This window comes from Bubalus bubalis, chromosome 2 (assembly GCF_019923935.1).
Source record: "Bubalus bubalis isolate 160015118507 breed Murrah chromosome 2, NDDB_SH_1, whole genome shotgun sequence".
In the NCBI taxonomy this organism is placed as follows: domain Eukaryota; kingdom Metazoa; phylum Chordata; class Mammalia; order Artiodactyla; family Bovidae; genus Bubalus; species Bubalus bubalis.
Window position 1 is genome coordinate 41,416,467 of NC_059158.1, and position 106,642 is coordinate 41,523,108.

The following is a 106,642-nucleotide window of genomic DNA, read 5'->3' on the forward strand; positions in this document are numbered from 1 at the left end:
GAGTTCCCAGCCAGCAAGTCGGCTTAACAGAATTGTGGCATCAACTCTAAAGTTACTGCTATATTAGTGTTGCTGTAACAGTGCTGTTAAGCCAACCCTGAGTTCCTGGGAAGGTTGAGGACACTTCTGAGAGATGTTTACAAGTAGCAGAGATTTAGCAGAGGGGAAAGTGCAGGCCAGGGTTTGGGAGGCTGGTTAGGTATGCTCCCCTCGGAGAAGGCAATGGCACCCCACTCCAGTACTCTTGCCTGGAAAATCCCATGGATGGAGGAGCCTGGTAGGCTGCAGTCCATGGGGTCGCTAAGAGTCGGACACGACTGAGCGACTTCACTTTCACTTTTCACTTTCATGCATTGGAGAAGGAAATGGCAACCCACTCCAGTGTTCTTGCCTGGAGAATCCCACGGACGGGGGAGCCTGGTGGGCTGCAGTCCATGCGGTCGCACAGAGTTGGACACGACTGAAGTGACTTAGTAGCAGCAGCAGGTATGCTCCCCTGCAGTGATGGAGGCATGGAGCTACGAATAAGTATTACTTTCTAAAGAACACTTCTCAGTGTTACTCCATTTCCCTCTTGCTTCTGCCTTCTTCCAGTGGTATGAAATGTGTTAGTATTAATTATCCCATGTGCAAAACATGCTACTGATTTTTTTAGGCATTCCTCTGGTCACTGGTGTCCTAACTGCCATGTCCACTGGCTTCTCTTCAGCCCCCATTTACCTGACCACTCTGTGGCACTCTCACTGCTGACTTAAAAACAACTGCTCCACCTCTTTAACTTCCTGTTTGTAGTTCTGCTGCTGGCTAAGTGCTGGGGCTCCTAGAACAGTGCCTTTGCCTTCTTTTCACTCCTGTGACTTCTCCCATACTGTGACTTCAACTGCCATTTTTGTGGCGAGATCTTCAAAATGACCATCCTGCCCAGAATATCTCCCCAGAACTCTAGATCCCACATAACAAGTGCCTATCAGAAACTACCACCCAGAAGGCCTCTTACCAGCGCAAACTGTTTAGGGAGCTTCTCTTGCTTCCACCGCCTTCTTTCTAGCTCATTCTTCCTGCCGTCCAAGCCAGAAATTTCTTACACAACTCCCCATCAGTGAACATGTATAATTCTTGGGCGTGCTCGTCCATTCTGCCAGTCTTCATCATTCCTTGCTGAATCCATCGTTGTGGTCTCTTTGCTGGCCTCCTTGTTCCTATTCCTTCCCCTTTCAAGTCTGTTGTTCTCCCTGCTGCCAAAGAAATTCTTTAAAATTTCAGATCTGGTCTCAGGTCCATCCAGTCAGTGATGCCATCCAACCGTCTCATCCTCTGTCTTCCCCTTCTCCTCCTGCCTTCAATCTTTCCCAGCATCAGGGTCTTTTCCAATGAGTTGGCTCTTCACATCAGGTGGCCAAAGTATTGGAGCTTCAGCTTCAGTCCTTCCAGTGAATATTCAGAATTGATTCCTTTTAGGATTGACTGGTTTGACCTTACAGTCGGAGGGGACTCTCAAGAGTCTTCTCCAACACCACAGTTCAAAACCACTAATTCTTCAGTGCTTAGCCTTCTTTATGGTCCACGTCTCACATCCATACATGACTACTGGAAAAACCATACAGACCTATGTTGGCAAAGTAATGTCTCTGCTTTTTAATATGCTGTCTGGGTTTGTCGTAGCTTTTCTTCCCAGGAGCATCTTTTAATTTCATGGCTGTAGTCACCATCTGCAGTGATTTTGGAGCCCAAGAAAATAAACTGTCACTGATTGCATTGTTTCCCCATCTATCTGCCATGAAGTGGTAGGACCGGACACCATGATCTTAGGTTTTTGAATGTTGAGTTTTAAGCCAGCTTTTTCACTCCTCTTTCACTTTCATCAAAGAAGGCTCTTTAGTTCCTCTTCACTTTCTTCCTTAAGGGTGGTGTCATCTGCCTATCTGAGGTTATTGATAAAACTCTTAAGGCTCCCAATAGCTTATGCAGTGAGACCAAACACCTTGTCTGAGGTACAGGGGTCCTTCTTACTCTGGCCTTATTTCTGCATGCCCCCATCCTCTTCCCTCATGACAGCAGGCAACTATTTCACCTTTGCATCTTTGATTATACAGTTGAACTGGTTTGGAATATCTTCCATTTAGATTCATGGATCCAAAACCACTATGTTTGTCTTTAACAGTTTGGTTCACGTATCATGTATAGAATCCTCTCATGAACTCTCCTCTAATCCTCACAGTAAGAACTGGCTACTCTACCCTTTTGGGATTCCCAAGTGACCTCAGCTATTTATGGATCTGTCTTCTCCACGCAATTATAAAAGCCCTCTGAGGGAGGGAATTGTGTCCTAGGCAGCGTGTCCCCATGATTAAGCAGTGTTTGGCCTTGAACATCCTCAACAGGCCATGTCTTCAGAGCATGTTCTTAACCTCTGTGCTGTTAAGGGCAGGCCTGGCAGGGAGGCCGGCTTGTTTAGCACCCTTGAAGTTGTATCACCAATAAGCTCCCAGGCGAAGTGAGCAGAGGGAGTCCAGGAGGACCCGAGTAGAGGAGGCCGAGACAGAGCAGAGGAGGAGCGAGGTGCCCATAGCAGTGCTTTCCAGGGACCCACCTCACCTGGCTTTCACTCCTGCCGTGTTTCCTCACTTGCTCTAAACCAAAACTAGAACGTAAGAGATATGAGCTGTCCTACCTTATTTTACATTTGGCTTTGTGGGGTCCTACTTAGTTGGGATTTGAGGGTTCAAGAGGTCTTGAATGCAAGTTAACCAGACACTTGAGAAGGCAGACCCTTAGGGCTCTGGAACCTGGGAATCACAAGGAGCCGCAGGGCGGGGAAAGCGCACATGGACTCCAGGGGAGCTCCCAGCTGTGTGGGAAGAAGAGACCCTCTGGACAGCCTGTGTGCTGCCCTGGCTCCAAACCTACTCTGCTAAAACCAGCAACAACAAAACAACATGGACACAAATGGTAACATTTTATTATAGAAAAAGCATCCCAAATGTAAGGACTTCGTAAACACTGGTAGGTGAACAAGTGCAACTTTAAAGGTAAATACAAAGTAAAGAGGCAAAACCTACGAGCCTTTTGCCTTAAAGAGGAAATGTCATGTTCTCCTGCAGACGGTATCCCGCCAGAGCACAAACGGCTCCATCTCCCACAAAGGCCTCAGGTCTGCTTTCTGAACTATGCCCAGTTTAACAGTTTCAAAATGATGGCAAGAAGTGGCACTGAGTGAATCACCAAGACTGACGCTTAACCTTCTATTGACTATTACTTAGTTAAGGCTCCTAGCACACTCTGGCTGTGTTTCCTCCAAGGAGGACCAGCTGGAACACTATCCATCCTTCCTGGGCTTATTCCACAGTGTTTCCACAGACCTGCATACATTAGGTTACCACACGGAATTTAGTTCACAACAGCATTGGCTATTGCATATTGTGCAATAAATCAAGCTACTTTCTAGCGTCCTTACCCTTTTTTCTGTCATTCTTTTAATTCCTTTTCTCCATGTTGGAGAAACCATTAAGTCATCTCAGAGACATTTTAACACTGTCTCCATGCCTGCATCCAGCTCCTTAATGGCAACTGTTTCCTCATCAGCTATCTATGACCTGATGCATACACAGACTCAGATCCTAAACCTCAATTCAGGTTTATCTGTTTGCTGACACAGATACCTCTGAATAAGACAGTCTGGGCAAAACCATTTTCTTATGAAAATGTTTATGTACAAACAGCCTGGCTTTCTTATTTAGGCACTTAGGGAAAAAACACCAAACCTGAGTGCTACCTTCTTCATGAGAAACACCTCTTGCCCAGCTGGCCAGTAGCTGACTCCTGATGGGAGTGACTGTAACCCAGCTCTTGGCCCTGCGAGAACTGCGGAATGTCCTGGCCCTGGGGACAGCAGCTGTGGCTGAGAGGAGCCACCAAATTAGAGCGATGCTTCAATCCAGGCCAGAGGGGAGGGGCCGCCGAAGACACGCCTCTCCACCAGAGGGAGCCTGCAGGCCCCGCTTGCCCCCCAGCCCCCAGGGCCTGGTGACACGTCCACGCATTTCCAGCGCGCTCACACCCAAGCGCTGGGTCCCAAAGCACGTCAGCCCGATTCTGGGGGGAAAAAAGACCTAGTTTGTGAAAGCCTGAGGAAGTTAAATTATTTACACAGAACAGAGTACAAGCCCTACTTTCATACCTAGCTTTGTACCCAAGCAAGGACTAATTGTATTAGCTAAGACACGTTTACCCCTAAATGTTAATATATAAGCTATAAAACAGAAATTACACATACTTACTACAGACTACACAAAAGTTTAACTCCAGTTTCCTTTGTGATGGCATGGAAGTCAACTGAAAAGTGTAAAGGAAGCACCATTAAACAATCTGGGCTGGTCAACTACTCATGGGTGTAAATGTAGTACCAGTAAGGTCAAAGCCAAACCTGACCTCAAATATGAGCCCATTCTTTTCACAGAATTAAAACTACCCTCTGGGCTACAAAATAACACTAACCCTCAACGGCAACCCTGGCCATCAGCCATACAAATGGATGCCAGTGTTCATCAGAGTAACTGTAGCTGGGGGTTGGCTCAGTTTAACCCCTTGCTACTAATTTTTCTGAATAAGAACAGAGCATTGACGTGCCTTGGGACACTGGTCCTGGTCACGTGTGCAGAACACATGCCTTAAGAACTCTCGCTCAGCAAGCCTGGGAAGAGCAGCTGTCGGCACACTCCCGGCTCCCTCTGGAGGACCGTGACTAGGGCAGTCACAGAATGGCCCTGAGCAGCTGCCCTATAGTATCTTATGGAAACAGGAGACACAGTATCGTATGGAATTTAAGAAAACCAGGCCTGTTCTTCAAGAACTTGAAGGAAACTGTGTCCCTTCTTAAATGCTCAGGCTCGGGGACTGGAAGGCCAGCCTCTACCACAAAATGGGAGAAAGTCTCAAGATGCATCTGGCTGTAAACTCTGAAGTGAGCTCTGCTGTTCACAGCCACAGGGACATCAGTACAGACGGGAGTGACCACGTGCTGTTAACACAGACCCCACAGCAATGAAATCACTAAGCTGGATTCCCTTCTGCCCATTCTTCTTTTGGGGTTGATATTAGTATAGTTTTCTTACCTAGTGTGTGAGCAACTGATAGGTTATTTAAAAAATCAAAATACCCTGATACCTAAAATATTCCATAGTATGAAATGAACATACAACGAAAAATCCTACACTGGGACAAAGCCTAACCAGGTGACGCTTCCCCACTCAGATCCACCCCCAGTCCTCTTCCCAAGCTTACTGGTCTTTCTACTGAGAAACTGAGCACTTTTGGAAACTTACTGCTCCCATCTTAAAAGCCTGTTACACCATATCTGAGGTCTCCCAGACACACCCAGAGCAACATGCTAGCCTAGGGTGAAGACTACAGCTTCACACCAGATTCCGAGCCAGGAGAATCAAAGTGGCCTGATCTGGAGAGCTTCTTCAACTTGGGTTGTGAATTTCATTCCAAAGGAATAATAATCTGTTTAGGCTCAAAAACCTTGCAGCTAAAAAGGTTTCATAAACACTGTTATGCATTAATCCTTCCTGTCAAAGAATCTGTGAGGTTTTAGATTGTTCACTGCAATAATGAAAAACAAAACTGAATTGAAGCTCTTAAGAATTTCCTTTTGGACATTTTGAATAAGAGCCTGTTTCTTCCCACAGGCAGCCTGGGCACAGATGCCACCAGGATGGTATCTTCACTAACCTCTAATGAGCATCCCACCAGTGTTTGCTTGTAGAAGGTATAGATTGTCTCCTTTTTTAAGTTTGGTCCCTTTGCTGCTAAGTAATGTGCCTGGTATAAAACAAAATCAACAACAACCAAGAACAGAGTGCGAAGGATGAGAACTGCTTTGCCGAATATGAGGCAACAGGAGTCCTGACTTCCTTCTCTGCTTCCCCAGTTATGCAGACTTGGTGAACAGCACCAGACCCCAAATTTTCAAGTTTCCAGGGCTGCTGCAAAGCTGGTAGTTTAATTACCAGCGAGTGCTTTTTCATCCCCTGCTGGAGGCACAGGCTTACTGAAAAGGATACAGATTAATTATGGGAGAAGAGGAAAGGACAGGAGAGAAGCATGTCTCCTCAGTGAGACAAACCAGGGGAGGACTGGTTGGGCATCCCATACAGAGACAAGGCCTGCAGAGGGACAGACCCACAGCCGGCCCTAATCCTGAAAGTCATTAGAAGCCATCTGAGAAAGTGGGGCATTCAGCCGGTCAAGTTCATCCACTTGGGGTGGATGGTGCATTAATATTTCTTGGTCCTCCAAGACATCTTCTCCAGCAGCGACTAGATTTGTGAGGGACTTGCTTCTGACACACTGGAAATCCACATGGCGACTCTTCCCTTCTTCTTTTTCCCAGGACATCTGGATAAAGGGGCGCTGCACATAATTATAGATTACTTCCGACCGGCCGCCAGGTCTCCTCTTAATTTTTTCTTTACAGGTAGGGTAACCTGAAACGGGGAAAAAAGGCCATCATAACCCCAGAAAATCGATCACTTGGGTTCCCATACTTCCTTCTTTCCAACCGCATCCGTTTCCTCCCAAATCGCAAGACTGTGTGAAACCACAGGGAGGAGACCATGTTCTCCAGCCCCCGCTGCCCACGGCCTGCTGCCCTCCTGCCCAGGTTAGTAGGTCTTGTCCCTGAAAGGGAAATAACAAAAAAGTGTATTCCTTCTAATGGAAGGGGGAGAAGCCTCTTAATAATTTCACAGGTCTGTCTTTTACTGGCTTCAGCACTACAGGACACAAATCCTACTGTGGCCCTCTAATTCTGTTGCCTACAGGGCATCCTGCATGAATAGGTAAGGAAATGTGAAATGTTTAAGCCTAAAGGAAAAACTGGGATGCTGCCTACAGTATCTAAAAGGCTGTCACACGGAAATGGGAGAAATCTTATTCACCTTCGCAGACTAGAACTGGAACGAAGACGGAAGAGGGAGGAGGTCATCTACCAACTGTGGAAGAATGTTCTCATGGTAGGACAGTCTGATGGGCTACTCTGCGAAATGGAGTGACCCCTCTCCCTCTGTCCCTATGGTTATCAAAGAGATAAAGGAGGACGTAGTAGAAAGAGGTTTAATAGATGATCTCAAAAATCTCTTCCAACTTGAATTTCCAACCTAAGTCAGACACAGTGACAGGTTCTGTGGGCAACACTGAGACAGCTACAGCGGCAAAACGCAGGTGTCAAAAGGCCTGCGGAGGGGAGACCAGGATGGCTTCCGCACTCTCCCAAGAGTCAGTCTCCAGTTCGCTTCCATGGAGATCACAGGTTGGGAGCCCCTGCTCAAATCATTTAAAGCAGTTCTGTCAGTACACCCAGACATTCCTCAGAGGTATGCAGGGAATAAAACAAGTCTCCAAGGTAGTTGTCAGAAGGACCCTTCCAGATCCCAGAAAGGTCCTCACCAGGACAGCTGACTAAACAGATGGCCCTCCCACGTGGCAAGCCCAGGAGCCCCGCATTTCCCTCCAGTGTCCTTCACCCTGACTGCTCTGTATCCTGAGGCAGTCAACTGGAACTTATTCCTACAGCTGCTTTAAAGCATTTTCAACTGGAAATGAAAAGAAAACATACGGGCAAAACAAAAACTGGAATTTCAAACTTGGGTAGGAATGTAGCTTCCATGTGGGTCTCTATTCTCTAGGCCCTCAGCAACCAGGTTTCAAGGACATAAGATATGGCCCCAGCTCCAACTATACCCACAGGCCATGCGAGCTGGATACTGACGGGTTGTTCTTTACCTTCAATCCCAATGCGAATGTTTTTCAGGCCCCGTTCCTTTAACACTGTTTTAGCAACATCCCGATTCTCAATGTATTTGAAAAATCTGTAGAGCTTAGAGCTATAAAGAACTGGAAAAAATAAGTCCGGGGTTAGTCATGGAGTGAATACCTTTGTAAGAGAAAGGAGATGAGCTAACAGATTCAGACTAATGAACGACCTGAGCCCTGATGCCAAAAAATTCATATGGATCACAGAGTAAATGTTAAATAATAAATCAACCATAAGAAAACCATGTTAAGAAATTTTCATAGTCTCAGAGTAGGGAAGGCTTTCTGGATATGACATAAAACCTAAAGAAAAAAAACCTAAAAAAAAAAAACATAAAGAAAAACTAAAACATCTCTGCTTACCCAAAACCAAACAAAGCTAAGAAGACAACGAACTGAGAAAAATACCTGCCACTCTTATTACAAAGGGCTAATTTCCTTGATATCTATGGAGAGTAGTCACAAAAAGAGCTTTTGCAAACCACTAAGTAAAAGACTAACAATCCATCTTTGTAATGGGCAAAAGGCATGATTACAGTTAACAGAAAAGGAAATTAAAACGGCTTTTAAAAAGATGTTCAGTCTCATTCATGGAATAAGAAATGCAAATTAAAACTCCAGCAAGATGCTGTTTTTCACCTACCAGAGTGGCACATACAAATTTCAGTAAAACTGTGTCTTGGTGAAAAATGGGAAATAAACTCATCATATACTGTTTTGTGAGTTATAAACTGGCTCAACCTTTAGAGAAGATAATTTGGCAAATTTTATTAGAATCATAAAAGCACAAAGGTTTTGACACAGAAATTCCATTTCTAGGGATATTATTCTACAGAGATATACATGTATGAAAAGACTTTCTTTAAAAAGATAATTCACTGGAGCATCAGCCATAATTTATAGCTTAAATGGTAACTAAAAGGGCTGGTTAAATCAATTATGGCAGTCAGGCAATGGAATACTATACAGGCATTAAAAAGATGGTGGAAGCTTTTAATGTTAAGACATGATATAGAATAGCCTCTACAATATGGTATCATTTGGGGAAAAAAACATGTACATAATTGCTTATGTATGTGCACTGAATAAATCTGGAAGAATATAAAAGAAACTGAAGAGGAAAACTAGGTAGATGAGGCAGGTGTGGGAAGAAAACTTTTCGATGTATATATCCTTTTATATTTTCTGAATTTTGAATTACTACCAATTCAAAAGGGTTTAAAAATGAAACAGATGGAGAAAGGAATGAAAGCACCTCTTAGCGTGTGGCTGGTGCTGCACCAGCAGGGACGCCAGGGGCAGGTGTGGGAAGCAGGCACGCTCACGGTACGCCCCAGCAGGAAAGACCTGCATCACCAGACTGATCATCCAGGTGAGTGTGCTGCTCACCAGCAACAGCCCACTGGTTCTAAGGTCTAGCTACGACCGGGCAGCATGCTTCTTGCTGAAAACATCTGCATCATGCTGGGGGCTCCTACTTTGAGAATACTCCTCTCCCATGGGTGGGGGGTGGTCTTCGTCCCAGTCCACAGAATCCTCATCCGTCAGCACAACAATGTGGCACTCTCTCTCCCCTTTCTTGGCACAGCCCACCATGATGGGCAGGATCAGCTCTTCGAGGTAGTGATCAAACTGCTTGTGAGCACCGTCATTGGACAGTTCATGCAGTAAAGCACCTGGGAGACAAAATGCAAGAGAACATCCGCTGCTCAAATGCAGGCATTACCGGAGTGAAAAGATGATGAGGTAAACGGCTGTTATCATTGGTAAGGTCCAGAAAAGCGGCTCACTTCAGGGCAGAGAATGTATCCTGCTCTGAGGTGATAATTAAGCTGAATTTGTTACATGCTTTACACATTCTACCAATCTCCTGTTTAATAAACCCGAGCATTCTGATCAGTTGAGGTTTTTTCAACATGCAATATCAGAACATAAACATTAATTTATGTTAATGGTTAACCCAAATAATGGTTAACCACTATTTGGGGATGCCTCTTTATAGCACCTCTTCTGAAGATGCTCTGGACTGCAATTTAGAGTACCACAGGAGAGGAATAATCTAAGGTTTGGAGACACCAAGGGACTTTCTCTAAGTGGGTACTAGACTCAGTGGAGAAACCACACATCCAGAGAACGTCATGGAACATCAAAGAAAATGTATCATGAACTTTAAAGAATTTTAAAATCATTTCACAAAGCTTAGGTAATAAGAGCGTGGAGTTTGTATTCAGACAATCAGTTATCCCAGCTTTAAAGTTTAGAGTTTTGAACAAGCCAATTTCTCCATCTTTTCATTTGTTAAGTGAGATTATCACCCATCTTTCAAGGGTTAATTGTGAAAATTAATGCAAGTTCACATCTATAAAGCACTTAACAAACACTAAGTTACTGATAAACTGTAAGAAGTACCCAGCCACTTTATGTCCTGTGACTATTACTGAACCTTGTGTCATATCTGAGGATCAGTATCCTTATCTGTTAAAGAGTTGAGATCCCAAGAGAGGAAGCAGTTAGCCTGGTGACTCACGGGGTCAAGCCACCTTAGAGCCCACTCACAGTCCTGTGTTTACTTCCTCACAGAGTTTTGAAGCAAAAGAGGGAATGGTTAGTACCATGTCTCTTCTCTGCAGATGATCTTCAACCCACACTGAAAATGCTTTCTGTTTAGTAATAAAAATGTTAATTCTAAGCAAATTCAAAGTTTAGCTGCTCAAATGCAATTGGCAGCTTCTCCTGTACTCACTCAGATCTTGACATCGGATAGTGTTGAAGTCAAAGTTAATGCAGAGATAATCACATGTATCTCTAAGGTCTGGTATAGAGATGCCATCAGGACAATTGATGATACCAGTTTTGTAATAATCCTACAAAGAGATTAAAAAGAGGAAATGTAGTCAAAGAACAAGATGAAAATGTCCCTCTTCAACCTTGACTCATTCATTCCTAGTTCAGGTAAAGTGCTGGGTTACGAGAACTATCACCAAGTTGGTGATTCATTAGACAGCAAAGTGACTCCTGGCCATCTTCACATGTTTAATCACAACCTGATACCTGAGTGAGCTCACACAAGCAAGAAGGACTTAAGAATTACAGGAAGAGAAAATAAAGCAGGAAAGGCAATAACTAGAAATGACAAAACCTGAAGTCAGAGCAGTCTGAGGAACTCTGAAGGCTTCTGACTATGTATGCCCCCAGGGAAGAGGATGGAACACGAGGTCACTACGCACCAGCACCGTTCGGAACACAGTTGCACTGATTCCTTCTGCAATCTCATACTCGCCCTTCTCGTTGGGACGCGTGAAGTTGTACTCTCTTCCTGGTCCAAACATCCTGAAAGATACCCAGGCAACAGTGTTACCCTCTCCAAGCAGGATTCTCCACAGATGAAACTTCTCTCCCTTCTTCACCGTATCCTGGAAGACTCCATTCCCCTCTTACAATATAGTTTTAAACAGAGCACCAGGACTCAACCCCTATAAGACACACTTAAGTCTTAGGAAACTCCCTTCAGACAGAAAAAGGCGGCAGCAATTGCTTTCAGTGTTTGAGTGCAATGAGGAACAAAGCAGCCTCTCCAAGTCACCGGCAGTGAGCTTCTGTGGCGCACAGCGGCACCTGGGAAGTCTCCGGAGCACCGGCATCCTGGGTGACAGTGTCTCCTGCCCTGAGCCTTCCTGTTCCTCCTCCTCACCCATCAGTATGTACCCATCCAGCACGCCATCCTTGATTTTTCTGAGTTTTGCTTTTCAACATCTGATAGACGAATCTGAACTAGTTCGTGCAGATGTTAGTGCTTTCCCTTTCCTGGTACATTTTACAGCCGAGCTCTGGAAAAAATGCCCTTCTTCAATTCAGGGAGTTAACTAATGATGGGAATTTCAGGTCAAGCCAAAAAGGAGGGGAAGAACTAGATCATCAACAGTTTGACATATTTCAGAGAGGCAGGCCTGCTCTGGGCTGACTTCAGAGGTCATGAAGGCACAGGGAGGATCCATTCCCATCCCTCCTCCCTCTCTCAGATCCCTTCCAGAAAAACTGGCCCCATGACTCCTACTACCCCTGCTGCATGTCTGTGCAGGAGCTGTGGAAGGAGAAGCCAGCACAAAGGACAGGGCAGGTGGTATCGTCAGTCAGCCCAACAGGGACTCACTGCCTTTTCCTTCCTTAACCTGTTGGGAAGCCCTGCTGTCCAGCTGTTCAAAACTGTTATGCTCCACCCTGAACTGGCTGCTTTCCAAGGTCTGAAAAAAAGTCACATGCTCTCCAAATCTGCACTGTACATAAAAAATCCATCTGATAAAAGTAGTCTTCAAAGAATGCTGACTTTTTTCTGGAATGTTTTGGGTGAAGTGTAGCTTATTAGCAATGAATCAAAATAGTGAACAACATGCCATAAACATAACCCCACCTCAGAGCCATTCATCCAGGAGTGGCATGGATCTGCACTAATCATTCTGTTTCTCAGCTTGTCCCCTGTGACTAGTGGCCCACATCTGTATGCTCAGTGGCCAGGGATATGAATACTTTATGTAGCCACAGGACAGAACAAACCCAAGAAAACTGTCAGAATTCATGACCTCGGCTGACTCACTGATGAACCACCTAGATAAAGGGATCATTACCCAGAAAACGCTTGCCTTTCTTTTCTTGAGCACTACTTTCAGAGACAGCCTACTTCAGACAGATAGCCTATCCTAAGAAGCACCTTCTTTGGGGGACCTGGGGAGAAGTGGTGGTGAAGATACCAAGACTGAAGACATGAAGTCAAGTCTAAAACAGAACCAATTTAGAAAATGTTTTAATGTTCTAGCTTAATCTTAAGTCATATGTTTAAGAAATATATAGGCTTGGCTTCAGTTAAAACTGACTGGTTCATCAGCCAGTTCATCATTTGTATATATGTAAGTAGACACATATTTGAATAGCTTAGATTTCACTTAGCCTAAAATTCAGCAAATGATGTGGTCCATTCTGATTTCTAATTCAGTTAAAATCAGTTCAAAGTCTGGAGAGAGGTTAAATCTTTAGGTAAGATCCACTATTAAGTACTAGATGAAAAGCCAAATGTTTGTGTGTGTATACACTCAAATGATTTTACTCTTATCCCAGTCTGCTCTACACATTAAGGTGTGTTCAGCTGGCTAGAAGGAGAGCTCCTCACTCCCAGCCCAGGCTCTAAGAATACTTCTGGGACGGTAATCCTCCTCAACAGATGCTTTCCTTTTCCTAAACTCGAGCCATAAAAAGCTGGAGGCAGGAGATGCTGAGGGGAGAATAAGACTATATTCCGAATGAAGCAGCACAGAGAATGGAACATGAAGAACAGAGAGAGCCATCATCATAAAAAACAGCCAGCTACAAAGATCTAGTTTCAGAAAGCTTGATTAGTGATGGAGGTCTTAGAAATTGATGCCACCTGGACCTTTTGCACTCCCCTTTGTCGGGGCTCAAAAGTACCTAGCCCCCAAAATCACCAACACATGTAAGGTTTTTATGCTGTTTCACGAAAGTATCAAGGTAGAAAAGTAAGCAATTCAATGTTTTCATTCTCACATCTAATGCAAGGCAAACAGCAGGTATTTCTATTCATAGAGAAGAGAGTGAATTTGGAAGGAAATTATTATCAATTACCTGCCCAACATGGTATCCGGATGAGCAGTGAAAATCTGTGGGTTGACAACGAAGCGTGTGCCGTCCACAAGAAGTGTCACTTTCTCTGGCCCCTGAGAGTGAACGTTACAGCCAAAGCCCACAGCGCTGTTTCCAAATCGCTCCGGAGCAATGAAGGGTTCATGATTCCGTTTATTCCCACTCTGGAAGCAAGAGCCTTTGACATCTTCAGGAAGTGACATCATGTGAGGGAACGGAAGATTTGCTGGCTGAGAGGCAGAGTCAAGTGGAAGGTCTAAAAGATCATACGATACAAACAAACCAAAATAACTTGACAGCAAAAAGCCTCGGGAGAAAAATAAACTTTATCCTTTTAAAAAAACAAGAACAAAAAACATTAAATAAAAGATCCCCAAGCTTTAGGTATCCAAAGGCAAAAACTTGTCTAGAGCACATAAAGAAAAAACAAACTCGAGACTCAAACTGGATGCCCAGGAGCTTTTTCTTCTGCGTTGTGTATGTTTTTGTGTGCTGGGGAGAGGGCAATGAAGGCAGTAATGCCCGCACTCTAAAAATATAACTATTAGGGAATTTCCTGGAGGTCCCGTGGTTAGGCCTCACTGCTTCCACTGCTGGGGGCCCACGTTTGATCCCCGTTCAGGGAAGGAAGTCTCGCAAGCCATGGGGCATGGCCAAAAAATAAAATGATTGAACACTGGAGAAGAATTTCTACGGAAAACAAGCAACCCTCTGCCATATTTTCAAACCTCCCCTAGTCTTGTTTCACAGGCACTTTATTTTCATTTTCACTTCTATCTCTAAATACTGACCATATTTCCTGCATTTTAAGAAACTTGGTAACTTCATCAGTCAACACTATTAGTTTTCTACATTCTTAAAAAACATTTCTAAATTTTATTTTCCAAAAAGGATAGTGATAGTCTCTTAATTGCCCCACTTTTCCTAGAAATTCATTAAAAAATGCATTTTCATTATGCATAGGGGAATCCTAACATTACCAACACCATTTTCTGAACAGACAGGTCTTGCTCTCAATGGAAAAGTTCCAATGCAAATGGTCTTGGATTAGAATTCATTCATGGAATCAAAATTTTTGTTTTAGTATCACCAAAGAGCCATTTCCTTAAAGAATTTGACTTTTCTAAACCTGATTCATTATCTGTAAAGTGAAAATAACGTTCACTCCACCTACCTCACAGGATTGGTTTGACTATCAACTGAAATAAAGTATGCAACAGCACTTAAAAATGTGTAATACCACCTCATGTGAACAGGCTGAAAACCAGATATCTGAAATCTGGCTGTATACAGAAGATGATAAGGAAAAAATATTTTCAAAAGGATTACCAGAAGATTTTTAAAAAAATTTTTTTGGCCACACCATGCAGCATTTGGGATCTTAGTTTCCTGACCAGGTATCAAACCCGCAACCCCTGCAGTGGGGGTGTGGATGGCTTGGGAAGTCCCAGAAGATTCTTTGAATTAGGGAGTTCTCCTAGTATATTTTATGTTAATGGAAAATAATGTGTTTTTTTTAAATGAAAAATTTCAAATATATCAAAGCCTAGAGTTAATACAGTATGTATACATCACCTGGATTTGCTTAGTTAACATTTTCCTAAATTTTCTTCACACTTTTTTAGAAAGAAATGAAATGTTATAGGTACAATTTAATCTCTCACTCCCACCCTTCATGTCTCTCCCACTCTTCACGTCTTTTAAATTCATTTACAATAATTCACGAACAGGATTACTGCCCATGACCTCTGAGAAATTAGTTTTATTTCAGGCACTTAAGATAATCAAATAAACTGTTAGCTAGAGTATACTTGATTTTTCCCCATTTGCTTCTGCTGCTGCTGCTAAGTCACTTCAGTCGTGTCCGACTCTGTGTGACCCCACAGATGGCAGCCCACCAGGCTCCTCCGTCCCTGGGATTCTCCAGGCAAGAACACTGGTGTGGGTTGCCATTTCCTTCTCCAATGCATGCATGCATGCTAAGTCGCTTCAGTCGTGTCTGACTGTGCAACCCTATGGACACCAGGCTCCTCTGTCCACGGGATTCTCGAGGTAAGAATACTGGAGTGGGTTGCCATTTCCTTCTCTACATTTGCTTCTAGAGGAAAGGAAACCAAAATTTAGACCAAAAACCTGTTTAGGGTTCACATCCTATAGCCTCTGGTAAATTTTCAATGTGGCCCTCTGTTTGGATACCAGGAGCTAAGTTTCTACATAATCCTTGGGCAAGCTTGTAGCAAGAAAAACTTTAATCACCAAGCCAGGCTTTCAGCACTGTAAGTGCTGTTTTTAAAAATGAAACTAGGTACCTAATTTATTACTTCAGTTCTGCAGAATACTTGATTTTTCCTCCAGCAAAGAGGCAATTAAATTGGGCTGATTCCTGAAGGATGCCTCAGGTTCCATCCTACTTAAATGGGTGAGCAGGAGGAGATTCGCTGCATAAATTCTCTGTAATGGGCACTCTAGGGTGGCAGGTACACTCTGCTTTTCTGTCAGCAAAGGCTAGCCAGAAAGACACAGGTTTAAATCCCAGTCCCCCACCTCTTAGCAGTGTGAACCTGAGCAAGTTACTAATAACCTTTGAAGCCTCAGCTTCCCCATCTGTAAAAAGATTAATCTAAGCAGGGATCAGCAAACTTTCTGTGAAGAGCTAAAAAGTAATTATATTTGGCTTTGTGGGTCACAGTCTCTGCCACAGTGCAGGAAAGTAGCCATAGACAGTATGTAAACAAATGGGCATGATGGCTGTGTTTCAAATTTTTATTTATAAAAACAGGCAGTGGTTCAGAGTTGATCAGTCTGCCACCCTTGATTTAAAAAAATAAAATTTTAGCACAGTGAGTGCTCAATAAATGGTAACTGCTATTATTTTTGTTGCTACTGTTTTTATTAAAAGTTAAAAAGAACCTAACAATTTATCAAGAGCCTTGACATCCATTAACTCAGTATCTTCTAGCCTTGTGAGGTAAGGAGAATATTAACATCCTTGCTGTCTAGATTAAGAAAGCAGGGCTCAGAAAGAGTAAGGCACTCATTCATGGTTACAGCTAGAATGTGAATCTCCAAACCCAAGACTATTTTTCTTATACTATTATCACCAAGTTAGATGTACTAAACTGATTAAGTAAATGGAGATTTTAAAGCAATTATACTCTAATTTAAAAAAGGACTTCTCTAGCTGTCCAGGGGTTACGACTCCGTGCTTTCAATCCGGGGTCACAGGTTCCATCCCTGGTTAGGAAACTAAGATTCCATGTGCCACATGGCACAGCCAAATAAATAAATTTTTTTTAAAGTGGAGATTTTTTGGTAATAGCTTTATATAATTGTGATATGTAAGCTAAGCCAATTAACTGGATATATTATTTAGAGTAAGAACATTTATGCCTTCTGGGAGAATAGGTGCTCAGGTGTCAGAGAGCCCTCCAGACTAAAGAAAGAGCTAATCATCATACCATCATTCCTGGGACCTAGAGGATAAGTAAGATTTTGAAGACCAGAAGAAGCTGGACCGTTTGCTTCTTTTTCTTGAGCTGCAGCCGAAGCTTCATCCATCAGGCAGCTGGCCTCCTGCCGCAATAACCTGTCGCTCTCAGTGCCGCGGTGAACATTCATCCTTGGACTGTGTATCCTGAACTGTCTGCTTGATCACAGGGAAATCCTGGAAGACAGCAATATGCACAATTTAGAACTAACTAGAGAACTCTCAGAGAGTTCTTATTCTTGTTTTGAGAAGAAATGACATCTTAAACATTTCTGTGATTTTATACTGAGAGGAATTGGGCTGACTTAAGTTGTATTTACCAAATCACAAAGAACACTGATAAACTTGTTACTAGGGAATAATTTTAAACTTTATTTATAAACAGACATCAAATCTACTGACTTTGCCCATATTCACATTCAATTCTGCGTATTAACTGGTGGTAAAATAACTTGGTGGTGTTTATACCACAGATTCACATAAGGGACAGAGAGTTCAAATTGTCAATTAAAGAAAACCAGCCCATATGTCTCAAAAACTTGAGAGGTACATTCCCCAACAGTTGAGCGCTAGGGAATGAGCAGCGCAACTACAGTGCTAGTGTGACAGTTGAAACCGGAAGTCATGGGCGCTAAAAATAATTTTTTTAATAATAAATTTAGGTATGGTGCTCGAGTTCTCCTTTGTAAGTTCTCTCTTTCACTTTCTGTACCTTTTGCCTGACCCCTATCTAAAATTACAACAAGATGTCACTGGTTATGAGCCTAACTCTCTCCAGCAGCGCACAGCCGTGGTGAACGGCACCTCCCGAGGCACGCCGTGCGCCGCGCAGCCGCTGCTTGGGCAGGATGGCCGCCTCGCGCCTCTCTTCTGGGTGACCACCCTGCCCGCAGCCTTTCCACCCTCCGGGGCTGCCCAGCGGCCGCAAACATCCCTGAAAGTCATCCTACTTAGCACGTTCACTGTTATATTCGACTGGGTTCCACTAGGTGTTCTGATAGAAGAGGCATATCACTAGCAATGCTTATGCCTGAGGGTTGCATGAAAACAATATAGGAGGAAGAAGTTATGCTTTAGGAAGAAATTTCATCACTAAGATCAGGAACATGTTTTAATAACAACTCTGAATTTCCTGACATGCAAGCACGTAGAGGTGCCAATAAACACTTTAAACTGTGCATTTGATTTTTTATAACTTCATAATCTATATTAGTACATTTTTGAGCATAACGATTGATCATTTAGTCCTGTTTTAACTTGCACAAAATATCAATATAATAATGAGCCCTTTTTAAGAAAGGAGCCAGTACAGATGCCTGAAAGCAAATAATTTTAGAGAGACACTTTCACAGTTGATGAAATCTTAAATTCAGACAATAGCTCTTACAACGTAAGGCACACTGAGGAGATAAAGTGAACGTTCTGTTGGAAAACCTGACAAATGGCTACAGCTTTTTCCAGATTACCCTTTCTTAAAGAAAAATGTATTTATGTATTTACACAAAACATGTGGCCCCTTAAAATTGATCCCTAGCAACTGGTAAAGTCAAATAGAATCACCACTGCCTTCAAGTTTGACTCAGAAGATGTCAAAATGAAAATCAAGTCTAGAGAATAAGATAAAGAAGATCCATGAAACTGGACAAAGCATTACTAACACAGGAAGGACCAAAAGGCGGTCTGCTTCTGTCAGCTTAACTGGTTTTGAACCACGTTCCACTCTGTGTACTGGCGCTGCTTAACTCTTCACTAGCTGCTCCAGAACCAAGTTCAAACTTCTTTTTGTTGCTCTCCAAAATATCTCTTGGAACAAAACAACTTTGGATAAACAGATTTCTTGAGAATCCGCACAGACTAGACCATTATATGTTACTTCATTTATTCCTTACAATGTGTGAAAAAGTTTCATTATAATAGACTATAATGAAAACATTTTCTTCCCAGTCTATGAATAATACCAGGGCTCAAAATTCAGTTTAACTTACAACAATGAATTAATAAACAGAAAGATATGCTTGAAAATTAGCAGGGGCAGGTATCTCCAATGAAGAAAAAGAAAGTAACCTGCTGAGCACTTGACAAGCATTTTATTTGTATTTAGTTAATTTTTATTATAAATAAAACATGAAAATTCTCCCTCTTAGGAGCCTGGTAGGCTGCAGTCCATGGGGTCGCAAAGAGTCGGACACGACTAAGCAACTTCACTTTCACTTTTCACTTTCATGCATTGAAGAAGCAAATGGCAACCCACTCCAGTATTCTTGCCTGGAAAATCCCAGGGACGGTGGAGCCTGGTGGGCTGCCGTCTATGGGGTCGCGCAGAGTCGGACACGACTGAAGCGACTTAGCAGCAGCAGCAAAAGAATTCAAGCGTTATACAGGTATACTATAAAAGCATATCATTTGTAAAAAACATACAAACTATACATTCTCACTCTGTAATATGCTTTTTTTTTTTTTTTGAAATTAACATTCTAAAGCCACCCATGTTAGAAGACACATCTATCTAGTTCACTAATTTTTAACTGCTGTGTAATATTCTACGATTCTGCTTTCCTATCTATGAATTAAGTTGTTTCTAACTATTACAATGTTTCAATAAATAGGATCAGCGTGTACCATGAAATTCCAAGAGAGGACCCAATTTGCAGTTTCTCCAAAAGAATTTGGCCTCAAAACATTTTTTTTCCCCAAGAAACCGTCTCAGGATTAATGCTTAGTGGCACACACTTTAAGAAACCACCATCATTTCTCAAAGTCCCCTATAAACTAATTCTTCTATAATCCTAGAATGACAGAAGAAAACACTCTTGATCTATGAAATCTAAGAAGCAAACTGACAGATACTGAATTCTTCAACAAGTAACAAAGCAATGAGTTTCAACATTTTGGTAAGGGTCTGCTCCCCTTCCAGGATGGATGTTTCATTCAACTTTGAATGTATATTTTTATTGCCTACCATGGCTCATTTCTGTAACCATCCCCCAAATGCATCTTGGTCCTCAGAATAGATCTAAGAAAAAAAGAAAAGAAAGAAAGAAATAAGCAAAGCACTTGAATATAGTTCTCCATTGCTACAAAACTGTTTGTGGCCAACACAGACCTAAAAGTCATAACAGTATACAATGATAAGAACCAAAGGATCATGACACACCCCTGAACTGAACTCTGTAACAGTAACTGAAGAGACTGCTTCAGAAAAGAACTAGGAATTACAGATATATAAATAATGGAACTCTGACTGTATAGCTGTGAAACAAAACAAACATCCAGCAAGCCAGCTCAAGCATCATTTCCACACAGTATGTAAAACCATGTTTTAAACACTCTAAAGAGCTACACAAATATATATATTTATCTATTTTATTATCTATTATTTATCTATTCTGTATTATTTATCTATTTCATAGGCCTCCTGTGAAGGCCCCTATTTTGTTAAAGAGTTGCTCTAGCAGACCCGGAATGGAAAAACCTTTATTATAATCTCCCCACCTTGGAAAATTTGTGTACAATCTTTGATAGTGGAATTTGCTCCATATAGTCTTTGCACCTAAAAAAAATGACATGTTGGTTTCTCCCTAGAACATAGTCCCTCTCAAGTATTAATCCATAATGAGTCTATGTATTTTCTTCTTTTTACTTACAATTCCCTAATCAATTATTTATGAAGAAAACGAGATTATGGAAACGTGATTTGTGTAACTGAGTTCAGATCTTGCAACTGAACTATTCAGATTTTGAAAATGTAGTTAGAATGCCTATGGGGCCAAACTTCACATGGACAGATCTCAAAAGCATAATGCCTTCAGACTGCTAATGATACGAGGGTATAATCTTTTACAAAGTAGGATCCTTTTATACTTCAGGACCATGCCTCCAATCTATGTAAAAGCTGGATGGTAAAGATGAGGCAAGATGCCACAGAATTTGGTAAACAAACCAATCTACCCTTCATCTATACTCCACACTTAAATTTAGAAAGTAATTACATTGCCAACCTTCATTCCAGACTGACAAATCCTAGTCCTTTCAGTCTGTTCTTATGTGAAAACCACTACATTTGTTTAACTATGTTAACTGCTTATCATTGACTTTGGTCTAGTTCCGTTATGCTTTTTTCTTACTTCACAGCAAGGAGAACTCTGCTAATGTGTTCTATTAAAGGGGAATAGGTTTTCCAGTTGTGCTTCACATGTGCTCTCTGGTGATGATACCCAGGATCTCTGGAATAGGTTAAAAAGGGGTGAAGGTGAGGGGAGAGACAACAGAAGTGATATATACGATCTAAAAATGTCCACAAGATCTCCTCCTAGGATGTTACTGATAGCTAAGAGCCTGCCATCTTCAAGATGGAGGATATATGTTTAACCCAACTCCACTGAAGGTTTTCTTTTCACTTCCTTTGCGTGTGTATTCTTAATGTTCAAATCTCAGAAGAAATTCTGTTTTCTGGTTTTTCTTTTTCTAGGTTATTTCTAAAAATATTCAGTGAGACCACTCCAGTATTAATAAGCCCATATAAAATCTATCCATATGATTTCTAAATCTCATAGTTTCCCCACAGTATGTTCCCAAACCCATAATAATTTAACAAAGAAAAGAGACCTCTGTTGCTAGGTTATTTTCGCTGGGTTCTCCCTTCCCTCACACTTGCTATCTTCATCAAAGAAGTCTAGCAGACCGCTGAGATGAACACTTCTTAGAGACCTCGTTACACTGCTCCCCAAATATGATTCTCTATCATGGCTCCACTTCTTACAGCTGCTGCCCTGGGCAGGCTTCTAGGTCTATGTCTCAACCTCCTCACTTGTAAGAGAGGAGGATAGCCATTAACCACACAGGGCTGATACAAGGGATGAAATGAGGCAATTTCTTATCGTGCTTAGTATAATGCATGGCACACAGTACTCAATAAAGTTGACTATTGTTATTCCCAAGCCATAGAATCTGCAAAGAAACTTTCAGAAATCTAATCTTATTTGAAACTGAAACAACCCTCGGAGAAAGACAGTAATTATCTTCACAACAGGTTTTAGAACGGTTAGCAGCTTTGCCTAAATCACAACTGCAGCTAAGAAGCAAGGGCAGATTCCAAACCTAGGTCTTTTGATTTCCATATTCTTTTCATCTAATCATACTGCTTCCCCCAAATCATCCTGCCTTTCATCCAGTAATGATTCTACAAGTTTTTCCTTCTATTGCTTGTCAGAAAGTAAAGAGAAAATCAGTAGTTTCCAGGGTCACTGTTGGCTGTAGTTCTTATCAAATAGGAGTTATAGTCATAATCCAAGAATCCTGTGATAGAATAATTGTATTTTTCAATATATAAAATAGCATCAGTGTTTTACTGCTTATAAAGCAATCTATGCTCAATTAAAAAAAAGTCAATATAGAAAGATATAAATACTTCAAAAATCAAAGCTGTGGTAAAATACATGCACATGTATCTTTGGGCACATATTCCATTATATCCTTGGAGTAAACGCCTAGAGATACAATTACTATAGAAAAACGTAAATAAGTTTTGATGTATACTGCCAGACTGTCCTTTATAAACATACCAATTTATACTCCTTCTGGCAGCACAGAACATCCATTCTCCAGAACTCTGGCTAACAGCATATCAACCTTCCTCATCTTTGCTAGTGAAATAGTGTGAAATATGATAGCTCATTTTAGTGTGGTCATTGAAAAGTCATTCACTCTTTTTAAAATTTTTAATTGGAAGATAATTGCTTTACAATATTGTTCTGGCTTCTGCCATACATCAACATCAATCAGCCAGAGGTACACATATATCCCCTCCCTCTTGGACTTTCTTCCCTCCCACCTCCCACCCCATCCCACCCCTCTAGGTTGTCACAAAGCAAAAAGTCATTCATTTTCATCAACACTTGGAAAATTTCACCTTTAAGAGCCTTAAAAGATTTCAGTAGGCAGGGAAAAAAAATCCCATGCTGGGTAAACACTGGGTAATAGCAGTGATATTCATGTCAAGTTTGTCGGGCTTGATGAGAATCACTGGATGTTTCCATGGCTTGCTCTCATCTCCTTGGAGTATAAATGACAAGGTATGATGACAAGACCACCCACTGCTGCTGCTGCTTAGTCGCTTCAGTCGTGTCTGACTCCGTGCGACCCCAGAGACGGCAGCCCACCAGGCTCTGCTGTCCCTGGGATTCTCCAGGCAAGAACACTGGAGTGGGTTGCCATTTCCTTCTCCAATGCATGAAAGTGAAAAGGGAAAGTGAAGTCGCTCAGTCGTGTCCGACTCTTCGCGACCCCATGGACTGCAGCCTACCAGGCTCCTCCGTCCATGGGATTTTCCAGGCAAGAGTACTGGAGCGGGGTGCCATTGCCTTCTCCGAAGACCGCCCACTAGACTGAGGCAAAGCAGTTTCTGGCTTTGGTGTTGTTACTATTGATAATTAAGCCTCACCACCAAGAAAACATTCTTTAGCGTCAGTGTTTTCATCCATAAAAATGGGATGATATCAGCCACTACAAAGCTAGATAGTCCTTTCTCAATTAAGATGTATGGGAAAAAAAGCATGAAGTGCTATACAAAAGCAAGAGACACATCTGTTATATGAATCTCCCTTATACAACTGCTTAGTTACCATTTATTGGGCTCTTGAAGCACGTCATCCTCCACTTTTGAATATACTTTCTATGTTCTATTGTATGGTTCTACTGATTTCAGCTACGTTTCTTTCTGAGTCAGCAAAATGACACATGGTACTGCCTTTAGGGCTTCCCCAGGGGCTCAGGAGAAAGAATTCACCTGCAACGCAGGAGATGTGGGCTTGATCCCCAGGTTGGGAAGATCCCCTAGGGAAGAAAATAGCAACCCATTCTAGTATTCTTGCCTGGGAAATCCCATGGACAGAGGAGGAGCCTGGCAGTCTATAGCCCATGGAGTCGCAAGAGTTGGACATGACAGGTTAAACAACTACTACTTTTAGAATTCTCTGAATTATTTTTTGCCTCAGTTGCCTAACTTGCCCTTTGAACCTGACCTTTTGTGTCTTTCCACTTTTCCCTCAGGAATTTGTTATTGTTTAGTTGCTAAGTCCTGTCCAGCTCTTTGTGACCCCATGGACTGTAGCCCACCAGGCTCCTCTGTCCATGGGATTTCCCAGGCAAGAATACTGGAGTGGGTTGCCATTTCCTTCTCCAGGGGATCTCCTCGACCCAGGGATCGAACTCTTGTCTCCCACCATTGGCAGGCTGAGCCAGCAGGGAAGCCCAGTTAGTATAGATCTAACAAAATCCAAATGGCTAACCAACTAACTGCCTTAATATATTCTCAAGAGTCCGTTTTTTCCCCACACTGATTTGAGATGGCACTTTAATCAAACACTAACATAATTTATGCTTGGTCTGGTTTTTAAACTCTGTTCCACTGATTAATTTTATTTGTCAATACAATTGTCCAATTTAACAATCTTGACATCATTTTTCTGTCATTTATCTAGAACTTCTAGAATGGTTTTAAGTTGTCAACAGGGAAATTTTTTCTTTTAATCTTTAAAATTATATCTTAACCACTCACTTTTTTTCTGCAGTGATTGCTAGTTTAGAATTATTAAGTTTCATAAAGCATTAAATTTAATGGAGATGGCAGTTGCACGCATACCAGTTTATTACTCAGAATGTAGCTCTGTTTGCTCTCTTACTATATGGAAGTAAAAATTTGCTTTACCCAAAAATATTACTGCCATAATTCATTCCAATGAAATATTTTTTAAATGTGTGGATAATTAGATGTATTAATACTAGAGCATTTTTACTATTTATAAGAGTGTTTAGTCAAGTTTTTAATTCAAAGTAAAAATGTTTATTTCAGCTATTTTAATACACATAAATACATTATATACTTTAAAGATAAGTTAGGTTAATATTGCAGCTATACTAGAATACTTTTCTGTGCAAGATTTTGCTTTTCTTGAATACTGGTCAAGGTTCATACACCTGCCTTTCTTATATACTCTTCCTGTGGGTCTAAGCAACTATATAATTAATCCCTGGTAAAGATCAATTCCCTTCCCTTAACTCTTTTTTTTTTTTTCTTTTCAAAGAACTAATGCTATGAAATGTTCTCCCATTTCCCATACCATTTCCTCATTAAGTCTCAAATTAAGGGAATTGACAAAGCAATCTATGGCATGTGTAAACACTAAAAAAAAAAAAAGTTAGCTATTATTACTTTTTATATACTCAAAACCAGCTTCAAGCCTATAAAAATCTTCAAAGACCTTATTCTTTAAATCTCTAATTGTTTCTTCTTTCCTGCGTTAACACCTAACCTCAACTTTCATTCATTATCTCAATTCCAATACCAAAACCTCTCAATTATCCGATTAAAAAAAATCGTCTTAGCATTAAAAAAAAAAAGGTACACATTTCGAGCTATAAGATAAATAAGTGCTGGAGATGTACAACATGATACAGATAATTAACACTGCTTTCTTTACCTTACCTATGAAGGTTGCTAAGGGAGTAAATCCTAAGAGTTCTTATCACAAGGAAAAAAGGAATCTTTTTTTCTATTTGTCATGTTTCTATATGAGATTTATGTTCCCTAAACCTACTGTCATATCATTATGTATTTAAGTCAAATTATGTTGTACATCTTAGACATATACAGTGCCATGTGTCAATCACATCAATAAGTGTAGAGGGAGAAAACTGTATCTCTGGGTATCTGTATTTTCATAGAGATCAAGTACTAGAGTCCTTATATATCCATTTGCAGAGGCAATAAAACTCAACTATGATACCACTGTTAACTCTTAATTCCAAACATTTGCTGGTAACATGTTATTTCTATAAACCAAACCTGTAGTTTTAGAACTAAAAACTATACATCTTTCTAATGGACCTTTTGTACTGACTAAGTGCTTTTATCAGCTAGGTTTCTTTTTTTTTTTTACATCTCTCAAAACCATGGAGAAGTTTCTGGTAGTCTCTTCAGATTATCAACAAATTAGTCCCAACATATATATTATAGCCAGCACGTTTACCAAACCCCTACTGTGTGGAAGGCACACTGTGTGCCGGTACGGAGCAACACAAAGGAGAGCGATGCTCTCAAGGGTTGGCCTCAAGCTCCCACTGAAGAGGTGGGACTATATGAACAAGACAAGCAACTTCAGGTAATAAATACAGAACAGGTGGTTCAAACCAGCAGTTCCAGATTCTCGGGCCTATTCTTACAATGAGTCTGGAATTTGTGATTAAAAATTAAAAAGTCAACTTCTTAGGCAGCTCTTATGCGGCACTCAGGTTTGGGGATTATAAAATAAACACAGAAGTTGGAGCGAAAATCACCTCTAGACAGTGTGGTTGGGAAAAGGAAGTCTTCATATGAGATAAAATCTGAGCTGGGCTCTGAAGCAAAGATTTTCTCCTCAACATTATTTTTTTGAAACTTTTCAAATCTACAGAAAATTGAAAAAATTATTATAACCAGTAAAATCTTATATATCCTTCAGATTTACCAATGATCATCTGCTCCCCCACCACACAAGTTTTTCTGAATCACTTAAAAGTTAACATTACAACACTTCATCCAAGTTACTTCAGCAAGCACATTCTTAGAATGAGAACATTCTCTTAAAAAAACACACAGCAGTATTGCTCTCACATCTAAGAAAATGAACATTTGCATAATACTAATATATAACCAATAATCAAATTTACTCAATTGGCCTAATATTTTCCTGCATAATCTTTTTTGGGATCCATAAGTCAATCAAGGCTCATTCCTTACATTTGGCTGTTCTGAGTCTTTCATATTCTGCATCCTGCTGTCCCTACCGCCACAATTTGGGCGACAGTTGTTTTACATGAAATTGACTTTTTTAAAAACGTCTAGGTCAGAGAAGGGAACCCTCCTACACTGTTGGTGGGAATATAAATTAGCGCAGCCAAGTACAAAAAACAGTATGGAGGTTCCTTAAACTAAAAATAGAGGTATCATATGATCTAGCAATCCCACTCCTGAGCACATATCCAGAAAAGACAAAAACACTAGTTCAAAAACAGGCACGTACCCCAGTGTTCACAGCAGCACTATGTACAACAGCAAAGACATGAAAACAACCCAAGGGACCATCAACAGATGACTGGCTTAAGAAAGTGTGATATATAGATACAGATGTGTGTGCGCGTGTATGCACGCGCATACAAACACACATACACACAAGCATACTCCTCAGCCATAAAAAAGAATGAAATATTGCCATCTGCAGCAACATGGAGGATAGACCTAGAGAATTTCATACTAAGTCAGAGAAAGACAATTATGATACCACTTACATGTGAAATCTGAAAAATAATACAAATGAACCTATATACAAAACAGACAGACTGCCAGACATGGAAAACAAACTTTGGTTATCGAAGCAGAAAGAGGAGGGGTGACAAATTAGGAGAACAGGATTAACAAATACAAACTACTACATATAGAATAGATACGCAACAAGGATTCACCATCTAACACATAACTACATTCAGTAGCTGATAATAATTACAGTGGAAAATAATCTGAAAAAATATATAACTGAATCACTTTGCTGTCCTAATAAAATATTATAAATAAACTATACTTTAAAATTATTTATACTTTAAATATTATTTAAATAAATATTTAAATAAATTTAAATTTAAATAAATATTTATACTTTAAAATAATTTAAAAATTATTTTAAATTAAAAAGTGTAGGTCAGTTCTAACATCCATCTCATTGTTTCCATGTGATGTGATACAAGTTAAATTTTTTTTAAACAAGAATACAGTTGTGCCCTTCAAACTGCCATCACATCAGAGTCACGTAATGCCAGGCTGCCCCACTACAGGGAATGTCTGATTATGTGGATAAAGTGGTAGCAACAGCTCTTTCTGTTGTAAAAAGAGATCTGATATCCTATCTCCCAGTAACTTTTCACCCAGGGGTTTCAGCATCTATTGATGATTCTTGCCCAAACCAATTATTAATACATTTACGTTTGGGACTACAAAATGATGACTTTCTAATTTTATCATTCTTCCTACATTTACTGTCTAGCATTCTTCTGTGAAGTAGAACTACTACTTCACTCTCCCTGTATCTTCCTTTTTAAGTTTAATTATGAACTCAAAGATTTGTTTTAATCTAATGCATTAAAATGATCCATTACCATCTTTTTTTTTTTTAACTTCTCCAATAACTAACTTCTCCAGTTATTGGTTCAAATTGTCTCAGGTATGGCTAGTGGGATTCCCTTCAAGCCTTCATCTGTCATTTAAACACAATTCTATTGGTTTTTGGAGAAGGCGATGGCACCCCACTCCAGTACTCTTGCCTGGAAAATCCCATGGGCGGAGGAGCCTGGTAGGCTGCAGTCCATGGGGTCACTAAGAGTCAGACAAGACTGAGCAACTTCACTTTCACTTTTCGCTTTCATGCATTGGAGAAGGCAATGGCAACCCACTCCAGTATTCTTGCCTGGAGAATCCCAGGGACGGGAGAGCCTGGTGGGCTGCTGTCTATGGGGTTGCAGAGTCGGACATGACTGAAGCGACTTAGCAGCAGCAGCAGCTATTGGTTTTTTGAGGTTACTTCCTATATAAGTTTTCTAAGCTCACCTTTCACCATCTCTGACTCTGACTTACAGTCAGCCAGTTCTTCTTTTTAATGGACAAAAGCATTTATAAATCAAGATCTGAACACCAGGTATCTTATCTATTGGGGTGTTACAGTCTACTGAAATGCTTTAGAAGCAAACCTGGAGATTTTTTAAAACACAAACAGTTTATACTGATATTTTCACCTCAAATTTGACATTATGGTTTTTCTTTACTTATTTTATATTAGTACTATATCTTTTCTCTCACAATGAAAATCTTGGCTCATAATTCAGTTTTAAAACTATAACATTAATGTTACTAACATTTAAAGCCACTAAGTTTAAGTGTCTTTTGGGGGCTAATTCTTTTTGTCCTTGAATTACATTTCACTAGGGATGTATCGTCAGCATGCTATGTTTATTTTTAGTTATTTTATTCTGTATGTCCTGTAATTTAGCTTCATTTTTGTTTTTTAATCAATTATAGCTTATTTTTCATTATTTTAATTTTTGATTATGTAAAACATTTACATGGTTCAAAAGTTAGTGTTACAAAAAAGGAATGCTCAGAGATATCTCTCCCTTCCCCTCCAATATTTTCCTATCTATTCCCTACACATAACTAGTTTTATTAATTTGTTTATCCTTCATGTTTCTCTTTATAGATAATATGTGTATATACATATAAATTCTTAATTCTTCTGTTTCTCATACAAAAGATGAAATACCATATCCAGTTCTGTACTTGGCTGTTTTTCTTAACACTATATCTCAAAATTCACCCCGCAGGAGTGACTGGAAATCTTCCTCATTCTTTTAATGGCTGTTTAATACTCCACATCTCCATAGATGTGGAGAACTTTGGTTCTTAGATGTAGAACTTTGGTTCTACCTATTAAAGAAAACAAAGGGCATAAAACAGGGTTAAATGATGTATAACAGGTAGAAAAGTAAGAGTGAAAAGGTGCTTTATTATTATAAGAAAGGAGTGGAGGGGTAGACCAGCCAGGTCAGAGTGAAGGATTAATACAAAAGGGTGGGAGAAAACAGAGTAACCATCATACCATACAACTTCAGGGAACCCCACGCACACCACCATTTAAGGAGCTACACAACACACAACTTAGATGGCTGTACAGAACAACCCTAGGAGAACACAGGTTGAAAAACAAGTTGCAGCTAGTTTACAGAGGCCTTGAATTATAAAGTAAAACAGAGTTAAGGACTTTGTCTTGTAGGTGAAGTTTTTACATAGAGAAGTTTCATATTCAACATGTTGCTTTAAAATAAATATAACCACAGATGGACAAGGAGAGTAAGAGGTTACTGGAACTGTCTAGGCGTGACAGGATCTCAGTGGGGTGACAGCAAGAAGGGTAGCAGCTGGGAGATGCAGGGGAGAAAGGCAGCGCGCCCGAGTCCACACTCCCGCCTTCATTTTCGCGTATGAGCTGCTGGCAGAGGCCAGGCTGGCAGATAAAAGCACAAGGATGGCAGTGGCGAGATTGTAACTGCTTGGATACACTTCCCTGTCTCCTCTACTTGACGCTCCTAACTTACTGCTCTGATGGCTATCTGCCAATAAACTTAGGTCCAAAAACAGCTTTTGTGCCAGAAGACTGTATTACAGTTACCTGAATTTAAGACTTAAAGACCTTACATTCAATTAGTAATTGTCTAAAGGCCTTTAAACAATTTCCTTTACAACTTTATCAAATCACCTAATTAAAAGAACTATTAAACAAAAGGATTTAGAGAATAACATTTTTACTCACTAATAAGACAAAAAAGAGACAAATATAGTTGAATCCCCAGTATCCTAAGTTTGATATTTCATTTTTAACGATACTTATAATCTTTTAGGGAGAAGGCAATGGCACCCCACTCCAGCACTGTTTCCTGGAAAATCCCATAGATGGAGGGGCCTGGTAGGCTGCAGTCCATGGGGTTGCTAAGAGTCAGACACGACTGAGCGACTTCACTTTCACTTTCCACTTTCATGCATTGGAGAAGGAAATGGCAACCCACTCCAGTGTTCTTGCCTGGAGAATCCCAGGGATGGGGGAGCCTGGTGGGCTGCCATCTATGGGGTCGCATAGAATCGGACACAACTGAAGCGACTTAGCAGCACAATCTTTTAACATGTTCTTTTTGTGTTTTAGTACTTCAACTGCCTATCAAGCCAATCTTAAAGTACTCAAAAAACCTTCAGTAAATCCTTAAACTTAGATTCATTAATTTATCTGAAGAAGTTTTTAAATACTGCAACCCCTTTCAAGATGCAAAGTTTTCTTACATCCTTAAATGACCAAATATAAACCCAATTACTCAAGAACACATTCTACATTAGAATCACTAATTAATCAGTTGAGATTCAATATGCCAAATTACCACAAACAGTCCATCTTAAGTCTAGATGGACTAACCTTTGTTGATTTTAACATATATCATTTGCTACATGTTATTCTAAGTACTTTATAAATGTTATTTAACTTAATACTAACAAAAACAACAAAAAACCTTTATGAAGTAGCTGCTATTATTATCCTTATTTACAGATGAGGAAACTGAGGAATAAAGAAGAAAAATTCTCACAGTCACACAGCAATAAATAGTACAGCCAGGCTTCAAACACAGGCTTCTGGCTTCAGAGTCAAACGCATGGTACCCTTAAGCTGTGCTATCTCTGCTTATTGGAGATTTACTTCTGATTTACTTCATGAAGTCTATTATTAAGTTTCCCAAGTTTGGAGATATGATCTCAAGCCAAAGATCTGGAGCCAAGACATATGACCTTTCTGTGCCAGTAATGAACACCCCTAGCACCTTTTCTGTTTAAATAGTTGCTTTGAAACAACCTCTAAATCAATTAACTCCAGATAGCAGATGATTTTACAATCTTGAGTTCCGAGTTCAATTTAAGACATTACTTAATTCTGCTATAACTCTCAACTTTATTACCTAAAAAGAGAGTAGATAAAATTCTGTAATTTCCACACAGGGTGCTTCTATCTTTTGATGGATTCAACTAGTTATGCTCATTCTAATGACAACTTTAAGCTAGGAACAATCCAAGGTATATAACAGGAAGAGACACTGAAGTTAAGATTACTTAATGGCAAATTTCCAGGAAATTTCCAAGATCTATACTATTAGCAATGATGTCTTAAACAGTACAAGGGAGTACAATTTTTAAAATTTTAAATGTATTATTCAATATAGTAGGCCATTTGATAAGAAAGGCTGAGTTCTTGTATGGCAAGATCTGAAGGTCTTAGGGGACAGATCTATGAAGCAGTACTGTAGCAATAGAACAAATGTTGAAAATTCTGGAGACAATCTACAGTCACTGTGTCAGAAGATGATTCAAGGACCAGCATTAATCAGTGTCAGTATTAATCAGTGTCGAAAGTTTTCACTGACATAGCAAAAATGAGGGCAACGGAGATAATGTAATGCATGCATACAAACATAATTATTATCCCAATTCTAAGACAACTGACATTGACTAAGACATCAATCTAAGAACAGTGTTTCAAGAAAGTGCTATCATATTACATACATGATTTTAAGACACAGCCTGATTTAAAAAATATTAAAATGTGAACTAAAGAATTGTGGCAGATGTTAGTTTAATGCTTTCTTGGTACCTAAACTAAGTTTTACTTCATTTTTTTATATTAAATGTCTTTTCTTTTATAAAATAATGGTGACAGAAAATGATAGGTGTTTTGTTTTTTTTTAAATGCTGGTCATTTGATGATGATGGGCTCCCAATTTTACCCCCACAATCATAAATCTCAAAAAGATCTGGGGTCCAAATCACCTTCCATCTAGGACTACAAAAACACTATTAGTTCAGCCCAGTCTAACTAAAATTATTCCAAAATAAAGAATCTCTTGCTTATTATTAGCTCATCCTATTGTTGGCCACTAATGCCTGGGGGGTGAGGGGGGGATTTTTTTTTTCCTTTGTGCCAAGTTGAAGTCTGCCTTCCTCCCTGTTCCCACCATGACTTCCATGCATTGGTAAGTCCTATCCCCTAGAATAATGCATCCATCAGAATGGGATGGGTGAAACCAAAAAAGAAAACAAAAAAAACAAAAAAAAAACACCACATCTATTTGAAGGCGTCAGACAACTAGCAAGAGAGCCAAGACTGTGGAGGAACTGTGATGGTCAGTTTTAGATGTCAGCCCAGATGTCAGTCCCAGTTATTCAATCAAATGCTAATCTAGGTGTTACTATAAAGTTTTTTGGTAGATGTGATTAAAGTATTTAATCATTTTAGGTTAAATAAGGAAGATTATCCTAGATAATGTGTGTGAGCCTGATCCAATTCCAAGGCTTTAAGAGCAGAACTGAGGTTCTCTGAGGAAGAAAAAATTTGTCCTAGTCCAATCTCCACATGGTATACACTAACACCCTTCAACAAATAACTTAATATATATGTGCCTGTATTTATATACAAATAGATGATATAGATTATTTTGATGGTATATAAATAGTACATAGAACCATAATCCACAATTAAAACCATCCTTTAGAGAAAATTCCAGGACCAAGTGACTTGACTAGCAAATTCTTCAACATCTTTAAAGGAAGAAATTATATCAATCTTATCAATATAAACTCTTCCAGAGAACAGGAAAACGGCATACATCCCAATTCATTTTCTGAGGCCAGCATATAACACTGACTCAAAACTTCACTAGGACATTTCCAAAAAGCATTACCGACGACTTTTTCTCATAAGCACAAAAATCCTATACCAATTATTTTAAAAAAAAATCAAACCCAGATACATAAAAAAGGATAATACAAAGGTTGGCTTAACATTCTAAAAATTAATATAATTCATCACATGAAAAGACTAAAAAATGTTTTATAATAACTAAAATAGCATGAAATAGTACTGATAAACTAGATTTTAAAAAGGCAAGTTGAAACAATTTAGTCATAGAAAAAGATTAGAAATATTAATATTCTACCTTAACTATAGGCTTATCATGTGATTTTTAAAAAACTGTTTTATTGAATATGCCAAAGTCTCTAAAATGAATGTGTTAACTACTTTTAAAATGAGGAAAAAAAAAGGAAAATGTACCTCTAAAAACAGGGAACTCTTCGAGAAAATGGTGGAAGTTTTTAAAAAATCTTAGAATACTTTAAATTTTTTAAAGTTTAAGAAGAAAATGACATATCACTACTTAAGAGATCTTGACATTTTTTCCATCTAGATTCAAGAAGAAATATTAGGGATACCAGACAAATGAGGAATTTAGGTTAAATACATGAAATAGTTTCTTAAGCAGGTTACTCAATAGGATGACAGAATAATCTTGATAGCTTTAAATCCAACACAAGGACTTAACGTGGAGGCGTGATGCGCTTCTTAGGGGACTCAACAGCAAGCTCTAAGGAACAGGTGGAAGGCAGGACATGTGGGCAGGCACAGGATAAAGCATGATCCTCAAGTCCCAAGGTGGAAGGCGCTCAATAAGGACAACAGAACGTTCAGACTGTGTTAGTTGCTCAGCCGTATCCAACTCTTTGTGACCCCATAGACTGCAGCCCACCAGCTTCCTCTGGAATTCTCCATGGAATTCTCCAGGCAAGAATACTGGAGTGCGTTGCCATTCCCTTCTCCAGGGGATCTCCCCCACCCAGGGATCAAACCCAGGTCTCCGGCACTGCAGGCAGATTCTTTACTGACTGAGCCACCAGGGACAGATTACCTGGCATTTAATTCCCTAAACAGACTGCTATGAGCTAAATTAAATTGTGTTTCCTTCAAAATTCATATGTTGAAGTCTGTTACCCTAATTCCTCAGAATGTGGCCTTTAAAGAGGTGGTGGCTCTTTAAAAGAGTGGACATGACTGAGTGACTTAACACTTACTTCTCAAGATTAAATGAAGTCATTAGTGGGCCCTAATCCAATACAACTGGTGTCCTTTTAAGCAGAGATGAGGACAAGAGAGGCACAGAGGGAAGACCGACCATGTGAAGACATGGAGAAAGCAGCCACCTATAGGCAAAGGAGCAAGTCCTAAGAAGAAACCAACCCCAGCAACACCTTGAACTTGAGCTTCCAAGCCTCCGGAAATTCTACTGTTTAAACCACAGTTTGTGGTACTTTGTTATGGCAGTCCCAACAAACTAATACATAGATATAACTGCAAAAATTAAAATTTTATCCTTTCCCACCAAAAGAGTTTTAAGGCAAATACACTGAAGGAATCTTACATGGTTTTAAGGTATATACTGTGGCCCTCCTATAAAAGTATAGATCATTAGTTGTTTTATTCTAAGAAAGGTGAACTTTCTCTAATAACCTTAACCAAATCATGTCACAGATCTTTCTACTATACCCCAGTGCTTTCCAAAATTTTAGTAAGCCCTGCCTCCCCCATGTTACAGTAAGAAAGAAAGTTTAATTTATATCTACACTATAAAAGCCTTAACATTTCAACACTCGAAAGGACAATCTAAATCTAAAGAAAATATCAACAGTATCGTAAATTATTTTTAAAAAACCAATTAACAGTCAGCATCTCCCAAGAACTCACAATAGTCAGGTGTAGATCAAAGCATTTTACATGAATTAACTCAATCCTAATAACCCTCTGAAGTAGCTACTATTACAACCTCTGTTTCAGAGAAAGAAACTGATGAATGTCCAAGCTAGTAAATGAAAGAGCTAGGATTTAATCCCAGGAAAAACTGGCTCCAAAGCCCACATTCTTAACCACTGCCCAGTGAAGAAGAATAAGGAGGGCACTACTGAGCATAAATATTAATTGATGGAGTCGGTCTAAGCTTGAACGCTGGCTTAGCCACTGACAGGTGTATGACTTTGGGCAAACTTAAGCTCTTTATGTCTTAGATTCATTGGCTATAAAATGAAGGAAATTAAATGAGAAATGCAGACATGTTGAGCGGAAGTGTCTGGTACAAAACAATGGCTACTAATCAGTCTGGTACATAACAATGTCTACTAATTAATAAGTCCTTATTATTTCTTTTTTCGGCCACACCCTGGTGCAAGCTGAACCTTAAGTTTCCCCACCAAGGATGAAACCCTCACTCCCTGCTGGGAAAGTGAAGAGTCTTAACCACTGGACCGCCAGGAAAGTTCCAAATCCTTACTATTTCTAATTCTACCTTCCTGAATATACAAGAACAATCCAAAAACGTCTACTGTGGGGACTCTAAGAAAAATAGCATGGAGTTCTCTTCTTTCATCTGTACTTCTTTCCTTCCTACTATTCCAGAAATGCATATACTATTCCAATAATCTCATTTCTCATAAGAGGTATATGGAATCAGATTAGCAGTTAGATCAGTCTTACTTTGTCTCCAACAGAGATACCTAATAATTTGGGTAAGGACAACAGTATAGTTACATGGCAAGTTAAAAAAATTCTGGACTTTGCTCAAACATCCAACATTTAATAAAAATTCAATGTACTTATCTTAACCTTTACTGAATTAAAAAAATACCAACTTCATAACATTTCTTGGGATTACAAGAGAACTATTTGCTCATTATTTCAAGCTTCAGAATTCCTTATTTTAGTATTCCTACTCTTCCTGGTTTATGTGGTTAGAACACACTCTCCTTCCATCTCCATTTTTCCAAATATTGCTTTTGTATTCATGTGAAAGTCTCAGTTTTCTTCATCTACTTATAACTGAATTTCTCTAAACTGCTTCCATTTTTGAAGCATTTTTCTTGAGATGATTTAGTGGGAAGAACACTGGGCTAGGAGCCAGGGGTCCTCACTCTGCCATCTCATCTCTTAGATTCCTCATCTTAAAAGGCAAGAGGCGGGGGAAAAAAAAGCAAGAGGACTGCACTGTATACATTTGTAATAGGTTCCCTTATATCTCTAAGCCTCACAGTTCCATGACTCTGGGTCTTCCAACTAGAAATCATTCAGCATTCCAACAATTTCCCTACACTTTTTACTCCAGTTAGCCAAGGAGGAGTAGGCATGTACAGATTCAGGGGCAGCAGCTGCTGCTGCTAAGTCGCTTCAGTCGTGTCCGACTCTGTGCGACCCCATAGATGGCAGCCCAACAGGCTCCCCCGTCCCTGAGGAAGACGCAATAATCAGAAAGCCCAGGTTATAGAAGGAAAGACAACAGTATTTTGTGAATCAACAGTAATAGGTTAGGAACAAAAGTGAGACACTAAGAAGAAACCAAAGACAAAAAAAAAAGTCAGAAAACACACAGCCTAACTCTAACCTCATCCCTACACGTCTATTAATATTTGAAGGACTAAAAAACAGAAAAAGCTTTCGGCAGCAGAGGTTATCCAGCCTTCATATTTGCCTCAAGAGAGCAATGCAACTCTGTGACATCTTTGTAATGTTGTTGCTAAAATGGCCTACTACAAAATAGGCATTACTGGGGTATCTGATGACTGAATTAATGTTCAGATAAACTGAAAGCCCTCGTAAATGCTACTGGCACTGCTACATAACAGGAAATCTGAGTTCAAGGCCATGAGAATTACACAGCATTAGCTGTCCTGGTTCTAAAGGGAAGAAGACTGAAATTAGTTGGGAGGGGGGAGATTTAGCCTAATGGCATTTCTAATGAGCTGATGATACTGGAAGCAGGCCCCCGAAAGATAAAAGGACAGATTAACAGGCACAGACTATCTCTAAGGCAGGCTTCCAATGTGGGGCTAGTGGCAAAGAACCTACCTGCCAATGCAAGAGACGTCAGAGAGCAGGTTTGATCCCTGGGTTGGGAAGATGCCCTGGAGGGCAAAGCAACCCATTCCAGTATTCTTGCCTGGAGAATCCCATGAACAAGAGGAGCCTGGCGGGTTACAGCCCATCGGGTCACAAAGAGTTGGACATGACTGAAGCAACTTAGTACACAGTAATCTCTAAGGCATATAGAATATGTATTTCCTACCCCAATGTCCTGGTAGCTCAGACGGTAAAAAAAAAACTGCCTGAAATTCAGGAGAACTGGGTTTGATCCCTGGGTTGGAAAGATCCCCTGGAGAAGGGAACAGCTACCCGCTCCAGTATTCTGGCCTGGAGAATTCCATGGACTCTATAGTCCATGGGGTCGCAAAGAGTCAGACAACTGAGTGACTTTCACTCACTCACCCTGATGGCAGAGTCAAAGAAAGCACTCTTTAGTTTCCTTCTAAAGACTCAGACCTTTTTGGCTTATGATTGGCTAGGGGGCAAAGCAGAATAAAAATCAACAAAAGGATAAGGAAGTTGGCCAGTTCTAAAAATTCTCAGGCCAGTCTGTTTTGCTGTTTCTCTAAGTGTGGTCCCTGGATCACCAATAACAGACCCAGAAAGGGGGTGCTTGCTTAACATGCAGACTCAGGACCCATCACTGATTTCCAGAATCAAATTTCTGAGAGTAGTACAAATAAAAACCACATGAGTTATCACCGCACACCTCTCAGAATGGCTGGCATCAAAAAGAACACAAATGTTGGCAAGGATGTGGAGAAAAGAGAATCATCTTACACTATTGGTCAGAATGTAAACTGGTGCACTCACTATGGAAAAGAGTACGGAAGTTTTTAAAAAACTAAAATGAGATCTATGTGACCCAGCAATCCCACTCCTGGCGATACATCTGAAAAAAAAAACCAAAATCACTAATCTGGAAAAGATACACGTACCCTAATGTTCATAGCAGCATTATTTACAATTGCTAAGATATGGAAGGAACCTAAACGTCAATCAACAGATGTATGGATAAAGAGGTAGTAAATATATGCCATGGACTAATACTCAACTAAAAATGAAAAACAAAATTTTGCCATCTGCAACAACATGGATGGACTCGGATGGCAGTATGCTAAGTGAAAAGTCTGACTGAGAAAGATAAATACTGCATGGTATCACTGATATGTGGAATGTAAAAAAAAAAAATACAACCAATATATAACAAAAAAGAAGCCAATTCACAGATATAGAGAAAAAACTAGTGATCACAGGGTGGCAGCGGGGTAACAAAGGGGTGGGGAGTGGGAAGTAAGAACTAGCAGGTGTAAGACAGGTTCAAGGATGTTATTATACAACACAGGGAACATAGCCAATATTTTGTAATAACTGCAAGTGGAAAGTAATCTTTAAAATTATATAAACAATTTTAATATACAAAAAATTGGGAGACGGGTATTTACATTTTTGGGGGGGTATTTACATTTTCAAGGAGCAAATTCATGTTTAAGAACTGTCCCAGACGTTGCAGGGAGGGTGAGAATAAGTTGAGGATGAAGTTCTTTTGACTGGATTAATCAAATTCAGCTGTGATAACAACACTGGGGACCATTAAAAACTCTTAATTTCTCAGGTAACAGCTGCTGCTAGTTCTTTAACAGCTAACAGGGGGACTATTAAAGGGTCTGAAAAATGCATTTTCATAAGCGGGTTTAACAGTTCCTTGCCGCCTGTTTATCTTATTAGTTTATTCACTGGTTTCTCGTTTAAAAATAAATCGGATCAATCCTGGAATTTTCAGAAAGAATCACAAACTCCAAAAGAGAAGAGATTTTTTGAATAGTGCAGAACTGAAGACACTCAACGCTATAAAAAGGTTTTATTTAAAAGAAAATTACCAGTTCAGTCTCCCCCAGCTCTTCAGCACCGATGAAAGCTGGTAATTTGTGCGTGGCAGAGAAGGAAGACTTTGAAGAAGGGGTGCAAAGAGCGAGAAGTCCGACCCAACTACCTAATTTTTAGTGAATTCAATGAATTGCCAGAAAACAAAAACAAAACAGGCAAGTGTTTTATCAATAAACACTCCCGGGCTCTCATTATTTCTCCTCCTTTAGGATAAAAACACCAAAGGCCTGCAGGAAACTCAAGTTATACTTCAGCTGTCCCCCGACTGTGTAGACGTATGTCCACGCAAAGCGATCCCCCCTTCTTCCCCGGATTACCAGGTTTTACCCTCAGCACGAAAACCGGCGCCTGGAACCCGTTTGTCAACGTTTTTCCTCGAGATGATAGCAGCGCCGCGGCCTTTCGATGGGGGTACGACCCGGAGGGCTGCCGCCCGAGCGCCGTCCTGAGGAGCGGGTCCCCTTACCCCCCGACACAAAGGCACTTCCCGGGGCCAGGCCCGCCGCCGCACTCACCCCCGCCGGCTCTTCGCGTCGGGCCACTTACCTGACGCTCCCGCCGCGCTCCGGAGCCCGGGGCCCGAATCCGCCTGGGAGGCGCGCGCGCTCACGGCGCCGCCAGCAGCCGCCGCGGGGACCGGCCGTGCCGCAACGGCGCGCGCCCCGAACCTCCCTGCCCCAGCCCGCGCGGCCACGCGGCTGAGTCACCCGGCGCTTCACGTTAAGAGTCCCCTTCGCCGCGCGGGGCACGCCGGGAAGGCCGGGCTCAGGCCCGCCCCCTGGGCCGCAGTGTCCCCTTTCCTTCCCGACACGCCCCACGGCGCCACGGAGGGCGCTGCCCCACGGCGCCGGGGAGGGCGCTCCCCCACTTGCACAGCCACGAGAGGTCAATTTCTGAGCTGCGGATGCCCTGTTTCAATTATTGAAAGTCTGAAACGGAAAAGTTAGTAGTTATATCTGAATCGCGAAATAAGCGCGCGTAGCCCCGGGACAGCCAATGCGTGAGTGAGTGTGAAAGTCGCGCGGTCGTGTCCGACTCTTTGCGACCCCTTGGACTATACTGTCCCTGGGATTCTCCGGACCTGAATACTGGAGTGGGCAGCCGGTCCCTTCCCCAGGGGACCTTCCCAACCCGGGGATCGAACCCAGGACAGCCAACACTTTTAGAAAATTGTGAAGCCCGGATCTTTACATAACATCTGGAAGGAGAAGTTTATAAGAATAATGGAGTTCTTTAAACACGTTTTGCTTGGAAATCCCTATACTGAATATGCATTCTGACCGAATGGAGGGTGAAAAGCTCCACGTTTTTCTCAAATCTTGAGTTTAATGAAACTACATACTATGGCAAACAAAGCTGAATTTTCAACAAATTTTTATTCACCCTAAAGCAAATTATTGGAAAATTGTGTTATGAGTAAAATACTTCAACACTCAAAAAATCTATGTATACTCCATGACCTATAAAGCATATAAAAGGACAGAAATAGCCAGTCCTTTCTGTCGTGCCTTCTACTGAGTGCATGCTGTGTGCTGAGTCGCTTAAGTCATGTCCGACTCTGCGACGCCATGGACTTTAGCCCGCCAGGCTCCTCTGACCATGGGATTCTGCAGGCAAGAATACTGTAGTGGGTTCCCATGCTCTACACTTTTAAAAGTTAATAAAAGTTATACTGATTATGCAAAGTATTATTTTAAAATTGTCAGAACCAATTAAGTTAATAATAGCACAATTTCTTAAATTTTGAGTGCACTTTTTTGTTACTTAAGAATCTAAGAACTAGTTTTAGGGCTACTGGTTAGGATTAGAGTTGCAACGGAAGGAATAAGAGAAAATATCTTATTCTAGTAGCTTGCTGTGGTAGCTGGATACTTATATAGCAAAACTGCCTCATTAAGGACAACAGCTTTAAAAAATCGAAGCTATAGTTTGTTCATTATAATTTTATCTTAGAGTGTAGAGAGGATCATTACCGAATTCTGTTCTTTCACTTCACTTATAATGACTGTAAAGAATCCAGCATTGTGTTTGACATTCAAAAAACTAAGATCATGGCATTCAGTCCCATCACTTCATGGCAAATAGAAGGGGGAAACGTGGAAGCAGTGACACATTTTATTTTCTTGGGCTTCAAAATCACTGCGGAGGGTGAGTGCAGCCATGAAATTAAAAGATGTTTGCTCCTTGGAAGGAAAGCTAGACAATCCTAGACAGCATGTTAAAAAGCAGAGACTATACTTTGCTGACAAAGGTCCCTCTAGTCAAAGCTATGGTTTTTCCAGTAGTCATATACAGATGTGAGAGTTAGACCATAAAGAAGGCTGAGCACCATAGAACTGATGCTTTTGAATTGTGGTGTTGCTTGAGAATCCCTTGGACAACAAGGAGACCAAACCAGTCAATCCAAAAGGAAATCAACCCTGAAAATTCATTGGAGGACTGATGCTGAAGCTGAAGCTCCAATACTTTGGCCACCTGATGCGAAGAGCCAACTCATTGGAAAAGACCTTGATGCTGGGAGTGATTGAAGGCAAAAGGAGAAGAGGGTGGCAGAGAATGAAGTGGTTAGATAGCATCACCAACTCGGTGGACATGAATCTGAGTGAACTCTGGGAGATGGTGAAGGACAGAGGAGCCTTGCATGCTGCAGTCCCCTGGCATGGGGTTGCAAAGAGTTGGGCACGACTTACCAACTGAACAACACCTGTGTTTTAATCAGGATGGGCTCGGTTATAGTACTGCACTAGTCACCTGTAGGTCGGGTGACTCTCCAGGGCAGCTCACCTCCACGTGGTGACTCAGCATTTCCAGCTGCTTCCGTCTCTGGCTCTGCCAACCCAATGTGAGGTTCCACATCAGAGATGGCAGAAGAGCTACACTGGAGGATCCTGCAAAGGCTTTTCTTTGCCTTCTCCGGATATGGACCTTTCATTTCTGCTGACCTTTCATTGGCCTGAGCTAGTCACATGGCCAAACCTGACTGACTCCAAGAAGGCTGGGAGGTACAACTTCCTGTGTGCTGGGGAAAAGGAACAAGAAAAAAAGATTGGTAAACACAGCATTGTCTCTCTCACAATGTTCAATAGTAAAGATAAATATAAACCAATCTGAAAGTGTTACAGGATCCAAGCTTTACAACCAGAGTTAACATAGAGAACTGTTCAAACTAAAGCCTTTATTTCCATTTCTATATAGTACAGTGTTATGTCTGTTGACTAAAAAAAAAATTCACAACCTAAAAGTTGAGAGTTATGTTTTATTTGGTGGGAAGTTTTAGGACTTCAATCCCAGGAGACAGCAAGCATCTCAAGTAACCCTGAGATGTTAGGGTTACTGCTGAGCGAGGAGGTGAGGGAGAGGAGCCAGGTTATACAGTTTTGCAACAAAGGGCAGGCAGTCTGAACATCAAATGATTATTGTTAAAGAAAACCAAATATTCCAAGTTAAGGAATTTAACACTTTTCTCTGTATGGGAAGATGCAAGAGTCTGGGCTCACTGAAATCATTCCTTTCATACGCACCTCAGCATCTGGGGCCAGTATCCAAGGTCTACACGTCTTGAGCTTCCTTTCCTCAGGGCTCATTGTGGGAAGTGGCCATTGTCTGATGGCTGCTAGATAGCAGGTATTCTTCTCCTTCCTGAGGGTCCTCAAAGCTCACTGGCTGACACTGGAGGGCTGCAATTGCTAACTGTGACATCCTTGTTTACTGATATGGCAGGAAATATTTCACTTCTCATGTCCTTTGAGTGAAAAGAAAGAAAAAACTTTTCTGATGTTCACGTAAGGCAGTTCCTGAAACAAATTCTCACTTTATGGAAAGGTTTCTTTCAGCAAATTTGTAATATATTACAAAACTCTGGCCCCAACATTGGAGAATTAGGCTAACTATTGTGTCTTTTAATTAGGAGTTAAGAGTAAATTATTCTATTATTCCTTCTAATTTCATAAACTGTTAATGAGCGTCCATGGGGTCACAAAGAGTCGGACACGACTGAGCGAGTAAACAACAAAAACAAATTTCATATAATGAATAGCATATCAGATCTGATATTTTGGGGGTAGACATTAAGGAGATGAAGTATGAAAACTGTATGGTCATAGAAAGCTGATTTTTATCAATTTATTTCTAATTTAATGAATCTCCGAAACCTGAATCTCTCAGATGTGTTTGTATCTGGAGTTGAAACCTTTTTAATGTCAAATTGGCAGACCAGAAATTTTCGATTGTCACAATGGCCAGTTCAAAAGGCAATATAGTTCATTTGATTGTGTTATTTAAGTTCCTTAAATATAACATCTGCTGCTGTTGCTGCTAAGTCACTTCAGTCATGGCTGACTCTGTGCAACCCCATAGATGGCAGCCCACCAGGCTTCTCCGTCCCTGGGATTCTCCAGGCGAGAACACTGGAGTGGGTTGCCATTTCCTTCTCCAATGCAGGAAAGTGAAAAGTGAAAGTGAAGTCGCTCAGTCATGTCCAACTCTTCACGACCCCATGGACTGCAGCCTACCAGGCTCCTCTGTCCATGGGATTTTCCAGGCAAGAGTACTGGAGTGAGTTGCCTTTGCCTTCTCCAAAATATAACATCTACTACCAGTAAATATTACAAAGCACTTTCCACAGTATTTCTCATGACAACTTCTCAAAAGCCTTGTGTGAAGGAAAAAATGAAGCTGGTATTGCTAAGACAGCTCTCTAAAATGGAGCCAGGAGGCCACTGAGGAAATGTGACGTATGCATGCTCAGTCTGGATGGAATCTGACCTTTTGATCTGATGAAGTAATCCAGAACATTTGCCAGAGACTGCTGACAGTCTATCTACCTATTGGACTCTCACCCTAAAAAACTCATGATTCCTTAAAGACAAGTATTTTTCTGACTTCCATTGGAGTTAATCACCATTTTTTGCCAGACAACTTTTAACAACCTCATGGCTTTTTGTGTTTATAAGCCTCTGATGCTGGGAGGGATTGGGGGCAGGAAGAGAAGGGGACGACAGGGGATGAGATGGCTGGATGGCATCGCTGACTCGATGGACGTGAGTCTCAGTGAATTCTGGGAGTTGGTGATGGACAGGGAGGCCTGGCGTGCTGCGATTCATGGGGTCGCAAAGAGTTGGACACGACTGAGCGACTGATCTGATCTGATCTGATCTGATTCTTTTTCTTACCAGGAACCCTCCTTCAGGGTTACCCAAATCTATGTGTCTCCAGTTACAGTTCTAAGTAAACTTTTCTTATTTGTAGCCTCCTGCATAATTTTTTGGTTGACACCTGGGAGATAAATTTTACTACTCAAATTCACAAACAAGAAAAACAAGACATAAACAAGTAAAGTATCTAAGGTCATTTAACTACTCAGTGGTTCTGGTGGGCTGAAAACTCAGACCAGCTGACCCCAAAGTTCTTGCTTGACATTCCTTGAGTGAGTGGCAGCTCCACCTGCTTCCAGGTGAACTCCTGAGCACTTCTAGACGGCACCCTAAATGCCTTCAACTGTTAAAACCAAGTAAATTAAGGTTGACTCTATCTTAGAATGAAAATATTTTAAAGTAATAGCTATTATCAATTAATCATATAAGAAACTAATTATCCTTTCTACATACTACATTGTATGTAGTAAATATAAAAACAAACCCCCAAATGCCAAGATTTTTTAACTCACTCAAAAGAATTACATTTGCAAAAACTTTCTTTAAATGCTTTAGGTTGTATAATCTCTAGACCTGCAGACATATCAAATGAGACTTTATCAAAGAATAATCACTTTTGTTTGGGAGTCCAAAATTAGGCTCAAATATAGATGCAAATGACTATTTCTGACTTTTTAGAGGGGGCCATAACCCTGCATATTGACCCAAAGTAGATTCACAAGAATCTTTTGTACTTCACTTTCATCTGTTCACCTTCAGTAGCAATCTCTTTATGAAAGTCACAAAGGCTTATAACCAGCAGGAAACAGACTGGACCTTAAGTACATAATCAACCAGAGAAGCAAGAATTTTTAAGTTCCTGGTGACTAGAATTTGCTACTAAATCTTTATTAATGTACATATGCTTTACATACAACTTCAGTATCCATTTAGTCTCATTTATAGGACTATGTTTCATCTGCAAAATCAATAAATATACAACCATAGTCCAAAGGTGTAGGACCCCAAGAGAATTACAAAGATGATAACCACAGGGTCTTTCCTCTAAGGGAACTTTAAAAAGTTAAGTTTGGTTTATTTTGGTAACCAAATAGGAGATAAAGGGAAGTGAATCCACATCAGAATATTCCACTATGAAGTAAAAAAAGAAATGATAGAATATCCTAATTTTGCTGTCCCCTGTGAATTAATAGATATAGGCATTATGCATCAATAGGTCCTAAGATTATAAAAAGAGAGAATTCGATATTATATGCCTCCCGAGGGAAGACCACCCCACCACCTAAAATGCTGCTAGACGGATGGAACCTAAAGTGGGTCTAGACTTGAGATATAGTTGCCAATTTAAAGGAAACAGAGAACGGAGGGACATGTTGAACTGCACCATGAATCACACAATCTGTGAAGTCCTGACCACAGAGGACTACAGGTCAAAAGGCCTCATTTCTTCAAGAGAAAACTTGTAAAGTTAAAAAAAAAAAAGACTTAAAAGTTCAATTTTTTCAAATGTGCATGTATGTGTGTAGGGGGAAACCTGTACTGTCTAGGGGAGAACACTTGTGTGGTCAAACCATTTTTAAAAAGGAAGTGAAAGTGGTTACGGTAATGGTTACTTGTTTGTTGGTGAAACGGTTGTGATTGGGAAGCAATAGACAGAAGGGACTCCTAATAGGTATTGAAGTTCTGTTTCTTAACTCAATGGAGATTACAAAAGTATTTGCCTTCCAGTTCCAGTTCAGTCGCTCAGTCGTGTCTGACTCTTTGCGACCCCAAGAACCACAGCATGCCAGGCCTCCCTGTCCATCACCAATTCCCGGAGTTCACCCAAACCTATGTCCATTGAGTCAGTGATGCCATCCAACCATCTCATCCTCTGTCCTCTTCTCCTCCTGCCCTCAATCTTTCCCAGCATCAGGGTCTTTTCAAATGAGTCAGCTCTTCGCATCAGGTGACCAAAGTATTGGAGTTGCAGCTTCAACATCAGTCCTTCCAATGAATATTCAGGACTAATTTGCTTTAGGATGGACTGGTTGGATCTCCTTGCAATCCAAGGGACTCTCAAGAGTCTTCTCCAACACCATAGTTCAAAAGCATCAATTCTTCAGTGCTCAGCTTTCTTTATAGTCCAACTCTCACATCCATACATGACCACTGGAAAAACCATAGCCTTGATGAGATGGACCTTTGTTGACAAAGTAATGTCTCTGCTTTTCAATATGCTGTCTAGGTTGGTCATAACTTTCCTTCCAAGAAGTAAGCGTCTTTTGATTTCATGGCTGCAGTCACCATCTGCAGTGATTTTGGAGCCCAGAAAAATAAAGTCTGACACTGTTTCCACTGTTTCCCCATCTATTTGCCATGAAGTGATGGGACTGGATGCCATGATCTTTGTTTTCTGAATGTTGAGCTTTAAGCCAACTTTTTCACTCTCCTCTTTCACTTTCATCAAGAGGCTCTTTAGTTCTTCTTCACTTTCTGCCATAAGGGTGGTGTCATCTGCATATCTGAGGTTGCTGATATTTCCCCCAGCAATCCTGATTCCAGCTTGTGCTTCATCTAGCCTGGCATTTCACATGATGTACTCTGCATATAAGTTAAATAAGCAGGGTGACAATATACAGCCTTGATGTACTCCTTTTCCTATTTGGAACCAGTCTGTTGTTCCATGTCCAGTCCTAACTGTTGCTTCCTGACCTGCATATACATTTCTCAAGAGGCAGGTCAGGTGGTCTGGTATTCCCATCTCTTTCAGAATTTTCCACAGTTTATTGTGATCCACACAGTCAAAGGCTTTGGCATAGTCAATAAAGCAGAAATAGATGTTTTTCTGGAACTCTCTTGCTTTTTCCATGATCCAGCGGATGTTGGCAATTTGATCTCTGGTTCCTCTGCCTTTTCTAAAACCAGCTTGAACATCAGGAAGTTCACGGTTCACATAGTGCTGAAGCCTGGCTTGGAGAATTTTAAGTATTACTTTACTAGCGTGTGAGATGAGTGCAATTGTGCGGTAGTTTGAGCATTCTTTGGCATTGCCTTTCTTTGGGATTGGAATGAAAACTGACCTTTAAGGTTAAATTACTTTAAAAAGAAAAATAAATGCTTTTTAGAAAACTTTTGAAAGATATTCCATGTTGAATTACAATTTGGGAATTTTATTTAGATACTGTCCATTTTTAAAGATAATGGACAAGTTGGTAGGAGTGTATTTTGAGTGTTAAAGGGGTAAAATGGAATGAGAAAACATAAGGAGACTAGAACAATTTCTTGATGCTTAATGGTTAAATTCCAATAAAGGTCGGGGGAGTAATCTATTAACACTTCCCATTGAGATTTTGTTGAGGGCAAGAATTCCCTCCCTTTCCTATCCTACATGGGAAGATAATTTCATCTCAGAATTCTATGACTTTTTAAAAGTACAGAGAATAGAATGCTCAGCTTGAGAGTCAAGAATCAAACAATCCTCTTAAACAGAAGTTCTGTAGGGAGTCAGACTGGAGAGTCAAAAAATGTAGATACACGTTAGCCCAGGCTTCAGCAGAGGCTGTGTGTAAACCATTGATATGTTTATCTCTCATTACCCTTTTTACCAGTTTACAGACTCAGACCTTCCAATCCCACCCACCAGCTCTGACCACTGCCCCTGTTTACCAACAAACAAGTCTCATTCTCGAGCTCAATACTGAAGATGCTGGGAAGTTTTTTTTTTTAACCTTATATGGGTTTTAAATAAACTGCATTTTGAAAAGAAAACAAAAAGGCAAGTCCCCAAATGCACATTCTTCAGCTAGGATTTGAACCAGTGACATTTAGGCTCACAGAATAGATTCCAGCCACCCACTGAGCCACCACATAAAACCTTGAGGTTCTTTTACTTTGCTCAGATCACACTTTCTCCTTTCCCCCAAACATTCAGTAAATGAAAAAAGGACAAAATTTGTTTACCAAAGCATGCGTCCTGGTCCCTTTGCTCTCTGAGAAACTTTACAATGAAAAACAAACAGATAACTATTTAGTATGTTTAGCTAAGAGGGAGAAATCCCAAGGGAATAGAAGGGGAGCAGAAAGAAGGAAAGGTGGAGGCAATATCAAACTAAAAAGGAAAAAGAGAAAGAAGAAACAAGAGGAGAGAAATATAGGAAGAAAAAGAGTTGGGGAGAAGGAAAAGAGAGAATGACAAAGAGGTAGGGAAGGAATCAGAGAGGCAGAGAGGCTGGGAGTGGAGAGGGAGGAAGCTCGTCTCAGAAGGGAAGGAAAGACTAAGAACAAAGAATTGCAGCAGAAGCCAGGAGAGCTGAGTTGAGTTCCTTTTTTCATTCTACAAATATTTATTGCCCATTCACTGTGTGCAAGGCACTCTGATATAGTCATTTCTTGGGAGAAACAAATATGAATTACTCTATTGCACAAAGAGTTCATTATTTCATTTCTTTAGTTCTCCCCCCCACCCCGCCCCCACCGAGAATGAATGTAATTTATGCTTCTTCAGAAGATTTGGATGATAAAGCTCTAATTTTTTTCCTCTGGGAGAAAGGCAGGGTAAAAAGAGAGTCTAATTCTAGCCTGTTGACATTTTGCTGCCTTTTGAGTTGCATTCTTTCTGATGCTTAGTCTGAAGGGCAGCAGTTCCCCAGGGAAAACTCTTCCGTGGGGATGGCAAAGGTGCAAAAGGACAAGCAGAAACACACCAGGCCTCTTCAGGCCTAGGAACTAACCCACTGTCAGTCCTGCCTCTGTCTCATGAAGTCATGGCAGAGATGTAGGATGCAGGGTAAAGAAACAAGACCAATAATTACATACATTTAATTTTATATCATATAAAAGGTATAACTCTCTAAGTACAGCAAATTTAAATTTATACAATTTATACAGTCAGCTCTCCTCCAGAAACTTTTTTGTTTTTGTTGTTGTTGTTGTTTGGCTGCACCATGCAGCTTGCAGGATCTTAGTTCTCTGACCAGGGATCGAACTTGTGCCCTCTACAGTGGAAGTGCAGAGTCCTAACCACTGGACCACCAGGGAATCCTCTAGAACACTTTTTTTTCATATTCAGATAATACTTTATTATTCTGGCTTTGAAATAATTATGACACTACTCAGTAAAGTCCCAGGAAGTTCAAGTTGCAAGGCTACCTTCCCAAAGTTCCTAAATAAATCACTCACATGGAACATCCATGCTTTTTCCAGCACAAAATAAAAGCCTATGTAATTGTTAGGCTCTGACAAATGCTTTAAAAAGCCTCTAATTCATAATTCATTTCAATCCAATAACTATTCATTGAGCCCCTAAACACCATATGCTAAATGACGATTGCGACAGTGTCTATTCTGGAGGAACCTGCACACACAAAATGTTCGGCTAAACATGAACATCTCAGGAGATGTTAAAGATGATTCTATCCTAGAGCCAGGTAAGTTAGTGTAATGTAGTATAATTTCCATTTTCAGACCCCAAATTTTATTTGGCATACTAAAGGCCAAAGTAAGTCCCATAACAAAGAAGCCCGGCTTTTCACACCCTTAACTAGCAATTAATAAGCAAAACTACCTTCCAATAACACCTAATCCCCTTCCTCATCTCTTGCTTCTCTAATTACTTTGACCTCCACAAAGAATGCATTTGACTGTATCAGAATAGTTTTTATAGCAGGTTTTTTGTTTTTGTGTTTTGTTTTGTTTTTTTTTTCCTTTTTAAAACCAGGATCCAAAGTTCACACAGAGCATCTGGTTGTTTTCCTTCTTTAGCATCTTCTAATCTAGGGCGATGCTCCCCATCTGCCCACCATTTTATCTCCCATAATACCACTTTTTAAAAAGAGATCAGCCAGTTAGCTTGCAGAATGTTCTCATGACTCTTTCAGACTTGTAACAATTTCCAAGGCCATTCTACTTTGAGGATTTCTTTGTCTCTTTCAGTACATAATTTTTTACTGAATTTTAATTATTTAAGGTATTTGTAATTTCCAGCTGCTATTAGATTATTTCTTCTTCTAGCATCCTGTTCTTGTTTCATGGATGTAATGCTTTTCTGATGATATACTACGATTTTTTTTTTGGAAGTATTTTTATGCTCCTCACTTTGTCTCTGTTTCTTGCAATTCCTTTCTCCCCTGATTCTTATGTATTGGAGATTTTAAATTATCTTATGTTGAAGTTAACCTTCAATATAAATCCAGTATTTACAGACTTCCCTGTAGCTCAAAAGGTAAAGAATCTGCCTGCGATACAGGAGACTAGGGTTCGATCCCTGGGTTGGTAAGTTCCTCTGGAGAAGGAATGGCAATCCACTCCAGGATTCTTGCCTGGAGAATTCCATGGACAGAGAAGCCTGGAGGGCTACAGTCCACCAGGGGGGACTGTTGTCCCCGCTGGGGGGATTGTTGTCCACTTATATTTTAAGAGAAAAGGCCACAAAGCTGATCAGGGGCCACAAGTGTGTGTTTGAGTCTTGTCAGTTGAAGGGATTCACTGTAGGCTGTTCCTATGGGTCCCTTAAATGTCAGTATCTGTGGTTCTTTTTTCTGGCATGGTTATTTTTTCCTGAGAAGCACTCTTTATTTTCTGCTAGAGATAAGAACATGGCTCTGATGTTCTTTATGAGAATAAGAAGAGATCTGGTATCTCATATTCAAATTCAGACTCAGCTCCTCTCTTTTCATTAAGATGTCTCACTCCCACTCTAATCTATGCCTGGTGTCGCCATATTAGAACTCCTTTGGTTTACTTGTTCCAGAGGTGACATTTCTTGTTTCACATGATGGTAAAAGTAGTAGTCTGATTCTATCAGGTGGGGTCAGGACCTGGGGATCTGATCACTTTTTAAACATATTTTCAAACAAATCTCTCTTTCCAGTGCTACAGTCCTTCCATCTCCACTCCTCTAACTTCCTTCTGTGTTTTACCTGCTTCCAATTCTGGAGTCTTTTCAGGGTTCCTCCTGGTGACGTGCCTTGTTTCTCCATGGTTTCTCCTTCTTCACCACTGACATTTGACCTTCCTTGGGTCTTCTAAGTCCTTTGCCGCCCTCCATCAATTTTCCATTTTCATGTGCCATAGTTTAGGGTGATTATCAAGTCTAAATAAAGATGAAATTTGTGGGTTTTTTTTTTTCTCTCCTTTTTATTTTCGAGAGAAGTGGTATGGGGAAGGTCTCACTACCTTGAATTGAAAACTCTTCACTTATTTTTAGTTCTTCAAATGCCTTGAATTCTTTACCACTGCTGGGCTTTTACATTTGGTATTCTAGTTCTCTGAGATATTCTTTTTCTCTCCCTCATCTTCTCTGCTGGCCAATTCCAAGTCATCTTTTAGGTCCCAGGTAAACATCATTCATTGATGAATCCTGCCCAGCCATCCAGACTAGGTTAAGTACACTCCCTATAGTAGATTTACATAACACCTGCCATGACTCTAATTAATGTACATGCCTAACTCCTCTGCTAACCTCCACAAGGGAAGGGAACATTTCTATCTTGTTGACTGCTAATGTCTAGTGTAATGCTTAGCATTCAGTAGGGGATCAGTATGTTCTTCTTACTGTTGATAGCATATATTGCTCATTATAAAGATTTGTAGCTTAATTTACAGTTGCTGCTACCAATAAGTAGTTATTTTTAATTCAACAATCCTCATTATTATAATTGTCTAGCTATTAATATGAAAACACCATAATATGGACTCTTGGGTTTATTGTACAATGAACACTTTTTAAATTATCATGTGGGCTTCCCTGGTGGGTCAGATGGTAAAGAATCTGCCTGCAGTGTGGGATACCTGGGTTCGATCCCTGGGTTGGGAAGATTCTCTGGAGAAGGGAATGGTGACCCACTCCAGTATTTTTGCCTGAAGAATTCCACGGACAGAGGAGCCTGGAGAGGGCGAGGCCAGGCTCCTCTGTCCGTGGAATTCTTCAGGCAAAAATACATTTTTTGCCTGAAAAATACATTCCATGGGATTGAAAAGAGTCAGACACAGCTGAGTGACTAACACAGACAAATCGTGTACTGGCAGTAATGAAATATGCCCGCAAGTCAGCACACTGTATAGGTTTTCTATTCCTACGGTTTCAAATGACCACAGATTGGATGGCCTAAAACAACACAAATTTATTATTTCATGGTTTTGGAGGTAGAAAATCTAAAATGGGTTGGCAAGGCTGCATTCCTTCTGGAGGCTCTAGGAGGGAATCAGTTTCCCCGCCTTTTTCGGCTTCTAGAGGCTGCCTGCATTCCTTCGCATATCACTCTGACCTCTGCGTCCACTGTTACATCTCCTTCTCTGACTCTCTTGCCTCCTTCTTACAAAAGACCCATATGATTAGTTCAGGTTCACATAAACCAGAATAATTTCTGCTTTTCAATAGCTTTAACCACATCTATAAAGTCCATTTTGCTGTAGAAAGGAAAATGTTCACTGGTTCGGGAATTAAGATGTGGACATCTTCGAGGCCTACCACACAGAGACAACAAAATATGAACCCACAGATGAATTAGTTGCTGCAGGAAATGATAAAAACCTGACTCACATACATTTAAAACATTAAATTAGAACAACCTACAGCATAGATAAATAATTTAAATGAAAAATATCATTACTATGCCTTGAAATAAGATACCTAATATAAACCAATGATTATTAAATAGACAACATATATCAGCTCAACAATTACTTAGACTTGCATATACCTCCCATGACTATGCTTTTGAGAATCCTTGGATTTCCTCAAGTTTTCAGGTAGTCACAGCAGTTTGTAAAGACAATTATACTAACAACTATGTTAGTATAGTTGTTACTAACAAGAGTTTAGTGTCTTTCTTAAATATATTTAAAAATAAATTTTAGATGAAAAATATAGCTGGTGCCCTGTAGTCACCAGTTCTGCATCCTTGGAGCTCAGTTGTAAAGAATCTGCTGCAATGCAGGAGACCTGGGTTCAATTCTTGGGTCAGGAAGATTTCCTGGAGAAGGAAATGGCAACCCACTCCAGTATGCTTGCCTGGAGAATCCCATGGACAGAGGAGCCTGGCAGACTACAGTCCATGGGGTCACAAGAGTCGGACACGACTTAGCAACTAAACCACCACCACCACCAGATAGAAAATATTCAGAAAAGAAAATTCCAGAAAGTTTCAAAAAGAAAAAAACTTGGAATTTGTTGTGGGCCGGCAATTATTTACATAGTATTTACATTATATTTACAATTATTTACATGGCATTTACATTGTATTGGGTATTATAAGTAGTCTAGAGATGGGGGCATAGCAACCCACTCCTGTATTCTTGCCTGAAGAATTCCAGGGACAGAGGAGCCTGGCGGGCTACACTCCATGGTGTTGCAAAGAGTCAGACACGACTGAGCAACTAACACTTCATTTCAGAGATAATGTAAAGTATATGGGAGGATGTGCATAGGTTATATGCAAATACTATGCCATGTTATATAAAGTACTTGAATATCTGTGGATGTAATATCCAAAGGGGATCCTAGAATTAATCCTCCATGGATACCAAAAGATGGCTGTATAATTAGCACTGATCATGTTTCAATAAATATCTCATAACATCCTGCAGAGTTACTTGGGAATAATTATAATAAAAACCTATTTGGGGAAAATGAAGTCTAATATGCTCAATTATTTACTTTAACAGGCCATAATTAGATACTTTATTCTCAATTATCTAGCAATGTCATGTGAACAACCAGTACAAAATGACAGTTTAACAATGAGCTGGTGGGTAATGCTGTCAGCTGTCTCTTTCAGACAAGACTCTCACCCCAAAACTGTATCTTGATTGTCAATTTTGCTCATTTAGTAATTTAATAATTGTACCCAGGTCTGATCTAGCTCTGAGGCATTAGCTGGAGAGGATGTCCTTTTCCCAATGGAAAGTTAACTTGAGAAATCAAATAAAGGTTAGAAGATTGCCTGATGAGAACAGTTAAAATGTCAGGCAGCCTAAGGCATCAAAAATGACCAGGCACACACTACACTTCATCCCACAGCTCCCACACCCCAAATCTGGCCCAAATTACAATAATCAAAATTTGTAATAGCATCCTATACTGGAAAATGTCATACATTTGAATAATGATGAGATTAGAATTTTACCTGATGGCACTGTAGTATGGCAGAAACCAACACAACATTGTAAAGCAATTATCCTCTAATTTAAAAAAATGAGAATTTGACCTGATGATATCCCCCAACTTAGTTTTTCTAGCTGAGATCGCTGCTTACTGTCGTTCTCTCAAAGCCATTTCTTTTCAGTTCTTGCTTTTTCCTCTAAAGCTGCAATACAGCTTTATCATATTTATTGTCCAATACAGTAGCCACTGGCCAAATGTAGCTACTGAGCACCCAAAGTGGCTACATTTGAACTACATTTGTGGCTAATTTGAACTGAGATGCGCTGTAAAATATATACCAGGTTTTGAAGACTTACACTAATGAGAATATAAAATATTTCATTAATAAGTTTTATATTGACTACCTGTGGAAATGATAACACTGAAATTTATTTAGGGATACATTTGGTTAAATAAAACATATCATTAAAATTAATTTTACCTATTCCCTTTCACTTTTTAATGTATCTACTAGAAAACTTAATGTTACATATGTGTCTCACATATTTATATTGGACAGTACTGATGCAATGCTTCAGAAGGCCTCCTCTGCTACCTTTCAGTTGTTTTTTATGGTTTGACCTCTCAGTCATTCTTTGATTTTTTATTAACTGCTTAGATTTAGAAGGTAAAATAGCAAGTCAAATTCTGTGGCCAACCTTTAAAATAAGATAAGTAAGTATACTGATAGACAATGAAAATCATCAGTTCTTCAACTTACTGGATTGGTGCTTTACTGCTGCTGCTGCTGCCAAGTCGCTTCAGTCGTGTCCGACTCTGTGCGACCCCATAGATGGCAGCCCACCAGGCTCCCCCGTCCCTAGGATTCTCCAGGCAAGAGTACTGGAGTGGGGTGCCATTGCCTTCTCCGATTGGTACTTTAATATTGGAAGAAAAGGGAGGAGTGTGCACAGAATAGCCCTCACTGGCATCTGCAGAAATGGACTGTGTGTATATGGAGTATTAAAGAGGGAATACAAGAGCCATTCTGGGGAGGAAATACACACACACACATCCCCACACACACACCCTGCAGTAGGTTGAAGAATATATTCCATCTCCAGTCTTCCCCACCTGTCTAGGTTTTTTAAATCTATTTTTCTTTTGGCTATACTATTAATAATTTGTCTCTCTTCTATGTGTACTAATTTAAGACTGTTCCCTGGATGGAATGTAACTATTATGATGAGAAACTGCTGGGAGATGAGGATACAGGGTGATGTATCAGATCTAAAGAGTAAACAACATAGATGTTTACTTCAGTTAAAAAAGAACTTACAGATCACCCTGTTCCATCTTCCACCCAAATGCAAAATCTTTTAATATATGGAATAAAGGCTGTTTGTGTTAAAATATCAGCATTCATTTATCATACCAAATATATACTGAGAAATCGGAGAAATCCTCTGAAAATATTTTTAACAGGAAAAAAACATGAAGAAGAAAAAACATGATGCCATTGTTTATGAACCTAAAGAACTTCAGAATCCCTCTCCCAATGTAACAAATTGTTGCAAATCACTGTGGGTGAAATACAGTTTTCAGAGTGCTTACATGACCGAACTTGTCAGCTCCCAGCCAGTTTCAGCCATGTCAAGGAAACCAGGTAAGACATTATTTGTATTAAGCTAAGTTAAATATTCTATTTAGCTTGTATTTTTCCTGGTACTGAAGATATAAAATTGGGCACTGGAGTATTTAAACATTAAGAAGTAGTGTAAATCTATTCATCGAAGTTCTTACATAGTAAAAATCTAAAACCGACTTTGCTTCATGGTATAAATCTCCTAGTTTCTATGAGTTCTGAATCACTGATGTGACAACTAATTAAGATGATCCCAAATTCACTAAAATAAATCAAATTCATCTTTTAATAAAAATATACCTTTAAACTTGATCTGAAAATGTCTGCATTGTTAAGGTAGGGAAAATTCAGTGTAGGTTCCTTCTTGATATTGTCAATATAGGAAAGAACATGAGGGAAAGATAAACTTGAAATTTTGTTTTTAAAAAATGTATGATTCCTAAATGTCCCAAAATGTTGGAAAATTAAAGTGCTGTGTTTGGAAAAGCATTAAAGAATGTTAGAGTTAAATGCATGCGGTTTTAGACTTTTAGATTAAAAACATGCTAGACACCTGAAAGGATTTAAATTAATCTCAAACTATTTTCCACTGTAAAAGAATTACGTGCCACTAAGAAAGCAGATATTTCAAGCATCCTAATGAGACTCTTGGAGAAGGCAATGGCACCCCACTCCAGTACTCTTGCCTGGAAAATCCCATGGACGGAGGAGCCTGGTAGGCTGTAGTCCATGGGGTCGCTAGGAGTCGGACACGACTGAGCGACTTCACTTTCACTGTTAACTTTCATGCATCGGAGGAGGAAATGGCTACCCACTCCAGTGTTCTTGCCTGGAGAATCCCAGGGACGGGAGAGCCTGGTGGGATGTCATCTCTGGGGTCGCACAGAGTCAGACATGACTGAAGCAACTTAGCAGCAGCAATGAGACTCTGGCCGCCACATCAAATATGGTATCTATTTTCTAAAAAGAACTCAGTTGACCAAAATTTTGAATTTTCATCTGGACAGGTGTCAACAATGGTATCTCCAAACCTGAGACTGTGTCACCTATTATTACCTTATAGAACGTACATTTCGTTTTTCTAAGTTGAGATGTAACTCGTACCATAAAGTTCACACGTCTAAAGCACACAATTCAGAAGCTTTTAGTATATTTACAAAGCTGTGCACTATTCTAGAACTTGTATTTTACTGCAAACCTTTTCCAGTGTTTTCACACTATGGGGTCGCAAAGAGTCGGACACGACTGAGCGACTGAACTGAACTGATATTACTTAATCCTCACCGATCCTTATGAAACTGAGGTGCACTGTGGGCGGTTGCCACATTTACCCCAAAAGCTTTCCTAATTAGTTTCACCTCAAAAAAAGCAGAAGGGTGAAGAATTACTAATGCTACTAAGAGTGACAGCCAACAGCCTAATCTGCATATTTTTTTTGCATAGAGTTCTCATTTTACTGCGTATGTAAAATCTGTGTCTGGCATTTTTGTCTGGTGCGCCAACAGTGCATGCCACGGCCGCCGGTTACCGCTCAGTCAGAGGCGGTGTCGGCCAGAAGCCGCGCCCCACCCCCACTCCCCTTTCCTTCCCTCACAGGCTCAGCAAGAAGCATCGTGTTTCTCCCCTTTTATCGCTGAAGGAATGGGGATGCGCAGACTGAAGGGGGCAGTGTGAGGGCCACTGAGTTATTTATGACGTCGAGAACGCTAAAGCCAGGGTCACTGGAGGGGCCCGGTGGTGTACCCCGGATACCTGTTCTCCCTCCCTCGCAATCGGATTTGAAGCAGGTAGCGAACAAGTTCGCCTGGAAAATCCCATGGACGGAGGAGCCTGGTAGGCTCCGCAGTCCATGGGGTTGCTAAGAGTCGGACACGCCTGAGCGACTTCACTTTCACTTTTCACTTTGATGCATTGGAGAAGGAAATGGCAACCCACTCCAGTGTTCTTGCCTGGAGGATCCCAGGGACCGGGGAGCCTGGTGGGCTGCCGTCTCTGGGGTCGCACAGACTCGGACACGACTGACGTGACTTAGTAGTAGTAGCGAACAACGAGCGCCACCCCTGCGCGGGAGACCGCCTCCGGGCACAGCGCGCCGTGTGCACTTCCCATTGGTCACAGCCGCTCACGTGACCTCTACTGCCAGCCCCGCCCCAAGGGTTTTTCCGGCCGCCGAAGGGGTCTGGGCAGCGTGTCTGAGGAGAACCCTGAACGCGCGGTCATCCAGGTGTGTTTGGTCGCGTGGAGGACCCTGGAAAGCCCTCCTGCTGGGAACCTGATTGGATGGATGGACGGATGACAGAGATAGATTAGATAGGTTAGATAAATTAGATACAGCGAACTGTTAATGAAGAAGCTGATTGAGAAGATCCCTTTCTCCTCTTAGTGCTTTTGTTCCATGGTGCAACACAGACTGAAAATGAAAATCACAAGCCATTGTTGGCTGGAAAATGACTGGTTGAAGCCCAAACTTATCTGTGTTACTTTGGGGGTATTCTCTTGATGAAAGTGAAAGAGGAGAGTGAAAAAGCTGGCTTAAAACTCAACATTCAGAAAACTAAGATCATTGCATCTGGTCCCATTACTTCCTGGCAAATAGATGGGGAAACAGTGAGAAACTTTATTTTGGGGGGCTCCAAAATCACTGCAGATGGTGACTGCAGCCATGAAAGTAAAAGACGCTTGCTCCTTGGAAGAAAAGCTATGACCAACCTAGACAGCATATCAAAAAGCAGAGATGTTATTTTTCTGACAAAGGTCTGTCTAGTCAAAGCTACGGTATGGATGTGAGAGTTGGACTATAAAGAAAGCTGAGCACTGAAGATTTGATGCTTTTGAACTGTGGTGTTGGAGAAAACTCTTTGAGAGTCCCTTGGATTGCAAGGAGATCAAACCAGTCAATCCTAAAGGAAATCAGTCCTGAATAGTCATTGGAAGGACTGATGCTGCAACTCCAATACTTTGGCCACCTGATGCGAAGAACTGATTCCTTGGAAAAGACCCTGATGCTGGGAAAGATTGAAGGCAGGAGGAGAAGGGGACGAGAGAGGATGCGATGGTTGGATGGCATCATCGACTCGATGGACATGAGTTTGGGCAAGCTCCAGGAGTTGGTGATGGACAGGGAAGCCTGGCCATGCTGCAGTCCATAGGGTCGCAAAGAGCTAGACACGACTGAGCAACTGAACTGAACACTAGCCATATGAACATATCTGTTTGGTGCTGGGGTGGGGAGGAACCCATAGTATTTGTATGGAGAATGTGTGTGTGTGTGCACGCACATACACCTGTGCTCAGTCGTGTCCAACTCTTTGCGACCCCGACTATAACCCACCATGCTCCTCTGTCCATGGGGTTTTTCCAGGCAATAATACTGGAATAGGTAGGTTGCCATTTCCTCCTCTAGGGGATCTTCCCAGCCCAGGGATTGAACCTGCATCTCTTGGGTCTCCTGCATTGTCAGGATTCTTTATCACTAGCACCACCTGGGAAGCCCATGTAGAACTAAAAGACACTTAGAAAAGTTGAGGAGGTGGGTAGGATTTGGAGAAGTCCAGAGCAACCGTCCTGATACGTCGTTTAAGATAAATTAGACACTCTTGGGAAAACAAAAATGATTAAAAGGGGAAAGAGGCCCTGTCCACCTCTAAAAATGTAAAAAGTATTGCTAGGAAAAGTGTGTGTGCTCAGTCATGTCCGACTGTTTGTGACCTGTGGACTACAGCTGGCCGGGCTCCCCTGTCCATGGGATTTTCCAGGCAAGAATACTGGAGTGGGTTGCCATTTCCTTCTTTATTGATAGGAAAGGGCAGAGATATATATACACACACACAGAAAAATTTCCTGGCATCTGGACTCTGTACTTCTGTACAGGACTCTGCACTTCCCAATGCAAGAAGCCGGGGTTCAGTCCCTTGTCAGAGAACTGAGATCTCACAAGGTGTGGGGTGTGGCTGAAAAAGAATATGTCAGCAATGAAAGAGACCCAGGTTCAACCTCTGGGTCAGAGAAGGGAATGGCAACCCACTTCAGTATTCTTGCCTGGAGAATACCATGGACAGAAGAACCTGGTGATCTAAAGTCCATGGGGTCACAAAGAGTCGGACACAACTGAGCAACTAACACAGAGACACTCATAGATACATAGGTAGTGTAAATGGGATATATTAATTGTAGAAGTCGGAAGAGGGTCCAGTTTTCAGCTTCTTTCTGCTTCTGAGAGTGCTTGTATTGCAGAAAGGGGGGCCCTCCAGGGTCCCCTTCCTGTAACACTTGGGTGTTCATTTTATATATATATATATATATATATATATATATATATATATATATATATATTTTACTCTCTAGATTTTACTCTCTAGTTGTGGTGCATGGGTTTCCAGTCGCAGTGCCTGCTTCTTGTTGCCAAGCATGGGCTCTAGGGCACAAGGGCTCAGTAGTTGTGGTGCATGGGCTTAGTTGCTCCATGGCATGTTGGATCTTAGTTCCCAGACCAGGGACCAACCCTCGACCCCTGCACTGGCAGACAGATTCTTAACCACTGGACCACCAGGAAAGTCCCTTGGACGCTGATTTTTGCTTCTTTTTTTTTTTTTTTTGTGCTCCTAAGGCTCACCATCTGTCTCTTTCCTCCTCTAGATGGACACATTGACTTTATTCATTAAAAAAAAATACTAGGGCCAACTATATTTTAGGCACTGCATTACATACTCGGCTGACAATGGTGAACAAAAACAGCAACAGCCCCTTCCTTCCTGGCACTGGTGGTCAGGTAAAGAAGGCAGACAGCAGTCAATCACATATACCAATGTTAAATGTAATGTGATAGGGTGCTAAGAGGTCCAGATGCTATAATGGGGCTTTGACCTAGGAGGGAGGTTAGAGAAGGCTTCCCTGGAGATGTAACCCTGGACTGAGGCCTGAGCGGGTTAAGGAGGGTGCAAGTTGCAGGCAGAGGGAATGGCTTGGGCAAGGGAGAGCTAGTAGCCTCTCCCCTTCTGATGACTGCTCATCTCATCCATTTCCACTAAACATACACTGATCTTGCCTCTAAGTTCTCAGAAAATACTTTTTTCTTTTAATTCTAAGTTCTTAGGGAGTAACGGTAACCCATAATTACTGACATAGACAATGTGTATCCAGTAGGTAAGTACGCTGATACACACATCTAATATGCAGTATCATCTCTGTTATTTTGGGCTTCCCAGATGGCGCTAGTGGTAAAGAACACACCTGCCAATGCAGGAAACTCAAGAGACGTGGGTTTGATCCCTGGGTCAGGAAGATCCCTGGAGGAGGAAATGGCAACCCACTCCAGTATCCACACCTGGAAGATCCCATGGACAGAGGAGCCTAGCAGGTTACAGTCCATGGGGTCAAAAAGAGTTGGACATGACTGAGCACACACGCATTTGCCATGCTGCAAGTGTTTCGCCAGTAATTATTCAGACATGCATGAAATACAAATAGTTGTTATGCTGAGTTCCAGAATACAAAACACACTTCTTGCTTTGAGCACAATCTTCTGTCGTGTCCTATCTCTAGGTCCTTCCTTCTCTGCCCCTTTGTCTACCCAGCTGAAATACCCAAGGCTTATTAGCATTCTTACAGCTCCATTTCTCCCAGTGTCCATTACTGGAACTTACCCAACCTGTATTCCGTCTTCATACTGCAGATACTAGATTTTGTACTTCCCAGGGGACAGTCAGTTAAAATGATAGTTGCAAATCATCATGCTTTTGACTGGCACAGGTAGGGCTGGCCCTAAACCCATTTTGAAGTTGATGATACTCATTTGGAAGGTCTCCCCACTCAGTTGCCCTTTCTCCTCTCCACTTGTTATGTTACAAAGGTAAGGTTATGCAAATACTCTTCACATTCTCTTAAGGCTCTGGGATTCAGGAGTGGTCACTACCACCAATCAAATTCATAGGTACTGAAGTGATTTTCCCTGAGAATAAACATCTCCAAGTAATGAAATAGTGGATTAAAGCTGTGATTGCTCAAATCAGGCTGAGTGCCAACAAAGACAGTTGATCAGTTGGTCTAAGAAAGAAATGGAAATTTTCTTTTGAGCCAAATTGAAGATTATAACCCCAGAATAGCCTCTCAGAAAACTCTGAGAAATGTTCTGTCCATTAAAGGTCAAAGCACAGTTACATATGTTTTTGAGACAGTATGCTGTACATTAAATGATGGATTATTGACAGTTTACATAATCCAGATCTACAAGTAGTGGGTCATGGAAGTGAAAGTTGCTCAGTCGAGTCCGACTCTTTGTGACCCTATTCCTTCTCCAGCAGATCTTCCCGACCCAGGAATCGAACTGGGGTCTCCTGCATTGCAGGCGGATTATTTACCAACTGAGCTATCAGGAAAGCTTAAAGCTTTAAAGGAAAGCTTTAAACTTAAGCCACATCTTAATTGGCTTCTCATTTGCACCATAAACTTTCTGTATTACCTTTGTTTTCTGGACTTTCTCACTGCCTCTCCTCCGCTGCTCACGTGATTTGTAGTTATGATATCATCAAGTTTCCCAAATTTTCAGTCATGCTATGTTTTTGATCAAATCTCCCTTTCCTTGGAGACCTCGCTTCTAGAGCTGTTCTTTTGTTCCAATCTCATCACTATCTGGGCCTGTCATCCTGGGACTCCCCTTCCCAGCGTTGGATCCACCTTTTGCTGATTTTGTTTTTTTTCCCCTTGATTTAGTCATACTCAGTTTCACTGCAAAACCTCCTCAAGAGGCTTCCTAAGAAATTGTTTATGGGAGAACAACTTCCTGAGTCCTTGCATGTCAGCAAATGTCTTTATTCACCTCTCACAAATTATCAAGAATTAGGTAGGCAGAAACTTCTAGGTTGAAAAGAATTTTTTATAAAATCCTTGAGGGTGGGAATTCCCTGGTGGTTGTGGTTAGGACTCGATGCTTTCACTGCCAAGGGCCAGGGTTCAACCTCTCTGGTCGGGGAACTAAGATCTTGCAAAGCAAGTGGCATGACCAAAAAAAAAAAAAATTCTTGAGGGTATTAATTGTTCTATTATATTCTAGAATTCATTACTGATGGAAAGTCAGTCATCAAACTAACCCTTGTTTCTCTTTGGAGATCTTTAGCATCTTTAGCCAAAATGACATCTTTTGAAATGTCAGTATGGTCCTGAGGTGAGGATTTTATTTCCCCTTTTGTTGTCCTGAGAATTTGGTGGGGCTTTTTTCTTGGTGAGATGTTCTAATCTGAAGTTTGTGCTGGGAAGCTGTCTTATGCTGTTTAACAATTTTCCTCCTCTGTTTCTTTCTGTGACTCTTACTAATCCGGTGCTGGTCTTTCCAGATTGGTTCTGTATATCACCTATCTTATCTCACCTATTTAAAAATTCTGATTTTTTTATGAGTGATTTTCTTTTCTCAGACGGTCAATTGTATTTTTAATTTTAGCAATCATATTTTTAAAAACGGAAAGATTTTGTTGTAGGTTTAATCTTTTTTCAGAGCATTTTCTTTTGTTTCCTAAATGTAATATTTTCTTTCTTTTTTTTAATAAAGATTTTTTTTGATGTGGACCATTTGTTTTTAAAGTCTTTATTGAATTTGTTACAATATTGCTTCTGTTTTTATGTTTTGTTTTTTTGGCCACAGGCCTGTGGGATCCTAGCTCCCTGACCAGGGATCAAACCCACAACCCCTGGGGAAGGTGAATCCTAATCACTGGATCGCCAGGGAAGTCGCTAAATGTAATATTTTCTTAAATCACTCTAAAGATTATACATTAGAACTTGCAAACATTCTCTTCTGTTTCCTGAATTACATCTGTTTTCTTCAGGATCACTATTTTGTTTGTTTATCTGGTATTTCTCTTTCATTCTATTGTTCTTCTCAGTTGCCTTGTGATCTTCTGTTATTAAAAAAAAACAAAAAAAAAACTAACCAGTTAACTCATGTGGGTTTTTTCTGCTGTTATGTGAGGACTGTTTTCCCAGTTGGTGGCAGTAGCTAACACTTATATAGTATTTGGGCTTCTCTGATAGCTCAGTTGGTAAAGAATCAGCCTGCAATGCAGGAGACCCCTGTTCTATTCCTTGGTTGGGAAGATCCGCTGGAGAACGGACAAGCTACCCACTCCAGTATTCTTGGGCTTCCCTGGTGGCTCAGCTGGTAAAGAATCCGCCTGTAATGCGGGAGACCTGGGTTCAATCTCTGGGTTGGGAAGATTCCCCCCTGGAGAGGGGCAAGGCTACCCACTTCAGTTTTCTGGCCTGGAGAATTCCATGGACAGAGGAGCCTGGTGGGCTACAGTTCATGGGGTCTGTGTCGGACATGACTGAGCGACTTTCACTCACTCATATAGCATTTATCCATGTTCCAGGTATGGTCCTGCACAGGTTAAATGTATTAACTCACTTAATCATTTCAACAACCCCTCTACAAGGTAGTTACTATGGTATCTTATTAAGTTTGTGCTGTGTGCTCAGTCGTATCTGACTCTGTGACCCCATGGACCATATCCCACCAGGCTCCTCTGTCCATGGAATTCTCCAGGCAGGAATGCTGGAGTGGGTTGCCATTTACTTCTCCACTCATTAAGTTTAATATTCCATCAATTGTAAAATGTACTATAATTTTGTTTCCTACTAAGAAGATAAACAATGCTGTTGGAATATGACATGCCATAGACTATAAAACATATTCTCTTTTGGAGGCATTATAAAATCTTCGAATTGATAAAATAATATATTACCATTCCCATTTTACAATTGAAAAAATGAAGGCATAGAGAGATTAAATAACTTTCCCAGGTTACACAGTTTTATCTATAGATTTTACATTTGAACCCAAATGATTTGGCTTCAGAATCTTAGCACGATGCCTCACTGCTTCCCAGGGCTCCTCACTGAATGGAAACTCAAATAGGGGGTCTGAACTGGGGCAGTTTTAGGGTGGTGAGTTAGGGGAGCTGACGTTCTGGCCCCAGATCCCTCAAATGTCAGAACAAAGAGACCTTTGACCTGAGGCACCAAGATTCATAAAGAAGTTTTAGCTCTCTCCACAAGATTTGTTCTCGTGTTAGGGAAGAGTGGTCTGGATTTTTCACCTGAAATCTGAAGGGTCCAGTGGGCTGGGGTTGCCAAGGGTACCAAGTGGGACAGTAGATCCTCCTCAGAATTCTAGTCAACAGCATGTTCCCCTTTCCCAGCTTCCGGGTCCTGGTGAGTGAAGGGGCTTCCTATCATGGGTTCCTGGCACTTTCTCTTTCTGGCTCACTTGTCTATATCTTGTCTTCTCTTCTTTCTGCCTTCTAGAAACATGTATAGATCTCTCATCTGCTGTTGACTCTGCTTCCCATTCTTTTCACTGTTGCAGTTTTACTCTTTTTATACTTTCATTTTGGTGGGGTCTTGGGAGGGACTAGGAGAAACGGAAAGGTCAATGCTTGTGCTCAGTCTTAAACCAGAAGGCCCTAGCTCTCTCTTTTTTATTGAATAAAATCAAGATTATAAAAAGATGACCACCATCTGAGACAATAAAATATTCACATTATAGCTGGCAGTGGAAAAGCACTTACAAAACCTTAAAGTCCTGTTTGCTTAAAAGTTTTCCTAAGTGCAACGGAAAGAACATTTTGTATGTTGATACAACATTTTTTTAAAGTCCCAATACATTCAGGCTTGTTATTTGCTTTATGAAGGAGTTATTCTTTTGAAAAGATTAACAATGAGATTTTTCCAAATTCCCCACTAGGTCATTTACATGACAGTTTTATTTTCAGAATTCTATGTGGATATGTATATATCCACACAATTTTCAGCATAAAGTGAGATAATTTTTCCTTTTGGATATTAAACATTCAGTATTGGAATATAATAGAGCACTTGAAATGTGGCCAGTGCAATTGAGGAACTGAATTTTAAGTTTTATTTAATTTTAATTAAGTTTAAAAAACTGATACTTGCTTTAGTTGTTGGAAAAGTTTTAGGTATGTGTGGAACAACTTGGATATATGAATTTACTTTTTAATTGTAAAATTCATGAAATCTAAATACAAATCAACACTTCATGAAATAAAATACAAGGTTTTCCAATGAAATTAGTTAATATCTGGATTGAGATGTGTTGTAAGTATAAAATAAACACTGGAGTTTGAAAGCTTAAATAAAAAAGTGCAAAACATACCACTAATAATTTTATATTGATTATATGTTATGATACTTTGGATGTGAGAGTTGGACTATAAAGAAAGCTGAGCGCTGAAGAATTGATGCTTTTGAACTGTGGTGTTGGAGAAGACTCTTGAGAGTCCCTTGGACCCAACCAGTCCATTCTAAAGGAGACCAGTCCTGGGTGTTCATTGGAAGGACTGATGTTGAAGCTGCAACTCCAATACTTTGGCTGACATGAGTCAGCGAAGAGCTGACTCATCTGAAGAGACCCTGATGCTGGGAAAGATTGAGGGCAGGAGGAGAAGGGGACGACAGAGGATGAGATGGTTGGATGGCATCACCGACTCAATGGACATGGGTTTGGGTGGACTCCGGGAGTTGGTGATGGACGGGGAGGCCTGGCGTGCTGCAGTTCATGGGATTGCAAAGAGTTGGACACGACTGAGCAACTGACTTGAAATGAACTTTGGATATACTGTCTTAAGTAAAATACATTACTAAAATTATTTTTTACTTGATTTTACCACTAGAAAAATTTAAATTTATATATAGCTTGAATTATATTTCTACTGGACAGAGCTATTTATTCCAGTGCAAGGCTTTGCTTTCAATAATCACTATGATGATGGGATTTCATTCCTCTTGTTGTCTAAGACAGTTTTAAGTGACTAGTGGTGAGTGATAGTTAATGCAGTTATCTCTTTGAACTCTTTTCTATCAATGTAGATCACAATCCACCTTCTCAGCCCAAGGAGGATAGTATTGGCCAGAACCATCACCAGGAGGAAATTATTCACAAGTTGGCCGTGCGGCTGAGAAACATTGGGGACAGCATTGAGCAGAGAATGGTGCAAGAGGTGAGACTTAAATTTCCCCAGCAAGGGCCTAGCTGGAAAGAGCAAACAGAACAATGGCTGCCAAGTAGCTGGAATGCCCAGGAATTAGCAGAACACATGGATTAATAATGTCCAGATTACCAAGCATTAGGTCTGAAAATTGAGAACCTGAGCCAATGCCAGTATTTGATCTCACATTTGCCTCGCAAAAAACTGGTCCACAGACCAGCGGCATCAGCATTATTTGGCAGCTGACCAGATGTGCAAAATCTTGAACCCCAGCCCACAGCTCTGGCATCAGAATTTACCATTTTGCACACACCCTCGGGGATCTGAGTTATAAATGTGAGAAACTTTGCTTCACACTCTCAAACTAGGATGCATGTGAGAATCACCTGTGGAGTTTTAAGAACTACAGATGCTGGGCCCCACCTTGAGAGATGAGTCCAAGTGAATGTAATGCTCCATCATGGAGGAGAACCTTTGACTTAGATTGTGGTTATCCTCCTTGAACCAACCCAGGTTCTGCTCTAAGCCCAGCTCTCCCTGATTTCTTTGTTTCTCCTGATTATTATAAGAAGTTGAGGTCCAGGGGCTGGCCTCTGTCTTAGGAGTGGTGGTAAAAGGTTTTTGGGTTTTACCCTAAGTGTTTATAAGAGAAGCTTCTGCAGAGGGAGAGTAGAAGAGTGCCATGTTCTGATTTATATTTAGAATGAAGCCAGTCGACTGTTCTGAACATTGAGTGAGATAATTAGATGGAAAATGATCAGTACATGTTATCAAAGGCAACAACTTAATTTGTTTTGGGCCTTATTTGGGTTGAACACTTCTTGGCCGCGTATCATTTATTACAGAGCACTCTTCCTCCGATGCTTCAGTCTCCTCTGCAGTTTTCACTGATGACTGTGCTTTATGAATTACAGGCAAGTCCTTAGTTCAGCTCTTCTGCTTCTGTATCAGCCAGCACTCTGAATACTCCTGCTTCCTTCTAATTTTTTCTCTGGAGCGAGCAGAGTAGGAAAAATCACAGCCACCTATTTTTTACATTTATCTCAACCCAATCAGGGAGTCACTTCTCTATGTCACCTCCGCTTCCATTTTCCTTTTCTTCCTTTCCCTTAACTTTTTTTTTTTTTTGGTAATGATTTTTTCCCCTTACCTTTTAAGCTGTAGTTTACTTATGTCTTAAATTTACCTCTGCAGCTTAATAAATTAACTTTTCTTTAAAAAAAAAAACTTTATTGAGAAACTTCACGTCATATAATTAATCCATTTAAGCAGTATAATAAGTGGCTTTATGTTTATTCACAGAGTTGTACAGCCGTCATCATAATCAATTTTAGAACAGTTTCATCACCCCAGTAAGGCACTCCAAACCCAATAGTAGTCCCTTCTTCTCTCCTCCTGTTTTCCTTCCAGCCCCACCAATCTACGTTCTGTTTCTCTGTATTTGCCTATTCTGAAATTTCATATAAGGGGACTAATATAGTATGTGGTCTTTATGTCTGACTTCTTTCACGTCAGTTCAGTTCAGTTGCTCAGTCATGTCCGACTCAGCGACCCCATGGACTGCAGCAGGCCAGGCCACAACTCCCGGAGCTTGCTCAAACTCACGTCCATTGAGGCAGTGATGCCATCCAACCATCTCATCCTCTGTCGTCCCTTTCTCACTTAACACAATGTTTTTTTCAAGGTTCATCCCTGTTGTAGCATGAATCAATGCTTCATTTTATTGATGAATAATATTCCATTGTATGTATATATATCACTTTGTTTATTCATCAGCTGATGAACATTGGGGTTGTTTCCACTTTTTGACTATTATAAATAATGATGCTATGGACATCTGTGTGGTTTTTGTGTGGATGAGTGTTTTCAGTTTTTCTGAGAACATACGTAGGAGTGGAATTGCTGAGTCATATGACAACTTTAACTTTTTGAGAAACTTCCAGACTGTTTTCCAAAGTGGCTGTACTATTTTACATTGTGGCCCACCAGCAAGGTATGAGGGATCCTGTTTTTCCACATTCTTGTCAAAAATCAGTTAACTACCTCTTTGATTATAGCCAGCCCAGCGGGTGTGAAGTAGAATCATATTGTGGGTTTGATTTGCACTTCCCTGATAGTTAATGTTGTGCATCTTTTCAGGTGCTTATTGGTTATTTGTATAAATCTCTGGAGAAATGTCTATTCAGATTCTTCATTTTAAAATTGGGTTGTCTTTTAATTACTGAGTTGCAGGAGCTCTTTATATGGGCCTGCCAAGTGGCACTAATGGTAAAGAGGTTGCCAATGCAGGAGACGTCAGAGACGTGGGTTTGATCCCTGGGTCAGGAAGATGCCCTGGAGGAGGTCATGGCAACCCACTCCAGTGCTCTTGCTGAGAATCCCATGGACAGAGGGGCCTGGAGGCCTATGGCCCATAGGGTCACAGAGGCGCACGTGACTGAAGCGACTTAGCACAGCACAGCAGCACAGTTCTCTATATATGCTGAATAGAAGTCCCTTATCAGATATGTTATTTGCAAATGTTTTCTCCCATTCTGAAGGTTGTCTTTCATCTTGACAGTGTTCTTTGAAGTGCAAAAGTTTTAAATTTGATGAATTTCAGCTTACTTATTTTTCTTTTGTTGCTAGTGCTTCTGGGTCATATCTAAGAAATCATCATGAAGATTTATGCCTATGTTTTCTTTCAAAAGCTTTAGACTTTTAGCTCTTAAATTTAGGTCTTTGACTCATTTGGAGCTAATTTTTATATATGGTATGAGTTATAAGTTCATCTTCATTCTTTTGCATATGGGTATTAAGTTGTCATAGCACATCTGTTGAACAGAGTACTCTTCCTACTGAATTGCCTTGGCACCCTTGTCGAAAATCAACTGACTATAAATTGGGGGTTTATTTCTGGACTCTCAATTCTATTCCATTGATCTATGTCTATACTTATTCCTGCCCTAGCTTTTCTTGCAATGTTTTACAAAGCTGGCTTTGACCTACACTTTTAAAGTAATCTTTCTTGTATCACAAAATTGTCATTTAGAGCACTTCAAATAGACCACAGAATATTTTTTAAATAATTTAAAAAATTCCTCCTTAGTTTGACTCTAAAATGCTAAAAGGCTTTACTCTGCTGCTTCCAGGCTTAACTCAAGTAACTTCAACAAAATTTTGAATCTGGCATGGTATATTTCTTTCATATGCAATCATTTATTCACATTTTGTACTTTGTTTAATCAAGTGGTCTCACTGATTCTCCAGATGCCTTCCTGCTTTTGATGTATTTAAAGAAAGTTTGATTCTTGCTCTTGGAACTCCCTGGCAAGGAGCTCACCAAGGTGCATTTTTATCTGCTGAATTGATTGTCCTCAAGCTATCACATAGCTTGACTTCTTATTCTTTTCACTTAAGCAAGTGTTTGGTGTTTTCAAATAGGCCTTGATTCTCAACCTATTTTGCCATCTAGTTTTGAGGGGTTTTGGTTCAAGGACCTGTTTTTTTTAATCTGGGGCATGTAATTTTCCTAGCTATAAAGTATGTTTTAAAACAGTCTTTCTATGCTTTTAGGATCTTAAATGTGCCTTTGAAATTTTTCTCCATAGATTCTATCCTGGGTCCTAGAAGCTGCCCCCTCCCTGTCCCTACAGGCCGAGGAGTGGCAATGCCTCTGCTGTTACGCCACCCTTATGCCTCCTCCCTCTACTTTTGTAAAGTGTCTTCATCCGACCCTGTATTATCCTAATTTGAGTGTGTTATCTGTTTTCTCTGGGACCCTAACAGTAATGTATAAGAAGTTTCTTAAGTTTGTTAGAAGGACAGGTGGGAAATGAACATTTACTAAACATTTTCTTTCAGGTACTCTGAGATACTCTTATTTGTCTCATTTAATTTTCCAAATAACTATGAATTAGTGGAGTCGGTATTTCAGGAGAAGCATTTGAGGTTCAGCAAGATTAGATAACCTATCCAAGGTTACTCAGCAACTAAGTGGCAAAACTGGAATTTAAATATATGCGCATCTGACTCAGTGCTCTATACATTTTCTTGTCTGCTTTGCTGGAAAGAAATTCAATTTTTCTTTTTTTAATTAAAAGTTTTTAAATTTTTTGGCCATGCCACGTGGCATGTTGGATCTTAGTTCCCTGAGTAGGGATTGAACCTGCGCCCCCTGCAGTGGAAGCACAGAGTCTTAATCACTGAACCATTGGACCACTGTCAAAGTCGCTCAGATTTTTAAATTGATATCAGTTATAAAAGGGAAAAACAAGTTCTTTCACAGTTTCCAGTTACAGTGGTATTTACTTATGGGCTTCCCCAGTGGCTCAGCGGTAAAGAATCTTCCTGCAATGTAGGAAATGCAGGAGATGCAGGTTTGATCCCTAGGTCAGGAAGATCCCCTGGAGGAGGGGATATTGCAACCCACTCCAGTATTCTTGTCAGGAAAATCCCATGGACAGAGGAGCCAGTGGGCTACAGTCCATGGGGCTGCGCGAGTCAGACACAACTGAAGCGACTGAGCACGCACCAGAAACCTGCTGAGGTCTTTGCTTCCAACCATGCTCACACTCACCCCCTCTTCACCATCTAAAGTCCATTCTTCAACCCCAAAGCAGACTCCCTTGGTTCTTTGGGAGGACTTAGAAAGTGCTCTGGGAAGCCAGAGGAAGAGGTTAATCAACCTGGAAAAGAGTGCCCAATTTGGTGATGGTGAAGATGGGAAAAGATGTCCAGAGGAAAACTTCCCCAGGTTGTGTGGATTGTACGGACATCACTAATAGACCAAGATATTCTTCCACTCAGACACTTCACGGAGCAGCCCGAGAAGCGAGTTTGTGGCACTGACTGAATTAATATTAATACTGAATTTCTAACTTTGGATTATTTTATCGCCTTTTTAAAAAACTCACCCTCCCATTCTTGCTCTCTTTTTAAACAGAACTTTCAGCAAGAAGGCAGAGCTATCCTGGCTCACTACGTCTTCGTTTTCTTTGGAGGAGTTCACACGCTGCTGCGCTTTCTCTGGAACAACCATTTGATGTAGAAGGAACGTAAGCGGCAGGCTCTGCTTTCCTTCGACCCTCTGAGAAAACATGAATCCCACCGGGGCAGATGCAAAGAAGACCCTTCTGCTCCTCCTCTCCTTGTCACCCATCGCGGTTGCTTTTGTCTGGTTTGTTGAAGAACTGCGGACCCACTGGCCATTTGTCTGTTTATTGGTCAGCCAGCGATGAGACGTCTGTGACGGTCTCATGGTAGAGCCCAAGGAACTTAGGAGCCCAGGAGGCCTCACTGCTTAGGAAACACCAGCACTGTGGATAGCCCCAGTGCTCCTTATAAGGAAGCCTTGGAAGGGAATCTCCCATGAGTGTGCCACTGAACCTCATTCCCAAACCAGAGGTCACAGAAATGGGTGCTTCCTCCTGGCCCCCTCCCTGGGTAACAGGCCCTCCAGTGACCTGTTGGCCTCACTCTTGTTGCCTGTGTCCAGATCTGCAGCGACCCCTGCTTCTTTTTACCGTTCTGTCTACCTCATATTCCCTCCCTCCGCCCTCTGAGAAGCACAACGAGTGTTAAGAAAGTTTGTTGTTATAAACTGTAAGTTCTGAGTTCTTTGTAGGAAAAGTGTTATTTTAGAAAGTTAATAATTAAAAATGAAATAAATATGGTTATTTTATTGAGCATGAAACACCTGTGCATATTTCTTTTGTGAAAGAGGGATTCCCCTTGTTCCTGCTCATACAAGTTCATAATTTTGTAGTTTGATCATACATAGTGTCATCTTTGTCCTTCCAAAGGGAAATGTTCCCATCTTTTTAAGTCTGTTTCAGGCAATGCCTATCATCACCTATGTTTTGGCTTCCATAAAATATCTTCTTTATTTTTTAACTCTTTCAAGTATGTATTTATTCACTTATATGTTTAAAAAATCAAAATCATATAAGAACATTTACAATGAAAACACTTGCTCTTATTTGCTTTCCTAAATTCTAGTTATAAGTTTGTTACATACCCTTCCAGAGTTTCTTTGTACAAATACCTGCCTGGAAGAAAAGCTATAACAAACCTAGGTCCGTACAGTCAAAGCTATGGTTTTTTCCAGTAGTCATGTACAGATGTGAGAGTTGGACCATAAAGTAGGCTGAGCACTGAAGAACTGATGCTTTTCGAACTGTGGTGTTGGAAAAGACTCTTTAGAGTCCCTTGGACAGCAAGGAGATCAAACCAGTCAATCCTAAAGGAAATCAACCCTGAATATTCATTGGAAAGTCTGATGCTGAAGCTCTAATACTTTGGCCACCTGATGAGAAGAGATGACTCATTGGAAAAGACCCTGATTTGGGAAAAATTGAGGGCATGAGAAGGGGATGACAGAGGATGAGGTGGTTGGATGGCATCATTGACTCAATGGACATGAATTTGAGCAAACTCGGGGAGATAGTGGACAGGAAAGCCTGGTGTGCTGCAGTCCATGGGGTCTCAAAGAGTTGGACATGACTGAGCGACTGAACAACAACAATATATATTCACACACAAAAGGTAGCATGTAATTCTCTGGTGGCTTAGATGGTAAAGAGTCTGCCTGCACTATGGGAGACTTGGGTTTCATCCTTGAGTCAAGAAGATTCCCTGGAGAAGGAAATGGCAACCCACTCCAGTATTCTTGCCTGGGAAATCCCATGGATGGAGGGGCCTGGCAGACTACAGTCCGTGGGGTTGCAAAGAGTTGGACATGACTGAGCGACTTCACTTAATTAACAGACACTGTTCTGTACCTTGATAGCATGGTGGTCAGGTACTACTGGTCTTACAAACGTTAACTTATTTACTCTTCATAATAACATTAGGGGACAGGTATTATTATTATTAGCTCTATGGTAAGTCACCTACATCCAAAATGAGTTCCATTTGGAGAGTGTGTTCCTAGGTCCAATTTGTTCGTAGCCCAACAAAGTTAGCCTAGGTACTCAACTAACATGACTGGCCATCAGTTCAGTTCAGTCACTCAGTTGTGTGGGATTCTTTGTGACCCCATGGACTGCAGCACTCCAGGCTTCCCTGTCCATCACCAATTCCCCAAGCTTGCTCAAACCCATGTCCATCGAGTCGGTGATGCCATCCAACCATCTCATCCTCTGCCGTCCCCTTCTCCTGCTGCTTTCAATCGCTGCCCGAGTCAGGGTCTTTTCCAGTGAGTCAGCTCTTCGTATCAGGTGGCCAAAGTATTGGAGCTTCCGCTTCAGCATCAGTTCTAATGAATATTCAGGGCTGCTTCCCTTGTGGCTCAGCTCGTAAAGAATTCACCTGCAATGCAGGAGACCTGGGTTTGATCCCTGGGTTGGGAAAATCCCCTGGAGAAGGCAAAGGCTACCCATTCCAGTATTCTGGCCTGGAGAATTTCTTGGACTGTATAGTCCATGGGGTCGCAAAGAGTTAGACACAACTGAGCGACTTTCACTTTTCCTTTAGAACTACCAGTTGGATCTCCTTGCAGTCCAAGGGACTCTCAAGAGTCTTCTCCAACACCACAGTTCAAAAGCATCAATTCTTTGGCGCTCAGCTTTCTTTATAGTCCAACTCTCACATCCATACATGACTACTGGAAAAATTATAGCTTTGACTAGACGGACCTTCGTCAGCAAAGTAATGTCTCTGCTTTTTAATACACTGTCTAGGTTGGTCATAGCTTTTCTTCCAAGGAGCAAGCATCTTTTAATTTCATGGCTGCAGTCACCGTCTTCAGTGATTTTGGAGCCCCCCCAAATAAAGTCTCTGTTTCCACTGTTTCCCCATCTATTTGCCATGAAGTGATGAGACTGGATGCCATGATCTTAGTTTTTTGAATGTTGAGTTTTAAGCCAACTCGTTCACTTTCATCAAGAGGCTCTTCAGTTCTTTTTTGCTTTCGGCTATATGATTGGTTATATAGTACTGTAATAGGTTTATAACATTTTTCACACAAATAAGGCATAAAAACAAATACAAAAATAAAACACTTAAAATCTTACAAAACAGTACTTTGAAAAGTATGGGGACTTCCCTGATGGAGGAACAGCTAGATCCCGTATGCTGCCAACTAAAAAGATCTCATACACTGCAATTAAAGATCCTGTGTACTTCAACTAAGACCCAACACAGCCAAATAAATAAATATATTTTTAAAAAAGTCCAGTAGTACAGTACAACAGTTAGCATACAGGGGCTGTCATCGAGGGACTAGGCAACAAGAGATACTGACTGGAGGAAGGAGGGAACGTGGTAGATGGTAGAGCTGAAGGATTGTCAGCCATAAGAGATGGACAGCAAGCTGCACTTTCACTCACACCTGACGCTGATGGCACAAGTTCTAGTTCCTTGCTGGAATAAGATGCACATTCGAATCTTTGAAAATTCATATGTAAGGGACACACTATATTTTTACTATTAAGGAAACGAAGGCAGTATTTTGCAGAGAGAGGCAGTACAGAAGGTAACTAAATTGCTCAAGGGCACATAGCCAGTAAGTGACATAGTTGGGTTTCCAAGCCAGCTGGTTATCCTCAGAGTCCAGGGACTTACCCACTCTGCTGTACTGCCTCTAAGAGAGCTGGCCACAGTCCACTGAAAGCCTGTTGGATGACGCACAGGATTCTGTTAAATGGATGCAGCATCATTTATTTCATCAGCCCTCTCTTCATGGATGCCTGAGTTGTTTCTAATCACTCGGTACTGTAAGCCATGCTGAAATAAATAACCATGTACCTTTTGTATATAGGCAGGTCTATTTGTTGAGTAGGGGCTTCCTGGCGGCTCAGTGGTAAAGAATCTGCCTGCCGATGCAGGAGATGTGCGTTTGATCCCTGGGTCAGGAAGATCACCTGGAGAAGGAAACGGCAACCCACTCCAGTGTGCTTGCCTGGGAAATCCCATGGACAGAGGAGCCTGGCGGGCTACAGTCCGTGGGGTGGCAAAAGAGTCAGACATGACTAAGTATCTGTTGAATACACTTCCAGCGCTGGGATTGCTAGGTGAAGGCTACACATTTGCAATTTTGCTGATCCTGCCATCCTGCCTTCCGAGGGGCTGCACCACCTTACATGTCCTCAGTTCTCTGTTCCCCTCAGCCTCTCCAGCAGATTGTTACAAAACTTTAAAATTTTTTTCCAAATTAGCAGGTTAAAAATTATTATCTCAGAATAATGTTAATTTGCACATCTTTTACAAAGGGAGAGTCTGGGCATCTTCTATGTTCAGAAGCTATTTGGCATTTTGTTTAAATGTGGATGGTCTACACATGTCCTTTGCTCAGTCTTCTATTGGGTCTCTGTTCTTGTTCTTACAGGTTTCTAGGTGCTTATGATTTATCAATGCTAAGCCAATGGCGTCTACACCTTGGCTTTTTTTTTTAAAAAGGATTTTCTTTTTTTTTTAATTTATTTTTTTGGCTTCAAGGCATGTGGGATCTTAGTTCCCCAAACCAGGATCAAACCTGCACCCCTTGCATTGAAAGTGTGGAATCTTAACCACTGGACTGCCACGGAAGTCCCACCTTTGGCTTTTGGCAGGTTATTAAGGCTTCTTGCCTCCTTTTCTTCCTCGTGCATTGGTTTGCTCTAGTGGTTACAATCTACCTCGGCTTCCCCTCAAGGCAGAGGGAGCTGAAGCAGGTACACACGGGTGATGGGCAGGTGGGCATCACACCTGGAGCAGCCGGGGGCTGAGAAAAGGTGGCAGTTGGGATCCACTAAGTACCTGGGTCTAGGTCAGAAGAGCATCACAGCCTCTCTAACGGCATTCAGGCCAAAGGGGAGGCCATGGCGGGGTCGGAGGTGTAAAGGCCATTCACCCTTAAGGGGAGAAGCGCCTGGTCTGGGTGGACAGCACAGGAGGGCCTCCCGCCCCCGGCATCTGCAGAGATGAACATGAAGTTGGTCTGTTGCTGCTGTGAGACCAGGACCAGGGATTCCCTTGGCTCTGCAGGTCTTGCAGAATACAACCTCTGCCCCCCGAGGAGTGCTGCCCATCTGCGAAAGGGGTGCGAGCAAGACCTGTGCCTCCCAGCCAGTGAGCCCTCAGGCACTCTGGGACTCCACTCCCACAGGGGCCAGCCCCCTGCCTCCCTGAAGCCGACCCTGTGGGAGTGGAAGCTGCTCCCACTCTTTCATTTCCCAGGAGGATACAAATGACCAGAGCACCCTGTGCACCTGCTCAGCTGGAACCCCAGCGCACACCACCTGGCTCTATTTGAGATTTCACCCATCAGACTTTCCAGTTTTGGGGGTCAAGTTTGGGGTTTGGGGAAGGAGGGCCTAGGAGTGCTGGCTAGGGCCTAGCAGCCGCAGCCCCTGGAGCTTCATGAGGGACAACCGGTGGCTCCCTCACCGCGTGCAGTGCAGGTGAGAGCCTGATGGCTGAACACGAGGCAGCGCACAGGGCCACCTGCCCTGCGCCCCTTCCCCACCTCAGGGCTTGATGCAGATTCTGCTGGTTGACCCCGTGCTTAGAACCTGGGCCATTCCTGGGGCACAAGTCCTGTAGGAAAAACCTTTTCACCTAATATTCTTCGAATACAAGAGGAACAGAAGAGTCCCTTTAAAATTCTTTTTGTTGTCCTTGATTTACAATGTCGTGTTTAATGTCTGCTGTATACAAAGTGACTCAGTTATACATATATATGTTCTCTTTCATATTCTTTTCCATTATAGCTTATCGCAGGATATTGAATACAGTTATCAGTGCTGTAGAGCAGGACTTTGTTGTTTATCCATCTATATATAATAGTTTGCATCTATTGCTAATCTCAACCTCCTAATCCTTCCCTCCTTAAAACCCCCTCCCTCTCGGCAAACACAAGTCTGTTCTCTGTGTCTCTGTTTCTGTTTTGTAGGTAGGCTCATTCGTGTCATATTTTAGATTCCACACGTACGTGATATCATATGGTATTTGTCTTTCTCACTGCACTTAGTATGATAATCTCTAGGTTCATCCATGTTGCTGCAAATGGTATTATTTCATACTTTTTAATGGCTGGGGAACATTTAACATTCAGTTTATATATATACACATACCTGTTGCTTCCGTGTCTTGGCTGTTGTAAATAATGCTCCTGTGAACATAGCAGTGCATGTATCTTTTTGAATTAAGAGTTTTGTCTGAATTAACTTTTTGTTTGAATTAAGTTTTTGTCAATCCCCCAAGAGTGGGATTGCTGGATCATATGGCAATTCTATTTTTAGTTTTTTGAGGAACCTCCATACTGTTTTCCACAGTGGCTTCGCCAATTTACATTCTCACCAACAGTGCAGGACGGTTCCCTTTTCTCCACGCCCTCTCCAGCACTTATTATTTGTAGACTGAAAAAAGTCCCTTTTACTTATCACTGGACTGGAGGTGCTGACTGCAAGAGAATGAAAGGTGAGGGTAGGAGTCAGCATGTGGAAATGAAAGAAAAAACAAATTACATTCCAGGAAGATGACAGGCTTCAAAGTTTCAGGTGCTACTGGGGGTTGTGTGTGACCTTAGGTCCTTCAGAGACCACGAGGGAAATTCCTGCCCATCTCTCTGGACCTGGGAGGACCCCATCTGTGGTTGATAATGTCTGCAAAATTCAGGGGTTTCCCTCTCAGCATAGTTTTCGTGTTTTCATGGAGGCAGAACAGCCAGAAAGGAGTGGAATTCTTTCCCACCCTCCAGCCAAACACAGGAAAATAGACCCCTCTGACTCAGATATCGTAGTTTTGAATTTGGGGGCTGTTGGTCTCAAATATCACAGAATAGAGAACCACATTCAAAATGCAATTGGCAGTTGGTCCCTAGAGTTCCTGGAAGTCTTGGCTGTCTGTGCAGGCCTGCCCCGACACCTGCATGACACTGGCACACAGCCTCTGAGCTGTACATCATACAGGTTTTTAAAAATTAATTATTTTATTTTTTGGCTGTGGTGGGTCTTCACAGCCACACACAGGCTTTCTCTGGTTGTGGTGAGCGGGGCTGCTCTTGGTTGCAGTGCACACACTTTCTGTTGCAATGGCTTCTCTTGTGGCACAGCATGCACTCCAGGGCTCGTGGGCTCAGTAGTTGCTGCTCTTGGGCTCAAGAGCATTGGCTTAGTAGTTGTGCAGCATGGGCTTAGTGGCTCCATGACATGTGGGATCTTCCCAGACCAGGGACCAAACCTGTGTCCCTTGCATTGCAAGGCAGATTCTTAACCACTGGACCATCAGGGAGGCCCCAGCAGGTAACTTTTTGTGTCTCCCTTCTGCATTATCAGAGATCTCCCTTGGAGACTCTAAAGTCCTACTGCTATTCTCCACACAGCCTTTTCCTTGCATTCATGCTAGGTATAGGTGTTATCATTAAAATGACATCTCACTTTGCTCTCTGCCTGTCCCTGGCTACTGAGGCATCCTGCCACATGTTTATTAGTGGATCCGCTCTGCTGCAGAGCTTCTCAACTGAGCGGTTTTTCTCTCCCTCCCCGGGGACATGTGGCAATGTCTGCAGACATTTTTGGTTATCACAACTCGTGAGTTGGGGAGGGGTGAGGCTGGCATCTAGTGGGTAGGTACCGGGGATGCTGCTATGTATCTTATAAAGCACCCACAGCAAGGCGCTGTCAGACTCGAAGTGTCTACAGTGCCGAGGCTGATAAACCCGGCTGCACTGTGAACTGCTGGGAAGGTTCTTTGTCTTTAAAAAAAAAAAATCAATTTAGAGATGCTCTCGACCTGTCACAGGCATTTTATTTTTTAAAATAATTTATTTGTCCATGCTGGACCTTCTCTGTAGTTGCGGCACATGGGCTTTTCACTGCAGTGGCTTCTCTTGCTGCAGAGTCCGGGCTCTAGGGAGCACAGGTTCCAGTGGTCGTGGCACGTGCGCTCAGTAGCTGCGGGGCCCCCAGCTCCAGAGCACAAGCTCAGTAGCTGTGGCACATGGGCTTAGTTGCCCCGCGGCATGCGGGATCTTCCCAGGAATCGGGGATCAAACCCGTGTCTCCCTGGGTTGGCAGGCAGACTCTTTACCACTGAGCCACCCAGGGAAGCCCGCAGGCATTTTATCTGCCATCTGCATTGCAACGGGGAATTTTGGAATTCCCCCAAATCCATCTTCTTTTCATTTTGTTTATGGTATCTTTTGACACACATATAAAAATTAATGCAGCCAAATATGTGCTTCACTTTTTATTACAGTCTCTGAGTTTCCAGTCCCGGCTGAGTCTCTGCTACCCTTGTTCAGTGCATATGGTTTTCTATTTCCACTTCTGTTAGGGTTGCTATTTATTGTTCAGTTCATTAGGCCTTAATCCATCTGGAACTGATTTTTGTGACGAGTGGGAGGTGAAGGTCCAAATACAGATTTTTCCAGGTAGAGAGCCAGTTGTGGTTTTATCTTACCTAAAATTAGCTAACCTTTCCCATTAAATTAATGTCACACACACATATGGCTCCCTCCTTCTTTTCCAGGGATACTTGTCAATCTTTGGTTAGTACCATCAGATCCTGATTATGTGGTTTTGTCCACAAAGGCCAACTCTCACTTCTATTCCTTTTTTTTCCCCTTAAATAATATTTGGGTCAATTCAGACATTTCTTCTTCTTTCTTAGGTCTCCAAATAAAGAACGGACGCCTCTTCTTCCTCCCATGCTGGGTTTTGTTGCTCTGCTTTCTGTTTGTAGCGCAGCGCACTTTTCGTCTGTGTCTCTGGTCAGGACTGTCATGAGACAGTCATTGGTTCCTGGGGTCCCTCCTGCCAGCTTCACTCTGTGCTCTGTCCCAAGCAGCAGCATGGTGCCTGGCACGTGGCTGGAGCTGGAATAAAGGAAGGAATGCATGATGCATATCTCTTTTTTCCCAAACACGAAAACTAGTTCTCTCTTTTGTGTTATTTTGGGACCTGGTGGTCAGAGGTTGGCTTAGTCCTTGTCATTGTCAAGGGGTGGCCTCAGACAGTCGTTTCTCTTCTCTGCTTTGGTTTTCTTACCTGTCAGGCTGGACCTGATGAGCCCTGAGCACCTTCCACTCTCACGCAGCTGGGGGCAGGAAGCGATGAAGAGCTCTGGAGAGAAGCATCGCAGGCACAGTGCGAGGGTCTCCATACTCTTAGGGGCCCATGAAAATCGCCCAATTTCTTTTAAAAATCGGAAGAAAACGAAGTCATACCTTTTAAGTCATATGATCTGGCTTTAAATCAGTCATACACCCTTAAGTCACATGACCTGGCTTTGGGTCAGATCCACCTAGAAAGGGGCCGGGGGGAGGGAAGAGGGAAGAGGAAGAGGCTCAGATGGGAAGGGAAGAAGAAAGTCTGGGGAGAACTCTTGAGAGAAAGGGCACAGCGCCCACCAGACGCCCACCAGAATACTACCGCTTTTGCCTGCTCCATGTTCACAACCACAGCCGCGTTTTCCAGATGTCAACACGCATGCAGGCCTATAGCTTAGAAACTGCAAGCCCAAAGTCAAGCCCAGTATTTCTGGGCCGAGCCCCGCCTCTGGGGAAACAAAGGGCAGTCACACCGCAGACTTCCTCTCAGGCTGTCCAACCACTGCGCCAGCCGACCAAGCTGGAAGTGTCCGCGTCGGGTGCTGACGGTAGACCTCTGGGCCCTCTGTGAGGCGAGGCAGTTTGGGCCGGGGTAGAAGCTCCCGGTACCCAACCCCTCCTCTCTGGGCACGTCCCTGGGATTCCACCAGCCCGGGCTCCAGCTCCTTTCCCAGCCCGGAGGGCCAGCCCGAGAGCTGCGGGTGGGCTCTGCCGGTGCTCTGGCGCCCTCCAGTGGCCATCTGCTCTAAGGCCCGCTCTCAGCCCTTCCCCCTCCCTCCCTCCCTCCTCAGCCCTGGGCGAACTGCTGCCTGATTGCTTCCCCCTCTCCCTCCAAGCACAAAGAAGTGACCTGCAGAGGGGGGCATTTCTCTCTCAAACCTCCCAGGTCACTTGCCCCTCCCTAGCCCACCCCACTACTTTAAGTCAGTGAGTCAGCTTTAAATCAATCAGCATCCCCTGAAATCTAAAATATGACACAACAAACTTATTTAAATAAAAAGAAACAAACTCATAGACATAGAGAACAAACTTAAGGTGAGCCAAGGGGAAAGGAGGGAGGGATAAATTAGGAGTTTGGGATTAGGAGATACGAATTATTATACATAATAAATAAACATAAGGTACTACTGTAGGAAAAAACAGGAGGAAGCCCCCTCCCCCCAGTGTGTGTGCACACACTCTCATATTCATATCCTTTCTCTGACACACACATACACACACACTCACACCAGCCCAGGCACTGACTCTGAGGTCACAATGAGAACAGGCTGCAGAAAGCAATTCCACTGCCAGGTATTTTGATAATACAATTTTTGAAACCGCTAGCTGAAAACAGTTAATGGCGTAACTAAGATAACTTGACCTAAAAGCTTTGCTTTAAAATTAACCTGGCATGTGTATACTGTCTAATTATTCTCTCCTATGATCTACCCTCTCATTAAAGTCAAATTTCTTTGTGAGAAATTCTACATTTTGCACCGTGATCGGGAAGAAGCCACACTTACTCACCGGCTGATGGCAGTGGAGGGCTATCAGAGGAGCTAACGGGGAACGGCGGTCCTGCCTTCCCAGGGGCAGGGAGATCCTTCTCTGCAACAAACCGCACCTTCCTTCCCACCTTTCCCTTAGGAAAGGACCAATGGAAATCTAACCTGCATCAGCTGAGGACCCCAAACGACTAGGTGCCTAAGTGCGAGGGAGGTGCCCATGGGGCTAGAAGAGGCACCTCAAACTCAGAGAAAACTCAATAAGCTGGCATCCAATTCACTTCTCCACCGGTGAGAAAGCCCAGGCCGACGAGGGAGGGGCCTGCTGGAGACCAAATACCAAGCCGGTGGCAGGGGTGGGAACAGAAACTGTTCTCACTGCAAAGCTTCTCTCGCTGCGCCCGCCATCACCTCTCCTTCTAACTCACGGTTTCCTGGCACATCCCCACCTAGCAGAACTCCAGGTGTGGTGTGTGGCTCCTGGCGTGGGGATGCTGTTGGCTGGACCAGGCTTCTGAACCACTGTTGGGCAGTTTTCTCTTATCTGCATCTCTAGCCAGCTGCCTGCCAGGCCCTTGGCCGATCTAGGATTCTGTGATGGGGTTGGGCCCATGTGTAGGAGGCACCTGAGGAGGCTCACCTATGGGAGGAGGGTCGTGACCAAGGCTTCTGTTGGCAAGCTCTCAGCCAGTGTCTGAACAAACGGCATCCTTGCTGTGTGTGGAAACCCTTGGAGGTACTGTGATACTGTTTTTTAAACATAAGCCCCACTTGGCATATTTAGGAGATAAAGAAATTCCCCCATTAAAGTTCTGGAATGACAAGCATTTAGAATGAGCAGGAAGACACAGTATGCGCGCATATGATCTATTACTTGGGGGACTTTAAAATTCTCACCAGAAATCATTCACCCTCTTGGGCATCAGCACAGGCAAGGCTTGGCTGCACTCTGCCTTTATCCCTGTGATTTCTCTAGAGTCTTTCCTTCCAGGGGAAATCTCTGGCCTCTGCAGGGACTGTGAGTGGTGACAGGTAACTCTGAGCCTGAAATGCTGGAAGGAGAGAGACAAGGTCTGCAAACATTTGGATAGCTGGGGCAAGGAGATTTCTCCATGGAGAGGTGTAAACACAAGTACAAAGGCCCCGGGCTAGGGCTGGCATGAAAGGTGGCCTGACTGAGGATCAGAGGCTGACTCAGGAGATGCCCTGAGGGGCCTTCTGCCGAGGGGGAGGGCAGTGGCTGCAGTTCCCACTGGGGAGGTGGGGAACACATGGGGCAGGTCCCCTTTCTGACTGATCCTGGGAAGCGGGTCAGCTCCGGGCTGATAAGTCCAGGGCGGGTCTGGGACTGTGTGGCCTGGTCAGGAAAGGGTGGATCCTGGCAGTCCAATGGTTGGGACTCCTCACTCTCACTTGGGTTCAATCCTGGGCGGGGAACTAAGACCCCACATGCTGTGTGGGGTGAGGGGGGGTGGTGTGCTAAAAGAAAAAGAAAAAAAGGAAGGGGATATCCTGAGTTCCAGCAGAATCGTTGTGGGGAAGGTTCTTCACAGGAGGCCATTTCTCAGACACAGAGGGTGAGATTTCTAGACCTTCAGGTCACCTTCAACATTGCTGAGAGGCAACGGGCTGTGGAGGGGACAGGAAGGGGAGACGCCCAGACCCTGGGCTGTGACAGGTTGGAAGGAAACACAAATGCATCTCAAGGGTCAGAGAGGCAGGACTGCTGCTGGCTGGTCGGGAAGCGCAGGCTGCGACCTCCCAGTTAAGTGGAGTCCGTGCTCCCAGTTGGCAAACCTGCAGAAGCCATTAAATTTGGAAAATCAAACTGAAATGGAGCCAAATAACCCATGACTTCTCCAAAAAATAGCTATAGAATAATTAATTGGAAACCACATGCAATCAAAAGACTGTAGACACAAACTTTACAATTTACACCAAAACTCACTAGAAATTGTTCACAAACACATTTAAAATGCAAAAGGATAAAAACTGTTAGATGAAAACGTACAAGGAAATCTACATAAACTTGGGCTTGGTGAATTTTAACACAAAACCTCAACAGCCTATTCACAAAATAAATAAAGTTTTGAATACAGGCTTTAAAAATTTAAAACTTTATGAAATATTCAGAAAACTGAAAGACAAGTCATAAATTGGGAGAAAAAAATATTTGAAAAATGCATATCTGATAAAGAATTTGTACAACTATAAAGCAAACACCTTCATTACAAATGAGTAAAGATTTGAACAGACACCTGGCCAAAGAAGATATACAGACAATAAATAAGTGGACAAAATATGATCAGCATCGTATATACCATTAGAGAATGACAAATTAAAACAACAAGACAGGGGCTTCCCTGGTGGCTCAATGGTAAAGAATCTGTCTGCCAATGCAGGGGATATGGGTTCAAGCCCTGGTCTGGGACGATCCCACAGGCTGTAGAGCAACTAAGTCTGTGTCCCACAACTACTGAGCCTGTGCTCCACAACGAGAGAAGCCACTGCAATGAGAAGCCCACACACCACAGCTAGAGAGTAGCCCCTGCTGCTGCTGCTGCTGCTAAGTCGCTTCAGTCGTGTCCGACTCTGTGCGACCCCATAGACGCCCCTGCTTGCTGCAAATAGAGAAAAGCCCACGTAGCCACGAAGACCCAGCACAGCCAAAAAAAAAGACACAACAATCTTAAAAACAACAAGACAGCCCACCCCTACTAGGGCTGCTAACCTCTTCCCAAAATGGCAACACTGCTAACCGGAAGAGGAGGAACAGCAGCAGCCCTCCTTCACTGGGGATGGGACTCGCATTCGGCCTCTTGAGACACGGGCTGGCAGTATCTTCCAAAGCCAAACAGGTCTCACACCTTGAGAGCCACCCTTCATGCGTCCAGTAATCATACAACTGCTTGGAAAAGCTGTATCCAAACAAAAACAAGGATGCTATTACGCACAGAACCTCTTCTCATGTCTGAACCTTACGGCAATCAGGATGTCTTCAGGAGATAATGCATAAGCAAATTGGGGTTCCTCCATGTGAAGGAGAGCAGGATATGACACCTGAAATACGGGATTTCAAGAGAACCTAAAGAGAGCTAAACCATTTTTTAAAAAGAAAATCCATGTTGGAGGTTCACCCTTACTAACATCTGATGTTAGCACACAGCAATACTGAATAAGACATGGTGATACTGGCATGAAGATACACATAGAGATGAATGGAACAGAATAGAGGTCCCAGAGATAAACCCATTTGTCTTCGATGAATGGATGTCAGACTACAGTCAACAGCAATAAAGATGGGGGGAAGTGGGGGACTTCCCTGGCTGTCCAGTGGTGAAAACTCTGCACTTCCACTGTAGGGGTATGAGTTTGACCCCTGGTCAGGGAACTAAGATCCTGCATGCCACACAGCCAAAAAAAAAAAAAAAAAAAAAAAAGAAAAGAAAGAAAAAGAAAACAAATGGGGGAAATGGTGTTTTCCACAAATGGTGCCAAGTGATTGGCTATCCACAAGCAGAGGAATGAAACTGGACTCTTACTCCATACCACACACAAAAAGTATCTCAAAACACACAGAAGCCTTAAACGTAAAAAGTAAAATTTCACTTAGTCCCTTGTATCCACGGGTTCCATGTCAATGGATTCAACTAATGCCAGAGCAAAAAATATTTTTTAAAAAAATCAAAAATTTTCAAAAAGAAAAAGTTAAATTAACCACATGCCAGCAACTATTTACATAGCATTTACTTGTTTTACAACATTTATATAGCATTTATATTGGATTAGTTCTTCAACATAACCTAGGAATGATTCAAAGTATACAGGAAGATGTGCCTAGGTTATTTGCAAAACTCGATTATTTTACATAAGAGATTTGAGCATCTATAGATTTCAGTATCTGCAGGGTGTCCTGGAGCCAATCCCTCATGGATACTGAAGGAAAACTGTGTAAAATCTCCAATAAGACATGGGGATAAATCTTCAGAATCTTGGATTTAGCAATGGTTTCTTCAATCTGACAGCAAAAGCACCAGCAACCAAAGGAAAACAGCTTTCCTCAAAATCAAAAACCCTTTTTGCATCAAAAAATGCAACTTAGAAAGTGGAATGACAGCTCAGAGAATGGAGGAAAATAATTCCACATTATATATCTGATGAGTCTTTATCCCGCATGTATCAGGGACTTCTACAACTCATCAACAAAGACAGCCCAGTTTTAAATATGGACAAAGGACTTAAATAGACTCTTCTCCATACAAGACATGCAAATGGTCAACAAGCAGATGAAAAGACATGATGGAAATGCAACTTACAATCACAATGCAATAACTCCTTCACCCACGTTAAAGTGAGTATAATCAAGAAAATTAAAAATAACATATATTGGCAACAATGCAGAGACACTGGAACTTTTAAACCTTATTGTGGAAATTGGAAAACGATGCAACCTGTGTTTACCCTATGAATATGCAACTGCCATATGGCCCAACAACTCCACCCCTGGATATAGAACCCAAAGAACTGAAAACAGATGTACACGTCTATTGAAACTGCAGTGTTCGCAATAGCCAAGAGAGATCAACAACACTAATGTCCACCAACGGGTAAATGGATAAGCGATACGATGGCTGAGCCATATTATTCTGCCAGAAAAAGAATCAAGGGAAATGACATCACCTCAGTTGAAAATAGTACGGCAGTTCCTCAAAAACTTCAACATAGAATTAACATATGATCCATCAACTAACTCCACATGAGGGTATATAACCTAAAAGATTGAAAGTAGGAAATGATATGGTACCCCCATCTTCATAGCAATATTAATTACAATAGCAAAAGGTGGAAGTGATCCAAGTGTCCATCAATCAATAAATGTGGTATACACAAAAAGCACTGAAAATTCAGCCCTAAAAACAAAGGAAATTCAGACACAAGCTACAACATATATGAAAAATGATATGATTCCACTTAAACAAGGTATCCAGAGAAGTCAAATTCAAAGACAGAAAGTAGAATGCAGTTGCCAGGGGCTGAGGGGAATTGGTATCTAATGGCTACAGAGTTTCATTGGTGAAAATGGAAAAGATCTGAACATGGATGGTGAGGAAATTTGCACAATAGTGTGAATGTGGTTAATGCCAGGGAAGTGTGTACGTAAAGTGGTTTAAATGGTAAATGTTAGTACATTTAATCACAATAAAAAATGAAGTACTAATACATGTTACAATACAGAAAAGGCCACCCAGATCTTACTTATTTTGTACACTTTCAATCCATCAAGGTTGCAATAATGAGGGAAAAGTATCCTCATGGTTCCAGAAGAATAAACAGGATCCGAATGAAGAGAGGCATTTCCCGAGAGCCGGGGCAGCTGGTGAAAGTTGGAGTGGGCCTGCGGATTGGATGACAATGTGGAAACCACAGTGATTTCCTTATGTGAAGGTCTCGTGCTCGTTCCCTGGAAGACTGTCATGATTCTGGGCAAGGCACACTGGCGTGTTTTGTAAGCAGCGGCGAGAGTCAGTACTTTGTACCACCACTGACGAGTTCCTGTACATTTGAAATTACTGGTAAATAAGTTACTTTTCAAAACACTCGTGTCAATAAAAGGCCAGAAAACAACAAGCTTTGCTATAGAGGCCAAGGCCCGCCCAGATGCTGCTCACCCAAAATGACGACGCAATTCACCTTTATATGATTTCACGTATTTTAAAAGGGCGCCGTGGGAAGATTATATTAGTAGTCACTGTGTCTTGGGTGTTGTGGATGACCGGGATGTGGCAGAAACAGTGGGATTTCTAATTCCAGCTTTCCACATCAAATCACCAATAACATCTGTTAGGACCAATATATGAATTCAGTATAGCTGCAGGATACAACATCAGTATACAAACATCACTTGTGTTTCTACACACTAACAATGAACTATCCGAGACAGAAATCCAGAAAACAATCCCATTTACAAAAACATCAAAAGAACCAACTACCTAGGAATAAATTTAACCCAAGATGTGAAAGAGGGGCACATTGAAAACCTTAAGACATCGATGAAGAAATTTGAAGACGCAAATAAATGGAAAGATATTCTGAGCTCATGAATGGGAAGAATTAGTAATGCTAAAATGTCCATTCTACCCAAAACAGTATGCACATTCAATACAATTCCCATCAAAATTCCAATGGATTTTTTCACAGAAGCTGAACAAACAATCCTGACATTTGCACGGAACCATAAAAGGACCCCAAACAGCCAGGAGGATCTTGAGAAAGGACAACAGCAGCTGGAGGAAACTCACGCATTGACTTGAAACCACATTGTGACGTTACAGAAATCACACCCTAGAAACGGCACAAAGAGAAGCACACGGGCCAGAGGAACAGAGACCCCGGGAGAGGATCGCTGTGTTGGTGTCTTGGGGACATCTGGAGGAGTTTCTGACAGTGGGGACGCAATCTGTCCATCTTTTCCCTCCTTGGTAGAAATCGCCATGTGACATGAGCCTCTCTAAGAATCCTCCCTGAATTGGCACCTGAGGGAATCAGAGCTGAGATTCAAGTTGTCCTCACAGACAATAACACACGTGGCACTTCAACAAGATAAAATTTAAATGCTATCATCGGGAATTCCCTGGCAGTCCAGTGGTTAGGACACTGCTTTCACTGCCAGGGGTGTGGGTTCAGTCCCGGGTCAGGGAACTAAGATCTCATAAGCCCCTTGGCACGACTAAAAGAAAAAACATGCTATTATTGCCCTCTATTCCAGACATGAAGATGGGGAATGTCAGCAGGGCAGGGGCCTAGTGTTTAGAGCTGTCTGATTTGATTGGGCCTGTTCATTTGCCCTCAACTGGCCTCACACCCATTTGAGTTACTGGCGATGACCAAGCTGAATCCAGACTTGCCAGTAGGAAGGACACTGATGGAAACTTTCCTATTGCCTGTCTTTTGGTTTCTCTGCATCTGCTGGTCAGTAGGTTGTGTCACTCCCTATGGTGCCAGACTTTTAATATAGTTATCACCAATTATGAGGACGAACAGAAATCAGCTATCCCATGAAATCTCTCTGAAACTGGAGTCACTCTATTTTCCTAGTTTAACAAGTCAATCAGTTGCTACTCATTACTAACTAGCCCTGTTTTACCATCACACCAGGCACTCAACTGAGATCTACCCATATTTATATTTATACTGGTCCTACTTCAAAGAGCCTCCTGCATCAATCAAACATGTGAGCAATGTCACCTCAGTGTGGAAATACTGGAAAGGCAGAATAAATTCAGTTTAATGTAATTTATATAAATTATTTCTTACAGGGTAAAGGTCTTCATGGTAAAGGCCAATAGTTACCACCTGCTGCTGCTGCTAAGTCGCTTCAGTCGTGTCCGACTCTGTGCGACCCCATAGACGGCAGCGCACCAGGCTTCCCGTCCCTGGGATTCTCCAGGCAAGAACACTGGAGTGGGTTGCCATTTCCTTCTCCAATGCATGAAAGCGAAAAGTGAAAGTGAAGTCACTCAGTCGTGTCCGACTCTAGCGACCCCATGGACCGCGGCCCACCAGGCTCCTCCGTCCATGGGATTTTCCAGGCAGGAGCACTGGAGTGGGGTGCCATCGCCTTCTCCGGAGTTGTCACCTAGTTAAAATAAATATATAATACCAATCTGATCTCATCTGATCTCAAAGTTGTGCTTGCTATATACACACATACCAACACACACACACTGGCGTGGACACATACATGTGCACATGGTCAGACAGACCCTCGCTAAAGTTATCAATAGCTCAAGTTACCAAGGGCTTCCCTTGTGGCTCAGCTGGTAAAGAATCTGCCTGCAGTGCAGGAGACCTGGGCTCGATCCCTGGGTTGGGAAGAGCCCCTGGAGAAGGGAAAGGCTGCCCACTCCAGTATTCTGGCCTAGAGAACTCCTGGACTATACAGTCTATGGGGTCCCAAAGAATTGGACATGACTGAGTGACTTTCACTTCCACTTTGAAGCCAGTGACCCCCACAATTATGAGCTAACAGTGTGGAAGGAGCTGCATCTGGGTTCAAATCCTGCCTCTGGCTGTGTGACAGGGCACTTCACCTCCCTTCACAGCTTTCCTCTGCTATTTAACAGCACCCACGACAGAAGGGTTAATGTGAGGATCAGATGGAATAGTGCCCGCTAAACTGGTGCTTCTCAAACTCCAGAGTACACACGAATCACCAAACTTCCTGGGAATCATGTTACAAGGCTGATGCCGATTCAGATTCTCAAGTGGGGCTTGATGTTCTAAGTTCCTAGGTTATGCTGCTGGTCCACGGAACCAGACTTTGCATTGCAAGGCACAAACTGAAACTTCACAAAAGGGAAACCAAAACCACTATCCAGTGGTCCTGCCAGTCAAGGAGGAGAAGCAAGCTGAGCAAGGATTGTTTTTGGTGCTCAGTGTGAGCTTGGCATGAACTCAGGTCCTCTTGATGCAGAGACGATAACGTAGGCGTCTTTCTGCCCCCTCCTTAGCCTTAGCATGACTCAATTTCCCTTCTTCCACCCAGGGTCATCCAGGGGCCATGGGAACCCACAGAGATGGGGAGTCTCATATCTGGCAGAGTCCTGCAAATCTCCCCTGCAGCCACCAAGGCCTTCAGGTACTCGCTGGGCTGCTAGTGGTGGATATAGTGTGGAGAACAACTGTTCCTGGGGTCCCCGTTCAATGCAGGAGACTCTATAGCTACCTGGAAGGAAAGACAGGCAAATGAGTGGACTTAAACTGAACGCATCTTACAGGAATTACAATCAGCTCTGAGAGACACACACAGACTGATGGGAGGAAAAGCAGCACTTTACACACCTGCTGATAATAAACGGAGTTAGAGAAGAAATTCATTATACCTTTAAAAACTAGCTACTAGATCACACATTGTAAAGCAATTTTCCTCTAATTAAAAAAAAAAAAGTTACTAGGGAATTCTCTGACAGTCCAGTGGTTAGGACTCAGTGCTTTGACTGCCGTGGGCCTGGGTTCAATCCCTAGTCAGGGAACTAAGATCCTGCAAGCCATGCTGCTGCTGCTGCTAAGTCCCTTCAGTCATATCTGACTCTCTGCAACCCCACAGACGGCAGCCCACCAGGCTCCCCCGTCCCTGGGATTCTCCAGGCAAGAACACTGGAGTGGGTTGCCATTTCCTTCTCCAGTGCATGAAAGTGAAAAGTGAAAGTGAAGTCGCTCAGTCGTGTCCAACTCTTCGCGACCCCATGGACTGCAGCCTACCAGGCTCCTCTGTCCATGGGATTTTCCAGGCAAGAGTGCTGGAGTGGGGTGCCATCGCCTTCTCCGGCAAGCCATGAGGCCTGGCCAAAAAACCAAAAATGAGCAAACAGAACACAACCAGTTACTAATTTAGTTACTCTTCTGCTTGAGGCCACGTCTGTCATCTTCAATCTCCCTCTCCCCCCACACCCACTCATCTCTGTATCCAAAATGGAACTTGAGGTTGATGTTCAGGTCAGAAAGCCCAGCTGCTGCTGATCAACAGCGTCATCAGGCAGCAGAGCTAAGGGCAGAATACTGTAATTCACTAAGTCTTCTGTTCTCTCCAAGCAGGATGCTTCCATCGCTGAGGCCTAGATAAAACCCCCCCTTAGAACTCAGTTCTGTGTTAAAGATGTGGTCTGTATTACAAAGCCATTGTTACTCTCACAAGTGGCCACTTGCAGAGAGATATGGTGAAGTGGTTATAAAATTTCTGCCTAAAGTAGCTCTGAGAAAGGCTCCATTTATGTAAAAACTCATGCCCATTCTGGAGAAGACGCTTGAATGCTACGGCATTGTCTGTGGCAAGTGGAGAAGAGAAACCTCTGGCCACCAAGTCGTCATTACCCTTTAATTTATTAAATTTTTTTCTGACCCCCAATATTATCATCATCTAAATAAAAGTTGACTCACTGGACACTTCTTAACAACAACAAAATGCCCAAGCCTTGGGGAGTGTTGCTAAAACAGAAACACATGTCTCTTCTGATTTTTAACATCATCACCATTTCAATAAAAGTTATCCCAACAAACACAGCTCCAAAGAAAAGCTTACGTTTGGGGGTGGCAAGTGGAGAGAGAAGGGTGAGGTCTGGAGGTGCAGTGGGGAGGGGGGCCTTCTGGTCCGAGGGGTCAGGGACAATGTTGGGTGCAGGGCAGGCTGCAGAGGCCCATCCCTGGCAAAGGGGTCCCTGAAGCTCGTGCTGGGGTCAGCCTGGCTCACTCAGGGAAGCAGATCAGGACTGGGACTGAGACCCTGAGAAGGTGAGGGCAGAGGCCTTAGGGAGAGGGTGGTCTCTTTCTCACTGGTTCTGGGTCTGACCAGTGAGGAACGCAGAGGGAAACTCCCAACAGCAAAACCTGCACATAACCTACTTCATGTGGTAAGTGATGCTCTGAGAATAAAAAACTATCTGAAGCCCGTCCACAGGGGGCCTTCAGTTGTTCACCCAACAGACTTTCCTGAGAGGTGCAGTCCCAGGTCCTGTGCTGGGGGCTCCCCTGCACCCCGTCACAGGATCCTGGCTGGCCTCTGACAGCCAGATCCAGGCTTGGGGTGACCCGCTGATTAAACCTGTGCTCTTTCCTCAGGAATGAGTGAAACCAGAAGGAGAAATGGTGAGAAGAGCAGCCGGCCCAAGATGGGGGCTCGTTCTCTGTGGTTCACCACCCAGAGCAGAGCCCGGGGCCGGAGCTGGGGCCTGTTTCAGGTTTTTAGGAGGGGATGAGCAGGATGAGGCTCACCTCAGATGGGGCTGCACCGACCCGCTGCGCTCTCAGATGTTTCACTTATGCTCACCTTAAATGAACTCTCTGTGGTAAGGCAAGGCACGAAGCTCATCATAGCTCCTCCCACCTACTGCAGAGGCCTTTGACTGATAATAAATGATACAGTAAGATAATAGATATGCACTTTGGTAGACAAAATCTTTCAGAATCTGATACCCATGGAGCAAAAATATAGAGAGATTTTTTTGTTTTGTTTTGTTTCTATGACGGGGATGGGGTTTTATGGGTGGTTTCGTGGAGGCTCATGCAGAACTGAATTGGGGAATTTTACTTCTAGGCAGAGATAATTCAGGGTCACTCCCAAACACAAAGATGGGCAGAATGAACAAATAAGCCTCCTCCTCACCTCCCCAACACCCCATCTCCATGCCGCCGCCCCCACTCCCGCTTCCCCCAAGTAGCTTCCCAGTTTGTCATCCCAGGAATCTGGAATAAAGTTTGGGAAAGACGTGGTCTCTTCAAATCCAGGCACGTGCTCAGAACTCCTGAGTCCTGTTAACAAGTCCTCCCTGTAACAGTGACTTCTCTGATACATGCCGGTGCCTGGCCCAGTGCTAACCTTTCCGAGCTCTCACTGTGGTTCTGAAATGGTTGGAAACTGGCTTCACTGTTTAGGATTCCAGGGACACTCAGGCTGCAGGCTTCTCTCCCTGGAAGGGCCTGCAGTTTAAACCCTTGTCCACCAGGTGGCGCAAAGCCTCTTGTGTTGGTGTTTGGGTCACTAATCTGCAGAGTGTCTGTTCTGAGACAGAAGGCCTGCCTTCTCCTACCAAGATGTATGTAACTCTCCAACTCAGGCATGCTCTGTAAGGAGACATCCAGCCCCTGTTTGAACACTTCCAGTGATGGGGCGCTCACTACCTCTCGGGGCAGAGTTAGTAGCAGGAGGGAGGGTGGAACTGTGGGCACCAAAAAGCTACCTGTTCAAGGATGTCACTTCTCCTTTCCCAACCAGCCCGGCAATGGTTTTTGCAATTCCTAGCTTCCCAGGCTCTTTCTTGGGAATAACTTAACTCCTTTTCTTATCACCTTATCTCTGAGTAGGTCACCAACTTGCTGAGCAGAGGCCCAGATGAGTCCTCTCTGGGGCACAAGCCTCCCTACCTTCTACCCACACCCTCAGCCGCTGATTAGAAATTGAAAGGACTGAGCTCCCTCAGTTCCCTGGTGACTTTAGTGAAGTCAAACATCTGAGCCTAAGTTTCCATATCTGTAGAATAAGTAACAGCATTCTCTGCTCTACTGGCTGCATTTTGTTGAGAAACTTCAAATGAAATCATTTATTTACTTAACAACTGTGTACTAAGCACCCATGATATACTACCCATTCATGGATCATAGCCTTTTACCGGGGAAGGGGCTTCATAACTCAGTGGAGCTCTGAGCCATGCAGTGCAGGTCCACCCAAGACAGATGGGTCACAGTGAAGAGTTCTGACAAAATGTGGTCCACTGGAGAAGGGAGTGGCAAACCACTCCAGTATTCTTGCCACTGGAACCCCATGAACAGCATGAAAAGGCAAAAAGATATGACACGCCCAGGGGAGATGAGCCCCCCAGGTCGGAAAGTGTCCAATATACTACTGGGGAAGAGCAGAGGGCAATTACTAACAGCTCCAGAAAGAATGAAGCAGTTGGGACAAAGCAGGAACGACACCCAGTTGTGGATGTGTCTGGTGGTGAAAGCAAAATCCAATGCTGTAAAGAACAATATTGCGTAGGACCCTGGAATGTTAGGTCCATGAATCAAGGTAAATTGGACATGATCAAGCAGGAGATGGCAAGATTGAATATCAACATCATAGGAATCAGTGAACTAAGTGAAGTGGTCGCTCAGTCGCGTCCAACTCTTTGCAACCCCGTGGACTGTAGCCCACCAGGCTCCTCCGTCCATGGGATTCTCCAGGCAAGAATACTGGAGTGGGTTGCCGTTTCCTTCTCCAGAGGATCTTCCCAACCCAGGGATCGAACCCAGGTCTCCTGCATTGCAGGCAGATGCTTTAACCTCTGAGCCACCATGGATAAGAGTGGGCGAACTTGATTCAGCCAACCATTATATCTACCACTGTGGGCAAGAATCCCTTAGAAGAAATGAAGTAGCCCTCAGAGTCAACAAGAGTCTGAAATGCAGTACTTGGGTTCAAGCTCAAAAATGATGGAATGATCCTGGTTCATTTCCAAGGCCAAACCATTCAACATCACAGTAACCCAAGTCTATGCCCCAATCACTGATGCTGAAGAAGCTGAAGCTGATTGGTTCTATGAAGACCCACAACACCTTCTAGAACTAACACCAAAAAAAAAAACAAACAAACAGATGTCCCTTTCATCGCAGGGGATTAGAATGCAAAAGTAGGAAGTCATGGGATACCTAAAATAACAGGCAAATTTGGCCTTGGAGTACAAAAGGAAGCAGGGCAAAGGCTAACAGTTTTGTCAAGAGAACATGCTGGTCACAGAAAACACCCTTTTCCAACAACCCAAGAGACAACTCTACAAGTGAACATCACCAGATGGTCAATACCAAAATCAGATTGATTATATTCTTTGCAGCCAAAGACGGAAACACTCTATACAGTCAGCAAAAACAAGACCTGGAGCTGATTGTGGCTTACATCATGAGCTCTTTATGGCAAAATTCAGGCTTAAATTGAAGAAAGTAGGGAAAACCCCTAGGCCATTCAGGTATGACCTAAATCAAATCCCTTATGATTATACAATGGAAGTGATAAATAGATTCAAGGGACTAGATCTGATAGACAGAGGGCCTGAAGAACTATGGACAGAAGTTCAAAACATTGTACAGGAGGCAGTGACCAAAATCATCCAAAAGAAAAAGAAATGCAAGGAAGCAAAGTGGTTGTCTGAGGAGAATAGCTGAGAAAGAAGAATGAAAGGCAAAGGAGAAAGGGAACGATATACCCAACTGAATACAGAATTCCTGAGAATAGTGAGGAGAGATAAGAAGGCCCTCTTAACTGACCAATGCAAAGAAATAGAGGAAAACAACAGAATGAGAAACACCAAAGATTTCTTCAACAAAATTGGAGATATCAAGGGACTGTTTCAAGCAAGGATGGGCATGAGAAAGGACAGAAATGGTGTGGACCTAACAGAGGCAGAAGAGATTAAGAAGAGGTGGCAGGAATACACAGAAGAAGTATACAAAAAAGTTAATGACCTGGATAACCATGATGATGTGGTCACTCACCTAGAACTGGACACCTTGGAGTGTGAAGTCATGTGGGCTTTTGGAAGAATTTCTATGAAAAAAGCTAGTGGAGGTGACAGAATTCCAGCTGAGCTATTTAAAATCCTAAAAGATTTGCTAAAATTTGTTGTAAGATTTGTAAAGTAAATTTTCTAAATTTGTTGTAAAATCGTAAAAGATTTGTTGATGTTAAAATTCTGCACTCAATATGTCAGCAAATTTGGAAAATTCAGCAGTGGCCACAGGACTGAAAGAGGTCAGTTTTCATTCCAATCTTAAAGAAGGGCAATGTCAAAGAACGTTTAAACTACCATACAATTGTGCTCATTTCACATGCTAGCAAGTTTATGGTCAAAATCCTTCAAGCTAGGCTTCAGCAGTACTTAAACCAAGAAATTCCAGATGTACAAGCTGGGTTTCAAAGAGGCAGAGGAACCAGAGATCAAATGTCAACATTCACTGGATCATGGAGAAAGCAAGGGAGTTCCAGAAAAACATGTACTTCTGCTTCATTAACTATGCTTAAGGCTTTGTCTGTATGGATCACAACAAACTGTGGAAAATTCTTAAAGAGATGGAAGTACCAGACACCTTACCTGTCTCCTGAGAAACTGGTATGTGGGTCAAGAAGCAAGAGTTAAAACTGGACATGGAAAAACTGACTGGTTCAAAACTGGGAAAGGAGTATGATGAGGCTGTATACTGTCACCCTGCTTATTTAATTAATATGCAGAGTACATCACGTGAAATGCCAGACTAGATAAATCACAAGCTGGAATCAAATTGCCAGGAGAAATATTAACAACCTCAGATATGAAGATGATACCACTCTAATGGCATAAAGTGAAGAGGAGCTAAAGAATCTCTTGATAAGGGTGAAAGAGGAGAGTGAAAAAGCTGGCTAACAACTCAACATTTAAAAAACTAAGATCATGGCATCTGGTCCCATCACTTCATAGTAAATAAGAAGGGAAAAAGTGGAAGCAGTAACAAATTTTATTTTCTTGGGCTTCAAAATCATGGCAGATGGTAACTTACACTTGCTCCTTGGAAGGAAAGCTATGACAAACCTAGACAGCTATTAAAAAGCAGAGACATCACTTTGCTGACAAAAGTGCATATAGTCAAAGCTCTGGCTTTTCCAGTAGTCGTGTACGATGGACCAGAAAGAGTTGGATCATAAAGAAGGCTGAGCGCTGAAAAACTGATGCTTTCTAATTGTGGGGTTGGAGAAGGCTCTTGAGAGTCCCTTGGACTGCAAGGAGATCAAACTAGTAAATCCTAAAGGATATCAACCCCGAATCTTCATTGGAAGGACTGTTGCTGAAGCTCCAATACTTTGATACCTTGATGCGTAGAGCTGACTTATTAGAAAAAACCTTGATGCTGGGAAAGATTAAAGGCAAAAGGAGAAGGGGGCGGCAGAGGATGAGATGGTTGGATGGCATCACTGACTCAACGGACATGAATTGGAGCAAACTCCAGGAGATAGTAGAGGACAGAGGAGCCTGGTGTGCTGCAGTCCACAGGGACGCAGAGAGTCGGACACAACTTAGCACTGAACAACAATAACGATACGCTAGGCATTGGTTTAGAGACCAGGAGTACAGTGGCAGCCAAGACAGACAGGCAAGTGGTAAACACAGCATATGATGTCAGATGGTGATAAGCGACATGAAGGCAAACAGAGTCAAGTGAGTCAGTTTATAAAACTGAGCTGCTAGAGGTATGAAACACTTGTGAAAGTAGAAGCAAGTCATCACCGCCTGCATCAACTTTCCCCCATAGACTACCTGTCCCCTTCTATCTGACCTGCGGTTCCCACCCAAGAAAGTCATGTCTGAGATAGACAATGTTGTTAGTCTCTGTTATGTGCAACCAAAAGTGATCCTAATGGATATGAATTATGTAGACAGGAAACCAGGAGTAGATGATCAACACAGCACAGAGCTATCCCTTTTCTATCTCCCCCCTCTGCCCATGGCGGAGCCGTAAGATAAGACCAAGTTCAGTTCAGTCGCTCAGTCGTGTCCGACTCTTTGCGACCCCATGAATCGCAGCACGCCAGGCCTCCCTGTCCATCACCAACTCCCGGAGTTCACTCAGACTCACAGCCATCGAGTCAGTGATGCCATCCAGCCATCTCGTCCTCTGTCGTCCCCTTCTCCTCCTGCCCCCAATCCCTCCCAGCATCAGTCTTTTCCAATGAGTCAACTCTTCGCATGAGGTGGCCAAAGTACTGGAGTTTCAGCTTTAGCGTCATTCCTTCCAAAGAAATCCCAGGGCTGATCTCCTTCAGAATGGACTGGTTGGATCTCCTTGCAGTCCAAGGGACTCTCAAGAGTCTTCTCCAACACCACAGTTCAAAAGCATCAATTCTTTGGCACTTAGCCTTCTTCACAGTCCAACTCTCACATCCACACATGACCACAGGAAAAACCATAGCCTTGACTAGACGGACCTTTGTTGGCAAAGTAATGTCTCTGCTTTTCAATGTGCTCTCTAGGTTGGTCATAACTTTCCTTCCAAGGAGTAAGTGTCTTCTAATTTCATGGCTGCAGTCAGCATCTGCAGTGATTTTGGAGCCCAGAAACATCAAGTCTGACACTGTTTCCACTGTTTCCCCATCTATTTCCCATGAAGTGATGGGACCAGATGCCATGAGCTTCGTTTTCTGAATGTTGAGCTTTAAGCCAACTTTTTCACTCTCCTCTTTCACCTTCGTCAAGAGGCTTTTTAGTTTCTCTTCATTTTCTGCCATAAGGGTGGTGTCATCTGCATATCTGAGGTTATTGATATTTCTCCTGGCAATCTTGATTCCAGCTTGTGCTTCCTCCAGCCCAGCATTTCTCATGATGTACTCTGCATAGAAGTTAAATAAGCAGGGTGACAATATACAGCCTTAATGTACTCCTTTTCCTATTTGGAATCAGTCTGTTGTTCCATGTCCAGTTCTAACTGTTGCTTCCTGACCTGCATACATATTTCTCAAGAGGCAGATCAGGTGGTCTGGTATTCCCATCTCTTTCAGAATTTTCCACAGTTTATTGTGATCCACACAGTCAAAGGCTTTGGCATAGTCAATAAAGCAGAAATAGATGTTTTTCTGGAACTCTCTTGCTTTTTCAATGATCCAGCAGATGTGGGCAATTTGGTCTCTGATTCCTCTGCCTTTTCTAAAACCATCTTGAACAACCGGAAGTTCATGGTTCATGTATTGCTGAAGCCTGGCTTGGAGAATTTTGAGCATTACTTTACTAGCATGTGAGAAGAGTGCAACTGTGCGGTAGTTTGAGCATTCTTTGGCATTGCCTTTCTTTGGGATTGGAATGAAAACTGACCTTTTCCAGTCCTGTGGCCACTGCTGAGTTTTACAAATTTGCTGGCATATTGAGTGCAGCACTTTCACAGCATCATCTTTCAGGATTTGAAATAGCTCAACTGGAATTCCATCACCTTCACTAGCTTTGTTCTTAGTGATGCTTTCTAAGGCCCACTTGACTTCACATTCCAGGATGTCTGGCTCTAGGTCAGTGATCACACCATCATGATTATCTGGGTCGTGAAGATCTTTTTTGTACAGTTCTTCTGTGTATTCTTGTCACCTCTTCTTAATATCTTCTTCTGTTAGGTCCATACTATTTCTGCCCTTTATTGAGCCCATCTTTGCATGAAATGTTCCCTTGGTATCTCTAATTTTCTTGAAGAGATCTCTAGTCTTTCCCATTCTGTTGTTTTCCTCTATTTCTTTGCATTGATTGCTGAGGAAGGCTTTCTTGTCTCTTCTTGCTATTCTTTGGAATTCTGCATTCAGATGCTTATAACTTTCCTTTTCTCCTTTGCTTTTTGCTTCTCTTCTTTTCACAACTATTTGTAAGGCCTCCCCAGACAGCCATTTTGCTTTTTTGCATTTCTTTTCCATGCGGATGATCTTGATTCCTGTCTCCTGTACAATGTCATGAACCTCATTCCATAGTTCATCAGGCACTCTATCTATCAGATCTAGGCCCTTAAATCTATTTCTCACTTCCACTGTATAATCATAAGGGATTTGATTTAGGTCATACCTGAATGGTCTAGTGGTTTTCCCTACTTTCTTCAATTTAAGTCTGAATTTGGCAATAAGGAGTTCATGATCTGAGCCACAGTCAGCTCCTGGTTTTGTTTTTGCTGACTGTGTAGAGCTTCTCCATCTTTGGCTGATTTCGGTGTTGACCATCTGGTGATGTCCATGTGTAGAGTCTTCTCTTGTGTTGTTGGAAGAGGGTGTTTGCTATGACCAGTGCATTTTCTTGGCAAAACTCTATTAGTCTTTGCCCTGCTTCATTCCGTATTCCAAGGCCAAATTTGCCTGTTACTCCAGGTGTTTCTTGACTTCCTACTTTTGCATTCCAGGCTCTATAATGAAAAGGACATCTTTTTTGGGTGTTAGTTCTAAAAGGTCTTATAGGTCTTCATAGAACCGTTCAACTTCAGCTCCTTCAGCATTACTGGTTGGGGCATAGACTTGGATTACTGTGATATTGAATGGTTTGCCTTGGAAACGAATAGAGATCATTCTGTCGTTTTTGAGATTGCATCCAAGTACTGCATTTCAAACTCTTTTGTTGACCATGATGGCTACTCCATTTCTTCTGAGGGATTCCTGTCTGCAGTAGTAGATATAATGGTTAAATTCACCCATTCCAGTCCATTTTAGTTCACTGATTCCTAGAATGTTGATGTTCACTCTTGCCATCTCTTGTTTGACCACTTCCAATTTGCCTTGATTCATGTGGTCCACTGGAGAAGGGAATGGCAAACCACTTCAGTATTCTTGCCTTGGGAACCCCATGAACAGTATGAAAAGGCAAAATGATAGGATACTGAAAGAGGAATTCCCCAGGTCAGTAGGTGCCCAATATGCTGCTGGAGATCAGTGGAGAAATAACTCCAGAAAGAATGAAGGGATGGAGCCAAAGCAAAAAGAATACCCAGTTGTGGATGTGACTGGTGATAGAAGCAAGGTCCAATGCTGTAAAGAGCAATATTGCATAGGAACCTGGAATGTCAGATCCATGAATCAAGATAAGACCAAAGAGATCATCAAATCTACTGAACAGACTTCAACACTCCAGGTTAGGCCCAGCTAAGCATGCCAACTCAAGGAAGTCCTGTGTATTATCCACAGTGATCTGGTTGGAAAGCCCCAGAGTTCTAAACATAGCCCTTGAAATCCCAGCAATTCTGATCAGGAAGGGATTTCCCCTCTGTCAGATGATCATTCACTTCAGCCAGTGACAGGCTCAGGTTCTGAACCCGTGGCATGGGATGAAGGTGTACAAATCAGATTCTTGGGAAGCGAGCAGGCACAGGGAGGGGATCTCCAAGAGATTCTGAAGCACCCGACAAGGTACCTTTCTTCCCACCAGCCCTCAGAAGCATCAGAATCTGGCCCAGTTTAGGGATGGGGAAACTGAAATCCAAGACGTGGGGGGAGCTTGAAGGTCTGGGATCTGGATTTCCTCCAGAACCCCCCCTCCAAGCTTTGGAATACACCGTGTCAACTCGATCTCTCCACAGGCTCTAAGGTGTTTTGCAATATTTCAAAAGTTACGTTTCCCTGGCTGAACAGTGAATAATTCACCAACTCAGGTCTCGATCAGTATCAGAAAGAGAAAAGGGACTTTGACAAAGCAGAAGATCTGAACTAACCGTACAAGGCCCTCAAAGAAATCACAGAAACAGAAGCTTGGTGGTTCAACCACATCTGATTTTGAGCAAAACAAATGCTTTTCTGATAATACAAATTATTTCATTGGACTCCATAGTGAGGAAGACATGTCCAGATGAAAACCCAGCTCCCCTTCAAAGGAAGCCAGTCCTGACGATTCTGCTCCCACTGTTTTAAGGTGACTACCCTATCAGTTACACCTGTAGTACATGAACTGAAATCTCAGTGGCTTAGCATGGTAAACATTTTGTTCTGTTTTTGACTATCTTTAGTTTTATTGAGATGTAACGGACATACAACACTATACAAGTTGAAGGTATACAGGACAATGGTCTGACTGAAATGATTATCACAATTAAGTTTAGTGAACACTTGTCATCTCATACAGATACAAAATTAAAGAAATAGAAAAAAAACTTTTTGCCCTTGTGATGAGACTCAGCATTTACTCTCAACGGTTTTACATATAACACACAGCAGTGTTCGTTATATTTATCGTGTTGTACATTAACATCCCTAGTACTTATTTATCTTTTAACTGCAAGTTAGCACCTTTTTACTACCTTCTTCCAATTCTTCCCCCACCCCCAACACACTGTGCCTCTGGTAACCAAAAATCTGATCTCTTTGTCTTTGGCTTTGTCTGTTTCTGAATTACAGTTGACCTACAACTCTATGTTAGCATAACATAGTGATTTGGTATTTCTGTACCTTTCGAAATGAACATCAAGATAAACCTATTTACCTTCTGTCGCCATACAAAGATATTGTGTAATGACTGACTATATTCCATGACTCATTTATTTTGTAACTGGAAGTCTGTACCTCTTAAATCTCCCTCACCTATTTCTCTCCTCCTCCTATCTCCCTTCCCCCGGCAACCACCTGCTTGGTCTCGGTTATCTATGACTCTTAGTTTCTGCTTAGTTATGTTCGTTTGTTTTGTTTTTTAGGTTCCACGTAAAAGTGAAATCATACAGTATTTGTCTTTTTCTGCCTGATTTGATTCACTTTTAGCATAACAGCCTCTAGGTCCATCCATATTGTCACAAATGGCAAGACTTCATTCTTCTTTATGGCTGAGTGTGGGGGCTATCACATCTTCTTTATGCATTCATCTATTGATGGGCACTGTGGTTGCATCCTTATCATGGTTATTGTAAATAATGAATATCTTTTGCCATCCCCTTTCAGTCTGTGTGTCTTTTAGATCTGAAGTGAGTCTATTACAGGCAACATACTTATGAGTCTTTTTTTGTTTCCATTCACCCACTCTATGTCTTTTGATTGGAACATGTAGTCCATTTACATAAAGTAACTATTGCTAGGAACATATCTATTGTCATTTTAAAAACTGTATTGGGTTGTTTTTGTAGTTCTTTTTTGTTCCTCTCTTCTTTTGTTCTCTTCCCTTGTGATCTGATGACTATCTTTAGTGTTATGTTTGGATTCCTTTCTCTTTTTGTGTTTGTATCTATTACAGATTTTTGGTTTTTATAAATCTATAATATATTCATTTATAATAAATTGTTTTTATAAATCTATTTTTGGTTCTATAAATCTATTATAGATTTTACCATGAGGTTTATATAACTATATACATAATTTTATGTATACACAGACAGGTTGTTTAGTCACTAAGTCACATCTGACTCTTTGTGCCTCCATGGACTGCAGCACACCAGGCTCCTCTGTTCTACACTGTCTCTTGTAGTTTGCTTAAATTCATGTCCACTGAGTCAGTGATGCTATCTATCTCATCCTCTGCTACCTCTGGGAGTATCAGGCCACCTTACCTGTCTCCTGAGAAACCTGTATGTGTGTCAAGAAGCAGCAGTTAGAGCTGGATATGGAACAACTGACTGGTTCAAAATTGGGAAAGGAGTATGACAAGGCTGTATACTGTCACCCTGCTTATTTAACATATATGCAGAGCACATCATGCGAAATGGGCTGGGTGAATCACAAGCTGTAATCAAGATTGTTGGGAGAAATATCAACAACCTCAGATATGAAGATGATATACCACTCTAATGACAGAAAGTGAAGAGGAACTAAAGAACCTCTTGATGAATGTGAAAGAGGAGAATGAAAAAGCTGACTTGAAATTCAACATTCAAAAAACTAAGATCATGGCATCTGGTCCAACAGCAGAGAGAAGTGGGAAAAGTGGAAGCATTGACAGATTTTATTTTCTTGGGCTCCAAAATCACTGTGGACAGTGACTGCAGCCATGAAATTGAAAGACACTTGCTCCTTGGAAGAAAAGCTATGACAAACCTAGAGAGCATATTAAAAAGCAGAGACATCACTTTGTTGACAAAGGTCCATATAGTCACAGCTATGGTTTTTCCAGTAGTCATGTACAGATGTAAGAGTTGGACCATCAAGAAGGCTGAGTGCCAAAGAACTGATGCTTTTGAACTGTGGTGCTGGGGAAGACTCTTGAGAGTCCCTTGGACTTCAGGGAGATCAAACCAGTCAATCCTAAAGGAAATCAACTCTGAATATTTATTGGAAGGACTGATGCTGAAGTTCCAATACTTTGGCAGTATTGGAGGAACTGACTCATTGGAAAAGACTCTGGTGCCAGGAAAAATTGAAGGCCAAAGGAGAAGAGGGCAGCAGAAGATACATATAAATACATGCACACAACCCTGAATGATCCATGGCCTGCCATATACCTTCTAACTTCCTCTTATAGATTGAATTCCCCCAAATTCCTGTATTGAAGCCCTAACCTTCAGTACTTCACAATATGACTATGTTTGGAGAGAGTGTCTTTAAGAGGCAATTAGGTTAAAGGCCCTAATTACAGTGGGCCCTAATTCAGTCAGACTGGTGTCTTATAAACAGTGGCGATTAGGACAGTCAGAGAGACACCAGGGATACGTACACACACAGAGTAAAAACCATGGTAGGGAACAGTGAGAAGCCAGCCGTCAGGAATCAAGGAGGGAAGCCTCAGAACAAACCAACCCTGCTCACACCTGCATCTTGGACTTCCAGCCTCCAGAACTGTGATAAAGTAAATATCTGTTTAAGCTACCCAGTCTGTGGTACTCTGTTACAGCAGCCCTAGCAAACTAGTACCTGTTCTGTCCTTTAAGGCTTCTCTGTGTTATGGTTCAGTACCTCGATAAATTAACCTGTGATGACGTTTTAATGGAGGTGATGTATGCACTCAGCTCCTCAGTCATGTCCAACTCTTTGTGATCTCCTGGACTGCTGCCCACAAGGCTCCTCTGTCCATAGAATTTCCCAGGCAAGAATACTGGAGTGGGCTGCCATTTCCTACTCCAGGGGACTTTCCCAACCCAGGCAATGAACTCGTGTCTTCTCTGTCTCCCGCCCTGGCAGGCAGATTCTTTACCCCTGCACCACCTGGGAAGCCCCTTAGAGGTGTTGGAGTCCCTCAAATTTCCATCAATAACGTATCTAAACTTAAACATGAATCTTTAATGTCTAACCCCTAAAAGAGACTGGCAGTGAGGTAATGTAGGTATTAGCTCAGCACCCCTCTTGCCATCTTCCTGCTAATAATTGATTTTGCCTCTGGGAGCAGCTACTTTTCTATTCCATCACAGTCTCTTGATCCTGGCAATGGGGGAGAGCTCTGTAACCTAGGCAGGTTCACTGAGAGAAGTTCCCTGACCACAGTGACTGTTTCAGAGATTGCACATGACCCAGGACAGGCCAATCAGAGACCTTCCCTAGGATTTTTCTAATTGCAGTGGCAAGGAAGTTATCCCCAAGCTGGTGGTGGCCATGTCCTCTGCCATGAGGGGATGCCAGGGAAGCAGGAAGGTGATGTGGGTGCCAGCACGGACTGGTCTCTCACATCCAATTGGCAGGATTTCTGAGCTGTCCTAATCCCTGTGGATCTCCTTTCAATTCTTTTACAAACTTAATAGCTTTCTAATAAGTCTCTCATTTAAAATGGTTTGAGCTGGTTCTGTCTTAGGTAAAGAAGAAGAATATGACTATATTTTGAGGTATAGTCAAATGATTACTTGGAACCTTTCAAGTTCACACCCAAGCCTGCTACTTTTCTCTTTCCTAGGAGGTAAGTTCCTCATCATTAGAGGTTTTCAAGCAGAGAAGGGATGTTCTTTGTCTGGGATGAATCAGAGGGAATTATTGCACTGGAGTTAAAAGATTTAACTGGGTGGCAAGAATATTCCCAGTAAAATCATTGATCCTGCAGTGTACAGAGTCCTCCTCTTTTCTCTTGAAAAGAAAAACAAAGGTGGAGGATCCACATTTCCTGATTTCAAAACTTACCACAAAGCTACAGTCATCAAAACAGTGTGGTCCTAGCATATGGATAGACATGTAGACCAATTAAATAGAATTGAGAGTCCT

At 42.0% G+C, this 106,642-nt stretch overlaps 2 protein-coding genes and 1 long non-coding RNA gene across 9 annotated transcripts; 1 reads left to right on the forward strand and 2 right to left on the reverse strand.

Moving 5' to 3' along the window:
- Positions 1 to 2,937: 2,937 nt before the first annotated feature.
- KCTD20 (potassium channel tetramerization domain containing 20) lies at positions 2,938 to 41,995 on the reverse strand. 7 transcript variants are annotated; one of them, XM_006050399.4, is made up of 9 exons: positions 41,971 to 41,995; positions 19,911 to 19,964; positions 16,923 to 17,128; positions 13,447 to 13,720; positions 11,043 to 11,145; positions 10,559 to 10,679; positions 9,294 to 9,491; positions 7,786 to 7,896; positions 2,938 to 6,488 (listed from the first exon to the last, which is right to left on the reverse strand). In XM_006050399.4, the coding sequence occupies exons 3-9, from the start codon at positions 17,080 to 17,082 to the stop codon at positions 6,196 to 6,198; spliced, it is 1,260 nt and encodes a 419-aa protein (XP_006050461.2). In that variant the 5' UTR covers positions 17,083 to 17,128; positions 19,911 to 19,964; positions 41,971 to 41,995; the 3' UTR covers positions 2,938 to 6,195. The 7 variants fall into 7 exon arrangements, with proteins under 7 accessions (XP_006050461.2, XP_006050462.2, XP_006050460.2 ...); XM_006050400.4 differs by lacking the exon at positions 41,971 to 41,995 and adding an exon at positions 41,877 to 41,897; XM_006050398.4 differs by lacking the exon at positions 41,971 to 41,995 and adding an exon at positions 39,733 to 39,885.
- Positions 41,996 to 55,881: 13,886 nt separating this feature from the next.
- On the forward strand, positions 55,882 to 72,713 carry PXT1 (peroxisomal testis enriched protein 1). Its single transcript, XM_025270892.3, has 3 exons — positions 55,882 to 56,068; positions 66,926 to 67,056; positions 71,969 to 72,713. Exons 1-3 carry the CDS (start codon positions 55,897 to 55,899, stop codon positions 72,071 to 72,073), a joined length of 408 nt encoding a protein of 135 aa, XP_025126677.3. The 5' UTR covers positions 55,882 to 55,896; the 3' UTR covers positions 72,074 to 72,713.
- A 7,482-nt stretch (positions 72,714 to 80,195) lies between these two features.
- Positions 80,196 to 83,427, reverse strand: LOC102399413. The gene is made up of 2 exons (XR_006545845.2): positions 80,994 to 83,427; positions 80,196 to 80,821 (listed from the first exon to the last, which is right to left on the reverse strand). It is a non-coding gene; the product is annotated as an uncharacterized LOC102399413 (long non-coding RNA).
- Positions 83,428 to 106,642: the final 23,215 nt, after the last annotated feature.

What these genes read in the sequence shown, in the direction of transcription:
- KCTD20 (XM_006050399.4), bottom strand. Translation starts at nt 17,082, where the DNA reads ATGAATGTTCACCGCGGCACTGAGAGCGACAGGTTATTGCGGCAGGAG. An exon ending in CTGTGTTCCGAACGGTGCTG is followed by an intron (nt 10,680 to 11,042) that starts GTGCGTAGTGAC and finishes ATCTCTTTGTAG; the next exon opens with GATTATTACAAAACTGGTAT. An exon ending in GGGAGAGGAGTATTCTCAAA is followed by an intron (nt 7,897 to 9,293) that starts GTAGGAGCCCCC and finishes TATTTTTTCCAG; the next exon opens with TTCTTTATAGCTCTAAGCTC.
- PXT1 (XM_025270892.3), top strand. Translation starts at nt 55,897, where the DNA reads ATGAAGAAGAAAAAACATGATGCCATTGTTTATGAACCTAAAGAACTT. An exon ending in AGCCATGTCAAGGAAACCAG is followed by an intron (nt 56,069 to 66,925) that starts GTAAGACATTAT and finishes CTATCAATGTAG; the next exon opens with ATCACAATCCACCTTCTCAG. An exon ending in AGCAGAGAATGGTGCAAGAG is followed by an intron (nt 67,057 to 71,968) that starts GTGAGACTTAAA and finishes CTTTTTAAACAG; the next exon opens with AACTTTCAGCAAGAAGGCAG.